The 121896-nt window shown below is 40.5% G+C and overlaps 1 protein-coding gene and 1 long non-coding RNA gene across 3 annotated transcripts; both read left to right on the top strand.

Annotated features, from left to right (window-relative positions):
- Positions 1 to 14559: 14559 nt before the first annotated feature.
- LOC109491536 lies at positions 14560 to 77520 on the top strand. 2 transcript variants are annotated; one of them, XR_006585546.1, is made up of 6 exons: positions 14560 to 14799; positions 63096 to 63378; positions 65081 to 65158; positions 66709 to 66864; positions 69133 to 69240; positions 75021 to 77520. It is a non-coding gene; the product is annotated as an uncharacterized LOC109491536 (long non-coding RNA). The 2 variants fall into 2 exon arrangements; XR_006585545.1 differs by lacking the exon at positions 66709 to 66864.
- A 20873-nt stretch (positions 77521 to 98393) lies between these two features.
- LOC111562242 (40S ribosomal protein SA-like) lies at positions 98394 to 99063 on the top strand. Its single transcript, XM_045037675.1, has one exon. It carries the CDS (start codon positions 98461 to 98463, stop codon positions 98854 to 98856), a length of 396 nt encoding a protein of 131 aa, XP_044893610.1. The 5' UTR covers positions 98394 to 98460; the 3' UTR covers positions 98857 to 99063.
- Positions 99064 to 121896: the final 22833 nt, after the last annotated feature.

Genomic DNA, 121896 nt, shown 5'->3' with positions numbered 1-121896 from the left:
ATCTGTCCAAAACAGACTTTCTGATCTTCCTCTCCCATTCCAAACCTTGTCCATCTCCTGCCTTTCCCATCAGAGTTGATGGCAGTAACTCCAAGTATGCTGTGTCTCTGGCCAAAAACCTTGGCATGACTCTTTCCTCCCTTTCATAATCACAGGCAATTCATCAGGAAATACTGTGGATTTCACCTTCAAAATAAAAGTGGAATCTGACCAGATCTCCCACTACCGTTTCTCACTACTACCACCCTGGTCCAAGTTACCGTCTCTCACTAAGATTACCACAACAACATTCTGACAGATCTTACTTATTCCTTCTAGATATAGCAGCCAAAGTAATCCTTTTAAAATGTAAATCATATCACGTCACTCTTCTGTTTAAAACCATGTCATAGTTTTTCTTTTCATTCAACATATGAATGAAAGTCCTTATGATGACTCACTTACATCTCTGATCTCACTTCTTAGTTTTTCCCCAAATCATTTACTCTGCTGCAGCCACATTGATTTTCTTGTTCCTTGAACATGCCACGTACCCTTTGTCTTAGTGTTTCGCATGGGTTGTGTCCTCTGCTCAAATGCCCCTTTCATAGAAATTTGCATGGCTCACCTGCTCCAAGTCTCTGCTCAAATGTCGCCTTCTCAAAAAAGACTTAATAAATATACTTAAAATTGCACTTCTCACTCCCAATACTCTTTATCCCATTCTACTTTACCTTTTTCCCCATAGTATTTATCTTCTATCAAATATGTCATTTATTTATATATTTTATTTATTATCTATATTTTTCTCCTCTGATAGAATGCAAGTTCCATAAGGGCAGAAATCTTAGTCTATTTTGATCATTGATACGTTGCAAGGCCTAGAACAGTTCTTGGTATATAATAGGTGCTCATTAAGTATTTGTTGAATAAATAGATGAATGCTATTTTCTAGATGTGTTCTCACTTTGTTAGTTGCCCCCTCTTATTCCAATCAGCCAAGGTGAAGGGGACAAAATCAAATGTCAGTAACTAGGATTACTTCCTACAGAGATGGAGTAGAGTAGGTTCTCTAAGGAAAAACTTTTCTCTAAGAAAGTAAAATAGAGGTAGGAAGGAAATGATGAGCACATCTGTCTGTAAAGATGGAATCATGAAAGTGTTGAATAACCAGTAGCTGTGGGGGATGGGACAAGTCTTAGAAGTTGTACTGAATGAGTCTGAGGATTCCTTTCAAATTTAACATTCTATAATGCTTGAACATCCTAAGAGTGTTGATGCCTGGATGAGATTTCTAATGGCATTCAGCAAAATTGCCCTCTTGTTTCTTATCCATTGAATAGTCTTAGCCCCAATTTTAGGGACTGGGAAGTTAATAATGTTATTAGAGGACATATACAGAGAGAGATAATACACAAGATTGCAGAATCAGGGATTAAGGACATCTCAGTAGACTCCAATAATGAACCAAAACAAATAAGATAAAACTCAACAAGGATCAATTTAAAGTTCAGCATTTGGGGATACAAAAAATCAGTTGTGCAAGTGCAAGATGAGGGAAATCAAGCTTGATGGCAAATTATGTGAAAAAGACTTAAGAGTTTTAGTTGATTATAAGATCAATATGAGCCAACCGTGTGATATTCCTTCTAGTAAAAAACCCAAAACTTCTCAAATGTAATCTTGAGCCGTGTTTGTAAAAACATAGGCCTGGAGGTATAGTAAGGAACATAATAGTCACAGGGTGCTTTGCACCGTGAGGAGGATGTGTATAGTATTTTGTTTTTACGTCAAGTTTTTTATTTAGTTGAGATTGTCACATTTTAAGAGGAGCACTGACAAATAAGCAAAATGCTAAGGACACCGGAAACTGTTTGTTCTTTCAAACTCCATTTGTTAGATGCTGACATTATTCCTGGATGTTAGTGAATAAGCACACGAGAATCCATACCATCTGCAGTAATCGCAGAAAGTGGGGATAGTTTACTTTTAAACATTTTTAAAAGTGTTTATTTATTTATTTTTGAGAGAGAGAGAGAGAGAGAGAGAGAGAGAGAGAGCGCACAAGTGGGAGTGAAGCAGAGAGAGTAAGAGGGAAACACATAATCTCAAACAGGCTCCAGGCTCTGAGCTGTCAGTGCAGAGCCTGATGTGGGGCTTGAACCCACGAACTGTGAGATCATGACCTGAGCCAGTTGCTTAACTGACTGAACCACCCAGGTGTCCCAGAAATAGTTTACTTTAAAAAAGCTAATACATATACATTTGTTTATTAATGTACTGTATCATAAAACAAAAATATTTTCAGATGTTTGGTTATTGTACAAATTTTGGAAAGAAGCCAAACAAAGTTTGCTTATAATTACCCTACTGAAAGGTAGCCACATTTTTTTGCACACTGCTTTTATTCCATGTAGTTTTACAGGAACCCAGAGAAAGTGTGGAGGTGTACATGAATGGCTTGTGTGGGTCAGACCTGAAGTGAGGTTTATCGCTCGCTTGACTGGTCGGATTTAAGTCTCATGGCCTACAAGACTATCAAGGATGCTGGAAAATGTTGTCTAGCTTTGTCCCAGAAGAAAAGAGAATGGTATTTCTAGTATAATCATGACCTGTTGAGTCCTGCGTACTCTAGTCAGCTTTGCTTTGGTCATGATTCAGTGTATCTGCTGTTAGAAATATTCTTAAAATTATTTTTGCATAACAACTGGTTTAGTTTACAGCTCTCCTTTTTGTAGCTGCCATTTTGTCTTTATAGCCTTTAGACTGAATTTTTTTCAGGCAATTTTTTGACTTCTGGGTTAGCAAAGTATTTAGCTTCCTAATTTTCTTCACATGATCCTGGATTTGGTTTTTTTTTTTTTATGCCTATATTCCATTAGGTGTAGCCTAGGAGAATGTGCACTGCTGTCTGAACACTTGAGATTGCTTCGATATTAAAGGAGGAAGGTAGAAATCTCCCTTCTCTCTATCCCAAATGCCTTCCTTTTCAGTCTTCCCCAATGCTTCTTTAATCGTCCTGCACTAATGTCTTCTCTCACACACAGTTCCAACTCATTGCTTTCAAAAAGCAACAACTTCATCCTCTTCTAGAGCTCTGTTTTCATCATGAGCTTTCCATGTTCTGATCTCTGATCCTTTTTAGTCTTTAGACAGGCTTGTTTAACTATATCCCTTCATGCTTCATAATGGAGATGACAGAATCTCTCTACTGGATTTAGTTTCCTTAAAACTTCATGACACTTTGGAGATTTCCCAAAGCTTGCAAAATATCATTTAATGGAAGATAACTGAAGCACCTCAGCTCAAAGATAAAGTTTGAAAAATTTCCTTTCAGTGGTAGGTGTAAGAGATCTTTCTTGTTTCCAAAATAATTTGGCAAGTTAATAAACTAATCAGTTGTTTTTACCTAGATAGTGATAATTGGGTATTTGGTCTATAATTCTTTGGGAGAAAACTCAGCATGACTTGGGAAAAAATTCAGTCTGATACACATACACACACACACACATTTGGGTTCATTTTTATCCATACACAGAGAAAGTTCCTGGATTACACCCTCTAGAAGTGGTTAGCCAGTATTTAATCAAGAAGTCATGCTCCAGAGTTGGCTACACTAAGTGAGTATTTTACTTATGTTGATTTCTGATCAATATAAGAGGCTTTGTTAATGAGTATATTACAGGTTAGAAATGGACTTTCTTTGGTGACCTTAGTGGTCAAGATGTAGGGGTTGTATAGAAGATACTCCCTACCCTTGCATGAACAGGGCAAGGCTAAAATTCATCTAGGACATATTGTTATGCCTATATTGGTTGTGTTTTTTTTTAAATTTTTTTTAAATCTTTATTTATTTTTGAGACAGAGAGAGACAGAGTGTGAGTGGGGGAGGAACAGAGAGAGGGAGATACAGAATCCCAAGCAGGCTCCAGGCTCCAAGCTGTCAGCACAGAGCCCGATGCGGGGCTCGAACTCACAAACTGTGAGATCATGACCTGAGCTGAAGTCAGACGCTTAACCGACTGAGCCACCCAGGCGCCCCTATACTGGTTGTTTTTAATCAGCATCTATTCTGATTGGGTAATACGTAGTTTTTAAAATATTAAATAGTTTGAGCATTGCTTCTTGGAACAGGCATAAGAATGAGAGAGCCTAGCATCTGTATCCTTAGAAATGGCATGGTCACTGCATTTGGTTACAGGATTACACAGTGCTCAACCAACACAACTGTATGCAGCAGCCCTGAAAAGTGCCTTGAGTATGATTCCTAGGAAGTCTTGTGTGTATGTGTGTGTGTTTAGGCAGTCTTATATTCAGTCACTAATTAGAAAGATTCTTGGTTGTCTGACTTTACTTGAGGGTTAGTTGAGTCCTGGTATTTGAATTTTGGCACATTTGGCTTGGGAAGCCTTTCCTGCAAGGTGCTGTCAGACTTTCTAAAAAGATGAAATCTGGGATTTCATCAAGTTTAAAGAACAGGATACATGATCGTCTTGGGATTGCCTGCTAATTAAGTGGCAGGATTCCATCAGGCATTTGCCTTCTTTGTAATTTTGTAGCAAGGTTATAGAGAGATCTGGAACTGCCTTTCACCTCTAACAAGGAGCTTTGAACCTGCAGTCTATGGACACTTCGCATAGGTAGAACTCAAGATGTTCATGGTGTTGGATATGAAAATGTATTACATTTTTATTCTCTCTTGCTCTAACTGAAATTAGAATTTCCTTCCATTAAGAATGTCTGCAACACATCCTGGTGTTACTAACTTCCTTTGGTCCTAACGGAAATCACATTTATTTTCATGACACATTATTCATGACATTATTACAAATATTGCAGATACCTCAACATGTCATTTCATCATTACCCCGAAATTATAGTAATAAGACACCCACTAGTAGGCCTATTTTTAATGTATTAATAGAGAATTCTGTGTATCTTTACATCACAGGTACTTAAAAATACTTCAACAACCATCTCCCAATATATTTTGCTTTCTTTTTAATCCCTAAGGTTTTTATATTATACATTTAAAATGTTACTCTGAGAAGACACAAAAATGATTAATAATATCTGCTTTTTTGAGGCAACTGATATTTACAAAAAAAGCCTACTAGTTGTTCACGACTGAATGAACTTAGGTTAGTTCCCAATAAAGTGGGAAGGTGGTACGAGAATAAAACTAACGGGAAAAGTGTGGTAATAAATTAGAACCATTATCCTTTATGCAGATTGGGTTATTCTAAGCTAGGGTAGCAACATGACAAGGTTTGAAAATCAGAGTCAGTATCTCTGTAGGCAGGGGTTATGACTCTTCACTGTGTCTGAGGGGTTGGGTAAGACTTGGCCCATTGATTGGAGAGGAGAAAGATGGTCTTTGTCTACTTTCTTTCCCTGCCATGCAATCTTGTTTTTACATCTTCCTTTAATGTTTTTCATGATAGTTTTAAGCATCATCATGTAAACATAGTAATTTAGAAATTATTGAGAAAGTGTTACTATTGGAAAATGTGCTTAGAGGGAGCAAATACACCCCTTGTCTGTCCCCATTCCATCTGTTCCACTTCTGGGATGGACATTCCAGGAAATAAGTAAAGTATATGGGACTATAGAAAATGACTTTCAAAACGTTTTCCATTTTAGAGCATAGTCTTTCATTTTCTAAAAAAACCTAATTTGTCTTGATGTATAGTGTTATAGAAGTCATCATTGTAAATACCAGGTAAGGAGTTAAGTAGTTAAGTGACAAAAGCCAAAAGAAAATTTCTTTCCTTTATTTTAAAATTATATATAGATAAGTAGCTTTTAAAAATTTTTTGAAAACCTTTGACATATAGTCAGAAATGCATTTTACATCCTGAGCCAGTACACGCACACACACACACACACACACACACTCAAAAACTTCAGCAATCAATACTTATTCTTATTACATTTCCATTCCATTCCTTTCCATTTTTTTTTTGGCTTAGAAAAAGTGCTTGCCTTAACTCACTGAATTGATTTTACAACTCATTTGTAATTTCAAGTTTGAAAAAATATTGGCCTAGGTGAGGTTTGTATTTTTAATTTTTTTAAATGTTTATTTAAACAGAGAGAGAGAGAGCACAAGCGGGGAGGGGCAGAGAGAGAGAGAGAGAGAGAGAGAGACTCAGAATGCAAAGCAGGCTCCAGGCTCTGAGCTGTCAGCACAGAGCCCAAAGCGGGGCTGGAACCCACAAACCATGAGATCATGACTTGAGCCCAAGTCGGACGCTTAATCGACTGAACCATCCAGGTGCCCCTGTATTTTTAATTTCCAAACACAGTTCAGAAATGACACACTATATCCTGAGAAACTTAACAGAAACCCATGGGGGAGGGGAAGGGAAAAAAAAAAAAGAGGTTAGAGTGGGAGAGAGCCAAAGCATAAGAGACTCTTAAAAACTGAGAACAAACTGAGGGTTGATGGCGGGTGGGAGGGAGGAGAGGCTGGGCGATGGGTATTGAGGAGAGCACCTTTTGGGATGAGCACTGGGTGTTGTATGGAAACCAATTTGACAATAAATTTCATATATTGAAAAAAATAAAATAAAATCATATTTGGGGAAAAAAAAAAAGAAAAAGAAGTGACACACTATGTTTTCTCCTTCCATCTCTATAGCACTTACTGTGAAACAAAACTGAGGGAGGGGGTTAGTGGGAGGACCTATCATTAAGCACTTACTATGTGCTGCTATCATTATAATTGTTTTCTTCTTTTTTCTACTCCTCTGAACAGTTTTGAGGAGTAGAAAAATCTAAGCTTCGTAACGGCTGAACTTTTTGTTTATTTTCTGTTTCACTTCTGTATGGCTAGTACCTAAAAGAATGGCTGGTATGTATTACGGACTCACTAACAACCTATTAAGTTAATCTTATCCTCTCAATTTTATAGACAAGAAAACTGGAGCTCAGAGGGATTTGTGGCTTGCTCGATGTTTCGGGGATTGTAAGGGGTGGATCTGGGCTTAAAAGCATCCGTCCAGTTCCCAAGCCCTGGGGTGTGTATTGAGGAGAAGTGTCCAGCCAGACACCCTGTTGATTTGGCTTTACGCATACAGGATGGTGCTGTGTGCTAGCAGGTTTGGTGTGGTGGGTGGACGCTGTTTGAAAGTAAGATCTGGTCCTGAGGGCTTGGGCTATGTTTTTTTATATTCTTGATTATCCGTTCACGCGAGGCAGTCCGGACCAAGACCGTATGAATATTTTGGTCACCGGTCATACATTTTGACTAGAATCTTTTCCTCGTGCCCAGCAAAACAAACACGACTAGCCACTCGGCACACAGGGTCCTGCTGACTTTGCTAGACGGCGGATGCCATCGGGAAAACACCGTCTGAATCATCCAAGAGTTGAATCTGTCCGCCTGAAGACTGGGCAAGCCCTTAGTGCTCTGCAAGTTCTAACCTGTTGGCCTGGAGCCCCTGATATAAGGCCGTTGTTCATTCTTTATGAAGGCAGAGACCTTCTCTAAACCTAGATCAAATAGATTTCCAAATAAAATCACTCTGGCCAAGAGAGACACTGAGCCAAATTAACAGTCCCCCCCCCCCCCCCCCCCAGCACTATCTCTCAATGGCTCGGTGGCAATGGCTTCCCCAGATGAAGGTGGTACAGCTGTTGTCAGAGGTAAAGCTGTTGATTGCCCCACTGCCTAACAACGGGCAGCTCACCTCCCCAGCAACGGTGGAGCCGACAAGACTAAGACATTTAACAACTAATCATGGATCTCCAGGAAAGAGACAAAGCTGCTTAGCAACTCCCCAAACAGAATTGCCTTTAACCATGTGAACAGAATTTGATGAATGGATTCAGAGAGTTTGGTGGTAACCATTGACATCCAAGCACAGAGTATGTTTGTAGGAATGTGAGGCTGGCAAGTTGTTTCAGGCTAAGCCTGGGATGGAGCCATGGAAGAGGACACTCAAAGCATAGTGATTTGTGTCTTATACTTTTACGTGTGGATTCCCAGTGACTTTCAATTCAGCAGTAGATGCGTAGTAAACTGGAATGTGAGTCGCAATGCATATTTTTGGGTATCTATGCCATTAAAACCAGAATGTTTACATTCCCTGGTCAATGTATATTGTTCTTAGTGATAAGTTCTTTGGGAAAAATCAATAAAGTCTGGTGAATACAAAGTCCATGTACAAGGAATCTTCCTAAAGACATAGTTTCACTGAGTTGTTTTGGACTGTTGAGTCATCCTTGTCCATTGCGGGGTTATACATGTGTTAGAGATCAGAGGCTTCTGGTGGGCTTTGGACAGCTTTTTCTGACCACAGTAAGGATTCATCTCTGGCTTTTGTCTGGTTTAGTAAAAAGAATGCCTCACTAGATACTTAGCATTCACAGATGTAGCTTCTGAGCCATTCCATTTTGTCAGCCTATTCCAAGCACTGCTTCTGGGCCTCCTACACCTTATTATTTTGGGAGGTGCAACCTAGACTATTTAGACCACTGTCCAGTTTGATGCATTGGTCAGCTTCCTCCAATGTCTACATCTTCCTTACACTTTTCTTGCATAAAAAACCCCAAAGCACTTCACAAACAACCTCCTGTTCGATTTCCCATAACTGGGTTTTTTAGGGCCTTTTTTGGAGATGGTTTGGGCTTGAAGGTGGGTCTCAGAAACCTTTGTTAGCATTTTCTTCCTTTAATAATGCCAAAGACAGGGGAGCCTGGGTGGCTTAGTTGGTTAAGCCTCTGACTTCGACTCAGGTCATGATCTCGTGGTTTGTGGGTTTGGGCCCTCCCTCGTGCTCTGTGCTGACAGCTCAAAACCTGGATCCTGCTTCAGATTCTGTGTCTCCCTCTCTCTCTGCCCCTCCCCCACCTCTGCAAAATAAACATTAAATTTTTTTTTTAAATGCCAAAGGCATACTGATAAATACAGGGCAGCTAAAATTTCTCAAATATCTGCCTTGTGTTGGGTTATAGTAGAGGTTATAAGGCAATTGACTGAAACAAAAATCGGTCAAATATAAATATTTCCAATCATAGAAGTTTGTCACATATTGGTAATTTTGTGCATTGTGGTGATAGCATTGCCAATTTGACTTATTTATTTACTTTTTTATTTAAATGAATAAATTTAAAGAGAGAGAGAGAGAGAGCGCAAGGGAGGGGCAGGGAGAGAGGGGGACAGAGAATCTCAAGCAGGTTCACACTGTCAGTGCAGAGCTGGACACGAGCCTTGATCTCACAAAGTGTGAGATCACAACCTGAGCCTAAATCAAGAGTTGGGTGCCTAACCAACTGAGCCACCCAGCACCCCAGTGTTGCCAATTCTAGTGTGACCTTAAATATTTGTGTCTGTTTAACAGAGACTTTTAGAGGTTTTCAGCTATTTTTATGAACCCTGGGATACTTACAGGAATGTTCTGTGTTTCTGTTCATTTCTCACATATTTGGAGTTAGTTTATTTATTTTTGGCCAATTAGCCCTGCTTTGCTTGTTGGCAATTTTTCATGAATTTAAATTTTTTCTCCAGCTCTGATTTTTCCAGAAGCAAACGTCTCTGTCGCATGCTCTCTCTCTCTTTCTTTATTTTTGAGAGAGAGAGAGACAGAGAAAGAAGAGAGAGAGAGTGAGTGGGGAGGGACAGAGAGAGAGAGAGAGAGAGAGAGAGAGAGAGAATCCCAAGCAGGCTCAGCACTGTCTGTGCAGAGCCAAAAGATGGGCCTCAAGTTCACGACCATGAGATCATGAGATCATGACCTGAGCCGAAATCAAAAGTCAGATGCTTAACTGACTGAGCCACCCAGGCACCCCTCACCATTTTGATTGTTTATTTCTTTTCTATATTGTTTATTTCTTTAATAAAGAAAGCTTTATAGAAAAAGCAGGTTTGAGGAAATAACACATTTTTATTGGCTATGCCTGAAAACGACATTAGGTTTTTAGTGTTACTTTAACATTGGAATGTGAAAGAAAGTAGTAAGAAATACTTGCCTGTACAATGTCTCATAGACTAAGTATTTCAATACTGATAGGCATTATTGACCTTTTTATCCTAAGGACACCGTGTTATTCCATTTGGGCCACTACAACAGACTGCCATAGACCTCGTGGCTTAGAAACAATGGGAACTTGTTTCTCACAGTTCTGGATGCTTGGAAGTCCAAGGTCAAGGTGCCAGCAGATTTGGTGTCTCCTGAAGACCTGTTTCCTGGTTCATAAACAATTGTTTTCTTGTCGTGTCCTCACACGGCGAAAGGGACAAGAGAACTCTCTGAGGTCTTTTTTTTTTGAAGGGCTCCACCCTTACGACCCAGTCAACTCCCAGAGGCCTCACCTCCTAATACCATCTCACTGGATGTTAGGCCTTAACATATGAACTTGAGGCGGGGGGTGGGGCGTGGGGAGGGGACAGTCAGTCTATAGCATACGCAAATACTGACTTTATGTGGTATTACTAATTTTGTTTAAGCAATCCTTGCTGAGGCACAGTTGCCATCACTAAATTATCATTGCAGGTTTAAACTTAAAAAAAAAAAAACCTCAGTGAATTATCTCATAACTACCAACTGTAGTAGGAATTATTGTGTCTATTTTACAGGTGAGAAAACTAAGGCTCAGAGAAGCCAGTAACGTTTTAAAGGTCTCTGACTCAGATCAAGATTTAATACAAGAGCAAGACTGAGTTCATCCGAATTTAAATGCTATTTTTCAAATCTCTCAAAAAGCATAATGGCCATCTTCATTTCAACAGGTTTTCATGGTAATAAATTTCAACAATTTCACTTAGATAGACTGTATGTAGTTGCTGCCTAAGCAATTTTAGGCTCCTTCAGGGGGTTTATATGCAGCAGAGGCTCTCAGTGTCTCATTCTTATCCTCTTGACACTTATACATCCACACACACAAGCTAACTTCTCATGACTAGCATGTGTCTGTCTTTGTACGCAACAGGTACTGGGAATTCATGGCCTCCCCCTCCTTCAACCGATATCAGACAGAAGTTGGTGGGTATGTTCCTGGGAGGGATAACTCTGAGATGCATGCTCCACCCTGTCTCCCACAGTTCCCCTGTGGCATTAAAGTTCACTTGCCCACAGTGACAACTCACGTGCTAATATATTCGTTATTGGATGCTATTTGCCAAATGTTTGTGTGCACCTTCCCTCCTACCCCCAAATTCATATGTTAAAAGCCAATGCCCAATGAAATGGTATTAGGAGGTAGGGCCTTTGGAAGGTGCTTAGGTCATGAGGCTGGAGTCCATGTGAATGGGATTAGTGCACTTGTAAAAGACAACACATAGGGCTTCCTAACCCCTTCTGCCATGTGAGTGATAGCTAGAAGGCACCATCTAGGAACCAGAAAGGAGGCCCTCACCAGACCAAAGTTGCCTGTGCCTTTATCTTGGACTAGCCTCCAGGACTATGGAGAATATATGTTTGTTGTTTATAAGCCATCCAGGTCATGGTGATTTGTCATAGCAGCCTGAACAGACTATGGCATTGACTGAACAGACTATGACACTTCCCTTCTCCACTAGTGGTGTTTTTCTTGGATCACCTCCAAATCAACTACTTTTAATTGAATCCTCATCTCAAAGTGTGCTTCTGGGGTGACCCAAACTAAGACACCATCTTACCTATTTGTTATGGATATTGGAAGTAAACCTTTCAGTGTGAAGCATGGACAAATCCAACCCCAGCCTGGGACCCTCTTTCTTTACAAAGAATTTTGTAAGAATTTACAAAGATGGCTTCTCATTTGCCTGGCTAGTTGTCTGTTTCTTGCTTTTGCCTCCTTATCTCTATTTTATTTGATTTGCACGCTGGAATTCCCAATTCCCTGCTCTGACACCTTTTTTTGGCAATGCACTTGGGGCTGACTCTCTGGTTAGCCACTTTATCTACCTAATCTCTTGACACTGTTTGTTACTTCCATGTATTAGTTATCTATTGTTGCATAACAAATTACCACCAGATCTTAGTAGCTTATGACAACAAACAGTCTCTGTGTGTCAGGAATCTGGGTGCAGCTTAGCTGTGTGCTTCTGGCTCAAGGTGACAGTCAAACTGTCAGCTAGAACTGTGGTCTTATTTGAAGCTTTGACGAAATCTGCTTCCAAATTCACTCAGTGGTGGTTCGAAAAGCTTTGGTTCCTTGCCAAATGAGACTGTCCGCAGGACTACCTCATGACATGGTGTATTGGTCCACTCAAGCTGCCATAACAAAACACCACACACTGGGTGGCTTAAATGCCAGACATTTATTTTCTCACAGTTACGGAGGCTAGAAGTCCAAAGTTAAGACGTTGGCAGTTTTAGCTTCTGCTGAAAACTCTCTTTATGGGTTTTAGATGGTGCCTTCTCACTGTGTCCTTACGTGGTCTTTATTCTGTGCATGTGTGGAGAGAGAGAGATATATGATGTCTCTTCCTCTTCTTATAAGGACACCAGCCCTTGTATTATCATTTGGCCTTAATGACTTCTCTAGAGACCCCATCTCCAAATACCGCCACACTGGGGGGCAGGTCTTTAACATATGGACTTCGGCAGAGACACACTTCAGTCTGTGACACATGGCAAGATCCAAGAGAGAATGAGAGAGCAAGTGAGACAAGCCTCCATAATGGAAGCCATAGCCTTTTCTAACCTTATCTTGGAGGTGATATCTCATCACTTCTGCTGTGTTCTATGTGACAGAAGTGAGTCAATGAGTTTAGCCCACACTCAAAGGAGAAGATTAAACAAGTGTGTGAATTTAGTAGGTGAAAATCACTAGGTGTGTATAGGAAAAACTCTCTTGTGAGTCTTCCTTTATTCACACACACAAAATACACATGACACTGAATATGTGGGTCTTCCCCCCCCCCACACACACACCAAGCAATTCCGTGTGACATCAGATGGATGTGCCCAGTTTAATTCAATTTAATTCTGACATGCCAGAGTTAGTGCAGACCCCATAGATCAAGGGCTCCTCCCACAAGACTGCCCACAACTTCAAATACCAATAGCAAGCGAAGAGTTCCCGGGTTACCCACGACCTCTGTGTGATGTGGTTACAAAAGAGGTTCCCACAGCCCCCTCCCTGGAGCTGGTCATTTGCCACAACAGCTCACAGAACTCAGGGAAACACTTACTTACACTTACACATGAAGGATATGATAAAGGACACTGATGAACAGCCAGATGAAGAGATACACAGGGTGAGGCCCGGAAGGATTCTGAGTACAGGAGCTTTTGTCTCTGTGGAGTTGGAGTGTGTCAACCTTTGCAGAAGGTAGATGTGTTCACCAGCCAAGAAGCTTTCTAAACCCAGTACTTGAGGGATTTTTACAGACCCTTCATCATGTAGGAATGATCGATTGTAAACTCCATTTCCAGTCTCCTCCCTTCTCTGGAGAATTGACGACGGGGGTGTAGTGGATATGTGGGGTGCCTACATGGCCTGCTACAAGTACCCACATCTCAGCAGGCTGCTGTGAGAATTAAATAAGGCTATACTCATACAGCATCGCAAATTTTATAATTTCCTAGAGCAAGCATTAATGGTGGATTTTGCTAGTTACTAACAGGTTTGATTCCTGGAGGGAGGCATTCATTAGACAATACGCTAGGGAATGACAGTGCCTTGAAGGGTCCCGTTGGGTAGATTTTAGAAACTGCATTAGAAGTTTGGCCAACACCAAAAGTGAGTGAGTTCCTTGACCCCATTTATATCAACTCCACTCTCCTAAACTTCAGCAGACATTTAGCAATTCTGGTATCAAATTCAAGAATAAGTAAATAGTACGTTTAAAGGGGAGCACGAACAAGTTGTATTTATATGCATATGATGAGGAAAAAGAGGAGGCTGTATTCTAACTGAGGGTGTTATCAATCGAGACCTTGGGTGAGAAAAGTACACACAGATTAATTTATAGAGTCCTGTCAGCAATGCTACTTTTAAAATGGCTCTTAGAGGCTCTCTGGCAAAGCAAAAGCGAAACAGTTGGAACCGCTCCAGCCTCGGGCTTGTAAAACCACCACCACGTGAATCCAATAAACAGATGCACATTCCTACCTTGAACCACACCTCCTCCCCCACACTCTTCCACAAATCCAGCACACCAGGCCTCATGAAAATATTTAAAGTTGGTTTACAAAATCGAGGCTTCAACCTAAGCTCACTACAACCACCATCTCTTGTCTCCTCTCCTTTGGCCATTTCCCAATACGCGGACTCGCCTTCCCAGCTTCGCATGCTTCGCATGTCAGAGCAGAGCTTGTTTGGGGCAGAGTTATTCATAAAAGATATTGAATAGGGTGGAGCCTGCATCCGTATCTGGATCCATTCTTTAGCTTTCTACGGGCGTGTGGTTCAACCAGCTAGGAATCTCTATGGCAGAGTCATCGTTTATTTGGTAAATGTTTTCAATTCTGATTTAGGCCAAGCACCGTGCCTGGCATCAAAGACACAGCAGGGCACTAGTCTCAGACCTTTCCCTTAATTGACGTCTGGTGGGGAAGTCAAACAGGTGAATAGGCGTGCAGGGCATCATGGGATCACACAGGACGGGGAGGGGCGGGCATGGTCACGCAAGCCTCTTGAGGAAGGACGAATGGGAATCAGCAAAGTGCAGGTGGAGAAGATAGATGTGAAAGGAATTGGGGGAAGACTGTATGCAAAGTCCTGGGAGTAAAATTCTAGGTTAATTTGCCAACCAGGTTATTTATTACAAGAGATTAAAGAGAGCACTGTACCCGTCAGGTCCTGAATTCTTGGTCTACAAGCTGGCCGACAAGCTGTGGGAGCCGGAAAGAAGTCCAGCATTGCTGGCGAAACACTTAGTCCAGGGTGAGTTCTGTTGGGCCAGTAGGGTGTGCTTGAGATTTGAATTTGAATGTCTTTGGGAGGTAGGGACTTTTTGTAGTGTGCCCCAAACCGTGCCACTTTTTAGTGCTGTTAACCAGTGGTTCATGTATTATGTTACCTGTCTGACTCCTTTGTGATCCCAATCCCCGATCTGTGCCATTCCCTTGATTTTTTTTTTTGTTTTTTTGTTTTTAATTTTTTTTTCAACGTTTTTATTTATTTTTGGGACAGAGAGAGACAGAGCATGAACGGGGGAGGGGCAGAGAGAGAGGGAGACACAGAATCGGAAACAGGCTCCAGGCTCCGAGCCATCAGCCCAGAGCCCGACGCGGGGCTCGAACTCACGGAGGGCGAGATCGTGACCTGGCTGAAGTCGGACGCTTAACCGACTGCGCCACCCAGGCGCCCCTCCCTTGATTTTTAACATAAGGAGCTTGCTTGCTAGATAAATAGATCATTCATTTCTTCTTTCATTCAACAAATACTTATTTTGGCTCTATGAAGGGGGCCGGATACACATTAGTAATTTCAGCTTCAATGGAGCTTATAGTCTGAAGAGGAGGACAAGTAAGCAAATGGATATATAATATATAAATTATGACAAGTGCTTTGGGGGTAACGTGAGATGGAAACAAGGGCCTACTTTGGAATGGATGGCTAGAGAGAGAGAGCCTCTCTGAGGGAGAATGTTTAAGAAGAGACGAGAAGCAGAAAGTTTTCGAAAGCGTTTGGGGGAAATGTGCTTCAGGCAGCAAAAGTGAAGCCAAATGTGAAGTTGGGCAAGTGGTAACTTGCACAAGGGAGTTTCTGCTCACCAAGCCATGAACCCTGGCACAGGGTTGTGTGTGTCCAGGGGAAGGGGTATGCAAATTGCAGGATGGTGAGCAGAAGCCCCATGAGAAAGCCCTAGCTGGGAAAGGCCAAAGGACTGATCTTTGCACTCTGGAGAACAGATGTCCTTTTAAGGTAGAATGAATAGTAGAGGCGTACAGGGTGGGGAGGGTGGAGGTGGTGGATAGATCAAGCTGCAGGTGCCCTGGGAAGTCCAGCAATGCTGAAGGAGGGTCCTTTGTAGAGATGAGGGTGATAGGGACACACCAGGGGGTCTTCCAGGAAGATCCAATGAGGCAGGTCATCTGGCTTCTAGGCAGATCAGTGCTCTGGGAAACAGATTTAAGAAATACGAAGCAATGGAGGGAAGGAGGCAGGTAGAACAGGCCCAGCCTCAGGCAGATGGAAGCTGGCAGACGCTGATTTCCAGCACCTTGGGAAGGAGGAAGAAAATAGGGGAAAGGGATAGGCATTAAGTAACAGTGCAGGAGTCCAGTCGTGAGAACTGGTACCTAGGAGCAGAGAAGAGTCAGGGTAAGGCTCCTAGGACATAGGTTATTAGGCTGCTGGCCTTTAAATTCCTTCGCTATAGATCTTAACTTTGGGGAGTACCCAGGGCAGAGTTTGGTTAGTAGGAAGGAATTAAAGGCACACTAGACTTGAAAATTAGACGGCCAATATAAAGATCCAGACAAGTCAAAACATGATCTACCCATCTGGTGTCTTAAACAAGCCATAGCCTAAATGTAGTTTGATGTGACTCAGTCTGGGTGCACCAGTGGTGACTCTTAGTCATTTCTACATTAGTTTTTCAGTTGTGTCAGACATTTCTTACCCACCACCTCACATCCTCACTACACTCCTGTCCCTGGGGTCCTTGGCCCCTTGTTTTCCCCAGCTGCTATGGCAACTAGCTTCACGTGGGCACAACTGAACAGTGCCCTGCTTCCTGTCCCTGCTGTGTGGTATTTGCTTGCCGCTCTGGGCTTTCCCCAAAGCCCCAGAGGTGTGAGATGCCGAACTGGGATCGTGTTATATGCGACCTGAAAGTGTGGGGGAGTTAATGTCCTGTGAAGCAAGTTTTGGAAAAAGTGAGAGGGAAGTGAGTTGATAAATCCTGCCTTCTGCTGAGCCGTACTAGCTTATGCGTCTCCGAAGATGGTGGTGGGAGGTGGAACAACTGCCCTTGTTTCCACACAGTGGCCAACTCAGTGGCCTTCCTTCTCTGCCCTGGCCTCTTTTCCACTTCATGGGATTGCTCCTTTAATAGAGTCGTAGTACACAGGCTTTTGCCTCAGGCTGTGCCAAGGTACAATCAGGTTCCAGATTGTGCTGGGGTCAGTGGCTTATAGGTCAGGAGCCGCACAGCCCGATATTAGCCGAGAGCCACACGTGGCTACAGAGCACTTGAAATATGGCCTGTCCTAATTACAATGTAGTATACACACAAAAGATACTTAAAATAATGTGTGAATAATTTTTTTATGTTTATTACATGAAGAGATGATAATCGTTTTGATATACTGAGTTAAATAAAATGTACTATTAAAATGAATTTCACCTGATTCTTTTAGTATTTTGAAATGTGGCTATACTATTTCCATTGGACAGTACTTGTCTAGAGTTTGTGGAATCCAACTCCTACTGCACCGGAAAGTTTAGAACCATATCTGGCAGGCTCCCATCTTTTTTTGTTCTTTTGGGACTTGTCTTGTTTCCTGTAATTTCTTAGAAGTTATTAATTAGGGATGCAGTCAATAAGTGATTGTTCCAAACCAAGGTATCTTTTCTTGAGGGTCAAAAGAAGCAGTAGCTTGTATATTAATTCTGTGAATGTTAAAATGGCCACCTGTCTTTGTTAACGCATAATTTTGCAGGACGTTATGTTTGTCATTTAAACTATAATGAATCAGGGCCTCTATTTGCTACCTTACCAGGTGTATTAGGTTAAGTGGAATAGGTGTTGAAAAGGCTAACAGATTTATAAGCATTAATCTTCTGGTCTATTTTATTATATGTATTTTCCATGCTATAATTGAATATCATAAGTGCAGTGCCTAAGGATTAACTTCTGTCCTTTTTTTTTTTTTTTTTTTTTCTGCTCGCTATTATCAATTACATGTTATGATTTGGCAGGCTAAATTAAATTTGTTGCAGGATTTGGCCCCGCTCCTTTCTCTGGAATTTCCTTGTGGCTTTCTTGCCCAGGGAGGGTATTTCATCATCAAATTGTCTTAATAAGCTCTCATGCACATGACATTGGCTACACGCTATGTACAGTACAAGTCAAATAGCTGTGGATTCTAGTCTGTTCTATAAAAAGACAAGGTTCTGGCTTGAAGTCACATTCCTTCTCTTGAAATTTGGTTCTGGCTGGATTGAAATATTGTTAAAGAATAGTTTGGTGTGAAGTTGCTCGAGGGATAACAGCTGAGTGAGTTCATACTTAAAAGGAATGTGATTTGAGAGGGAGGGAGGAAGCGGGGATAAGGAGTTTCACGCAGAGCAGGGAATGGAGGGAACAGGTTTTAAAGATTCCAAAGGAGCGGTGGTTTTAAAACAAATCAGATTCACCTGCCATAACACCCTATCTAAATAGAAGCTTTTTGGTTCTAGTTGTAAGCCCACATGATAGCAGATTATATTTCTTTTATTTTGGGTGATCTATTTATTATTCAAAAAAATCCAGAAAACATGCTATCCAAGATTTTGAAATACTGAATTTGAATATTGAATTTATTACAACATGATTCTAAAGATGCCCTATGATATTCTCCTAGCAAACGCAGTATTTGAGTTGATCCCAAAAGCCAGACTGAGGTAAGTTTCACATGCCATGAGTTTTTTAATTTCCCTTATCTTCTACCACTCAATTCTGTTTTCTTTGAAATTTTGTTTCTTTTCTCCTCAAATACAAGAAGCTAAATGCAGAACCAATGCTACCAAAAGCTTTATTTTGGTAAGAGAGGAATTAATGCAAAGTTAAGGATGTGCTCACATCTGGATTGTTAAAGTAATATGAACTTCATTTAAGCACAAATAAGCAGAGCGCCGGGACAATCCCCGTAAATCAGGAATTTCAAACTAACATCCCTAACCTGTTTTGCAGTCTTCCAGGGAGGTTAGAGTTACAGGCAGTACAGTAACAGAAAGGTAAAGTTTGTGTCACATTCACAACGCATGAGAATCTTTGTCTACGCTGGAGAAGTTCACCTGCAAAGTGGACTTAAGCCCATACCATAGTCTTGTCCAGTCTGGTTTTGTTATGTTAAATTAATGTCTTTTAAAAATGACTGTTAACGACTTTCACTGCTCATAAAATTAAGGTTACTCTGTTAACATTTTATGACCCAGAGAGGTAGGTTATCACCGGCAGAACTGTAGCTTAGATTTTTTTTTTTTTTTGCCAAGCACATTGAAGTATAAACAGCACACATCATCATGGTAATCACTTTTGAAATTATAAAGAACCACAGAGATGATACTCGTGCTAAGCTCGGCATAGAGGACTTGGCTGACCTGGGACTGGTAGACAAAGGGAAGGTTGTGGCTTTGGTGTGTGGCCAACGGGGCTGTATTTTATTCGACCCCAAATATAGCCCTAATACATAGTAAGCCCTTGTAGGTGTGTGTAGACTGAACCAACGATGGGATGCTGGGAGTTATTTGTGGCATCGCCAGCTCAGCAGGGCAAGTACTAGAGATGAGATCCGGATGTGAGCCAGGAACGGGAGCAGGTGGAAGCCGATGAGGTAATGGGAGAGAATAATACAGGGAGAAGTTGCTGAGGCTTTCTGGCTCATTCTCACTTTCAGGACTGCATGTGTGCTTTTCTGAGAGGCACATTAGAGGTGCTCTGCAGGAGAGGTTGATCTGGATATAGGTCCCACAGAACTAAGCAGAAGTTGAACATTCCTGTGTTCATGGTAAGTGGAAAACACATTTTTGAGGACTGAAAAAGGAACCCAAGAAGAATTAAGTATAAAGCTATCGAACACCCTGAAAAAAAGAGCTAAGTTCATTGGTAAAGATCATATTTAGTGCTGGTTTTTAAAAAGAAGATGAAGAATGAGGTAGTAATTGCATTTGCAATATGTATAGCGTTTTCTTTTTAAACAGAAAATGATGATTGGGCTATCATGCTTGGTGTAAATTCCTAATGGCAGAGGTGCGGTGGGAGGGTGAAGGAGAGGGAATGAAGTGAGCATCTCCTGTGCCAGGTCTTACGACCAAGACTTTGCATGTATCATCCTCTGTGATCCTCGCGATCCATTACTAACACCTGAGAAGTTGACAGTGCCTCCTAGAGAATATGCAAGAAAACATTTCCCCCTTGTAATAATTCCACACCTAATACACAAATACATGCTGAGTTTAGGTTTCAAACACCAAAGAAGACAGGTGATTTATCTTCAATCCTGCCACTTTCCAAAATCTCACTTTCTTTCACATAGGTAGTTACTATTAACAATTTGATACGTGGCCCAATAAACTTTTCATTTTTAAATTTTAGAAAGAGTGCACATGACTGGGGGAGAGGGGCAGGAAGGGGTTGAAGGGGAGAGAGAGAAAAGAGAGAGAGAGAGAGAGAGAGAGAGAGAGAGAGAATTCCTAGCAGGCTCCACGCTCAGCACAGAGTCTGATGTGGGACTTGATCTCACAACCGTGAGACTGCAACCTGAGCTGATATCAAGAGTTGGATGCTCAACCGACTGGGTCACCCAGGCGCCCCCAACAAACTTTTTTCTTTGCACACATGTATATGGCTTTGAAAGTATGAAGGTAATTGTAGAGGGGCACAATTCACTGGAACATACATATGAAATTTTCTGAAATGACTGAATTTTCAAAAAATGACCTTCCCCCACCAGTGATATTTTAAACTTCCCTTTCTTGTTGGGTGGTATACAGGTTCCTTAATGAAATTTCAGTCCCTTTGCATAACTTTCCTGTTACTTTCAGTTATTAGAATGATTTCATTTCAATATTTGTGATTATATATTTTTAAAAACTTCAGTCTTAAATGCAATTCAGAGAGAGTCTCCTTCTCCCAGCTCCAGTGACGGCCAGATCTGTGTGTGGCTCCAGCTGCTGGCTCTGCGGGAGAGAGGGGGTGGGGAGCTTGCTTGTAGCCTTTTAGCCTTTATGAGCTAAAAGAAGGCAGTGGAAGTATCAATATGGCCCTTGCAAGAGAGGCTTGCTTCCATTCAGCAGTGGTGGGCATCAGTAGCCCTTTGTCATATTTAGACACTTCTTCCAGCCAAGGATGGCATCCATTCTTTAATGGGCTGCACCTCTGTCCCCATGCAATACCCAACCCTGGCAGTTCAATGAAGACCTCTTTCAGTCTCAACTGCTTGCCAGCACTATCTCTAAAGCTTCCAGATACGTGTAGGATCCCTTCTTCTATCTCTGTCAGAAATTGAGTACTTGATGGGAATGGGGGCAGTTCTGACTTTCTCTCTACCTGGTACCCCCTGCCGCTGGCCACTTGCCATCTCTCTCCAATTCTCTTCTCCTATGCGGGGAGCATGGAGCAAATTATTAGATTTGCTGGCCTACCAGGCATGCAGATAAGGATTGCATGCCAATCTCTTCTTGCAGTCACCCAATCTTTACAAACAATTTTCTTGGAGCCTCACTAGAAATAGTCTATCTTGTCCTGGGGGAGGGGACAAGAGGGGGAGGAGCTCCCGAAGGGAGCTGAAGGAATAGACTCTTGCCATGAATTGCTTTTCTGAGGCTGGTGACCCCCTCCCCCCTCATTTCTCTTTTTATGTAGACTGGAGGAGGGTCATGTGGTGCTGGGACATGTTCTACATGTTTGCTTCTTTCTGCCACGTCTGTGGGAAGGAGGGTGACCCCAGTTTTGACTGCTTTGTGCACATAAAACATGAAGTGCTTAATGCCTTCTATTTTCAGCCCTGACCCTTAGTCGAAATTTTGCACCATGAGAAAAATCCAAGTTGACATCTTGTTTCATATCCTTAGACTCTAAGAACTTGCTCCTTGTTCTGGTTGTTCTCTATTTGTCCCTCTGCCCAAGAATGTTCTTTACCTTTCTCTGTCCTGCTGTTGCCCTGGAAAGCTGACTTCTATGGATTGCATTACTTTTTAAAACTTTTTTTAAAATTTTATTTATTTTTGAGAGACAGACAGAGAATGAGCAGGGAAGGGGCAGAAATAGAGGGGGACACAGAATCTGAAGCAGGCTCCAGGCTATGAGCTATCAGCACTGAGCCTGAGGTAGGGCTTGAACTCATGAGCTGCGAGATCATGACCTGAGCCAAAGTCGGACTCTCAACCGACTGAGCCACCTAGACACCACTGGATTGCATTACTTTGGCTCTCTGGTCCTCTTGCTTTTGGTTGGTTCTGGTTAAAAGAGACACTAGTAGTTGACTGGAGAGTGGTAAGGAAGGAAACTGGGATATTTAAAACTTTGACCCTGTCTCCTGATCCATGTTCCTCTGTGGCTGAAGTCCTTCCTTAGCTCTCTTGCTCCTTCAGCTCAAGGCTGGTAAAGCCTCCCATTCCTGCTAATCCCAGGGTGTATTACCATCTCATGTTGCTTCCCTTTACCCTTTCTTGTTCCTTTAACCTTGTCCACACCTCTGAAAGGAGCCCCTTCATTAAAATAATTTTAGTTAAATCCTTTGAATGGGCCATCTGTTTCCTACTGTGACCATGACAACATGGTCCCTTTTCCATTAGCAGAATATTCTGAGGTCTACCATGTCATTATAAATATATTTATTAAAATGAAAATTTCCACATAATCTAATCATGAGGAAATATCAGCCATACTCAAATTGCGGGGCATTCTACAAAACAACTGGCTCGTACTCTTTAGAAATGTCAAAGTCATGAAAGACAAAGGAAGACCAAGGGACTATTCCAGATTAAAGGGGACTCAAGATATTTGACAAGTAAATGGACTGCCTAGTCTTGGGCCCAAGAGAAAAACAGTTTTTAAATTTTGTTGTATATAACAAAGGTGCGTGCACGTGTGTGTGTGTGTGTGTGTGTGTGTGTGTGGAGAGAGAGAGAAGAGAGAGGAGGGAAGGAGAGAGGATTAAGGAACTGTGATAAAATGTTGACATTTGGAGAATTCACTGTGCTGTTTTTGCAACTTTCCTTGAAGTCTGAAATTACTTCAAGATAAAATGAACGTGCAGTGGACATGACCGCTGCCTTGCTGTGGGTCATTTATTTAGGCTGTCTCCCATTTTTCTCCAGGACAAGCCATCCTGCAGTGAACACCCTTGGACACATCTCTCTGTCTCTGTGTGCCAATATTTCCATTGAATAGAGTTGAAGAAATAGAGCTGTTGAATCAAAGGTCATATACATTTTACGTTTTGGCAGATTTTGCCAAGTTGCAAGGACTGTTTAGTAAACACCTACAATCTGTTTTATATTGTAGCAAAAATATGAGAAAGCTTCTATTCCAAAGTTGGATTATGACCCATACAAATCAGTCTTTCAAACGGATCGAATTTAAGCCACTAGAATTAAGTTAATCGCGTAAGTGTGAGCTGCCTCATCCCCCACCCCTTCGTCTCTTAACATTTTTGATGCCCTGATGTCTGCATCCCTCCTTTGCCCTGGAGTTGGTGACTCATCTCGTTTTGGTCTGTCTTTCTGAATTCCACTTAGTTAGAAATCCTGGCTAGTTGTAGTCAAGAGGGTAAAAGAGTTAAAATACTACTTTCGGAGGTGAAATATACCTGATTTTTGTATCAAGAATGACATTGCTTCCTTCCATGGACTTGTATAACCACGAATTGGCAGTTATAATCCTTTGAAAGATCACCAAGTGACCTAATATCAAGGGCGAATTCAGAAAGGTTATAAAATTGCTGTACACTTTAAAGAATACATATGCACGTTTGTTCTTGGGGTATAATCACAACACGTTAAAGCTGGAAAGAAAGTTATAGACCATTTGATCCACTGTCTTCTTTTGTAGATGTGGAGACTGCGATTTGCAGTTTGATGTATTGCCTGAAATCACAGTGCTGATAACTGGCAAAACAATAGCTAAGCACTGGTTTTCTGACTTTTTCAAGTGCTTTTTTCTGCTTCGTATCTGAAGTATCTTAAATAAGGGTCTACTGGCTATGCTATGGAACAAATCATGCTATTAACTAAGCTACAAGATTAGAGATAATGGTTCGGGTTAGGATGCCAAGGAAAAATTTATTTCAGGTACATAATGAAGAAAAATTTGCATAATGTGATCTGTATAAACGATTTATACTGAGCCCCTACCCAGGAATATTACTGGTAAATTGGATACTTCTGTTTTTATTGCTGGGAACTGCATCAAAAAGTTGTATTACAAATATATTGATGCATAAGCCTCAGAAAGTTTTGCCCAAGTGGGGCGCCTGGGTGGCTCAGTCAGTTAAGCATCCAACTTTGGCTCAGGTCATGATCTCATGGTTTGTGGGTTCGAGCCCCATGTCAGGCTCTGTGCTGACAGCTCAGAGCCTGGAGCCTGCTTTGGATTCTGTGTCTCCCTCTCTTTGCCCCTCACCCTCTTGCGCTCTGTTTCTGTCTCTCTCTCAAAAATACATACACATTAAAAATATAAATAAAAAATACAAGTTTTGCCCAAGTGATAATTCAGTCATGTTTCATTCACACAGTGTAAAAGATTACTAAATAGGTATCCCCTGCTTTCCAGAAGTTTGTGTTATTCCACTTAACTTTTACAAGAGACTTGCATTAGTATGGTAACAGATTTTTTTTTTTTTACTTTTATTTTTTTCTAAAGCAAACATCTTCTTTGGATTTTTTTTCAGTTAGAGAAAACAGCTACTAATGTAGGTCTTTCCTAAAAGCAAAGTGAACTAACACGAACTTTCACAAAGCAGAAGATACTCTTTGCTTTATGCCATTTTGGCCTATGAAAGATTTTACAGGAATGTTCTACTTTTGGACAGTGGGAGAAATCTATATTTGAAAATGATTAGATTTCCTAGATAATTTGTGAAACTGAAACTTGGATGATTCAGTTCCTAATTCTCTTTACAGGAGCATAATTCAAACTAAGATCCCATCATTTAGCTTTTATAATTGAACAATTTCCTGTTTGTGCCCTAACAAGGAAAGATAGCATATTATACAAGTGTGAGCACTAACCTCTCTCTCTCTTGTCAAATCATCTACTTTTGCTTTGGACACGTATTTTGAAAATTCAGTTGGATGTGAATTGGAGCATTCTGGAAGCTCAGGAAGTTTCATATAGAATCCTCAAGTTTGAATGCCACCAGACCATATCTGTACCTTCTACATAACTGTGGTGGGATTACGGGCAGAACATCCTAGGATTTGAAAAACTTAATTGGTCCGGGAAAATTTTGTAGCAGGGTGGGGCTAACTTGTCAACAGACCGTCAAGAGAAAGAAGATGGCCAGCTAGGGAAAAGCCAGTTTCTATGCCAAAGAACCCTGGGATTTGGCTTTGATTTGGGTTGATGTGGGTATCCAAAGGGATCCATCTGGTTAGTGGGTGGCTTTTCAGTCAATGGTGATACCATAATATGGGTGGCTTCAAATCTTCAGATAGTGGTTGTGGGTTAAAGACAGTTGATAATCAATTGCTGGGCAGATGGTCAGGTCCCAACTGAGTGGCTGTCAATGCTGACACACTGAATTTCCTCTAAGTGAAACAAACATTTTGTTATGCCCACTCACTTAACATAAAATAGACTACACACATTATTTTTTTGGAGCGGAGTTGACACACAATGTTACCTTAGTTTCAGGTGCACACGTAGTGATCGGACAAGTCTATACATTATACTTTGCTCACCACAAGTGTAGTTACCATTTGTCATCATACGATGTTATTATAATGCCATTGACTATATTCCCTATGCTGTACTTTTCATCCCCATGAATTATTCATTCCACGACTGGAGGCCTGAATCTCCCACTCCCCTTCATCCATTTTGTCCATCCCCCACCACGCTCCCTGTTGGCAACCACCTGTTTGTTCGCTGTGTTTATGGGCCTCTTTCAGTTTTTTGTATAAACATAATTTAAAAAAATCTGTATGCCTTAATTACAAAATAGAAAAGAAAAAAGTAATTAATAATATTTATTTGAATAAATAAGCATTGGAACTGTGCTTCCCCAAATCCACTAGAACAGCACTTCCCAAACTTGACTGTGCGTACAAATCTCCTGGGGTCTTGTTAAAGAGCAGATTCTGGTTCATCAGGTGTTGGGTGGGCCCTGAGATTCTGTATTTCTTCCAAGCTTCCTGGTGATGTAAATGCTGTTGGCACATGGAACACATTTTGGACCTAGAAGACATAATGAAGAAATCAGACTGTTTCACTGAACAAGGGAAAGCTACAAATGTAGTCTGACAGAGGTGTGTTGAATTCACGATTGAATTGCCAGGAGCAGTGTTGCCATTATTAATGTGATTCTTCGGGAAATTCATGGACAAGTTTTGGTAAAATTGTGATCAAAACAAATTCAACCTTTCCCTTGATTTGCACAGAGGTTGCTTTCCTGCACAAATGTTTTGTATTCATGTGTGAAACAGAGTTCAGTTCTAGGCTCAGAGAGTGATAGACACCTTTTTCACCTACAGGACTGCCCAGTGGGCTAGTTGAAATGTTTGCGGCATGTGGCACCACTCTTTGTATACAGAACTATCTATGGATTGCTGGACAGTTAGCATCCCCGACTCCTGCCCACTAAATATCAATAGCACACCCAATCATTGTGACAACCAAACAGTTCTCCCCCAAATTTCTCAAGTCCTCTGGGGCACAGAGGACTGACAGAATATGAATCAACACAGAGTGCCGACCTCAGTCTGCTAATTAAGTAACTGTGGTAGGAACCCATTGTAGGGGTTGGGCAAACACGTCAGGGGTTGGAGATTGCAGCTGCTTGCAGCCGAGGGAAGTCTAGGCTCACTCTGATGTGTGTGGTCCCTTTGAGTGTGATAGAAATACTGCAAACTCTGTTGGGGACAGGATGGGCTGGAAGAGAGCATACCTCTCCACTGTTAAGGCATCTACAAACCACCTGAGGATCTTGTTAAAATGCACGTAGTGAGGTAGCAACTCTGGGGCGGGACCTGGGATTCTGCGTTTCCAACAAGATTTCAGGTGATGCGGTTGGTGCTGTGGCACAGTTTGCTCCACAAATGCTGAACAGCAAGAGACAAAATACCTAACTCGGTGGGCTGTAGGTTGAAAACAACAGTGCCTGGAGCTGAGATGTGAGTAGCCAGAGCGAACAATGATTGCCCCATCTGTCTTTCCTCTCTGTGAGGACTATTTGTTTTCCTCACGCCGTTTTACCTCCCAGATGGATGAAAATCAGCGCGCTAAGGTAAAGCTAGCTTGTCTACAGAGGGTCACTGATTCTTACCTTCTCTAGAATGGGGAAGTACTGGGTCACGTTTTGTCTACAGGTCATTTTAAGTCTTAATGGTATGGAGTAAATGGCACAGAGGTTCTGTTTATGTCCTCAAAAGATTGAATTAGGCATAAACTGACCTATCATTAATAGATACTCGAAAGCCAGATTTTCTGAAGATAACGTCCAATTCAAATAGTTACTTTCTGATGATTGAGAATTTTCTCTAAAACTCTACTGAGGGTGGGGCGCCTGGGTGGCTCAATCAGTTAAGCCACCGACTTCCCCTCAGGTCATGATCTCATCCTGGTGGCTTTCTAGCTAGCCCCTGTCAGGCTCTGTGCTGACACCTCAGAGCCTGAAACCTACTTCGGATGCTGTGACTGTCCCTCTCTCTGCCCCTCCCCTGCTCCTACTCTGTCTCTCTCTATCTCTCAAAAAAATAAATGAATAAGTAAACGTTAAAAAAAATTAAAACTCTATAGAGGGAAAAATTGTTATTAGGTTCTAGAGTCAAGAAGACAGACACACAACACACGTGATATAAATCTCTACCCTTGTGCCCAGAGTTTTGCAAGCAGGTACCTAAGGCGCAGAATTTAAGGAAGCGCCTGCTCTCAGAGTTGTACAAGAGCGCGGTTGGCACTTGAGAGTGATTGCCACCTTAAATTTTGTACCCTAGGCGCCTCCCCTACCTTGCCCCAATTCTGACCCTGCCACTATCCGTGACAGACGTTGCCAGGAGATAATGCCTGTGCTGAGAATTGCATGCACCATTTACCTGGATAAAGATTTCTTCCATGTATCTTTGGTTGATTACCTGTTGTCCGGAACACTGTTCTTATTCATAAGATTTGTGGTTTGCCGTAATCAGCCCCATATAAAGCCATGCCAGATCTTTTCTGGAAGACCCATATAAAGAAAAATCTCAACAATTCTCTAAACAGATTTCTCTGTATCAGACATTTCTTCTTGGTCTTCTTGCAAATGTAATATTATTTTACCAAAGAATTAAATAGCTTGAATATTTGTTATTTTGAAAGCTTATCTATAGGTGAGAATACCTAGGTTTAGTGAATACAAAATGGGCAAAAGAAACAAAAAAACAGAACATAAAAGTCAAAACCACAAACCAATAAGCCACAAAACCCTTTCCCCACAAGACTTGTAATCATGATTAAGTTATGAAAAATTTGTTATTTTTGAAAGAGAATGAGATCTCAAAGGCCAAAACCAACACTTGACATCCTTCTGTTGGAAAAGCCAGCCCAGAACGCTATATAGCTAGGTTTTAATTGCTTTGTTTCAGACCTGCTGCGTCAGTATCTCTAAGTGAAGAGTGGACATTTGGAACATACAAAGTGACAAGGAAATGCGGGTACTCAGGCAGAATTAGGAACGAGAGCCCTAGACTATGTCTGCTTTCAGGGTGTCAGAAAATGCTCACATTGCCAAAACAAAGTTTATTTCACTATATGTTGACCTAAAGATGTGCTACCATTTTTAAAAATTTTTATTTAATGTATGAAAAAGAAGATATCACCATAGCAATAATGAAAGTGAAACAAACAAATGATCCTATGAACCTAACAAGCAAGTCACTTGTTTTCACTTACTTATTTTCTAGCTTAGTCTGTCCCCAGACTTCATGGGTGTGTTCCCTTTGCAGTGGGGGAGAGTCCTGTACTCATAAAGGTCCCCCAAATTATATAGCTGGCCATGTCTCTGTCTATGTATATATCTGCCTATAATTTTACATAGTTCTGAGTCCAGTGATGATTTGAAGTTGTGTTCTTTTTTTACAAAATTACATCATAAGTATTTTTATTTCATGCCATTTTATGCTATTTCACCATCTTCTTGGTGATTAGTTTTAATGAGTATATAAAATTCAATTAATCATATCTGTAAATGAGTAAGCTAACGTTCTCATACCTTAGCTTAATTTTCCCCATATTAGGTTGCTTCTCATTTTTCACTCATCTATATTCTATAGCATCTTCATATATTTAGCTTTACCTTTGTGTATTTAGCTTTATCCTTTGAAAACGTTTACTCAAGATATATTCTCAGGATGGGAATCACTGGGGCTGGGCTGACCATACTTCTTGGTTTGCCTAGGACAGAGTTAGTTTATGCCTGGTTAGTTTATTAATAGTGTCCCCTTTTGATCTCAGAAGTGCTCCCACTTGGGCTATAAATTTTACGATTCTTGGCTATGGTATTGAACACTTTTAGAAAAGACAGCTGATAAAATCAAATGATCGATAAGATATCGTAACACACATAATATCAAGAATAACCACTTTAGAAAATAAAATACAGGAAAAAACCCAGCTTCTTGAGAAAAGATGATCACGGGGTGCCTAGATGTCTCAGTCAGTTGAGCGTCTGACTTTGGCTCAGGTCATGATCTCGCGGTTCGTGAGTTTGAGCCCCACATCAGGCTCTGTGCTGTCAACCTGTCATCACAGAGCCTGCTTCAGGTCCTCTGTCTCTCTCTCTCTGCCCCTCCCCCACTTGCACTCTCCCCAAAATAAACAAATATTAAAAAAAAAAAAAAGAAAAGCTGATCAAAATCGGTTTAAATTCTAAATCACATACTAATTGAGAAGAAGGGAATTAAATGAATAGTAATATTTTGGGGCATTTTTAAATTTTAGCAAATTTATGGCTGTTAATGCCCCATGGTGGTGAGAAGTACCACTTATAAATCAAGGTGTTAACTTTACTATTATTATTTTAAAACTTTATTTTATTTTATGTTAGCTTTATTTTTAAACTTCACAGATAGTTTAGGTATTGCATTAAAATTTCTTTAATCCTGGCATTACCAGTTTAAAATTTGTGATTATTCAGAAAGTATTTTGACTATGGTTTCTCTTTATCAAGACAAAAAGTATGTTGCTAAGTAAAGAATACTGTAAGTAAGAGTATAGGAAGAGATATTTACTCGCTTTGAAGAAGAAACAACTTAAAGAACTTCAGTAATTGTGTGTACCTAGACAAAGTGAAATGACTCTGTAAGCTGGGTCTCATAGCTGCTTGGATTGATGTCCTAACTTGCCAATTCAAATAATTCTTAAGTATTCACTAAATTAGGGTCTTCTTCCAGGTGTGATTGGTATGTCCGGCTTCAGTTGGTATATGAACATGGCCACGGCAAAGCCTCATTTCCTCGAGAGTAGTAGGTCATTACATCACTTCTCCCCATTTCAGACAGGTTTGCCCCCGGATTTGTTCCAAATTTACGGTGTTTTTTTTTTTTTTCCCTTTGAAGCTAGAGGCCATATTTTCAGGATAAATGCAAAAACTCAAGTGTTTCTAAGACTTGTGTTTGGATGTGACCTTTGCGCAACAAAGTATAGTCTAGGATTTACAAGGCATGAAGATTCTGACAGAATGTTTCCTCCCTCAGGAAGGAAAGGGCAAGTGGAGGTCAGGGGTACAGTCCTGGATATGAAGGTGGGGCTGCTGAGATCAGGGAGCCTACTTGTGGAAGATTAGAGAGTTTCGAAGGTTTGGCGGAGTGCACAAACTGTTGAGTCTGAAATAGCAGTATTTTAATCTTATCTTCAACACCTATTAACTCCCTGACCAGGGGTAAATTACTCATTCTCTAAGACTACGTTTCCTTGTCTGTATGTTACTGAGCAAGTTCCCATAGTTACTGGGCGGTGAGTTTGGACCGTGTCCCCAAAAGTGGAAGAAAAGACAAGAACGCCTGAGAGGACAGACAGCCAGGGAAAAAAATCAAGAAAGTTGGAATTTTGGGAGGTTCTCCTCAAATAGGACAGATCCACATGCCTGAGGAAAAGAGCTAGGGGAACTTTGGGCAGCCTTAGCCTTCTTGATTAACTGGATCAGAGTGGATGATTAGCCATTTATTTATGCCCTTGCTAGGGGGCAGGCATCTTTTAGGACAGTGCTGGCTTCAGAGGGTGTGGTCTGGAGATGACCAGAGTGGGGCAGCGGCAGGGGGGAGTATACACATGTGAGGGCAGAATGGTAGGGGCAATAGTGCTTCCAAGGAGAGGCTACAGTTGGGTAAGGAAGGAGTCCTGAGTCTGGTTATCTGTCCTAATTCTTTAGTTTTGGATTCAGTGGTCTCTAAAAAGCACCTCTCATATATAGAATCATGCATCATTCCTTCCTTTATTTATTGAGTGTTGACCAAGAGCTCAGCACTGGGGAGAAAGAGGAACAAGATGGAATCTCTGTTCCCAGAGCTCTTATAGTTGAAGGTGGAGACATTTATTACAGTTTAATGAACATATCAAGGCTTATTTATGACCCTTCTTGGATAAGTTGACCTTGTGTTGGAAGTGACGATCCTGCCTTTCTTTCCAGGAATCAAGGTGTAGATGTAGTCTTTGTCCGGGGCCCCAGGGTCTGGGTTTGGTGGTGAATCAGCTGTGTGAATCTAACTCTCACCCCGTGGAATCAGTCTGTCAAACTGGTCCTGTCCCATCTGTGTTGTCTGGTTTCTCTGATAGTTTTCTCTTGGGAAGGGGACTGAAGATCCTCTTGCAGTGTTTTGAGCCCTCTTGGTCACTGTCCCACAGAACGGGCTTTGGGTTCCTTTTCCTTGAGGTCAGCCCTCTACCTCAGCTGACAGATTGAGAACCTAGTTCTTCATCCTGGTGGCTGTCATGAGTGTTGCTTCCTATCATGAAGCTGGGACTTTCTTTTATTAACTGTATTGTCCAACCCAACCCAGTAGTCTGTATCCTTTTTTCAGTTTCGTTGATTGTGGATCTGACTACCTACAGCCACAGACACTGACCTGGAGGCTGGTAAAAGTAGTTAACATGAGGTCAGGCAGCTAGTAGGTGGAAACGCAAAGAATTCAAACTGACTCCAGAGTCCATGCTCATCACCACCACACTGCTGTCTCTACCCTCCAGCGTTGCTCGCTCTTGAGAAAATTCAATTCAGTCCCCATTGCTACTGCTTTGTATGCAATCTAGTGTTCTCCCTCCCTTCTCCCTTCCCTCCCTCCCTCCTTTCCTTCCTTCCTCTTTTGGATCTTTAATTTATAGTGAGTGTTCTACATTCATAATGTGTCTTGTTATAGGTCTTTTTCTCTTTTCCTTTACACTTTTGGTTTGACTTCTAGAGAAATTTCTTGATTCATATTTTTTTTTTCTTGAGTTTTAAAATTTCTTTCACCATGTCTTTATTTTTGAGAGGCGGGGGGAGGAGGATGGAGAGAGAGGGGGACAGAGGATCTGAAGCAGGCTCCAAGGTGACATCAGAGAGCCTGACGCAGGGCTTGAACTCATGAACCACGAGATCATGACCTGAGCCAAAGTGGGACACTAAACTGACTGAGCCACCCAGGCACCCCTTGATTCATTTCTTTGACACATTTTCCTGTTTATCCATTCTCTTTATGAAAAGCCAAATACTAGGGGTGCTTGGGTGGCTCAGTTGGTTGAGTGTCTGACTTCGGCTCAGGTCATGATCTCATAGCCTATGAGTTTGAGCCCTACGTTGGGCTCTCTGCTCTCAGTGCAGAGCCTTCTTCAGATCCTCTGTCTCCCTCCCTCTCTCTCTGTCCTTCCCCAGCTGTCTCTCTCTCTCTCTCTCTCTCTCTGTCAAAAATACATAACCATTAAAAAAAAAGTCCTAGATATTCGACTGATCTGATGCTTTATGGACTGTCAGACTGATCCTCTAGGTCTATTTCTTTCTCTCATATTTTTCATCTTTGAATCCTACTCTTCAGGGAATTTCTTCAATTCTATTTTCCAGTTTTTCTACTGAATTTTTAATTTTGGAAATCATATTTAAATTTCAAAGAACTTTACTTATTTGTATCATCCTGTGTTAATTTTTTTCTAATGTTTATTCATTTCTATTCATTAAATTTTTTTTAAATTTATTACTTTTTTTAATGTTTATTCATTTTCTGAGAGACAGAGAGAGACAAAACATGAGTGGGAAAGGAGCAGAGAGAGGGAGACACAGAATCCAAAGCAGGCTCCAGGCTCTGAGCTGTCAGCACAGAGCCCTACGTGGGGCTGGAACTCACCAACTGCGAGATCATGACCTGAGCTGATGTCGGATGCTCAACTGACTGAGCCACCCAGGTGCCCCACATTTATTCATTTTTAGAGAGGCAGAGGACGAGCAGGGGCAGAGAGAGGGCAGAGAGATAGGGAGACACAGAATCCAAAGCTGTTAGCCCAGAGCCCAATGAAGGGCTTGAACTCATGAACTGTGAGATCCTGACCTGAGCAGAGATCCTGACCTGAGCAGAAGGCAGACCCTTAACCGACTGAGCCACCCAGGTGCCCCTAATCATCCTATGTTTTAAAAAAAGTTTCAATATTTTGTTAATTTTCTCCAATGCTATCAAGTAGAGATTTTTGTAGTTCTCTTTTATTTCTAGCACTATCTCTCCACCGTCCCATGCCCCCCCCTCCCCCTGCTTTTTGAAAAGTGAACCTCTCTTTGTTCACGCCGGCCTTTCTCTTTCATGTGGAAGACTTTTTACTAATATCTGGTGATTCTTGATTCATATTTTAAAATGAGCTGCTAAAAGTTGACTGGGAGTTCTATTGCAAGGTTGGGGCTTGTTGATTGGTACCTTTGGCTGTGGAGTGGTTAAGCAGGGAGCCGACCAGTACTGGGACTCTTAGGTATCCCAAATATGAGAATGTGGAGGTTATCTTGTCTAAGGGAGAAGTTTCTGACTCCCTGCCTGGGAAAGCTGATCCCCACGCGAAACATTCTGTGTGAAGTTGTGGTACTTGATCCATCCCTATGTTGACTGTTCCAGCTATTATGCTATATAACAAATTTCCTCCAAACTTGGTGGCTTTAAAAACCAATAATGATTTCTCACTTCTGGAGGTTCCTGGGGGTCGGAAAGTTGGCAGTGGTTCTGACTGGTGGTTTGGGATTGGTTTGCTCATAAATTGGGACTACAGTCGTCTGAAGGCTTGACTGGAACTGGAAGATCCGCTTCCAAGGGGTCTTTTCAGGTGTCTGGAGAGTTGGTGCCAGTGCTGGCATCTCAACATGGGCCTCTCCAAGGAGCGCCCTCCCAGCATGGCGGCTGGCTTCTCTAGAGCGAGCTGTTCAAGAGAACAACGTAGAAGCTGTGAAGCCTCTTGTGATTTACCCTCCGCAATCATTCCTTGTCACGTCTGCTATATTTTATTGGCGTTATAAAGCCATCCATTATTTAATTTAATATGGGAGAGGGGACTAAACAAATGAATATCAAGAGGTAAGGGTCATTGGAGGTCATTTTGGGAGAAGGCTACAAAACTTCCTTTCAATTCATCATTCTGTTTCCAGCCTAACATCTTGTTCTTTGTGATGTAGATTATTTTCCAATGCTAAGCCCCTCTGGGGTTCCGTAGAGAAGTCAGGTAACTTTGTGTCCTTGTTTCCATATCTGCCTCGATGCACACATTATGCTATGCCTTTTTCCCTACCTCCTCCCTTGCATCTTTCAGCATTTTCTTGAAATCTGCCTGCCAGTGTATTCCCCCCTGCTCTTTTTTTAATGGTAGATGTATATATTATTCCTTTACTCTCATTAGTGAATTCTTAGGAGGAACAGAGAGAAATGTATTTGGTCAACCTGTCATTTTTAACTTGAAGCCAGAAATGTTTTTTAATGCACCTCTCAGAATGATACATAATTTTATTTCATAGATGAATTTTCTGATTGTGAATAAATTGCCTTTCCCTAATACCTAAGAACAACTAGTTAATCTAACTGAAATTGAGGGATTAAAAGAAAACCTTTGGTTTATCTATTAGGTGTAAATAATACTATGTTCAGTTTGTTGCTTGACACTTAAATTTTGTTAGTCTTATTTTGGTATTAATGTAAAATTTGGACTGCAATTTATAATGGGCTTTATGCTGTGAACTTGACACTGTGTTTTAGAAGCTAGAGAAAAAGATGAGCTTGATGACTGGTGATCCTGTCACTTTTGTGGCTGAAACAACTCTGTAATATACCTTTTTGTATCATTAAAAACATCTCCTTCCTTCACCAAATACAATCCTTTCATAAATATTTATAGCCCTCCATTCCCTAGGCTTTTTATTACAGAGCCCTTCACTTACCCCAATGCACTGCTCTATCTCGGGTTTTTTTTTTCTTCCTTTGGTTAATAAATTACACACATTTTGCTTTTGAAACCAGTAAGAAACCAAATTGAAAAGAATCCAAAATATCTAATGTTAGAGTTAATTTTACATTTGGATTTCTCCTTTTCTTTGAAAACCCAGCTAGTATGTAATAGTTCATGTTCATTGTTTGAAAAATTAGAAAACACATATAACCAGAAATAAATATAATAAGTAAAAATCACACATAATTTCACCATGTTCCTCTTGGCATATATAATTTTGTCACTTAATGGTTTATTATGATCGTATTTCCTTATTAAGAAATACAGGTCTGGGTGGCTCAGTCGGTTAAGTGTCCAACTCTTGATTTTGGCTAGGTCATGAACTCATGGCTGTGAGACTGAGCCCTGCGTCTGGCTCTGTGGAGACTGCTTGGGATTCTTGCTCTCTCTACTCCTCCCCTGCTTGTACTCTCTCTCTCTCTCTCAAAATAAATACACATTAAAAAAAAGAAATATAAGCCAGTTATTTGTCAATATACTTTATACCTCAATAAAGCTGAAATAAAAAATTTGAAAAACAAATACAAGACTAATTTTAATTGATGCATACTATTCCATTTTTAATCCAATAATATATTTTAATAATATATAGCCATTTGATAGATCTTAAGGTTGCTATAAAATTTTAATTATAATAAACAACGCTGTGATGACTAGTGATATGTGTGTGTCCACATACACACACCCACATGCTGGCTCTTTGAGTATTTCTGAAGGATAGATCCTTTGAAGTAGAATATCTGGGTTACAGGATATAAACGTTTCATATTGTCCACTTGACCTCCAGAAGGGTATAAATACTTACACAACCACAACGTGTATTTGAATCCCAGTTCTCCCTACCTTCTACAGCACCAGGATTAATCATTTAAAAATATTTTCCAAAGGCAAGCTTTCCATTTGCAACTCCAGAATGAGTCTCCACCCTTTTCCATCCTGCTCTTTGGAGCATTAGTGGGCTCCTTGCCCTCTGGCTCCCTCCTGGGTCAGCCAGTAAAGCCATTGGCAGGAGATGGGCAGATGGGAGCACGGTGAGGTCAAGGCATTTGTTGTTTTGCTCCCTCTCTGCCAGGTTGATGGTGGATGGGCTGTATCCTTCTACCAAACGTCACAGCTCCTGTCTGGCGGTCTCTACTCATTTTGTGTGCCAAGAACTGCTCCTCTCTTGCTCTCTCTGACCTAGGGTGGGCAATGGCTCCCTTCGGGGCTATTGCTAGCCCTGGGTGCTTCACCATCCCTGATTGGTTTCCCTTAGCACTGTCTACACTTCTGTAAGAAGCCCCCTTATATTAAACTTCCTAACTGCTCTGCCTGAGCGTGTCCTGCTTTCTGCCAGGACCCTGACTAATAGATGTGAAAACTAGTATCTCATATTTATGATAATTTTTTGGCCTCATATGTTATAGTTTACCTCTAAATTTGTCATTTGATCTTATTTTCAGCATTTTTGCAGTTCAGTGTTAAATAGCTTTATGCAGTCAGATTTATCGAGTTTTTCCTTGTTATGTCACGGTTAGAAGGTTCTTTCTCCTACTGATTGCACAAATATCCACCTGAATTTCCTTCTTTTTTGTGTGTAATTACATTTTAATACTTATACCTTTAATTTATTTGGATTCTAATCTGAATGCAAGTGTGAATTAGGGATAAAATTTTCTTCTTTAACCAGACAACATTTACTATTTCCCCACTGGTTTGAAGGTCTTCCTTTATCATTATTAACCACTTTTTAATTCTGCTTCAATGATTTGTATGTCTATTCTGGCTTCTTTGTCAAGACTTCATTTTGGTAACTTGAAATATATTTAAAATATTGTAGAGTAAGTTTCACCTTTGTATTCTTCCTCAAGAAATTTCTGGGTATTCAATTTTCAGGTTTATTCTTCTAAACAAACAGAATTTTTTTTTCAAGGCCCCTCTGTTCCACAAGTACCTTAGGATTTTATGTGGCATTGTATTATATTCACATATTATTGTGTAGAGAATTGGTATCTTTTCAATTCTGAGTCTTCCAATCCAGATATATGGTCAGTATATATTTACTTAAGTCCCTTAGTGTCTCAGTAAAGTTTCTGCACACGTATTGTGTAATTTTTATGTTAACAATAAATTGCCATTGCTATCATGGAATTTTTATTCTTGTTATGAAAGGATACAGGGAGGGAGAGACAGAATTATTCCTATTCGAGTTTTGGAAAACACTAGCAAATTTAAACTCAGATTAATTATAAGCTACTCTGCAAAGCATTTCAATTTTTCCCCTAATACTTGTGCTCATGGAAACTGAACCAGGAGTTTCACATGAATCTATAGTTATTTTATAGTGTAACTGTTAATTCATAAAAGTATAATGGGCTTCTACCTCTGAGACCATATAGGTATAATATTTATACTTCAAATCTTACCCAACATTAGTGGCATCCCACAACAACCTTATGAGGAAAGAAATCCATAGATACAAATTAATTATCTATAGAAAGAAAAACTCAGCATACATACATTTTCAACACAACAACACCACAGCTAAATAAAAACCGTGTGCAGATTGAATAGCCCTAGGTTTTCTAAAGCTCTTGCTGAATGTCAACAATTTTTACTGTAATAAGATGAATTCTAAACATTAACTTTAGAGAATTTAAGTACATTAAATATATAGCTTAAAATAGGTACCTCTAATTCAGTTTCAAAATGAGTATAACATTGTTGTAGACATTATTAATGTTACAAAATCTTTATAAATATCCCAAATGAAATTTATGAACAGTTGTTAGGTTTTCTACAGTGCACCTAAATTTTATATGCATTATTTTGAATTTCTGAATTTAGTTAATGTGTTTTTTAAAAACAGACCTGAGTTTTTGGAGCGCTTAAATTTTTTTTAGTTTATTTATTTTGAGAGAGAGAGTGAGCACGAGTGGGGGCGGGGCAGAGAGAGGGAGAGATAGAGGGAGAGAGAGAATCCCAAGGAAGCTCTGAGCTGTCAGCACAGAGCCTGATGCAAGGCTCAATTTCATAAACCATGAGACTACGACCTGAACCGAAATCAAGAGTCAGGTCGCTTTACCAACTGAGCTACCCAGGCACCCTTTGAGCACTTTTACTTTCACAGCAAAATTGAGCAGAGGTATGGATGTTTCCCATATGCCCCTCACCCCCACACATGCATAGCCTCTTCCATTATCAACATCCTCCACCAGAGTGGTACATTTGTTACTATTCATGAGCCTACACTGCCACATCATAATCACCCAAAGTCCAAAGTTTACATATGGTTCACTGTTGGTGTTGTACATTCTATGGGTTTGGAAAAATTCATAACAACAGATTTCCCGTTATAATATCATACACAGTATATCATACCATTGCCATAGATATCTTCTGTGCTTTGCCTATTTATCCCTCTTTCCACATAACCACTGGCAGCAACTGATTTTTTTTTTTTTTAAGTACGCTTCACACCCAACATGGAGCTCAATGCAGAGCCCAATGTGGAGCCTAGTGCAGGGCTTGAACTCATGACCCTGAGATCAAGAACTGAGCAGGGATCAAGAGTCGGATGCCTAACCATCTGAGCCACCCAGATGCTCCCCAACTGATCTTTTTACTGTCTCCATAGTTTTGCCTTTTCCAGAATGTCATATAGTTGGAATCATACAATAGGTAGCCTTTTCAGATTGGCTTCTTTCAGTTAGGGATATCCATTTAATGTTTCTTCATGTCTTTTTTTCAATGTTTATTTTAGAGAGAGAGAGAGAGAGAGAGAGAAAACGAGTGGGGGAGGGGCAAAGAGAGAGGGAGACACAGAATCCGAAACAGACTCCAGGCTCTGAGCTCTCAGCACAGAGCCTGATGCGGGCTTGAACTCAAAAACTGTGACATCATGACCTGAGCCGAAGTGGGATGCTAAACCGACTGAGCTACCCAGGTGCCCCCGCCTTCATGTCTTTTTATGGCTCTACAGCTCATTTCTACTTTTTAGCACTGAGTAATATTACGTTGCCTGGATGTAGCACAGTTTATTTATCCACTCACCTACTGAAGAACCTCTTGGTTGCTTCCAAGTTTTGGCAATTATGAATGAAGCTGCTGTAAATATCTGTGTGCAGGTTTTTGTGTGGATATGTTTTCGAGTCCTTCACTTTTATACGAAGGAGTGGGATTGGTGGATCAGATGGTAAGAGTATATTCAGTTTTGTAAGGAACTGCTAAACTGTCTCCCAAAATGGCCATACCATTTTGCGTTCTCACCAGCAGTAAATGATAGTTCCTGTTTCTCCACATCCTTGCCAGCATTGGGTGTTGTCGGTGTTCCAGATTCTGGCCATTTTAATAGGTGTGTAGTAGTATCTCATTGCTTTATTTTGAATTTTCCTAATAACGTGATATGGAGCATCTTTTCATATGCTTATTTACCATGTGTATAGCTTCTTCAATGAGCTGTTTAGTGGGCTTTTCTTTTTATTGCTAATGTTTCATTTGAGGCTATAGCTGTAGGATGGAAGATATTCTCGTGTGTATTTAACACCTTGGCAAACCAAAATATGAGATGAAGTGGCTTATATTATTATATGTTTGCTCATTGCCTTAACTCAATTTCCTTAGCCTTTTGTTTTCTTCAATTGCGAGAGACTCCTTGACAACCTGTCTCGTCTTCAAATTATTTACTTTGACCCTTTGTGCAGTGACCTCTTTGAGGACAAGTCAGAGTGTGTTCCTCTTGCTCAAATGTTTCAAAGAGAAGTGAGAACCTTCAAAATTTTTCTTGCCTATCAAGTAAGCTTACCGTGTTTAGGTTTGCACACAGTCTCCCCAAGTCTGTCCCTTTTGTAACTGGAAGCTTTAGCCAACCTGTCTTTTCCTTTCCTATTTTCGTATCGTGCTGATGTTGCCCTCCGCACCACCCTTTGAAGCCCCATCCAAATTCCTGGCGGAGGTCCAGACAGTAACTCTTTCATTATGATTTTGTTGATTTTATTCATCTGAAACAAACATTACATTTTTTTCCAAGGCATTTTTCTTTGTGCCTCTCACATGCTTAATGATTTTTTGGTGCACATGCTTCAAGAATTGTTCTGTTTAACATACACCCTGATGGCAGGTAGGATGTTTTATCTTTGTATGTGTCACTGTCCCTAGCATAGTTCAGTTCTCACACATGGCAGTTTGTAAAACTGAGGGGTGGTTTCTTATGCCAGGACTCATAGTGCAATGTTGATATTAGCCATAGTTGGACTATTATATAATTAAATATGTACAAATAAAGGCATAGGTTTCCACCATTATTTCATGTCAGAGAAGGGCAAATGGAATTTTTTACAACTAATGTATTTCCTCTTCCCATTATCATTTACTTGACCATATTAAGTGTTTTTTGAAAAAATAAAATATAAAAGGATAAAAATACTGGCTTTCATTTGAATAGAATAGAAAATACTAGGTAATTGATATTTTTTTATAGATGTTATTTTTTAGTATGTCTGAGTATGGCTGTTACTTGATTTTTAATGGTTTACTCCTTTAATGTAAGTTTAATGTTTATTTAGGAACACTTCAGCTATTCTGACTAGAGAAGGGGACCTTACAAATTTCAATATAGTGAAGTTCTTCATTGTGAATATTTCTGTGACTGGTTATGATGGGAAATTGTCAATGGCTTAATTTTAATTATTTTTCCTTTGCATTATTCCATAAAAGAGAACTTTGTGTAGTAATTTTTGAATCAAATTTTGTGGCTACCATTTTGGAGGATTGGAAATGGCTCCAGCTCTTGTTACCACTAAGAAGGATAATTTTACAGAACTATTTCCAGGGGGTGGTAAAATAACCTGACTAGTTAATAAAGGTTTTTCCTGTTGTGAAAAATAGGCAATTCTACAGGGTAGGACTTGGCTTAGCGCATTTGACGTTAAACCGGCTCCTGTTGAGAGAGTATCTCCGCGAGAACCACGCATGGGAATTCCGTTTACTCCTGCGTGGGCACATACAAGCACAAGCGTGCTGGAGAGCACTTAACTACTGGACATGGGCCAATTTATTTTCATAGGGTAGAAGAGAAAAAAATGATTAAAAAAATCTCTAGTAGATCAATTGGAAAGAAAAACTCTGACTACCTTAGGGGTTAGTGGACATATATGAAGTTCTTGCCTTCTTTTTCCAACAAAATATGGTTTAAACTTCTGTTTGTCCTTAAATGTTTCAGACAGAAAAATGGCACAATTTAAAAGGTAGGTAACAGCGGATTGTTGTCAGTATCCTATGCATTTCAAAGGTGGAAAGCATTTGTTAAAGACATTTCATTTTTCCCTTACAAGTTTAGTTAGAGTGTGTGTAATTGTTCTGAACCCGTTCAGTGATTACAAAATGAATTAAACCTACTTTTCCATGTCAATGAATGAATAAATGCCTCGCTGTGTGTTGTCAAAATATTACTCTCCAAGGTAAGGCGGAAGAATGTGGCAAGTGTGGGTACGCCGGGAATTAGAACTGAGTTCCAAATCTTCCTCTTCCCCTACTAGCTGGGAGATCTTGGCAAAGTTATTTCACCTAGGCGTCCATCTCCACCTCTGTAAAATCAGCGCAATGCCTGCCTCATATGTTTGTTTTGTGGATAAGAAATACTGTATGTAGAAAACACTTACTATTGCCTGGTCCAAACTAGGAGTTCAAAAACTGGTAGCTCTTTTAATACCTGAAAGACTCCCATACATCATTACTATAGATTTAGAAATCAATAAGTTAGGTATTTGGCAGGAAACTCAATCAGTGAGGATTAGCTGAAATAGGAACAGGAAAGTAGGTGCCTATCTTGGTTTGGTCAAAATGGAGAAATTACAGAAAGGATGGAGTTTCCTTTGAGTAATTCAGCGTAAGAATTTCTTAGTGAATGGAGAGTTTCTGTGAAGTGAGGTGTCCTTGCTTCCACTTTTGGGTGGTGCTTGATTTACCATCCTCATGGTTCCATAGCAGGTGACTTGTCTGTGAACCATGGGTGTGTGATATCACTCACCCTTTTCTAGCTGAAACAAGTCCTTTTCCAACAGGACGGTATTCACATTACCCTACTGTACCAAATGCATTTTACATTCCAGTATTAGCCAGAATTCTCCATCCTTTTGGGGATAATGACATCTCTTGATATTGATAAATATTATCTACTGTCTATATCTCTTCATCTACTTAACCACTAGAGAAACTGCAGCAGAATATCTGCCTTTGTTCATTTTTTCTTGCTTTCTACGGATATCCTATTTTCCTATACAATACATTCGTAGTACTTTAGGTAATTTTCTAGGGGGTTGTCTAATGTGGATAGGTCATTGCTTGTGCTTTGGTGCTTCAGTTTCTCTTTGGTCCTCATGGAATGTCTGTTTTTGCCATTTGAATATTGAAAGATCACTTCCTGTAGCCCTAGCACTCTTTCTAATTATGGAAGTAACACAAGAAAAAACTAAAAGTGTGTATGAAGCAGAGAACAGAGTCACAAACAAGAGTTGAGAGCAGAGAAGCGTAACAGTTTCATCTGATATTTTAAAAAATGCGTGGAATACTTACCCGGGACCTGGAGATACTGACTTAAATGGTAATTGATCAATCGATAGAACACAAAACAAAGAAAAGCTGACTACATTTGGAAAAATAGTAACATGGCTAAAACAATGAGAAGAGCAATTACCATAAATATGGTATCTACCTTCGTATACTTATGAGGAGCCAGGCAAGAAAGAACATTCTATGGAAAGAAAACATCTCAATGTTGAAATGCAAAGAATGAAAATGAAATGATTAATACAGAACAAAGAGGCGGCACGTAGAATAAATGTCAACAAAAATGTTGCTGTTTGAGTAGCAAACTCTTGCAGTCTGAGAGGAAAAGTGACCATTGTTTTCTCCCATGTTGGAACAATATGAGATATGATGTAATACGGGGAAGAGCTATGCTAAAATAGAATGTACATCTTTTTTGTAAATACAAAAGAACCGAAAACGAGAGTACTTGGATGACATCACGTAAAAAAAGAAAATCACTACAGTTAATGAATGAGTAGCTTTAAAAGGGAAGGACAATGCTTCTTTCAGATTTTATCTGAATGAGTTAAAAATCATTCCAAACGCTCAAATATAAAGAAGTAGTTAGCTTCCATATTTTGGAAGTCTCTGCTGTGTTTGAATGGAGATGAAGATCAGCAGAATCTGTCAAAGAAAGATGTTTGCAAGACATTTTAGGTGAACAAAATAGATCAAAAACAGTCTGCACAGTATAATCTTATTTTTTTTTATTAAAAAAATTTTTTTATTTACTTTGGAGAGAGAGAGAGAGAGAGAGAGAGAATGAATGGGGGTGGAGGGGCAGAGAGAGAAGGAGACACAGAATCCGAAGTAGGCTCCAGGCTCTGAGCTGTCAGCACAGAGCCTGACACGGGGCTCGAACTCACAGGCTGCAAGATCATGACCTGAGCTGAAGTCCGACGCTCAACCGACTGAGCCACCCAAACTCAATATAATCTTATTTTTCTATAAAGAAAAATATAAATGTGCACACAGAGGAAAAACTCTGACATTGTATTCACTGAAGAATTACAAGTGACTATTTCTTTTTTTTTTTTAATTTTTTTTTTAACGTTTATTCATCTTTGAAAGACAGAGAGAGACAGAGCATGAGTGGGGAAGGGGCAGAGAGAGGGACACACAGAATCTGAAGCAGGCCCCAGGCTCCGAGCTGTCAGCACAGAGCCCGATGTGGGGCTTAAACTCACGAACAATGAGATCATGACCTGAGCCAAGGTTGGGCACTCAACCGACTGAGCCCCCCAGGTGCCCCACAAGTGACTATTTCTTAACAGCAAGATCACTTATTTGTTACTTCATCCAGTAAATGTTTATTGAACACCTGTTATATATCAGGCACTGTGCAGAGCTCTGGATAGATAGTTGTGAATAAAACAAATATGTTTCTGGCTCTCATGGCATTTAAATTCCAGAGAGAAAACAGACACTTAACAAGTAAATAAATGAATAAGATTAATTAGACATTATTGATAAATGCTCAGAAGGAAAAAAACCATGATATCAGAATGCTGTGGCATAGAATAATAGGGTAGAGGTGAGGGTTACTTAGACTAGTGGGTTGCACAAACCTCTCTCAGGAGGTGATATTTAATCTGGTGTTTAAAGGAAGGAAGGAACCAGCCCTTTGAGCACTAGGACATTCTGTAGAGAAATTTGAGAATAGAATCCTTCCAGCATTCTTCCCTTTTCTTCAGTCCTTTAAAAGTTGTTGGGGCGCCTGGGTGGCGCAGTCGGTTAAGCGTCCGACTTCAGCCAGGTCACGATCTCGCGGTCTGGGAGTTCGAGCCCCGCGTCGGGCTCTGGGTTGATGGCTCAGAGCCTGGAGCCTGTTTCTGATTCTGTGTCTCCCTCTCTCTCTGCCCCTCCCCCGTTCATGCTCTGTCTCTCTCTGTCCCAAAAATAAATAAACGTTGAAAAAAAAAATTTTTAAAAGTTGTTACACCCAGACTCAATTCTAGTGTTCTTTTTTTTAAATATTTTTTTAATGTTTATTTTATTTTTGAGAGAGAGAGAGAGAGAGAGAGAGAGAGAGAGACAGGGAGACACAGGATCCAAAGCAGGCTCCGGGCTCTGAGCTGCCAGCACAGAGCCTGATGTGGGGCTTGAACTCACAAACTGTGAGATCATGACCTGAGCCGAAGTCGGACACGTAACTGACTGAGCCACCCGTGTGCCCCTCAATTCTAGTGTTCTTAAGGGACTTGCCTTTACTGAAATTTTCTAAAAGCATTCAGCTGAGATTTCATATAAACAACTTTTTAAATTTTCATAGTTATCAGTTTATTGGATATTCAATTAAATTAAATTAAATAATTACAATAACAAGTCCAACTGGCACTAATAATTTTGGGACAAACTTAACTGAGTCTTGTTAAAATAGAACTCAATTGGTATCATCCCTGTCATTAAGTAGGGTGTGTGTGTGCGTGCACTGATTGTGAGGGTACAACATAGCGTTGGCATCAGTCAGTATATTTTTTGGAGGGCCCGGGGAAACCTAGGTTCATCTATGATTGGGTGTATGAGTGGAAGATAGTTATAAGAGTTTCGTTTCTTTCATTACTTTAACTTTCTATACTCTTTTCGAAACTTCAGTCTTCCATCTTAGGTGATGGTTTGGCCATGATGGATCATTGGCCACTAAAGTGTTTCCATCAAATAGTAATGTTTCACAGAGGAAGGTAGGAATCCTCCTTGCATTAAATGAGGAAATGCAAATGAAGTGGTCAGCATAGTGTATAATGCATGATAGATGCCTGACCATTATTAGTTGAATTTTAATTCACAATCTCTTTTTAAGACTAATGACAAAGTCAGGGTAGCCTCAGGAACTGTCTTTGGGATAGTCTATGATGGGGATAGAAGGTGCTCTTTTCCTTAGTATCCTTTAGTTATTTAGGTACAAATATTATTTGCATCTCTTTCTGACACAGAGGGACAGAATTGGGAATTGTCCAAAGAGAGGGTGCAATATGCTTGTAACTGAAAACTGGGGCGATGGGGTAATTTTCTTTGTATCTCAGTGAAAGGCCCAAGGAGACTTTTATCTTTTGCTGTGGATTAAAGGGCAAATAGCTGCCATCAGGACAGTATTCCTGGGCCCAGAAAATATTTTGTGCCATGTGTTAGATATCTGATTTAGTTTCTGCATAATTATGAGATGATATCAATTCACTGATGTCTCTGGTGGCTTGGGGAAGCCCAGGGGATTGGGCTCCTTGAGATCTTTTCAGAGCGTCTGTGAAATGAAAAGTATTTTCATAATGATATTAAGACATTATTTGTCTTTTTCACTCTTATTTTTCATGAGTATGCAGTGGAGTTTTTCTAAAGACTGAATGATGTGTGATGTCTGCAACAGAGTGAATACAGAAGCAGATAGGATCATCTGGCTGTCATCTATTAAGCCAAACATTACTGAAATTTGCAAAAATTTCCAACAATGTTATTCTCTCAGAAAGTATAAAATATGCTATTTATAGTAACAAATTTATTATTGTTATTCCTAAACGAGTAAACAAGCATTTCAAAATTTTCTCTTTTACTTTCAAATATGGTAAACATTGAAAAATGTCACCCATGTGAACCAAAAGCTTTTTGGGCTCTTCAGTAATTTTTAAAGTATGAAGAGGTCCTGAGATCCAAAAAATTTGAGAACCAATGATGTAGAAGGAGATAACCGAATCCTAGGAAATGGTTATAGCCAAGAGAGGTAGAATTTCTAATTGTCAACTAGCATTTAACAGATCATATCATTAAGGATACTTGATTCCAAATACTTTTGAAGGAGAATAATAAATTCTAAGAGTACGTGAAAGTTTTGTCCCTACTTTTTAAACGAAACCAGACATAATACAGAATATTTAACAAAAAGGAAAAAAAAAAACCCAGACAAATGTTTCTAAAGAATTCTTGCAGGAGAGGAATTGATGTGAGGTGAATACATTTTCATGCCGGTGTAATGGCACAGGTTTTTAAGATATGGAAAAAATTTAAATATAACTAGGGAAACTTAAAAGCTTCTAAAAATTTTCTGTTTTTATTTTAGAAATAGCAATCTAGCTAAATTAACTCATGCGGTGTTAATTTTCTTTATTAATATTTTCCTTTATTATATGTGTCTGCAGTTATAATGCGTTGTTTTAACTGCTATGAAGAAGTAGCTTCTCAAATACCAAGGTAATGTAGTCTAATAATTTAAAAAAGATACTTGGATTCTCAAAATAGCATGGATAATTTTATATGTAGATTGATAGTATGTTTAACTACAATCTTTCAGTAGCATGAGTTATATGCCATGATTCATCTTTGTGAGTCACGATTAACAACATGACCTATTTGTACACGTTGAGTTTCTGAAGATTGGGTAACAATAGGTGATATACTCCAGTGGTATCATTAAGATTCAAGAGCTCTTACAAAGGCGAGTCTTTGGAATAACATTTCATTAATTGCCCACATAGTTTTCAATCAGCAACTAACCCCTAATTATTCCGTAAGTTCATCCTTGAGCATGCTTTTCTTAAAATAACATTTATCATTTTTTTTCACTTTGCAAAAGGAATACGTATTCATTGTAGAAAATACAGCAAATGTGGAGACGCTAAAAGAATCAAATAAGGGCTGTAGGCACGTCCTTTTCTTGAAGATCACGCTAATAACATTTGGGTACATCTCCTTCTAGTTAAATATGACATATACATACATGTGGTTTTTTGCAAAACTGGAACCATACTGTACATACTGTTTTATAAATAGCTTTGCCCCCCAAATAGTATTTCAGTAACATTTTTCTTTCAGGTACGTATTTTGTTAGTATTCACATTATCTAAAGTTCCCTAGATATTTTTATTGCCATTATCTACAATTATGAGAATGCATCATGCTGTCTTGAAGGTTAGATCACTCAGGGTTCTTGTTTGCAAACAACAGAACTGATTCTGGCTAAATTTTCACAGAAAAGGAGTTTACTGGAAGCACTGGCACCCAGGGTAGACGGAAGCTGGGCCATCTAGGCTCAGAACATGGAAAACCAATGCCCACTACAATGCAACGCTAGAAACTTCTGTCTACACATGTGTACATTTAAAAATTACGCCTACCTGTTTGACTCTGTAGAATCTATTCCATTCACTTAGATTAGAAATGAGAGAATAGACGAGGGTCAGTTGCCAAAACGGTAAAAGGGGAACAACTCAGACACTGACATAAATGGGAAGGACTCCCGCAGCTCTGAACCAGAGGGGTTATTAAATGATGACGCCAGGAGACTAAAGATCCCTCAGCTTGCTGCATGGTGAGTCAGGTGTAAGACAGGCAGGTCTTCATTTCTCACTTACTGCTATTTATGGAGCACACACCTTCTTGTTACTTATTTGAGCGAGAGGAATAGCCACAGTGGGCTGCTCTCGAGGAGGCTTGTGAAAGTCAGCTGGAAACAGGTCTGGACACCCTGAATGTGAAATGCCCAGAGTCTGAGGCAACGTGCAAAAGCAGAGGAGGTGAACCCAGGATGTGAAGAATCTTAAAAAAAAAATTTATTTTATTTCAAGTTTTTATGTAAATTCTAATTAACATATATGGTCAAATTGGTTTCAGGTGTAGAATTTTTTTTTCAACGTTTTTATTTTATTTTTGGGACAGAGAGAGAGAGAGAGAGAGAGAGAGAGAGAGAGAGAGAGAGAGAGAGAGAGAGAGCATGAACGGGGGAGGGGCAGAGAGAGAGGGAGACACAGAATCGGAAACAGGCTCCAGGCTCCGAGCCATCAGCCCAGAGCCGGACGCGGGGCTCGAACTCACGGACCGCGAGATCGTGACATGGCTGAAGTCGGACGCTTAACCGACTGCGCCACCCAGGCGCCCCCAGGTGTAGAATTTATTGATTCATCCTTACAGATAACACCCAGTGTTCATCACGACAAGGGCCTTCCTTAATGCCCATCCGAATCTTAAGATTTGAGGCTGTGCTATATCAGAGTAGCAAATTAAGTCCTTTCATCCCCCCATTCCCCTTCCCTAAATTGCTAAGTCGGAGACCATGTGTTAGCCTGACTGATATAACAGCTTGAAACTAGGCCATTTGAAATATAGATGAATTCTTGAGGATAGGTGAGAAAATATGCCATTTTGAAAAGCTGTCTTCTACTAAAATCATTGCATAATGGCATTCGGCAGCATTAGAAATGACATGGAGAAGAAATAGTGCTTCAAGAATAGAATTTCTCTTAGCTTTCTTTGGAGGGCTGAGGAGTTCTTCCAGAGAAATACACTCTTGGTTGATTGAGTAAAACTGAATCTCCAACAACTGTTCTAACTGGGAGAGGCTGTCCTGCATACGACACTGGACTCTTCATGGGACAAAATCAAGTATATTATTGGCCTCTGTCCTCCTCTACTCCCTTTCCCTGCCCCATCCTCCAAAACGAGGAGCCCTTTAGTGATGTTTAATTCTTAAAATGGGAACTTGCTGAGAAAATTAGTGCCCTAGCCTCCACTATTTTTTATCTACATGTTTTCTCAGCAAATAAGGACTTCAAAGAGTTAGCAACAAGGCGTTTAGAAATGGGCAATAAGTAGGGAAAGAAAAGGAAGGTATTCACACCTACTGAGAACCTACTAGGTCCATTTGCTTTGTATATAACTTCTCAGTTTATTCTCCCAACCACTTTGAAAGTGGGTATTAGTATTTCCATGTTACTGAGTTAACTGCAACTCAGAGAGGGTAAGAGATTTGCTCATGACCACAGATGCTAAGTAGAAGAAACCGGATGCAAATTGCGGTTTCTTCCACTTCCAACTGTGTTTACCATAACAGTTGAGGGCAAGGAAAGGAAACAGGTGAAGGTCATTTCATCCGTGGAGAGAGGGGAGAAGAAGAAACAAGACTATTAATGACATTTGTAATTGACATTTGTTGATGTTCACATCTGCATTTGTATTTGATCAAATATAACACCTAATATAAAATTACATAAATGTAAATAACTGATTATTAACTGAATTTATTTAACAGCATGATCACCAACCACTAATAATATGAAAGCTGTATCTGTGACTCACATATCCATGCTCTTTGTCAGAAGCATTTTTGTGGTAATTCATTCCAATATCTGATAATTTTGTAATGGCCATATCTGTTTATCTACAGCTATCTATCTATCTATCATCCATTCATCCAGCTTTCCTCATTTCTCTACCATATATATATGTATATATATACGTATATATATATGTATATATATACGTATATATATACGTATATATATACGTATATATATATGTATATATATATGTATATATATACATATACTTACATACATGCACAGTCAAAAAATTTTTTTCTTTTTTTATATTTTTATTTAAATCCCAGTTAACATACAGTGTAATATTAGTTTCAGAGGTACAATATAGTGATTCAATACTTGCATACATCACCCCGTGTTCATCACAGCAAATGCACTTTTTTTTTAATCTTTATTTTTGAGAGAGATACAGAGAGAATGCGAGTTGGGGAGGAACAGAGAGGGAGACACAGAATCCGAAGCAGGCTCAAGGCTCTGAGCTGTCAGCACAGAGCCCAACACGGGGCTCGAACTCACAAACAGTGAGTTCATGACTTGAGCCAAAGTCAGACACTTAACTAACTGAGCCGCCCAAGCACCCCACAAATGCACTTCCTAATCCCCAGCACCTATTTCACCCAACTCCCACCCACCTCCCCTCTGGTGACTATTAGTTTGTTCTCTGTAGTTAGGTGTCTGTTTCTTGGTCTGCCGCTCTCTCTTTTTCCTTTGCTCATTTGTTTAAATTCCACATGAGACTGAAATCATACAGTATTTGTCTTTCTCTAACTTACTTTGCTTAGCATAATACTCTCTAGCCCTATCCATGTCATTGCAATGGCAAAATTTCATTCTTTTTTATGGCTGAATAATATTCCATTGTGTATATGTACCACATCTTCTTTATCCATTCATCAGTCATTGGACATTTGGGCTGTTTCCATTGTTAGGCTACTGTAGATAAAGCTTCTATAAACATCTGGGTGGATGTATCCCTTTGAATTGGTATTTTTGTATTCTTTGGGTAAATACCTAGTAGTGCAATTGCTGAATCGTAGGGTAGTTCTATTTTTAACTTTTTGAGGAAACTCTTCTGTTTTCCGGAGTGGCTGCACCACTTTGCATGCCCTGCAACAGGACCTGAGGCTTCTCCTTTCTCCACATCCTCACCAACACCTGTTGTTTCTTGTGTTGTTGATTTTTGACATTCTGACAGGTGTGAGGTGATATCTCATAGTTTTGATTTGTATTTCTCTAATGATGCATGATGTTGAGCATCTTCTCATCTGTCTGTTGGCCATCTGTATGTCTTCTTTGGAAAAATGTCTATCCATGTCTTCTACCCATTTTTATATATTATTTGTATTTTGGGTGTTGAATTTGATAAGTTCTTTATAGGTTTTGGATACTAACCATTTATCATATATATGTCACTGGCAAATATCTTCTCCAATTCCATAGGTTGCTTTTTAGTTTTGTTGATTGTTTCCATTGCTGTGCAGAAGCTTTTTATTTTGATGAAGTCCTAGGCATTGATTTTTGCTTTTGTTTCCCTTGTCTCAGGAGACATATGTAGTAAGAAGTTGCTATGGCCAATGTCAAAGGTTACTGCCTTTGTTCTCTTCTAGGATTTTGATGGTTTCCTTACTCACATTTAGGTCTTTCATACATTTTGAATTTGTTTTTGTGTGTGGTGTAAGAAAGTGGCCCAGTTTCATGCTTCTACATCTTGCTGTCCAGTTTTCCAAACATCATTTGTTGAAGAGACTTTTTCTCATTGCATGTTCTTTCTTGCTTTGTTGAAGATGAATTGACTACATAGTTGTGGGTTCATTTCTGGCTTTTCTATTCTGTTCTATAGATCCATGTGTCTACTTTTGTGCCAGTACCATACTGTTTTGATCACTACAGCTTTGTAATGTAACTTGAAGTGTGGAATTACAATGCTTCCAGATTTGTTTTTCTTTTTCAAAGTTGCTTGGTTATTTGGAGTCTTTTGTGGTTTCATACAAATTTTATAATCATTTATTCTATCTTTGTAAAAAATACTGTTGGTATTCAAAAAAAGGTTTTAATTCTTGGGATATCTTACAATTTTTACATTATTTAAAGCAATATGCAGTAATAACATTTTCTGATTATAAAAATAATCTTTGCTAATTGAAGAAAAGTTTAAAAGTGTGATGAAAATAAAAATCACCCAAAATCTTATAGACCAGTAGAAACTACTGTTAGCAATTTGTTGTATTTCCCTATATTCCAAAATGCATATGCACAGAAAAAACCTTCTATCTTGAGATAATTACGGATTCACAAGAAATTACAAAAATAATACAGAGCTGTCCTATGTATACTTACTCAGTTACACTCAATGGTTACTTACATAATTATGGTACAATATCAAAACCCAGGAAATTGACACTGGTAAGTGTGTGTGTAGAATTCTATCACTTTTATCATATGTATATTGCTCATGTATTTACCACCACTGTAAAAATTGTATATGTACATTTAAAAATTTCAGATCATTGTGTATAATCTGCTTTATAACTTTTTCCTCCATTTAACGATATAGTACAGTGAATATTTTTCTTTAAAAAATTTTTTTTTAAGATTTATTTTTGAGAGATAGAGGGAGACAGAGCATGAGTGGGGGAGGACCAGAGAGAGAGAAAGAGAGGGAGGCACAGAATCTGAAGCAGGCTTCAGGCTCTAAGCTGTCAGTACAGAGCCTGACGCAGGGCTCAAACCCGCGAACTGTGGGATCATGACCCGAGCCAAAGTCAAGACACTTAACTGAATGGATCACCCAGGCACCCTATTATTTTTAAATACAATTAATACCTCTCCTCTAATGATAACATTTTAATCAGTCTCGTTTTCCATTGGCTAGACATACACATTTGTGTGCATCTTGGATAATTTCTTTATAGTAAGTAGAATTGTGTAGTCAATGGCTATGAACATGTTAAAAGTATTTGCTACATACTAATGAATTACCTTTGGATGTATTGTATCAGTTCATACTCATGTGAGCCAAAATGAATGATGATGTCTATTAACCAACATTGGTATTAGCGCTAAAAGAAATCAGTATCTATTTGATAAGTTAAAGTGTTATTTTATTGTACAGTAGTTTGCATATATGTGATTTCTGGTAACGTTGAATGTTTTTATGTTTATTAAACATTTCTATATGTTTTCATAAATTCTTTGTTCCTATACTTTAGCCAAATTTTTCCATGAGGGATTCTTTCATATATATATATATATATATATATATATATATATATATGTACATATATGTGTCATTTCTGTGTTTCTGTGTGAAGGATATTATCAGATGATCTTATATGTAGTAACTTTTTATATGTTTATTTCAGTTTGTCATTGGGTTTTATATTGTTTATAGTGATTTTGCTGTGCATCAGTTAAGGATTTTCATGTTATCAAACTTATCAATCTTTGTTTTTTGGTAGTTTCTACTTTTGGAGAGTCCTTTTATACCTGAAATAATTAAGTTACATTTTCTTTTTGTTTTTTTAAGAATTCTTTTTTTATATTAAACTCTTTAAACCATCTGCCATCTATTTTTGTGTATAGTATAAACTAAGAATCTGGTTGATTTTTATTCTAAATTGTTAGCTATCCCAGCAACAGCTTTTGAAGTCCTTTTCATTAATCTGAAGTGTCTCACTTATACATTGAAATCGTATGCATAGCTCATAAAGGATAGAAAGTGGATTTCTAAAATTAAGATATTGTTGACACACAATGCCATATTAGTTTCAGGTGTACAACATAGTGATTCAACACATGTGCATGTTATGCTGCGTTCACAAGCATACCTACCATCTGTCGCGACACGACAATACCATTGCAATACGTTTGACCCTACTCCCTGTGCTTACCTTTCATCCCCATGACTTACTCGTTCCATAACCAGAAGCCTGTACCTCCCACTCATCTTCATTCGCTTTGCCCATCCCTGTCTGGCAATCGCCAGTTTGTTCTATTTATGAGTCTGTGCCTGTCTCTTGTGTTGTTTGTTCATTTTGTTTTTCAGATTCCACGTATAAGTGAAATCCTTTAGTATTTGTATAGGGTAGAAAGTGGATTTAAACTCACATTAATTTATTTCATTTACTCACGTATTCATTCTTCCATTCACTCATTCCGCAGACGTGCATTTAGTACCCAGTGTGTGCTTCAGTTGTAGCGGTTAAAATGATGGATGGGGTCCTTGTCACTATAGGACTTTCTTTCATGATGGGGCTTGGGAAGGGAAGAGGTTATAACAAATAAGTAAAAAAAAATTGCATCTTTTAAGCTAGAAGTTCTATGAGAAAGATAAAATTTGAGTGTTTCTCATGACCTCACACTAGTACACACTCTAGTGTACTGTCATTTCTTGCTTCCTGCACACAACCCCTGGTAAACTCCATTAGCTTATGAGTCACCTTCCTTATATGTCTCCTCTCAGTGTCCCTGACCCCCCACGTAAAGAGATAAACAGCTCCTCTCCCCTCCTACTTCTGCCCTGCCCATTTCCTTTGTGCTGTTTCTCTTCCACAGTACGTGTTGCTTCTGACATGCCCTGTGTGCTGTGGTCATTACTTACCATCTGTTTCCCCCTGCTAGAAGTCAAGTCCACCAGGACAGCGTTTTTGTTTTTTTCATGGCATGGGCCCAGCACCCAAAACGGTGCTTGGCATAAAGCAAGCATTTAATAAACGTGTACTGAGTAAACGGGGCTGGGAACTACCTAATGACATTTGAGCTGAGTTCTGAATAAAAGGCCTTCTCTGAAAAGATCTGGGGAAAGATCAGTGCATCGCAGATATTTGTTCAAAAAAAGATTTGTCTACAAAAGCTCTTCTAAGCACTTTTCAAAAATTATTTCATTTAATCTTCTAACAACCTCATGGTGTATGCCTAGTTATTATTCCCATTATACAGATGCGTAAATGAGAAACAGAGACAATGACACCAATCTAAACGCAGGCAGAAAGCCAGGCAATTTGGAGCCAGTCGGCACACTTATCTACTATGCCTGGCCGCCTTTCCAAGCATAGCCAGTGCAAAGTCCCTCAGGCTGGAACAAACCTGAGGTTTTTGGAAGGACAGTAAGAAAACCAGTATGGCTGGTGTTTTTCTAGCCGTGAGGAACACAATATGAACTGAGTTCAGAGAAGTAGGTGAGGGGAGTACACAGAAGGCCTTACAGACTGAGGTTAAGAGTGACACAAAGATTGTTGTTATTGCTGGAGACTTTTCTCAGTACAATGATGTGATCTGCTTCCCAGTGTAAAAAATTTGCTCTGGATCCTGAACGGAGAAGCAAGTTCATGGGAAAAACAAAATCCTTATGAACAGTTCTGCTAATTTTGTTTCCCCTAGGTATACATTTTTTAAAAGTTGTATTCGTTTATAAATTACCTTCTTGCATCTGTTTGAGTCCTTTTGTTTTAACTAATGGGATATTTTTATATTTTTATGATGTGTTGTTATTTTTTGCACAGGGAGCTTTAATTCATGAAAACGAAGATGATGCAACATCAGGACTTTTGAGCAGATGAGCAGAAAGACATAACATGCAATGATGTCATACCGCAATCAGTTCATAATATTCAGGCTCATTTCCTAAAATTCAATCTTTTTTTTTTTTTTTTTTAAAAACTGCTTTGTGGAGGCACTATTTACATACCATAGATGTCACCCAGTTTAAGTGAATAACTCGGCCATCTTTAGTATAGTTACAGGATTGTGCGTCCCTCACCATATTCTCATTTTACAACATTTCCATCACCCCAGTGAGAAACTTTGTGCCCTTTAGCAGTCATAGCCCTGGGCACTGATGAATCTACTTTCCGTCTGGAAACCTTCCCTTTCTGGACATTTCATATAAATGGAATCACACAGTATGTGATCTTTCATGTCTGGTTTCTTTCACTTAGTGTAATGTTTTTGAGGTCCATCCATGTTTTACTTAGTATCAGTAACTCACGGCTTTTTGTTGCTGAATAATATTCCATTAGGTGGATTTACTACATTTTATCATTCATCAGGTGATAGGTGGATTATTTCCACTTTTGACTGCTATAAGCAAAAGCTGCTTTAGACCTTCCTGTACAAGTCTTTTTGTAGACACGTTTTCATTTCTCATGGATGGGGGTTTCTTTTGGAAGGAGTGGAATTGCTGGCCTTTTGGGAAATCTGTGTTTAAAATGAATTTTCCAAAGTGCTTAAATAAAACCAGAATAACCTACATTGTGGTTTTATTTCGATAAATTGCCATCCCCTAATAATTTAGGTTATTTTGCTATTAAACAAAAATTTGTAAAATTAGCTTTTGGTATATACTTGAAATTTTCAGTTATTTAATAGGGAATGGCTTTCCATGTCAATAATGTTTCAAATATTGAGAAGTAATTTCTCTATTCTCAGATTTTTGGGGAGGTGGCTGAGTTTGTAATTTGATTAAAAAGGTATTTAAAATGAAGATGCTCAGTTATTTCAGAACATAGAACATACGGAATTATTTCTGTCTTTAAAATAACCTTCTATGGAGCAAGAGGTTTGAAAATCACAGGGTGCATATCTTTCTTTTTTGTTACTTTAGCTGCTGACATTTTAAATTCAATTTAGCAGCGGCCTTATATTTTTGAAGTTAATGAAGTGGATTTCAGGTTGGGTTGATAGTAATTTAATATGACAATTAAGTCATTAGTGAAGCTAATTATTAAATGGAAAGCTCCCTGTAATACTCAAGTTCATAAGGAAATAAAATCTATTCAACTGCTGTGAAGACTGGCAGCTGGTTGATGTGTAGCTTTTTCCACAAAGCACAGTAGCAAAGTTGGCAGACAATAGTCCTGCACGTGGTATTATTTCCAGCAGGCTGAAGTTTAGTATTTAGGTTCATGTCTAGTCATGACTTTATTTACCTAAGTGACATAGGGTATAAAACACCGTTTCACGGCATCTTGAGTAGTGTAAAAATACATCCACGACGTTTACCCTGTTTACCTCAAACCCAGATGACAGGGGTAGTCACTGCTATGTTTATTATAATAAACAGGGGCACCTGTTTATAATAAAGGGGCGCCAGAGTGGCTTAGTCTGTTAAGCGCCTGATTCTTAATTTCGTCTCAGGCCATGATCTCACGGTGTTGAGATTTAGCCCCGCCCTGGGCTCCACTCTGGGCATGTAGCCTGCTTAAGATTATCTCTGTCCCTCACCCTCTGTCATTCCCCCACTTTCACTCTCTCTTAAAAACAAACAAACAAACAAACAAACAAACAAACAAAATCAGAACGATGCTGCTAGGAATGGTTTTATACTTTTATTTTGGTAAGCAAGAGCATGCATTTCTTTTGGTATGTATCTGGGGCAAAGTTGCTGGCTAATGAGGAATGCTAGTTTGACTTTGGTAGATAGGGCCAATCCATTTCCCTAAGTGGTTAAATCTCTTAATACTGTCTGAGAGTAACTGTTGCTCTTAGTAGGTAGAACTGAAGACAACCCAGGTGCATTAATATTGGAATGAATGACTGCATGGTGATATGTACACCGTGGAATACTATACAGCAAGGAAAACAGACTATAAAGTTCAGGTAACAACGCACCTGAATCTCACGGACATGATATTAAATGAATAAAGCAAGACGCAAAGTGAAACGTACTTTATAGTCTCTATTTTTATGAAGTTAAAGACAAAATCATGCTGTGGTGTTAAAAGTCAGGATAGTTGCTAATTTGGGGAATAAAGAGGCTAGCCATGGAAAAGGGGCAGAAGGGGAATTTCTGGGTGCTGTCCTATTTTGCTTCTTGGCCTGGATTTATTCACTTTTTGATATTTCTTTGGGCTGTACCCTTATGATCTACATACCTTCGTGTTTGCATACTAAACTTCAAAAGAAAGTAAAATACAAGTAGGTATTAAACTTAAAAAACATTAATTTTAAGTTCTTTTGATTTTAATTGTAACATCGATGTGAACTTAAACAGAAACATTAAAGTAACACTTAAAAAACTGTCACCCTAATAAATTCCATGATATATGCTATCAATTTGCTTTCCCAAAGAGTATTTTTTGCCCTTTAGTTTTGTGATTTTTAAAAGATTGTCTTTGTAGTTTTGTTCCTTTTTAACATCTTCAGAATTGTGCCAGTTTTACAATACATTTTTTAAAGTTTTTATTCAAATTCCAGTTAGTTAACATGCAGTGTAATATTCATTTCAGATGTATAATTTAATGATTCAGCATCTCCATACATCACCTGGTGTGTGTCACAAAATGTGTCCTCCTGGGGCGCCTGGGTGTCTCAGTCGGCTGAGCGTCCGACTTCGGCTCAGGTCACGATCTCATGGTTCGTGAGTTCGAGCCCCGTGTGGGACTCTGTGCTGACAGCTCAGGTCCTGGAGCCTGCTTTGGATTCTGTGTCTCCCTCTCTCTCTGCCCCTGCCTCACTCATGCTCTGTCTCTGTCTCTGTCTCTCTCTCTCTCTCTCTCTGTCAAAAATAAGTAAACATTAAAAAAAATTTTTTTAAAAACAAATGTGTCCTGAATCCGGGTCATCTATTTTACCCATCCCCCACCCTCCTGCCCTCTCGTAACCAGAGGGTCAGCACAGTTTAATTACTGACAGTAAGGTTACTCTTGTGATTCATTTATTTCAAAACAATTTTAATGGTTTTATCAGATAATTATTGTGTAAATTTCCCCCAAATAATAGGATTTTTATTTTGATTACTTTTACTTTATAAATGAACTTGGAAGATGGGGCACCTGGGTAGCTCAGTTGGTTAAACGTCCGACTCTTGGTTTCAGCTGATTTTACAGTTTGTGAGTTTGAGCCCACCTCAGGCTCTGCTCTGACAGTGCGGAGCCTGCTTGGGATTCTCTCTCTCTCTCTCTCTGCCCCTCTCTGGCTTGCAGTGTTTCTGTCTTTCTCAAAATAAAAAAACAAACTTTAAAATAAATGCTTACATATAAAAAAAATAAATGAACTTGGGAGGAATTGACATTTTTACAATTATTTTTTCATCTAGATGTATGTATCTATGATGTCTCAATTTATTTAAGTCTCCTCTTAGGCCATTTAGTAACTTTTTCTTTCTTCCTTCCTTTCTCTCTCTTTTGTTTTATTTGAGAGAGAGAGAGAGAGAGAGAGAGGGAGAGAGAGAGAGACAGCAGGAGCAGGGGAGAGGGGCAGAGGGAGAGAGAGAGAGAGAGAATGAATTTTAAGCAGGATTCATCCTCAGCTCGGAGCCTGACGTGGGGCTCAATCCCTCAACCCTGAGATCATGACCTGAGCAGACATCAGAAGTCAGATGCTTGGGGCACCTGGGTGGCTCAATCAGTTTAGTGTCTCTTGATTTTGGCTTGGGTCATGGTCTCGCAGTTTGTGAGATTGAGCCCTCCATCAGACTCTGCACTGACAGTGCGGAGCCTGCTTGGGATTCTCTCTCTCCCTCTCCCTCTGCCGCTCCCCTACTCGGGCTCTCTCTCTCAAGATAAATAAATAGTAAAAAAAGAGACAGAGAGAGAGAGAGAGTCATACACTCAACTGACTGTGCTACTTAGGCACCCCAGTAACTGTTCCTTTTTAAAACTCAGTTATGATCACATGGTTAAGGTATGAATACATTCTTATTGGTACACAATTAAAACATTATAAATAAGTTGTAATCCCAAATTTAGACATATTGCTTTCCCTATTCATAGTTATTGATTTGCAGTGTACCCCTCCAAAATTTTGTATGCATCTACATTAGTGTAAATATACCCAGAGAAGACGTATGGTATCATGTCCCAGTATTTCTTGGTCTATATGAATTGTATCATGTAATCCAATATTTGTGTGTGTGGTTTGCTTTTCATTTCTCTCTTCCAACAATATAGCTTACTTACAGCTTCTTCTGCATTAGAACATTAGAATTCCCTCATTCTTTTAAATTGCTCATTTGTATTCAATAGAATGGATATACTATGGATTATTTATGCATTCTTTTAATGAATATGTAGGTTGTTTCAATTGCTTATGATTGTAAGTAATGCTAAACCACAGCCTATCCATATCTTCTTGTGCACGCTTAGAAGTTTTTCTCTAAAGTAGATTTTGATAGGTGGAACTGGTCAAAGGGTATGTACATATAAAAATTTGATTAAACCTGTCCAATTCTTCTTGACAAATATTTTTTTTCCATTGAAATGCTCACTAAGAATATATAAAAAACTCATTTCTCATTTCACTTAGTATAATACACTCTAATTCCATCCGTGTCATCGCAAATGGTGAGATTTCATTCTTTTTGATCACTGAGTAATATTTCTTAGTATATATATATATATATATATACACATATACATATATATGTATATGTGTATATATACAGTATATATAGTGTATACAGTATGTACAGTATGTACAGTATATATAGTGTGTATACACACTATATATGTATATGTGTATATATATGTGTATATATATGTATATATATGTATATATAGTGTGTATATATATACAGTGTGTATATATATAGTGTATATGTACATATATAGCATATATAGAGAGAGTATATATATATAGTGTATATATATAGCATATATATAGTGTATATATATATAGTGTATATATATAGTGTATATATATATAGTATATATAGTGTATATATATATAGTGTGTATATATATAGTATATATAGTATATATATAGTGTATATATATATATATATAGTGTGTGTATATATATATATATATCTCACATCTTCTTTATCCATTCACCAATCATTCATCAATAATTCCACTCAGATGTGGAATTTAAAAACAAAACATGTGAGCATAGGAGGGGAAGGAAAAATAAAACGAAAACAGAGATGGAAGCAAACCATGAGAGACTTTTTTTTTAATTTTTATTTAAAAAAATTTTTTTAACGTTTATTTATTTTTGAGACAGAGAGAGACAGAGCATGAATGGGGGAGGGGCAGAGAGAGAGGGAGACACAGAATCGGAAACAGGCTCCAGCCTCTGAGCAGTCAGCACAGAGCCCGACGCGGGGCTCGAACTCATGGACCGCGAGATCATAACCTGCTCCGAAGTCGGACGCTTAACCGACTGAGCCAGCCAGGCACCCTGAGAGACTCTTAATGATAGAGAACAAACTGAGGGTTGGTGGAGGGAAGTGTGGGGGGGGGAATGGGCTAGATGGGTGATGGGCATCAAGGAGGGCACTTGTTGGGATGAGCACTGGGTGTTACATGTAAGTGATGAATCACTAAATTCTATTCTTGAAACCAATACTACACTATATGTTAACCAACATGAATTTAAATTAAAAAGAAGAAAAAAAAATCATTTCTACCCCATCATCTGCACTTCAAATTTTAAACACCATGGGAGATGGTAAAAATGAATGATTACTACTCTTGGGGGAATTTACATCCATTGTGATTAAGAATAAAAATAATTGTAATAAGGCAATAAAAATAATGCATTAAGGGTAGATGAACTTGTAGAAATAATAGCTTAAATGCATGGCAATGGGAAAAAGTGTTACACTATCTTCAGGATGCCTTAGTGAATTTTTCCCAGCCAAAAGGTCAGGCTCAGAAACCCAATTTGTTGGCCCACTGGGGGACTGAGTTTTTGGGAATAGATTCACAATAACGAAACTCACAGAGCCTGAAGTACAAAAAACAAAACAAACAAAAAAAACCCACCAATTTATTTATGCACAGGAAGATAAGTGCCAAAGGGTTCAGACATGTCCTCCAATGGTCACCTTATGTCCATGGCCACTCCATACAGAGAGCCAAATTTCCATATGAACGTAAGCTCACCCAGTTTTTTTTAGAAAATATGTGCAATGTGGCAGTCCATTTGGCATGTATTCTCTGTGAAGCCTATCAACCTGGAACACCAGTTAATCATCCTGATCATTGTGCATGGAATGAGAAAGAGGAGAGAGAGTGTAGTCAGTTACAGGAATCACTGCCTCCACAAGGTAAAGACATCCTCTCCCTTGGACACTATTGGGAAGGGTCCAGTGATATTTGCCTCTGGCACTCTCTCTTCTCTGGGCTCGCAAGGATGCACAGCTCTGTATCTGATAGGTACATTTTTCCATTACAATCAAGCATTATTCTCGAGGAGCAATTCATGTTATTTAATCCTAATAATAAAATCAATAATTACAGTAGTAGTGTTTATTCAGGGCTTATGATGTGCTAGGCACAGTTCCAAGTGCTTTAGATACCTTGACTCATTTAATCCTCTTTAAAGTGTCTTTGTCTATCTTCATCTCTGCCCATCACCTTTTGGGTTGACAGCTCATCTATCTGAGGGAGCAAACATTTATTTGGTTACATGTTCTTCGAAGGGCCCTCAATATAAGCACAACATAAGGAAACACGATTAAAATACATCTGGAATTCTAAGTAGAAGTGATTCATTTTGATTCGGTCAATAAGGGAAACTTCTCATGAAGGAGGAGAAGGGGCTTTAAAGCATGAGTAGAATTTTTATGGACAAAGATAGAAGATTCCTCTGTTTAAAAAAATAAATGCTAGTTTTCCTGCTTAAAAGGTTAAGTTTCACTTAACTGGAAAGTTTGCTTACATTAAATACCTAATTCCTCAACAATGCCTGACATACATAAAATGTATTTTATCAAGAATTTGCTACTGAGGGTAGGAGTGGGGAGAGAATGTGGGTATTTTCCTGTAAAATTCTTACTGTCTGATGAAATGCAATGGAAATAAAACTGTCATTGGCCTTTTCTTTCTAATTGTGTTTCTCACACACTTGCACAATTTATATCTTAATGAAAATGAGGCTCAAGAGATGCTTTTAAAATCCGGGAGGGGAAATTAGAATGCATTGCCCTTGATTGCAGCTTTTGCTATTTTAGAGGCAAAAAGCATCAGTGGTCACTTATAAATTGTGATTCTGACCTACATTGCAGAGCTAGCAAATTTCCCTGGGAAACTGATCAATAACACACTGTTAAAAGAGGACCTTGCTAACAGCCTTTCCTTAGAAAAAGCTAAGGTTGACAGTCCAGGAAACAATTTGTTCCATTTCATCTACTCTCCTGGAATTCCCGGCAGGTAAAATTGCTCCCTATTTCATAGTCACAAAAGCATTTCACTTAAAGTAATAATGTTGATGTTGATTGCATTTTTAATATACAAGTTATAAATAGAGACTTCTGGTAATTATGGCAGCAGGCTAGCTATGTCTGACACCTTTTCTGCCAGTTTCTAGTACAGTGTCCTGAAAAGATGCACAGAGAAGACTGAAATGGGCAGCAGAGGAGGAGACTAAAGGAAAGACAGAGTCAAACTTTGCATGAAATTTCTGCTATCATTGATGGAGATGCCTTGAGATTATTATTTTTGGACTACACCCAAGTTTTTACATCGGAACAAAATAAAGAGCCTCAAGGGTGATTGGAAGAGCTATTAAGTCAACCCCCATGTAAAGGCAGCCATCTTCTCAATAAGGATTTCCCAACCTTGCCCCATTTACACTTGGAACCAGGTAATTCTTTGCTGTGGGGGGCTGTTCTGCGTAACGTGGGTTGTTTAGCAGCATTCTGGTCTCCACCCATTAGATGCTAATAGCACTTCATCACCCCTGACTGTGATAACCAAAAATGTCTGCAGACGTTGCCAAATTCCTTGAAGGACAAAACGGTTCACATTCGGAACCATGACCTGGATGACTACCATAGCGAGAATCTCAAGTTTCTCTGTCTCACCTTCCTTTTGTCACCATTGATCCTTCTCTTTCCATTTTTTATGACAAGAAATCAAGGTGGGGACAAAGTGTAGTGCCCTGAAGTCTGAGGCAACTTGCCCCTAAAAAAAGTTTAGGAAATGCATTTGGATCAAAATTCATCTTTGGTGCTAGAAGTTGAATTAATGGTTACCTCTGAAGGCGTGGATGGTATCAGGGGGATGTAAAAGTCTTTTCCAGTGATGAAAGTGTTCCATATCTCAATCTAGGTGGTGGTTATACATCTGGGTAAAACTTACTGAGCCCAACTGTTAAGCTGAGTATAATTATGGTATTTAAGTTATACCTCAATTAACAATAAAAAAATGAGGCTCAGGGGGCACCTGGGTGGCTCAGCTGGTTGAGCGTTGACTCTTGATTTTGGTTCGGGTCATAATGTTAAGGTTATGAAATTGAGCCCCTCGCCAGGCTCCGTGTTGAGTGTGTAGCCTGCTTGAGATTCTCTCTCTTCCTCTCTCTCTGCTTCTCCTCCCACATTTCTCTCTCTCAAAACAAAACAAACAAGCAAAGCAAAGCAAAACAAAACAAAACTTAGGATCAGGAGAAAGACACCCTATTATAGGACATATTAAAAAGAAAAGGACAAGGGCCATTTCTTTGAAGATTGATATTGAGAGTGTACCTCTGAAAATGAAAAGACATGAATATTTTATTTAAAAAGATTTTCTTAATGTTTATTTATTTTTGAGCGAGAGAGAGACAGAGTGTGAGTGAGGGAAGGGGCAGAGAGAGAGGGAGACACAGAAGGACGTGACATTTTAAAATGCATGTACTTACATCAAAGAGTTCCATTTGGGAAAGCTAATAGATTTCCACATAGCCCGGGCTGGTGGTCCTCTATCATCCCTCTGAAGCAAAGGGAAAATTAGTATTAAAAGCTGGGGCCATAATTCAACCTGTTAGCATAATCTTGGAGAAATTTCAGCAAACTGCAAAGATAATGGATTAGTTTAAAAAATGCAATAGATGGTCCATCCGAGCTGTGCCAACAGAAATGGACTGCACATGCCCAGAAAGCTGAGAAGAGAAGCTCCATATCAGCCACTCATCTGTCTCCTTGAGTGCAAGCATTGTACTAACCAGTATTCTGTGCAGGTCTTCTGTTGCACAGGTACTGTTTTCTGAGGCAGAGAGTTCTCTGTTCCCCCTTTCCCTGTGACACCAATGCTTTTACATCTAAACCTAGAAAGCAAAGTCCCAGAAAATGCTGGGGCTAGAGTTGAGTGCAAGGGACCAGCAATGGCTCTTGGTTTTGGCAAACCAAGAGTTTCCACAAGTAAAGCATTGTATCCAGAGCAATAACAGTGAGCAGGACATATGCATTTACTAAAGCTTGACATGAGTGTAGAGGAGTCAGAATTCTAGACTGGTCATTATAATTCTAGACTGGTCAAGTCACATATCATCTGTGTAACAATGGTGTGTCTCCTCCATTTCATGACAGTTCCTCCAGCCCTTGCTTGTAACCCGGATTCCACCTCTGATAGAGATTTGGAGGCTGCTGCTATTGTCCAAGGCACTGGTAAGTACAGAGTGGTCAGGGCATCCGCCAGTTCACAAACCTCAGCGGATCCATATTTTGGGCATGATTGTTCTGTTCAGAGTGGCTGGTATGTCCAAAACCGTTAGTATGCTGGATGTAGTTAATATGTTAGATCTTCACTATCTCCACAATGGTCAATTTTTCCAGGCCAGTGAGGTCTGTCTTGTTTGTTTGCATTTCTGTGGCATATCTTCTAGGTCTAGATGAACTCTAGTATGTTTAGGAGGCAAAGTGGTCTGAGAACACACACCGCTGGGCTTTGGGTATGTGCGTAGGGCTTCTCTGTGCCACTTTAGGACATGGCTTTCTACTGGCCCAGGATTGTTCCTCTGCCTTGGCTGTTCTGTCTCTCAAAATAGCCACCTCTTCTTCTAAACAAGGGGACATCACCCCTACCTTGCCTCCTCCTAGTTCTAGCTGCTCTCCACCAGGGAAATCTACAGAGCTGAGACAGACTGGTTGTACCTTGCCCAAAGCTCAGTGTGGGACCCAGCAGACCTGGAAAGCAGGAGTTCTATTCCCTTGGCCCTTTTGCAGTCTCTCGCTTCCTCCTAGCACTGCCATGGATTAAGGGACTCCCCATCAGGGCCCTCAAAGTACTTCTCTCCCACTATCCTGCTTTGTGTAGTAAGAGCCATTATTTATTGATTCACTTATTTATTAGTTCAGGCATTCATTTAGCTAGCATTTATTATTTATTATTTGGCATCTCCTGTACTCCAGGCATTTTTTTTATGGGTGAGGGCTATAGCAGTATATGAGACAGACATGATGTTTATTCTCCTGGAGCTTGTTTCCTGGTGGAGAAAACAGACTAAGTGAATAAACAACCAAGCAAGTACATATTAGATGGTGATAAGTGCTATGACATAAATAAGACCAGGGCATGTGATATTGACTGGGCTGGGTTGGGGGTACTTAGAAGTTGTAGTTGTTTGCCTACACAAATAAGAGTGCCAAAGACTTAGGAAAGTCTTAAAATAGCCACAAGGTTATTAACTGCAGTCGATACTTGATAGCCTATTCGCATCCATTTTCTCCTCGTTCCTTCCTAAACAAACCATTTCCCAAGTGTCCATGTATCTCAGGGAAGGCTGAATAGACCAGCTTCAGTGGTTGGCCCGGATTAATACCACCCAGTCATAGTAACGTCATCCCGTTACCAGTGATTGGTTGTAAGAATGTGGGCCTAAGTCCATCAGCACATAATATTTTCATGTCACTAGAGATCTGTTCAGGAATGGGCACACAGTTGAGTTTGAGGCAGTGAGATGTGCAGGGAAGTTTTCTACTCTTAATGGGAAAAGATGGTCTGTCTGTCTTAGTAGATATGAATGAGGAAGTAAGCAGACAGTTGTTCTTGGCAGGTGGCCTATGGCCATGAAAGAAATACTCCCGAGAGGAAACCTGACATTCAGGGTAGCTGAATGTAGAGAAGGAAATTATCTGGTTCTTGAAGATATTAGTGAACCTCTAAGCCATCCCGTCTTGAAAGCCGGCTCTTCAGTGCTCATCATTTCTGTGTGCAGGTCACAGCTTCTGTCTATGGACAGAGCAGGCCAGAAGAGCCCCTAGGGGCAGCCCTCAGCCAGTGATGGACGGGAAATGATGGATAACTACTGCCACTTTGCTGCCCCTTGCTTGAGACGATGGAGCATGTTATGTGACTGAGAAGCCCTCTCCAAGTACGGAACATTTACGCTGAGCTGTGAATGACACAGCAAGAAGTCATCAGTGAGAAGAGTGCTCACAGCTGAGGCACTAAGTTGGCAAAGACTCTAGTGTGGGATTTTTTTTTTTTTTGGAATATTCTAGAATCAGAAAAAAAGGGCAAGTCTGACTGGACCCTGGTTAACAAACAGCTGGGGTTCTAGAATCAGGCCATCTGGCTGAGTTTTCCTCATCTTGTTTTCAGTTTGGTCTTTTTAAAAACAATTTTAATGTTTATTTATTTTTGAGAGAGAGAGCGAGAGAGACAAAGTGTGAGCAGAGGAAGGGCAGAGAGAGAGAGGGAGATACAGAATCTGAGGCAGGGTCCAGGCTCTGAGCTGTCCTTAGAGAGCCAGATAGAGCCAGATGCAGGGTCAAACTCATGAACCATAAGGTCATGACCTGAGTCAAAGTCAAATGCTTAACTGTATGAGCCATCCAGCAGTTTGGTCTTGAGCAAGTGACTTAATCCTTTTGAGTTTTAGTTTCCTCATCTTTTAATTTTTTAATATTTTATTTATTTTTGAGAGAGAGAGAGAGAGAGAGGCAGAGAAAGAGGGAGACACAGAATCCATGCTGACAGCTCAGAGCCCGACACGGGACTGGAACCCATGGACCAGGAGATCATGACCTCAGCCAAAGTCGGACTCCCAACCAACTGAGCCACCCAGATGCCCCAGTTTCCTCATCTTTAAATGGGCTTAATAATAGCACCTACATGACAGCATTGAAATGAGCATCAAATGAGCTCATGAATGTGAAATGTCTATCACCATCCCTGGCCCAGAGTAGTTATTCTCTCATCTAGATTAGGTTTGCTTGCCTGATGTTTAATTTGCCATGGGTTTTACATCTTTTCGGGGTCATTGTCAGAGTAAAAACACACCCAGCTGAACCTTGGGACAACGGACCGCAAGCCACTGTGCTGGTAAACCCTGAGGAACCATAACTAAGCGTTTTATAGAGAGATTATCTGGATCCATTTAGACCTCTAGCTGTCCCAGAGTTTTTCTCCTTGCCAGGAAATCTGGAAGCATGCCTTAAAAGCTTGCAAAATGTGAGATCAGTGTACCATCTGAACAAGAACACATCGCCTCTCCTGCAGCAGGATTTGCTACAAACCATCAAAAGATAATCTGTCAAAATCCATAAAGATTGTGGCTCACGTTAAACACTTTGGCCAATTTGTCCATCAAATAAAATTAAAAACCTACTATAGAACCGCTTTTGAGAAAAACTGGGAGTGCTAATATGGTTCCACTGGAACACACATAATTTATTACCTGACGGACCTTGACACATGTATTGTGGTTGCTTTGAAAGCCTATCTCTGGACCATGCACTCTAATGGATATTATTACTTTAGGAAAGATTCTGAAGCAGCCCTTATGTCAAGGGCCATCAAAAATACTACTGCCTCCTTAGGTCATGTTTAGCTTCCAAGAAAAGTTACTGCAAGATTACATGTGTTAATTGCACAGATGACTCTGTGCATTAATTCCAGAGCTTACCTTTAAGAGAGAGTAATTCCGCCCAGAATCCTTTAGCAGGGGGCTATCAAGAGTCCCCGGGGAAAGCCATTGGATTTAATAACATACATTTGCTTACAACAAGGACCAAGAAAATGTGTTTCAACTCACCTGCCAGTAGTGATATTTTCTTTAGAGCTCTCTGTCAGAGAAGTCTAATAAAATAATAGAAACTGCTAAGTAATATTTATCTAGGGCAAGTAATATTTTTCTGACCTCTAGTAAGCTCTTAAAGTAATCAAGCCTCTCTACATTTAGTCAAAAGCAATTAAGTGACCATTTCTGGCTACCATCATGTACTAATTTTCTATAATTATGTGCTATTAAAAATGAAATGAAGAGATAGAGAAGGATTCAATTTCTAGGTCTGCCATTACTCATTTTTAACCTCATTAATAATAATAGTAATAATGACAGTTAATATTTATGACAGCTTACCAGGGCCCAAGCATTATGCTGGGCACTTAACTCATACCCATCTCATTTGATATTTGCAAAAAGTCTTTGGTAGGAAGATATATTATCATCATATCTTTTTAATCGTTTGGAAATAGAGACTTTAAAAGGTTAAGACACTTGTCCAGGGTCATACTCTTAGTGGATGATTTGATTGCATTTCTAGCTTGGGCTGCCTGGCCTGGCAGATCGCGTATTCACTGTATATTCTGCCTCCTCTGGGGCCTAATTTACACATGTCTATTTGTCTTTCTCTAGGTAACTGAGGAGATCAGGGCTCAGCCCAGACTGAGTTTCCAGCCTCGGTGTGGGAATGAACGGGGCTCGCTCATAGCTGAGGGAGTTCCATAGCACACGGAACAAAGTGTGAGTGGAACCAAGGCTCCAGGCTATGGGAGGGCAGGGCAGGGAGCAAGGGGATGTCTGAAATGCCCACCCCTATTTCATGGACCCAAAGGGAAGGATCAGCAGCAGAGACCCCGTAAGACTGAGCAAGCAAGTTTGGGAGGCAGACTGGAGAGATTGCCAGAGTCTGGGGAGACTTGAGTAATGGGAACTTACAAGAGGATGCTCAGGGCAGTGGTGTTGGTGGGGTAGAGCTGTAAAGGCTGCTGGGCACAGTCCTCTGATCCCTGAGACAGAGGTATTCATGTTTTCTCTCTTACATAGATCTTACGAAGAGCAAGGGAAGTAGACTATGTGCAAGCACTTTGTAAACTCTGAAGTGAGAATGTTATTACCAAGGATTGTGTGTGTGTGTGTGTGTGTGCGCGCGCACAAGGCAAAATAGTCTGTGCATCTGTGTTTCTCTCACAGCAGGGGGCTGTGGATTACTGCCCTAGGAGCCCTCGGTTAGGTTTAGGATTAGGAGAAGAGTAAGAAGATAGTTTTGGTAAGGAAAGAGAGGAGAGAAATGTCCAGCTTTGTCATGCGTTCTCGAATGTATCAAGAGGAGAACCAAAACTATTGCAAAGTAATGCTCCGAGTTATGGTTTCTAGGTGATCATATGTGGTGTATTGACGGACCGGATACGGGATTTAAAATGCACATGGTGGCTTTTGTTTTGTGGCTCAGTTCAGCATCCGTTAGTGGCAAAGACGATCTCTAGGGCTTATGGGTGCCATAATTATTCTGAGCAGGACAGTGTGACAGGGGGAGTTACCCTCAGATGCAGTGAGGGAGGAGAACTTGGTTGAACTGAACATTCTCATTCTATTGAGTACAGGCTGGAAATGTGCAGGGTTGGTCCTGGGGTCACTTAGAACACACTTTTGGGTTTCTATTCCACTCTGGCAGCCCAGAAAACTAGAATTAACAGCAGTGGGAGGCAGCTGGTTTCACACAGCAGCCACAGGAAATGCATCCAGCAGGGTGGCTTGTGCCCGATTTGGCTGGCAGAAGGACCAAGGAGGCAGTGGGCAGTGGCACAGCTGTTACCTGGCACGGAGGCCTGGCAAACAGCAAGCCAGAAGCAGAATGCTGGAGGCTTTCCAACTTCACCAGTGCTGGGAAGAAGCTGTGCAGAGACATTTCTCTGCTGGGAATGCCTTTGGCTCCCACTGCATACCATTCGCTTGAGGCTGAATAGGAAATAGACATTGACATCAACCAGCCCTCTGCATCATAATCTGACAGAAGAATCGCAAGGGCCGTCAGGAGAAATAAGTAAACCCATCGTTTCAGTTTGTGGGGGAAACGCTAGGCCAGAGTCAGCTGTCCCTTCCTCTGGGCTGAACAAGTAGGGAATAAGCAGAAGAGCCAATGACGGAAAGAAAAATGGAGAACCCACTCTTCAAGAAGGAGAGGAAAAGGAAAAAGAGTTTAAAATAATGACAAATGGGCAGCTGGGGATCAGAACATAGTGATTAAACAGAGAATTGAGGTTTCTAAAAAGGAGATCAGAGCAAAAGGATGAGAGTGACATTCAGACAAATAATGGAGGAAAATTTGCCTGCTCTATGTGAGACCTGTGTATGTGTATCGTGAGCACTCAGGCAGCATCAGTCTGTTCCTTAACACATCCTGGTAATTTTAAAAAATTTTAAATACTTCCAATGCATCTGGGGAGAAAATCAGGTGGCCTGCAAAGGGGTAAACTCCTGTTTCCCTCTGATACACTCTCTATGGTATTAAAACTTAGAAGAGCATAGATTACAGGGATATATGGGCAAAGATTTGGTACAGGAATGGTACAAGAATTTTATTCTTGCATATATACTATTCCAATTCTGAAAAGGTAAGCTAAGTAGCTGCCAAAGGAAGTTCCCTAAAAAAATGACTCAAAGGTGAACTCTAGCTGACCTAAAAAGATACAAAATTCAGTGGTGGGAAAATTATTGTATAAAACAGTTTGCTCTGAGCACAGATATCCCTAAATTACATTTGGAGAATTGTTGCGTATGTGGTTCTAAACCAAAGAAAAATGTCAGTAACACAATTTGAAAAAAATACACTTAATGATAAATTTGGCGGGATAGGTTATGTATGTTTGTCCAAAGTACTTGACACATAGTACGTGCTCTATGAATATTTGCTGAATGAGTATAGGATTTTTACCATGTATGTAAAAATAAGTTGGAGAAATGGAGATGGCCAGTGCTTAGAGGAAGCTGAGTCATTTCCTCCCTCCCCTGGGGAAAGCAGAAAATTCAGGAGGGTATATAATGGAACTTTCTGTTCCTTTTATGCCTAAGAAAAAAATTTTTTTTGTTATTTCAAAGTGGAAGTCCAGTTCATTACTGTCAAGTGATGATGATGATGATGATGATGATGATGATAAGCATGAAGGGGCTTCATCAGATTTTCTGAGTGAATAACTTAGGTCATGCATTTAGGAAGTATTAAGCACTCTGAGAGCAGACAGATACCTCTTGCCTTTTAAAAGCTGCCCTCCAGGGGTGCCTGGGTGGCTCAGGTGGTTAAACGGCCAGCTTCAGTTTGGATCATCATGGGTTCCAGTCCCGTGTGGGGCTCTGGGCTGACAGCTCAGAGTCTGGATGCTGCTTCCGGTTCTGCGTCTCCTGTTTTCTCTGCCCCGCCCCTGCTTACACTCTGTCTCTCTCTCTCTCTCTCTCTCTCTCTCTCTCTCTCTCTCTCTCTCTCTCAAATATAAATAAACATTAAAATTTTTTTTAAAAAATGAATGAAAAATAAAAGCTGTCTTCCCATGTCAATAATGGGAGCATAGTGGGTCTTCCCTGGTTTCTCACTGTTTAGGAAGAGAGATCTGAGAGATCTGAAATCTCTCAGATTTTAGCCATGAAATCTGACTCAATCATACCACATTGTCCCTTCACCTCTGTCTGTATTAGTGTGATTCACTCTTAATTTTTCACATTGTTCTCTGGATTCGCATGATTCATTGAATTGAGTTACTCAGGGCTTTCATTTATAGAGAATTGATTGCAAATCAATTCATAACGATGATTCTTTTAAGATGACTACTTAACAATGAGTCACAAAGTTGGCTTTTACAGGTGTCTGTAACTGAAGCTCACTCATTGCTGAACAGTGCTGTTTTCTCAGGTAGAAACTGTCCGCTTTGAGACTGTGGGGACTTTGTGAAACAGTTGGTAGTGACTTGTGTTATAAACAACACCAAAGTTGTCTGATTCTAGCCACTCTAGAGTGAGGGAAAACTAGTGAGGACCATTTGCATAGTCTGTCCCGGGGAAGACAGGGAAGTTTATTCTGGAGATGACTGATTCCAGAATCAATTGATCTCAAACTTCAGGGGCTGAAGAATTTTTACCCTTGGCTTTGTTATTATTCACACATATTGGATCATCTTTTATTTTTTTTATTTAAAAATGTTTTTGGGGCGCCTGGGTGGCTCAGTCGGTTGAGTGTCCGACTTCGCTCAGGTCACGATCTCACAGTCCATGAGTTTGAGCCCGGCATCAGGCTCTGTGCCGACAGCTCAGAGCCTGGAGCCTGCTTCAGATTCTGTGTCTCCCTCTCTCTCTGGCCCTCCCCCCATTCATGCTCTGTCTCTCTCTGTCTCAAAAATAAATAAATGTTAAAAAAAATTAAAAAAAATGTTTTTAATGTCTATTTATTTTTGAGAGAGGGAGAAAGTGAGTGAGAATGGGAGGGGCAGGGAGAGAGGGAGACACAGAATCCGAAGCAGGCTCCAGGCTCCAAGCCGTCGCTTGTGAACCGCGAGATCATGACCTCAGTTGAAGTTGGACACTTAACCAACTGAGCCACCCAGGTGTCCCACATTGGATCATCTTTTAGATAATATGAGGTTGTTCCCTGATTTGGGGGTGAAGTCTAGGGAGAGTCTTTATCTTTGTTCTAGGCAAGAAGCTTCAGGAGGTATTAAGAGTGAATGATTTACCTCCCTCCTGAATTTGACCTTGCCTCAGAATAACCGTGGCAGTGGGTTGGGGATTTCCTGGGAATTTCTGTGCCCTGCTCAAAATGTGCCAGAGATGTACAGCCCTGTTCTTTGTCCTCTATTGTCTATTATATCCAGAGAACATTTAATTCTCTGTTTGAATAAGGCTAAGGCTGGATTATTTTCGCCTGTGAATTTTCCACTTTGTGAATTATCAGGGTAAATTTTAGACTCTTCCTGAATATAAACATATATATATATATATGGCATTTCAAAGCCAAAAAGTATTTTATATTATCTATTTCTTTACTGTCAGTGCCTTTATGAAGTCAATAATTTTGACTCTATTACTATTGTTTAATAGATAACATAAGCACAAAGACATCAAATGAAATCATCTTTTAAAAATATTTTAAATGACAAATTCATATCTGTTACCATCTGTGTAAGTTTCTCAATAATCCTGATTTCTTCTATTTTTAACATTATTATGACTTGAGTTCACAGACTATTTTCATCCATTTATGTGTCACTTTATCTATCTATCTATCATCTACCTTTGAATATCACCTGGTTTTATTCTATCACATTAGTATCCAAAGGACTTAATTTGTCATGTATTCCCAATCCTATTGTCCATAAAGAGTTTGTTTATTCATTTAGTAGGAGGGAGAAGAGAAATTCAATATATAAATAGTATATAATAAATGTATTAAAATTGCATAATAGAAGATGTATACAGACCTACATGTACACTCACACACATATAATCTAAGGGAGATTGAATCTGCCAGATTATTGTGGTCTTCTGATGTGTGTTAGGGTGCTTGGTGGTCGGTGAGGTGTAGGATAAGGAGATTTACATAGAAAGGTAAGGGAGAGAAGAATCAACGTAGTAAGGTGAAGTGGGCGTGGTGAAGAGTGGGCGAGGGAGCGATTTTTGGTGGGGGTTGGGAGCTGAGGGAGGGATGCAAAAGCCTCGGAGTGGCTTTGGGGTTTGGAGAAAGGATTTTAGGAAACGTTGCCTTGGGTCTGTGTTGGATACCTTTTGGCATTCTTGCGGAGATACCATCAGGTGTCTTTATTTTTGGCTACTGGGAAGTGTTTCTTGAAATGAGAGCCTGCATAGAGACTGAATGTGTGTTGGGTGCTGATGATACAATGGCAGACATAAAACACATGCCCTCTGCTCTCATGAACTTACGTGTTAGTACAGGAGCTGGCATGAATCAAATATCCATCAACATATCTGTAATTCATTCACCAACTATTTTTTAAAGCCCCTACGATGTGCCAGGTACGGTTTGGGGTTCTAGGAATTCTGATTCATCAATAAAGCAAACAGACAATATTATTCCTGCTTGTGGTGGCTTTATAATGTGCCAACGTATCTAAGCTGGAAGCACCTTCCCCAGAATTTTCTGTCTATAAGGTTCTGTCTGGGTTAGGGATGACCATAAGAGAAATCTGCAAAAGGTCTGAACACCATGAGGAAAGCTGCAGCCATTAGACCCTGATTGTCAGTGTGGGGCCAGGCACTGCTGTAGCTCCCGTACTTTGGAGATGACATGCTGCGTCACCTTCCTTGTGCGGTATTGGGTGACCTTAGGATCCTGCTGGGTCTCCTCTTCCTGTTTCTTTGTGGCCTGAAGTCCAGAGTGGTGTTGCTCAGTGGCAAAGGGCCCACTTCTGCAGATGCCCACAGCACTGAGTTTGGAGTCAGTGAGTGACAGGTGTCTGTTCCACTTTGTCTGTATTTGTCTTTGTGAATTCCATGTTGTCCCTGTTCTCATTCCCATCCAGGTTTCCTTCCTGAATCATTGACTCGTGGTGTCTTCGGGCTCCAACCAGATGCAGAAGCCTGCACAGCTGCCCCACCTGCTCCCACAACTGCCTACCAGCTAATCCCGACAATAATTCCCATTCTCTGTTTCTCACAGTGGTTCTGTTGCTCTGACTGAACCCTGACAGATACTCTGTGCTTGTGCGGTTTACATTCTGGATAGACAGTAAACGGCTTAACAAGTAAATTCTAAAGTACGCTTAAGAGTGAAAGGTGCTATGGAAAGAAAGAAAATCAGAGAAGGGAAAGAGAGAGGGAAAGAGTCAGGGTAATCTAGGGTGCCATGGGGCTGGAGGTGGGGAGGCAGGTGCCCTATTAAATAAGGTGTCCCGATGGGCCTAATTGAGAAGGTAAGATGTGAACAAAGCCTTGAACGAGGTGAGGGGTAGCCAAAGGAAAATCTTTGAGGGCAGAAGAACATAGAATCCTCTCCCTAAGACAGGGGAGTGCCTAAAACATTCCAGTGGCTTCAAGGAGCCAATGTGACTGGAAAGGAGAGAGCCAAGAGGTGGACAGGAAGATGTCAGGCCGAAACTGAATCAAGGGGTGTGATTTATACAGCAGGGATTGGCAAATACCGGCCTATGGACAAACCTAGCCCCTCTGCTTGTTTTTGTACAAGTCTTATTGGCACACAGCCACGCTTGTTCATTTACACATCGTCTATGGGTGCTTTCTGGCTAACATGGCCAGAGTTGAGTCGTTGTGACAGAGACCATATGGCCTACACAGTCTGAAGTATTTACTAAAAAAATTTGTTGACCCCTGGTGTAGAGGCTCGGAGTGTTTTGCCTTTACTATGAACAAAATGCAAGCCATCTCAGGTTTTGGGCAGAGGAGGGCCACACTCTAGTTTATCTTATACATGAATCACCCATACTGCTGTGTTGAGAGCAGACTCTGGGGGGCAAGGGTGCCAGGTTAGAAGCAGGGAGACCCATTAGGAAGCTATCATGGCATCCAAGCCAGAGAGGATGCTGGCTGGGGCCAGAGTGGCAGCGGGGGATGTGGTCGGATTCTGATTATCTTTTGAAGCTTGAGCCAAACTGACAGAGTGGATCTGGGTGTGGGAAAATAAGGGAGTCAACAGTGTACAATTACAACCCATCTTAAGTGCTAGTATAAAAGGTTTCCTCAGAGGTGCCTCAGGGACCAGCAGGAGGGGAGCATTGCCAATCTCCCCGCCCAACTGGAGCAGGGCTGCTTTGTCTGTTTTGTGTATTGGGCTGTCTAGTAATACCACTGTTCTCAACCTTGGCTGCATGTGAGTGAACTCTGGGGAGCTTTACAAGGTACCGATGCCTGGGTCCCACCCCTAAAATTCTTATTTAATTGGTTTGGGTTTCGACCCGAGCGTTAGGATTCATAAAAGCTCCCCAGATGATTCTTCCATAAGCCAAAGTTGAGAACCACTGCTCTAATATTTTCTTTGAATAAACTTCCCATCCCTTCAGATGATGGAAAAGGACTGGTTTGGGATCTAGATGTGTGTGGTGGAACTTTGTCTTTTTAATTTTCATCTTCCCAGCAGTTAGTGCCTTCATGACACCATCTTAAACTGCTGGGAAGGAATTTCTTCTCCCTTTGTTCATAGCCCTGGCAGAAATGGTGACTGTCCCCCATCAACCCCCTACCCTCCACCATCAAAGTGAATTTTCTGGATCTCTTCTCTCCCTTTCCCTGGTACAGCCACATGGCAGCTGTCTGACTTGAGCTCAAGCAGTGGGACACACAGGTATCAGAGATGGTTGCAGGTGACTCATTGCAGCAATGGCCGAAATGCTCTCCGGGATTTTCTACCATGAAATGATTGCTGAGTATTGTTCCCAGCATCTTGGCCCTCAGAGCTCCCTTGGTTCTTTCAATCCATTCCCAAACCTGGTGCCTTGGCCTCTGGTACCCTGTCAGTCTCCTTTCCACTACCCTATATCATGTTGGTAAATTGCCTATTGCTTAAGTTAGTTTTTGCTTGCATCCAAGAACCCTATGGGCACAGAAGGCCTGGGTGGCATTCTTTGCTCTATTTGTATCATGACATTATTCCAGTCTATTCATTTGGCAACTGTACACTGTGATTTCTTTGTTGGAAAAGAGCAAACAAGAATAACAATCTATTGAACTATGCTTACTCAATGGGGAACAGACAAATATGAGTTGGTGCCAGATCCTTTGGAGGTTATAATAATCATTTATAAAACTAGTATAGCTATCAATAATAACAACAATTTATTAATCATCCATGTCTTGAAAGTACAAAAATTCGACTTAATATTTCTACAGATGCCAAGTCTTGGGTTGAAGTGTATATATGTAAAATCATCAAGATGGTGAGCTAACACAATCCTAATCTTAAAAAAATTTTTTTTTTTGAATCGGGGCACCTGGGTGGCTCACTTGGTTGAGCATCTGACTTTGACTCAGGTCATGCATGATCACAGTTCGTGGGTTCGAGCCCCGCATCCGGCTCTGTGCTGACCACTCAAAGCCTGGAGCCTGCTTTGGATTCTGTGTCTCCCTCTCTCTCTGCTCCTCCCTCGCTTGTACTCTGTCCCTCTCTGTCTCTCAAAAATGAATAAAACACTAAAAAAATTTAAAAAAAATTTTTGAATGTTTTATTTATTTTTGAAAGAGAAAGCGTAAGCAGGAGAGAGTCAGAGAGAGAGGGGTGCAGAGGATTGAAAGGATGTCTATGTGCTGACAGCAGCAAGCCCCATGTGGGGCTAGAATTCACAAATCATGAGATCATAACCTGGGCTGAAGTTGGAAGCTCAACCCACTGAGACACCCAGGTGCCTGACACAGTTCTCATCTTGGGGCATGTGTCGGATACTCAACGGAAGAGGAATTTGTGTCACTCTGGGTCCTGCAGGACACGGACACCAACACACAATTAGAAATGCAAGAGGTTTGCTGTAGGAAATACCCATGAAAGATAAAGGGCAGAGGTCACAGGAATGGTTAGAATCTTCAGACCATGTGGCAGGTGTGACATCTGTGGAAGGAGAGAGTGGAGGAAGCGGGATCTGGAGGAAGAACCTGAAATTAAAATGCAAACTCTGAGAAAATCTCGATCAGGCTGGTGAGGAGCTTCAGAGCCAAGAGTGCCAGTTAAAGGAGCCTCTATTGGCCAGGAAACCGTGGTTCTAGCTGCCCTGTGGCGCTCTGTCATTGGCTGGGCACACCCTGGGAAGAGCATGGTCTCAGCGTGAATGCTGGGACAGCTCTCGAAGGTGTAGCACCTGAAGGTGGTCAACTAACTACGTTCCTTGCAGCAAGCTCTGTCTTGAAAGATTTGAGCAGTGTACTTGCACAGAGGTCACAGAAGTCCAGAGGAGACACTCCAGTGGAGGAGTTTTGTCTTTCAAGAATCGAAGTCAACCTCCCTCACCTGCCCTGACCATTATTTAAGACAGCCTACAGTGTGAGAACCAAATAAACGAGAAGAGGTTTATTATGGTTTTTATGTGAGCTTTAGCAGGAAGTCTTTCAATCTGTTGTTTGAGGAGGGTGAGTCATTGTGAAAAATTAATGCATTTCCTTTCTCCTGGGAAGGGGTCAGGGGTGGGCTGCTGGGCAGGAAAACAAGCATTAGGATTTTAAGAACTGGGGCCCTTGGGGAAGGGTAAACACATTTGGGAGATCTCGATCCCATCCCTTGCCGTTCATGTTCTGTTCTTTGTTTTCTCCTTTCTCTCACGCACCAACTATTGTGCCTTCTTTACTGAATCTTTCCTATCACTTTATAAACATGTTCTTACAAAACTTTCCCTTGCCCCAAATTCCTTTCAAACCACTCTCCCATCAGTCCGCACTTATTCATGGCCCAGCATGCCAGCTTTCTCCTCTTCCTTTACATCACTCATTCCTTACTCAGTCCCTACCCTCACAGCTCCCCTTAGACATTGCACTTGTCAGGGGCACCTGTGACTTCCACGGAGAAAACTGAATGGCCAATACCCCATTTTTGCCTTGTGTGACTTTGGTGCTGCCCAACTCTGCTGACACTCCTTCCTTTTTGGAATCCTTAGCTTTCTTGTTTTCCCATTCCCCTGGTTTTCTCCCTACCTCTCTCTGGCTACTCCTTTGCAATGTCATCAATTAACTCCTCCTCCTGAACCAATTCTACACCTCGTACTTTTTCTGGATTTGATCTGAACTGAGTTCTCTCCCCCCCTCCCCCCACCACCATCTCACTCTTCCTCTCCCTCCCCTGCCACTCCCTTTCTTGGTCAGGGTGCTATGGCCATTTGGAGCAAGGCAATTCTTGTGTTGGATGTTCTTTGAATTGAAGGCCCTTAACATCCCTGGTCTACAGGCACTTCAATCTCATCTAGCCTTTGGGCTTTTCATCAATTCTGAACAAGCTGACCCGGAAAAGAGAAATTTATACAAAGGGTTTATTAAGAAAGACCTCTCAGGAGAATTGGAAAGTGTGTGGGGAAGTAGAGTAGGGAAGGAGAGACACTGAGACAGTAATATTTCAGGCCAACTTCCAGTCTCAGACTAACCTCCAGGAAAGCTCTGAGCATAAATTACCCCTCAGGGTTGTGCTGGCTTGAGACAAGGGAGCTGGGTATTCAAATTCTTACTTCCATCAGTCATTGGCTAAGGACTGCTCGTTGTGTGTGTGTGTGTGTGTGTGTGTGTGTGTGTGCACGCATGCGTGAGCATGTGCGTGTGTATATGTTGGGACACAAGTTTGGTACGAGTGAATCAGGTATGAGCTCTTAAACATTTTCAGCAGTGTATATTTGCAGCCAGAGCTCACTGAAGAAAGTTGCAGGCACCCAGAGGCTGGAGGGTAGATGCTCAGAGGTTTAAGGAGGATTCCAGGGGATCTGGGTGGAGTGCAGACAGTATCTGTCACAATGGTCTGTAATAGGAACATGGATGAGATGGGGTGGGTGGAGGCTGAGCGGTCAGACCCCTGAGTCCCATTCACAAGAGAGCCAGCCCCCTTGCAGTTCTGTTTTGTGGAAAATCCTCAAGTGAGTGCCTAAGAGAGGCTATATATAAGTTATAACGTGAGTTCATATGAGCCGTGTTGGCACAATGCCTGCTCCCAGCCTGTGGGCCCAAGAATACTGTCTGGGGTCAGCTGTCCACCTTGCTTGTACTGAGGCCTGGCCTCCAAATGCCCTTCATGGCATGTGTCCCGTCTCCTCCCAGCACCGCTCCAGGCCTCTCCTGAACCTAACAAGATCCCTTGTGGAGGGGGATATAGGCATTCTCTCCATTATCAGCAATGGACAGGAATGTCTATTTTGCGGTGTCTCTCAGATTGAGGTTTCATAATGAAAAACATCACTAATTTGATAGTTTTAAAAGGACTAAAGAAATTCTCCTGTTACAAGTTAGGAAATTGTTTAATAAACATACTTGTCTGTTTTAAAAGAGCATTGCATACAGACTGCATGTAAGTACATCATAAGCTGGCAATAGAGGAAACTGGACACTTCATTACGTGAAAATACTGAAAAATAGCGAGAGGAGAATAAAAGCATTCAACTCTAACACCCGAAGGCAACTGGTTTTAACATGTTGATTCATTTCTTTTAAATATTTTTCCATTTATATTTTTCATATAACGCTTTCCCCACATAAGATTATAGTAGAAGCCCTTGTCTATACTATTGAATATTCTTGGAAAACATTATTTGAAGTTGCTACATAACATGCACATATCTTGCTTTACTCAACATTTTCCCAACCATTGGATACTGAAGGTTTTTATCATTCTGTTTTGTAAATACCACTGCAATGAACAGTAGCATAAAAGTGTCTGTGTGTGTGTGTGCACGCGCGCGTGTGTGTGTGAGAGAGAGAGAGAGAGCCAGAGACAGATTTGGAGAACTTTCCCAAAATATTTTAAGAGCTTGTTGTGGTTTTAAAGTATGTCTAAAATTTCTTTGATTAATCCTTTCTTCAAGAGATGGCTCTTAATTCCCCTCCTCTTGAGTATGAGATGAACTTAGTGACTCACTTCTAAGGAATAGACGATGGCGGAAGTGCTGGGTGTGATGTTGGAGACTACATTGTAACAGGCCAGTGACTTCTTCCTTGCTTTGTCTTGGGACACTTGCCTTGGGGAAGCCAATCGACATGTTGTAAGGATGGTCAAACAACTTTGCAGAGAGGTCCATGTGGGGATCTCTGCTAACGGGCTGCTCCAAGCCCTCCATCCCATAGCAGGCAAGAAGTTATTTTGGAAGCAAACCCAGGAGCCCCAGACAAGCCTTTCCATGAATGTATCCCTGGCCAGCATATTGACTCCAACCTCATCAAAGACCGAACTGGAGCTACAATCTGTAAGATAAAAATGTCTGTTGTTTCGGAGGCAATTTTTAATGCAACAAAGAATAACTACTATAAGGCTCTTGATATATTCAAGTTGCCTTTTCAAGAGGTTATACAAATTTATTCACTCATCAAAAAATAGATAAAAATGGCTGTTTTACTATGCCCTTCTCACCTGAATTTTCATGACTAAAGAAAAAATCTTTGCTAATGCAGAAATGAATTATTGTAAGTCCTAGATTCTTTCATTCTTCTTAGTTTAAAATTAGAGTTGAAATAATTTCAATGTCACTTAATAAAACTTTTAATAAAGAAACCATAACACAAGGACTTTAGAAAATGCAAAGCACTGATTTAAGTCATTGCCCTTTATTGAGAAAGAATAAGAAAGGGTAGAAGATATTTATGTATCATTTATCATAATATTTAAGTTCATTTTATGATTATTCCTTATCTTGTCATCATGAGGTTGAGCTTCTGTCCAAAATAGGTTTACTAAGAATGGCAAATGTTTCCTGTAATCTTGAGAGTTTTTCTTTTTTTTTTTTTTTTTTAATTTTTTTTTTCAACGTTTTTTATTTATTTTTGGGACAGAGAGAGACAGAGCATGAACGGGGGAGGGGCAGAGAGAGAGGGAGACACAGAATCGGAAACAGGCTCCAGGCTCCGAGCTATCAGCCCAGAGCCTGACGCGGGGCTCGAACTCACGGACCGTGAGATCGTGACCTGGCTGAAGTCGGACGCTTAACCGACTGCGCCACCCAGGCGCCCCGAGAGTTTTTCTTTTAATAGGTACAAGGACCGGTGACTTGAAACTTTAACACTATCAAAGTTTCTTATAGGCAGCCACATTTGCTACATTTTTTTTTTTTTGTGCCAGTGAATAGACCTTTCATTTAAAGTTCTTTCATATATCTAAAGCACATGATTTTGCTCCTCAACCTTGTGATAATTAAGTATTGATTGATTGACTCTGACCTCACTAATCTGGTTACAGTAATCTCAAGCAGCTTTTATTTACTTTTTTAAATTTTTAAATGTTTATTATTTATTTTTGAGAGAGAGAGAGAGACAGAGCACAAGCAGGGGAGGGGCAGAAAGAGAGGGAGACCCAGAATCCGAAGCAGACTCCAGGCTCGGAGCCGTCAGCACAGAGCCCAACACGGGGCTCAAATTCACTAACCATGAGGTCATGACCTCAGCTGAAGTTGGACGCTTAAGCCACTGAGCCACCCAGATGCCCCTCAAGTAGCTTTCAAAAGTCTAGGAGTAAGGGAAGTATTTGTAAGTGTTTCTTTTTTTTTATTTTTTTTTGATGTTTATTTATTTTTGAGAGAGACAGAGACAGAATGTGCATGGGTTAGGGGCAGAGAGAGGGAGACACAGAATCGGAAGCAGGCTCCAGGCTCTGAGCTGTCAGCACAGAGCCCAACGTAGGGCTCAAACTCATGGGCTGTGAGATCATGACCTGAGCCAAAGTCAGTTGCTCAACCGACTGAGCCACCCAGGTGCCCCAGTGTTTGTTTCTTATGTAAGTCACAGGTAAAAATAATCATTGTAATATTATAATAGCATCAGCAGTTAAAAATGAAATCTCAGTTTCTCTCTATATTCTTTTGATGAACTAACACAGAGAGGAGGTGTTTTTATATTAAAATATCAATGAAATCTTGAATAAAATGTAATTTTGTAGATTTTCAAATAGCCTCATATATAAATATGCATAGGACAATTAACTACCTTAATATTTTTGTGTTTTCAAAAGCTCATCCATTTCTTTTCATTATTATTTTGAATTTGTAGAGCACTTTAAGCCACTTCTGTGAGTGAAATTGGAGAGAGCTGTATTGCTGGTCCATCACAGAAGCCTAAGCTGGCTATAATACTCTCCTGCTAATAGTACCTGCTTAGTTGCTAATTGGGCATGTGGTGACATATACATGGAATAGTAGGAAATAGAGAATAGAAGGAAAACATGCAACTGAAATGAAAAACAACTTATGATGTTTTTTAGTCGAATCATTTTCTTTTTTTTTTTTTTTTATTTTATTTTATTTTTTTTTTTCCACATTTTTATTTATTTTTGGGACAGAGAGAGACAGAGCATGAATGGGGGAGGGGCAGAGAGAGAGGGAGACACAGAATCGGAAACAGGCTCCAGGCTCTGAGCCATCAGCCCAGAGCCTGACGCGGGGCTCGAACTCACGGACCGCGAGATCGTGACCTGGCTGAAGTCGGACGCTTAACCGACTGCGCCACCCAGGCGCCCCTAGTCGAATCATTTTCTTAAAGAAATATTTTTAATGCTTATTTATTTTTGAGACAGACAGAATGTGAGCAGGGGAGGGGCAAAGAGGGAGGGAGACACAGAATCTGAAGCAGGCTCCAGGCTCTGAGCTGTCAGCACAGAGCTGGACATGGGGCTTGAATCTGTGAACCATGAGATCATGACCTGAGCCCAAGTGCTTAACCGACTGAGCCACCCTGGTGCTTCATTTTCATTTAAAACTCGTGGAGAACAATGAAATAATTTGTATTTCCCGAATTTACTCTTATGTAAAGTAGTAATCAGGGAACTTCTAGAGAGGTCTTTTGTTTGTGTTGATGTTTCTGGCTTTTTAAGTACATAAATGAAATCTTCCAACTTTGACCTTCTACACTATATGATTTCCATTCTGAATGTACAAGTGGAAAGGTAGTACTTGATGAAGTTACATGTAGAGTCCATGAAAACATTACATTAGGTGGCTGCCTTCTTATTATTTTAAAATATATTTAAAATATATTAAATATAAATGTATTTATTGTTAAATATAAGTATTTTTTTAAAGTTTATTTTTATTTATTTTGAAAGAGAGATAGAGAACAAGTAGGGGAGGGGCAGAAAGAGGGAGACAGAATCCCAAGAAGGCTCTGCACTGTCAGCACAGAACCCAATGTGTGGCTTGAACTCACTAACTGTGAGATCATGACCTGAGCCGATATCAAGAGCTGGACGTTTAACCGACTGAGCCACCCAGGCACCCCATAAATATAAATATTTTTATTTAAATATATTTTAAATGTGGCAATGCTGCCTTTTTTTTTTAATTTAGTTTTGAGAGAGAGAGACAGAGAGAGAGAGAGCTAGCAGGGGAGGGGCAGAGAGAGAGGGACACACAGAATCCAAAGCAGGCTCCAGGCTCCGAGCTGTCAGCACAGAGCGTGACACAGGGCTCGAACTCACGAGCTGTGAGATCATGACCTGAGCCAAAGTTGGACGCTTAACCGACTGAGCCACCCAGATGCCCCAGTGGCAATGCTGCTTTTTCACTGTAGTTCAGGAAGGTGGTATGTCAACAGTTTGTATCTGCTCCCCTGAACCATATAGTTGTTTTTGTAATATGGCAAACATAACCATGTAAACAAATAGATGCTAGCTTAAACAAAAACTGGCAATTTGAGCATGTTCTGACATCATAACAAAATCAACATTATTTTACTCAGTTTATTTTTATATGAATCAATGGCTCAGGAAAAATTACAAGAAACTCTCAAACTTGTTTTAAGAAAAATAAGATTTTTTTTCTTGCCTGCAGGTCCTTTCAAACTTTGATGTTAGAAATAAATTTGCTTGGCTATGCTTATTTCTGATATCATATAAGCATTTATAAAGTAATGTGCATTTGGCAGAAACACTAATCCTTTTTAGCTAAGAGGGAATAAAACAACCTCAACGCACTTCCCTCCCTGGGTATGGCTTTAACCACCGCACCCCCTAAAGTAATCACTACTGAAAGGTGGTCAAAAGGGACAAAAACCCAGTTATAAGGCAAGCACTAGGGAGGTGATATATAGCATGATGACTGTAGTTAACATTGTTGTAATACATATATATATATTTATATATATATGTGCATATATGTGTGCGTGTGTGTATATAGATATAGATATAGATATAGACATATGTTGTTAAAAGAGTAAATCCTAGAGTTCTCATCGCAATGAATTTTTTTCCCCATTTTTGTCTTCTCTTTCTATTGCATCTACATGAAATGATGGAGACTAAACTTACTGTGGTAATCATTCTACAATATGTTAATGAAATCATTATACTGTACACCTTAAGCTTACACAGTAATGTATAGTCACTATATCTCAAAAAAACCGAGAGGAAGAGTCACTGCCACTGTTCATTGGCTGGTGCAGGACTCATTCTGGATCTTTCCTCACCATGTTGGCTTTGAACCATCCTACCTGCTTCCATCCTATTGTCTGAACACCTAGACCCTTCTTCTCTGGTGTGTGTTTTGGGCTTGACAGCCATCCCAGTTCCATACACAGCCCTTCCTGACGTCTCCATTGCTTATCACTGATACCTGATACTGGACCTGGGCACCTGACATCCCCCACCCCTGCTGGCTGGGCTCGTGGTACTCTAAAACCTCACCCATCCAGCAGAGGGAATTGGACATCTGTAGAGACTGGACCTCCTGTACATGATAATTTAGGAAACAGCAGAAAGTTGCCATGCATGGGGCCCCTGGGTGGCTCAGTTGGTTAAGCGTCTGACTTCAGCTCAGGTCATGATCCCGTGGTTCGTGGGTTTGAGCCCCATGTCAGGCTCTCTACTGTCACCTTGGAGCCTGGAGCCTCCTTTGGGTATTTTGTCTCCCTCCCTCTCTGCCCCTTCCCTGTTGATGCTCTATCTTTCTCTTCCAAAAATAAATATACATTAAAAAAAAAGAAAAGAAAGTTGCCAAGCATTGCCACTTCTAATGAGTGTCCTTTCACACAATCATACATTTTAAGATTACATAAAAAGAGACAATGTGTTTGAAAAATCAGCTAAAGGTGGTAGTGCTTTCCTACTAAAAAGATTGTCATCATTTTGGCTGGCTTTGGAAAAAGCAGAACAATACAGATCATCGTGAAAACTATTTGTATTTCTTGTGGCAAGAGTTCACATTAGGTTTAATCCCACTTTTGTCAGAAAACAAAAGCAAACTAGTATAATAGTCTTGTGTGTGTCGGTTAGTTTCTAAATAGCCCCTAACAAATCTAGTGTTGGAGTCATTAAGTAAGCTTATTGGACTTTGTCTCTAGTATTGCCACCTATTCCAGTCTGCACTACATTTCTGCCAGAGTCTTTTAAAAAGTGAAAGTCTGATTGTGATACTTTTCTCCCTAAAAATAAAGCAAATCTGTGGGGCACCTGGGTGGTTCAATCGGTTGAGCATCTGACTCTTGATTTTGGCTCAGGTCACGACGCCAGGGTCATGGGATTGAGCCCCTTGACTGGCTCTATGCTGAGCAAGAAACCTGCTTAAGACACTCTCTCTACCCCTCTGCCTTTGCCCCTCCCCCATGTGTGCGTGTTCTCACACTCTCTCTCTCTCAAAAAACAAAAAAAGCAAATCTGTAACAACAAAAATGTCCTTCTCTTTTTAAACATTTTTTTCACATTTTAATTCATTTTTTGAGAGACAGAGGGAGACAGAGCGTGAGTGGGGGAGGGGCAGAGAGAGAGGGAGACACAGAATCCAAAGCAGGCTCCAGGCTCTGAGCTGTCAGCCCAGAGCCTGACATGGGGCTCCAACCCATGAACTGCGAGATCATGACCTGAGTCGATGTTGGCCGCTTAACCAACTGAGCCACCCAGGCGCCCCTAAAAATGTCCTCTTTTTTTAAATGTATATTTATATTGTGTGTATGTGTGTGTGTGTGTGTGTGTGTGAGAGAGAGAGAGAGAGAGAGAGAGAGAGAGAGAGAGAGAGAGAGAGAGAGAATGCACTGGGGAGGGGCAAAGAGGGAGGGAGAGGGAGAGAGAGAATCCCAAGCATGCTCCCCACTGTCAGCACGGATGCTGATGCCGGGCTGGGTCTCCTTAACCATGAAATCATGACCTGAACCAAAATCAAGAGTCAGACGCTTAACTGACTGAACCACCCAGGTGTCTCCAAAATGTCCTTTAAACTCATGGGAACTGTTATAATCAAACCAGTCCAAACTCCTGTGTATGTTCTCTCTCCCCAGATTCTCCATTGGTGTGTGTCTTTATCTCCAATTCTCCCTCACAATTTACCTCAAATGTCTCCCTGTGAAATCTTCCACTTTCCTGTCTTGAGCTGATCCTACAGGATTCCATGACTCTGTAGTGCGTATCGTGCTATTTCTCACACTGATTTATAATTATTCTTCTGTTCCAGTCTTTGACTTCCCTGAGGGTGGACCCCTTCCTTATTTCCTTTGTGACCTCTGAAGCTGGGCGCTAAGGAAATGTGTGCGGAGTGAATGAATGACACTGAGGAGCATAGGAAAGCCAGACTCAGCAGTTGATTTTAAATATTAAGGCATGATATGGGCCATCAGACCCTGTGACACAAATTGTTTAGTCTTCTCTTAAAAATATTAACATTAGTCTGTGGGAGTTTGGACCACACACAGCCCTCATATGGGAAAGCAGTTCTGACAGGGTCCCAATAATATTTCTTTGCTCTAGCTGGCTAGAGTCAATGCCTGCCTCTACAAAACCAATACATTATTATTTGGTTTGTCATTTATCAACCTCTGAATAACTTGTTATAGGTGGAGTGATAGAGTCGAAAGAGGGATTTCTTGGAGAGAGGCTGCCTGGCTACCCAGACAAGCTCTCTCTCAAGGGCTATCATTCCAACAAGGCTGGCCTTTTGTAGGTCCGGTTCTTTGCCTTGCACAACCTTGATATTTTACTCACCGCAGAAAGGATCATATAACCAAGCCCACAAGATCTATGTTAATCAGGATCCCGATCTATTACTTCACAATGAAAAACGTAGCTGGCAAGCAGAAGAGAAATTCATATTAGCGGGGTGGGTGTTCTTACCACTTTAGGAAATCATGTTTGGAAAGTGAATGCTTAAATCACAAGTTACAGAGTGGATCCAAATGAACAGGAAGGGGACAGGTGTCACCGAGCTGTCAACCTGATGCCCCACTTCTCTCTTGTCCCTAAGCTTCCGAGCAGACTGGATACTTGTGTTCAGGGGTCCTGGATGGGAATCCCACTAAAAAGTCCTTTTCTTTTGACTGCCCACTTATAAGACCCCAATATAGTCAGCTCCTGCTATCGACAGGATTTCCTCACACAAGGCGGAATAGATCTGTCAAATTTTCACATTAGAACTGTAATCCAGTAGGGGCGCCTGGGTGGCGCAGTCGGTTAAGCGTCCGACTTCAGCCAGGTCACGATCTCGCGGTCCGTGAGTTCGAGCCCCGCGTCGGGCTCTGGGCTGATGGCTCAGAGCCTGGAGCCTGTTTCGATTCTGTGTCTCCCTCTGTCTGCCCCTCCCCCGTTCATGCTCTGTCTCTCTCTGTCCCAAAAATAAATAAACGTTGAAAAAAAAATTAAAAAAAAAATAACTGTAATCCAGGAGTACTGGTGTCACAGTGTACATCCTGGACACCTTGACTGGACTTCAGTACTTTCAAATCCCTGCAGCCCTTCATTTTCTTGAATCAATTTCTACATTTAGTTAATCTCATCCATTATGTATTAACTCTTATTAATTCCATTCTTAGAAAGTGGGTATATAAGTTATAGGTTTTGGGGGATCTGGGCTTTGCTTCTCATGTTGATAACACAGTTTGGGGGCACTTGGTCCACTGCCACACTGTAAATACTAATTGATAATTATTGCTTAAGTAGTGCTTTTCAGAGCACCGGTCCCCATGCATCAGTGTGTCATAAAATCAAATTAGTGGGTTCTGACTGGCAGCTTAAAAAATGAAATAGAATAGAAAATATTAGAACGCATGGCACGGAGTTAGGTAACTATTGTATTGTTTTAGATGTGTTCCATGTACTAGGTCATGATACAAAATGCTTCTGGACTCTGGGTTGGGGCTAAAAAAATTTACAAACCACTCCGTAGAACTCAGAGCTCCATTCTCTGCCTGAGCGAGCAAGATGTTCTTTGTGCATGAAGATGTCAGCAAATTTATTTAAATAAGACCTTTGCCATGAAAAGCCCTATTATTGAAGGGACGGTAAAAACTCGGGGTCAGAAGCTTGCAGAAACATCCACATTGGGGAGGGTGTGACAGGAGCAGTGGTTGAAAATAGATGCAAGTCACATAAAAACAAATGAAAGATGAACAATCACCTGGAAGAAAAGGCAGTAGAACTTTTGGACGCTGGTCAGCGCCTCTCTGTTGCTTAGTGTCTCTTCTGTCCTGGCATGTGGGGTTCCTGACTGTCAGAGAAGAGCTGCATGGGATTTACTGACTTTCATGTTAGACAGGGTCATCGTGATGCCTGCTCAGACTGACCTAGTAAGAACAGATGAGGAGATTTTCATATGAAATTCTCATTTTCTTAGGATACTGCTTTCATAACTATAAAAATGCGACATATATTTGGATACGTCCGCATTTGGCAAACTCCTCCGGGCACAAATGTATTTTGATGTCTTCTCTCCTGAGTCCAGTTTATTTCCTACAGCTAGTGTGTGTGTGGACAGGTGGTGCTGAGTATTTGAAAATGTCAGACTGCAGTATTCATCTATCCATCCATCCACTTCCATTTATCCATTTGTTCATTCATACGTGTGTCTGTTCGTCCATCCACCCCTTATTGAACACCGACGTATTCTGTGCAAGCACTTTGCCCTCTTGTGTATTTGTGGAGTCGGGAAATCTTAGGTTGCAAGGGAATTTAAAAGTTATTTGACACAGTTCTTATCAGATGAATGCATCTTCTCTGTAGATCTGCTGGCAAGTGACAATTCAGCCTTCCTCCAGCATCGGAATAGATCTCTCTGCCTGAGAACAGTTTCTTGTATTAAACTGAAACCTACTTTTCAGTAGCTCCCCTCAGAAACCTCTTGTCAGAGCCCCACCCAGCTAAGGATACTGAAGAGCTGCTCTCTGTCTACTTGCCCATCCCAGTTCCCAAATTAACTCCTCAGTTGGCTGGTTTCTAAATTAATCTTCATCTAGCCCGATGGCACATTAGGATTTGCACTTCTATCAGAGAATGGGATCAAGGGCCATGTCTGATGTCTGATAGGTCTGGGGGTGGGTGGTGGCATTCTAAGCTACACCATTTAAGCTCCCACTCCGGTACCGGCCCTTGTGCCTTTGTTTCCATCTGGTTTGGGGTGGTCACTCTGACGACATCCCACTCTGAATTTTAACTGGGATCTTAACAACTTTCCAGTCTTTTCCTGTCTGTCTACCCCCAACCATTGAATGACTGGGATCCGTCTGGAACTATGACACCCATCTCTGCCACTTCAGACGGAACTCTTAGGAACTGATGCCATTTGAAATTGAGCCTGGGCTAGCTATGCATTTTGGAGCATTCTAATCTAGATTCTTTGTTTATTTCCTTAAGGCCAGTACTAAGTCCCACAACTCTGGCACTCCCTTTTTCTGGATTTCTCTGCTTAGTATTATCTTTGGAGTTCTAGCCTGCAATCAGTTATGCATATCAGTTCTAATTCTAGCCCAAGCATATGATAGCTCTTCATATATTTGAAGATGTAAGTTTTCTTTTGCTGTATAACAAACCGGAGCTTAAGCTCACGAACCATGAGATCACTACCTGAGACGAAGTCCGACACTTAACAGACTAAGCCACCCAGGTGCCCCTAGAGATGTACTTCTAAGTGGCTTACTTACATGGGCTGGCAGACAGCTTGACTGGGGCTGTTGGCTGGCTGCCTCGATTATGCTACATGAAGCTGCTTGAGATTTTTTACTACATGGTGACTTGATTCTCAGAGATCAGTAATGGAAGGTGTCAGTCTTATTTAAGACTGAGTCTGGAACTGGCGCGATATCACTTTCCCTTCATTCTCTTGGTCAAAATGGCCACAGGATAGCCCAGATTCAAATACTGGGAAATATAACTCCAGTTCTTGATGGAGAGAATTGACAAAGGTTTTGCAGCCATCTATTATTTATGACATTACCATTGGCATATTTTCCCCTAGTTTCCTTGCTCCACCCCTGCTCCTACCTTTCAGTCTTGTCTTCTCTAGGCTAAAAAGCCCTTGTTGCTTTCTCACTAATGCAATATTTTAGTGTAAGCCTATTGTGGAGAACAGAACAAGAATTTCACCTCCTTTCTATTAAAGTTTGTATCTTTCTTGATGTAACCGACGGTCGTATTAACTTCCTTAAGGGTTACATTTCATAGTTAACTGACACTGAACTTATTACTGATTATGCCCCTAAGGCTTCTTGTTCTAATGTCCTGTTGGTATGGCATGAAACTTCTGTCTTATACTTGGAAAGCTAGATTTTGGATTCAATTCAGTTATTTAATAGCTGTCCTTGTGAAGTTTCACCTTGTTAGATCTAAACTACTGCCCTTGCCTATGAAGATAATTTAGATTCTTGTCTTTTAACATAGCAATGTTCAGTCAACATGAAGTTGATGGCTGTGCCCTTAGGTGTTCAGGCAAATAATCGAGAAAAATGTTAAACAGCCTGGATATAGAACCATGTGGTCTGACACTTGTAGGATGACACGGGAATCATCACTCAATTCTTCAATTGTCCTTGCACTTATCATGTAAAATTCTACTTCATGTCACGGTGTGTCATGAAACATCCCTTCAACTTTTCTGCGGAGGTTCAGATGCTTTGCATCTACTGTATTTCCCAGATGTTGCAACCCAGCAGCCCTGATGAAGAAGGAAAAACTGCCAGACAAATATGACGTTTTCTTAATGAAAATGTACTGTGTTCCAATAAGCCCCACTCCCCTTTCAGGGTCTCAGTGACTTAAAGCTTTTTACTTTTTGCTTCTTTTTTCAAAAATTCGTTTGATGGAGGGGTGCCTGGGTGGCTCCATTGGTCGGGCGTCCAGCTTCAGCTCAGGTCATGATCCCATGGTCCGTGGTTCAAGCCCCACATCAGATTCTGTGCTGACAGCTCAGAGCCTGGAGCCTGGAGCCTGCTTCAGATTCTGTGTCTCCTCTCTCTGCCCCTCGTCTGCTTGCACGCGCTCTCTCTGTCTCAAAAATAAATAAACATTAAAACAAATTAAAAAATAGTTAGATGGAGTTGTATTTACATAAATCTGAAATGTACAATTTGATGAATTTTGACAGAAGTATGTATAGTCCCTTCAAACCACCACTGTAACTAACTGAGACTCAGAACATTTCCACCAGCTTCCAAGGTTTCCTCCTGCCTCTTTGCAGTCACCCCTCCCCCCGTCCCCCATCCTCAGGCAACCACCGATTTTTCTGTCATGATAGGTTACTTACACTTTCTAGAATTTCATAGAGAGAGAGTCTACAGTATGCACTTGTTTTTGTGTGTGTGTTTGGCTTCTTTTAGTCAATATTAAGACTTTGGGATTCTCCACACCGTTGCTCTCTCAGCGGTATGTTCCTGTTTAGTGCTGTGTGATACTCTGTTGTAGGGATAGAACACATTTTGTTTATCCACTTCCCTGTTGGTGGACATTTGTTTCTAGTTTTTGGCTATTATGAGTGAAGCTGCTTTGAATATTCATGTAGGAGTCTTCATGTAGACATGTGTTTTCATTTCTCTTTGGTACCTGGACTACTTCTCCTTTTTTTGTTTTTGTTTTTGTTTTCCTTTTCACCAGACTGTTCCTGCCTAGAGTTAACATCACCATTCGGCAGTTTTTGAAAGCTAACATATGCCCTATTTTGGAAATCATAGCAAAAGTTACCTTCCCCCAACCTTCCGGTATAACTTGAGAGTCCTCAAAACTCTCCATTTACAAGTTCTTCCAATTCTTTAAACACAGTTAATTTGTTTAGAGAATTTATTGTCTTATAGCAAGCAGGTTTGGGGGCAAGAATTGAACGTTCAAAATGTGTGCCATAGTAAGCACTATATCATCTAATTTTCTGTTCACAACAATTATATAAGAAAGGTACTGTTTTTTTTTTTTGTTTTTTGTCGTTTTGTTTTGTTTTGTTTTTGTTTTTTGAGAGAGACAGAGGAAGAGAGAGCACACACACAAGCAGGGGAGAGGGGCAGAGGGAGAGGGAGAGAGAGAATCCTTATCCAGTGTGGAGCCTGACACAGGGCTTGATCTCACAACCATGAGATCATGACCTGAACCGAAATCAGGAGTCAGATGCTTAACCAACTGAGCCACCCAGGCGCCCCAAGAAAGTACCATTGTAATTTTATTTTTTTAACAGGTGAATAAACAGGAGCATAGAGCAATGAAGCAACCTGCCTAAGTTCTGATAGCTAGGGAGCTAAGTGTGTAAGCTGTGTGTTTGTCTCTGGAGCTGGAGTCCAAACCACTTCACGATATAAAAGAGACAATGAAGATTATGATATGAAAACTGGGCATGCAACGTGATGAGTGTTTATAGGAAAGAAAGGTTACTCTGAGGGTGAGGAAAATGAAGAATGTCCTTAAAGAGGAAGTGATAGCTAAAGTGGGTCTTGAAAACCGGATGAATGGGGCGCCTGGGTGGCGCAGTTGGTTAAGCGTCCGAATTCAGCCAGGTCACGATCTCGCGGTCCGGGAGTTCGAGCCCCGCGTCAGGCTCTGGGCTGATGGCTCAGAGCCTGGAGCCTGTTTCCGATTCTGTGTCTCCCTCTTTCTCTGCCCCTCCGCCGTTCATGCTCTGTCTCTCTCTGTCCCAAAAATAAATAAACGTTGAAAAAAAAAAAAAAAAGAAAACCGGATGAATATGGATGGTAAGGTAGGGACAAAAGGATATAAAATTCAGATGGACAAGTGGCCCAAGCAAAGGCCCAGTGGCAGGAATGGGAGCATCATCCAGCTGCCTCACTGCAGATCTGTGCCCTGATGGGAGACCAGGGAAAAAGGGGTCATGAGATTAGGTATAATGGCAGGCAGACTGTGGTCAGACCACCAGTTTTTGAGTGACGGTCTAGGGAGATGACCTTGACTTAATTGTGATGTATGGTGGCAGACACTCTTGCAGGCTGTGCTGAAGGATTAATATGATGGCTTTAAATGAATCAAAGGAGGATGACAGCAAAATTAGGAAAGCCAGTTAGGAATCTGTTGCACTTAAAAAACAAAGCCAAACAAAAACAAGGCCCTGAATCAGAGTGGTGGCAGGGGCAGATCCTGTATTGGAAGAGTCGACTGAATTCTGCTTAGTGTTAGAAATTCAAATGATGTTTGTATCATTTACTCTTTTGGGTATAATAGATATATTTGGGTATAAAGTTTTAAGTACTTAATGGCATTTATGCCAGTTGATATCTTTCTGATTTTTCAAATTTATAAACACAGATCTCTCAAGTTATGCCATTTGCATGCAGAAGGAATTAAGATGTCAATAAATTGAAATTATCTATTTCGTTAACTATGCTGTTTTTTTTACCCTTAATTGGGTAATACTAGATTAGTAACTGTTTCGGGTGACATCTCTTTTTGATTATATCTAAAAGACCTCATCACATTTTACAGTGACTTAAATATTTAATAAAGGTGTCTGACTTAATAAAGTTTAAGTACACAATTAAAGAGCTTGCAGAATACCCACATGTATTTTATTTATTGAGGCATATTTCATACGCATGTTAACGTACGATCTAAAACGTACAGTTTGATGAATTTGACAAACGTCTATGTACACAATACCTCACCCCATGGAGATAGGGTCTCCTCGTTACTCACAAAGTGCCTCGGGCTTCTCCCAGACAGTCCTGCACCGTTCCAGACCCCAGGACCACTCTGCCCTTCTGTCACCATACATTGGTTTGACTGTGCTAGGATTGCGTGTAAAGGGAGTCATGCATCACATACTGTTTTATGTTTAGCTACTATCACTTAACACAGTGTTTTAGAGATTCGTCCATGATTGTTGCGTAGATCTGTGGTGCTTTCATTTTGATTGTCGAGTAGCCTTCCCACATATGAGTATACCACCATTTCTTTAGCCATCTGTCTGTTGGATTGGATTCTTTTCAGTTTGGGACCATTATGAATATTTTTGTGCAGGTCTTTCTGTGGACATGTGGTTGCATTTCTTGGACAAATACCATGTCTGTATCATATGGGAGGTGTATGTATAACCTTTAAAAATGCTAAAATGTTTTCCAAAGTATTTATATTTTTTAAATATATCTTAGGATTGTGTGGTTCTGGACTTCTTTTTTGTATAAAGCAGACCAGAAGACTTGATTAAGAATGCAATATTCACATTAGGCTTACAATGACATTTCCCGTGACAATGAGGACTTTGTGATTATAGATGGCTAGCTTAGCCACCAACACCATTTTCCCCATAATTATGCTATAAATTAGGGGTGACCCCTGAGCCTCTTCTAGTAAGAACTTCAGTATCTGGAAGGTGAACATGAAATTCTCCAAGGTGTTTTTAAGTGGTACCTAAAGGAAAAACATGCTGTAATGTCACATAAGTTAATAATTTTAAGGAGCCTATAGGCCCAGCAGTGAAATTAAATGCTTAACAATAATTCAAAAATGGCTTACAGAAACTTAAAAATGTGAATCATTTAGTGGGGCTGAAATTATGCTCCTGACATATATGTGTGACACACGAGAGCACTTACCTGGGAATTTATTACCAGCTTCTGAGCAAACAAAGCCTGACCTACATTTGACTAAAGTCAGCTGTCTTTGGTTAATCCTATGGGCTTCTTTTTATTAATGTCACAATTGCTAATGTGGTATAACATTGTCATTACTGAATAGCACCGCGGGATGAGTTGCAGCTGTTATCTCTCTTTCTGAACCTACTGAGTCATTAAATCTGAGTTTGGGGGAATACAAGTTGTAAAGATTATTCAAATTCTGATTGAGAAATAGGACTACTGGGAAATTCTAGGTACATAAAGTAAAACTTTGAATCAATCAAGGGTTTTTTTTTTTTTTTTTTTTTGGTAAAGCTTAAATGTTCAAAATTGTTCCTTAGGTTTAATTTGAAATCAAACGTCAAAGAAATAGAGGGTAAACACAAGAAAATAAAAGAATAATAATATTTATATGCAAAGTCCTTCTTGCTATGGGAAAGTGATGTGTTGTGATTGAGAAAATATCAGGAAGATGATTTCCTTGAAAACACTGTAGCATTTTGTCTCAAGAATCCTAATGTTAATTTAAGAAGAATATGCCTTTGTTCTAACAAGACAGAGAATAATCGATTTCTCTTTAATCGCTAAGGGGAATTTTGTTGTATTGCTTTTGGCAGTCCCGCAAAAATTTCTTCTTTTAAAATTCTTACTTTGCCTTTGGTCATGATTAGTACTTAGTGAAGGGTATAATCCTGCAGTTCCTAAACTGAGCCAAAGTACCTTAGGGTGCCTCAGAAAATTTTCAGTTTTTGAGGGGAGTATAGCAATATTCAGTATTTCTTGGATACCACATAAACTACTAGCTCAGGATAGTTTTCAGTTTCTTCAATAAGATTGTACTACATTCTTCTCAGTAGTGTCATGTATTTGTGAAGCTGTGTTTTTGACAGTTGCTATACTCAGTAACTATTACAACATGAAAAGCAGAGTGGAATGCGGGATGTGGGCAGTGTCCAACCCGATTCTATAATTTGAGAAGTTATGCAGTGCCCTATGGACACACACATCCCAATTAGTAACTACTTGTGGTTATTTGAGGATGAAATAAAAACATATTTTCCTTCAGTTTAAGCGTATCATTGTTTTCAAATAGCTAGTAAGTTATTTGGACCTAAAATAAGCAACAAACAAACAGAAAAAACAAAAACTCTTAAGTAGGGACCTGACTACTTAGTAAATAGAACAGTTGGTTATTTCATTTAGGCTGAGGACACTGAGGAAATCATGGGTCACCAAAGATCCCTCAAAAGTGAGAAATTTTGGGAACACCTGGAATAATCTGATGATCACTTAAATACTTTCTGATCTGTTACATTTATTCAAGTCCTGTTGATGTTTATTCTGGCCTCTTTTTGATGTTATTTGAAAATGTTGGAAGCAATGGGAGTTCAGAGATTGGCATTTCTGAAGCTCATTTTTCCGGATGATATTTTGGAAGCCAGACGTCTGCAGTGACTTCATTGACTCCAAGCAAAAATTTCAAGTTGAAAAAGCTCGTCATTTGCACCACACCCACAGGCATAGAGGTCCTGGATACCTGGACCGCCTGTTTCCACGGCACTGCTAAGAGCGTAGTCTGTGGACCAGCAGTCATTAGCAATGCAGAATCTCAGGCCCCACCCCAGACCTGCTGAACCTGAACCTTCATTATAAGAAAAGAACTCTAGGTGATCACATGCATATTAAAGTTTGAGAAGCATGGCTCTATCATTCTATCCCATCCCACCTCAGCCTTCCTGCACAGAATCCCTCACTCCCTTTGAATGTGTCTTTAAAACCTCGTTTCTCTGTGCCCTTTACTATCCAGTAGGCAAACTTCCTAATGAATTAATGCTTGATAATAGTTGAAATGTGCTATCATTTAGAAAAGACTTTGAAAAAACTGTCACACTGGATTGTTATTTTTGTCTTGTAGATGCCTTCGCCGTTACTTTCTTATCTTCTAGCTATAGTTTTGAGGGTTAGGCTCACTACACACCCCAAAATGTGTTTCCCTGGTGTGGAACAGAAGACACGGATGTCGGGCATGTGAGATGGAAAAATGGGATGTTAAAAGTGAGAAAAGTCTTTTGCATGCTACCCAGAGAGGGGTTGTTCTGGGTTCCCATGTCACTTAAAGGGAAACTTTGACCTTGTGCAGAGCCCTTGATGTCCTGCAAGTGAAGATGTCCTCACATTCCTTGCAGCAGGAGCCCACTAAGGTGGCACCCACCTTGACTTCCAAATGGGACAGTACACAGCGATGGCATCTGAGTCACACATCCGAACAGAACCCGAGAGACGCTTCTGCTGGCAGCTCCTGCCCTTGAAAACCCGGCTGATGTCCATGTCATTTCCTCCAAGAATACTGGCCAGGGAGCTGGGCTGGAGTTGGCTGCTGCCACCAGAGCCACGTCTATGGCCTGGCCGCTTCATTCCCGGAACCTTCACCAACCTGTTCCCGGCAGTCTTCCCAGAGCCACGACTTCCGGTGGATGCGAATCCCATGGCTGACCACCAGCCGCTCACGGAGGCATCTCGCATTGTCCTGCCTACCTCTGTGCCTTAACCTGTGTAACACAGATGCTCCTCTGCACTGTGTGGACATTTCCTTCCCACCGGGCAGTAAGGGAGCTCGCTCAGCAGGTCGCAGGCGGCGGGAGCGGGGGCCCTAAAGTTCTGCGCATGTGCGGCACCCGCCCCGACCACGCACCAGAGGGCACACGTGATCTGCCCTTCTGCAGAGATCCCGAAGAGTTCGGAAAGGAAGAGCAGGCTGCTGCTGACAAGACCGTGACACAGGAGGCATTTCAGGGTGAATGGGCTGCTCCAGCTTCCCAACATGTGGGTCCTCAACCCGGGGCCACAGGCGGGTCCAAGGGCGCAGGTGCCCTCCGGGCCTCTTCAGCGGGCTCCTCCCGGGGACTGGTCTGCAGCTCCCGCCGCTCACGTCCCTGCCTGGGTAAGAACAGCCACTGAGTGGTCTTAAGCTCTTCTTTCACAGACTTCAACAGAAAACGGAAAACAAGCAGTTCCCCCAACCCCCGCAAAAAAGTGGGAAAGGGCCACTTTACGGCAGCAGAAACGAAGGCTTTGTAAGCAGTGCTTGCTCTGTATTCCAGTAATAACAGCAGGGCTGCGAATGGAACCTGGGTCCTCTGATTCCAGTTCTGCTTTCCGGTGAAAGTGATGACAGCAAACATTGACCGAATTCTTTTTTTTTTTTTTAAGTTTATTTATTTATTTTGAGAGAGCATGTGAGAGAAAGGGGGGTGGGGGGGGAGAGAGAGAGAGAGAGGGAGGGAGGGAGGGAGGGAGAGAGAGAGAGAGAGAGAGAGAGAGAGAGAGAGAGAGAGAGAATATCCCAAGAAGGCTCTGCACCACCAGTGCAGAGCCCCATGCGTGGCTCCAACCCACGAACCAGGAGATCATGACCTGGGCTGAAATCAGATGCTTAACCTACCGAGCCACCCTGACGCCCCTGATTGAGATTGAATTATTAAAAAAAATTTTTTTTTAACATTTCTTTATTTTTGAGAGACAGAGGGAGACAGAGTGTGAGTGGGGGAGGGGCAGAGAGAGAGGGAGACGCAGAATCCGAAGCAGGCTCCAGGCTCCCAGCTGTCAGCACAGCCCCACACAGGGCTGGAACTCACTGACGGTGAGATCATGACCCGAGCTGATGTCTGATGCTTAACTGACTGATCCACCCAGGTGCCCTTGAGGTTGAATTCTTATTATGCGCCAGGCACTCAACTGTGACCAACGCGTGTGTTGTCATTGTTCTAGGTAGGCACAATACTTTTTATTTATGCCACATATAATGGAGATGCCATTACTCTCCTCATTTTGCAACTGAGGAAACAGAGCAAAAGGACATTATAACCGAGGGTAAACGTCTTTTATTTGTTGAATATCCCATCCCACTTATGAGTTTCTTGTCTCTCAGCTTCAGATTCGTCCTTCAGTATTTGCTGTATGATAGTGGATTGGACTTTTTGGGGCATTTCTTCTTTTCAGTGGGATGAGGTTGAGCTTCGTCAGTAGAGGGAGCTGGAGGGACATTGCAGGAGGAAGGGGCTCTCTTCCGTGTTCTGGCTGCTGGGTTTGCTTTCCCCTGCTCCTGCCGCCTTCAAGGGTGTGTGTGGTGCAGGGGACGGCTGGTATTGTTTTGCCCCAGCTGTGCACGTACCTGAGTGGGAGGTCCCTTAGTTAGCAGCCTGGGCCCAGTGACCACCTTGTTCTGGCCCTTCTGATGTGAGCGTTGCGTGTTCCAGCCCTGGTGCCCCCAGTGGCCTGCCAGCTCCTTCTGTGTGCCCTCCCACTAACCCCTGCTGGCTTGTGCCCCAGAGGTTTGCTTCCCCTGGCTCTGCAGGTGCAGGCGCTGTGTGCTCCAGGCCTGGCACCCGCCGTGGTGCCCGGACTCGCTCTGCGTGCCACATCAGCCACAGCTCCACCGTACCTAGGGGGCGGGGCTTGCTGTGGCTTGCCTAGTAACTCAGGCAACCTAGTGAACTTCTTTACCATCCCCTGGGCTGCAACCACATCTTTGAGGAGATCTGAACCTCAGCCTTGGGGAGGGAGCCAGATGGGTTGTTTTTCAAAGTTTCTCCTTCCCTGGATTCACCCTTGATCCAAGGTATCCTTTAGAGTTCTTTGTATATCTTTATAGTTATTCTCCTCAGTTTAAAAACTCTTTATATTAAACTTCTGTTTGATTATTGTGTGGTTTCTGTTTCCTGATATCTGATTTGATACAATCTGGTATAGATTGTACACTCTGATATAATCTCTTCCCCTCTCCTACCCAGAATAATCTCTTCAACTGTCTACTTTGTTTTATTTGTGTTTAATTTATTTTATTTACTTATGTATGATGACAAAGGTGTTTTTCTATGACACTGATAAGTCAATTCTGTCTCTTGGATTCAGGGAGTGGACAAGGTGGTCTCTAGAAATTGATTGATTCCTTAACACATTCATTCATAAAAAATTTTACTAAATGCAGGGGCGCCTGGTGGCTCAGTTGGTTGAGTGTCCGTCTTCAGCTCAGGTCATGATCTCACGGTTCGTGAGTTCAAGCTCCACGTTGGGCTCTCTGCTGAGTCGGGCTCTGTGCTGACAGCTCAGAGCCTAGAGCCTGCTTCAGATCCTGTGTCTCCCTCTCTCTCTGCCCCTCCCCTACTAGTGTGTGCGCTTGCTCTCTCTGTCAGTTGCTTTCAAAAATGAAACATTAAAAAATTAAAAACAAACAAAAACTTTTACTGAATGCATATTTTATGCAAAGCGTTTGGGTTTGCAAGGTGGATTAAGGCGCTGTCTTTGCATAGATGAACTCACAGTCCTGTAGAGGAGACACACATTTAAACAGGGTAAATTAGGACACACTGTGATAACTATTATAGTTGAAATGTGAGCATCACTTTCTGGGAACACAATGACAGAAGGACTCATTCTGTCTGAGGTAGTTGGTGCAGCCCCATCAGAACTGGATCTGGAGGAGTTTTCCCAGTTCCAAAGGATATGAAAGTCTGTTTATATAGATCACTGTATGGTTATATATGGGGTTATGTAGATAATTAGAGACTAAGTTTCTAGACTTTCTTTATTGGAGAGAGAGAATGTTAATATGCTAGTAAAGGTAACACAGAAAGAGGGATGGTAAAATATTGCTGTGCTGGACCAGACATAGTCCTGGCTTTGTCATCAACTCACTGGGGGGCCCCTGGACACATAGTAAACTCTGTGAAACTATGCTTGTCCAACTATAACTGGAAACACTTGGATTATAGTCCTGAGCGTCTCTTCTAACTCTAAATGGTATATAATTTAAAAGAACGTATTCAAATAGCAGATGCTAGATTTATGAAACCAAAACAGAACTTTTATCATAAGCATTCTGCATTGGATCTTTTTAAAAAAAGAAGTAAGATAACATTTGATTAAATAATAGAAGACATCTTGGAGGAGAACTCACAAATAGTCGTTTCAGTCTGGATGAGGTAGTGTGTCTATTGTTAAATTATTTGTCTCCAAGAGATGTTTATAATCATGAAGTGCTGGCTCCATAAAGGATATTTTATATTTTCTGAGAAAATAATAAAGTCAACCTTGCTGACAGCCTTCATGTTTTGACACATCTTTAATTAAACTGGTGGCTAAAGATAGATGTTTCTAGGGCTCAGATGGTAAAAGGGCAAATCATCGGATCTCCTCTTGCGGAAATTTTTCAGAGGCTTGGGAGAGAAGCTGAGAAATGGATTCCTCAATGAATATCACGGTTGAGGAAGAAAATGTCTAGAGTGTTTGTATATTAATTTATCAGTATGGTGTTGTTAAAAGTCTCAGAGAATATTAGTGTTTGAAATTATTTTAAGATGCTTAACACTGGAGGTGGCAAATGGGATTTTTAACAGACTCTACTTAGTCTATAATAGCATAGTATTATGATTGAGGAAATGGGCTTGGGAGTAAGTTTGCCTTGGCTGAACCTCTAGTTCCAGAATTTAGCAGCTGTGATAATTTTGAAAGGTCACTTAAACTCTCTTAGCCTTAAGTTTACAGGTCTGCGCAATAAGGACTGCAATAATGGTACTTACATTATGGGATTAAAAGAGGTGATACATGACATGACTTGCAATGGTGTCTGGCGAAGAGAAAGCACTCAATACCAGTTAAGATTTATTATGATCACTAGAGCAGATACCTCAGGAAAACAATATGGAGGACAGATGCCAGAAGGATGGGTACAAGTCTGGGATTAGGAGCTTACTGATTATAATTATTGATTACTAATTGAATCCTTGGATTGGTCCATTATGCCCTTCAATTTCTGAGGTTTTTTATTGTAAAGTTGCACTTTTTATTTCTGCTTCCTTCCCTTATATAATTGTTGTAAGAACAAAGTGAAAATGTGTACGCGCAAGTACTTTCTGTATGTCATGGGCCAGTGGAAGTGATTACTGTGAGACAAGATCATCTTTCCCCCTGAGGTTCTTTGTTCTTTCCTCCATCATCCTAGTGTATAGGAGTCTTGAGTAAGTCCTAGTCAGAAGACGGATACTTGTTTAGCATAATGGTGCACCTTTCCTTTTTTTTCCTCTTCCATCAAAATTAAAGATTTATTTGCGAAAGACCTTGTTTTTTTTTTTTTTTAAGTTTATTTGTTTATTTTGAGAGGGCGAAGGAGGGGCAGAGAGGGAGAGAGAGAATCCCAAGCAGACTCTGTGCTGTCAGCACAGAGCCTGGTATGGGGCTCGAACTCAGAAACCACGAGATCATGATGTGAGCTGAAGTTGGACACTTAACCACTGAGCCACTCAGGCGCCCCAATTCTGTCAGAGACCTTGTTAAGAGGATGGAAGGAAAAGCTATAAATTGAGAGAACATATTTACATACCACATATCTGACAAAAAGACTTTTTTTCCAGAATAAAGAAACTCTGACAGGTAACAATAAAGGAATTAATAATAATCTAACTTGAAGTGGGCAAAATACATCAATAGACATTTCACTGAAGAGGATTTGCAGATGAGAAATATGTATTTTAAAAGATGTTCGATACCATTAGCCTTTGGAAGATGGAAATTAAGAGCAGGTTGAGATATCACCACATACCTATTAGAATCAGAACTAGAAATCGTATCAATGCTGGCAAGGAGGCAGAGAATCTGGTCTCTCATACATCGTCAGTGGGATATACACAGTAGTGCAGCCACTCTCGACAACAGCCTGGCAAGTTCTTATAAAACATGTGCACTTACCATACAACCCAGCAATTACACTTCTAGGCATTTATTCCAGAGAAATGAAGACTTATATTCACATAAAGCCTGTACACAAATTATCAAAGAAGCTTCATTGGTAATAAACAAAACCTGGAGACGACCCAAATGTTCTTATTGGGTGAATGGTTAAATAAACTATGGAATAATCATACCAAGAAATACTATCCAGCAGCAAAAAGAAACAGATTATTGATACACACAACGATTATGGGTGGATATAACGAGAATCATCCTGAGTGAAAAAAATATATTAATATCAAAAGGTTAAACGTGACATTTTTAAATGATGAAATTGTTAAAATATTTTTAACGTTTATTTATTTTTGAGAGACAGAGAGGGACAGAGCATGAGCAAGGGAGGGGCAGAGAGAGCAAGACACAGATTGTAAAGCAGGCTCCAGGCTCTGAGCTGTCAGCACAGAGCCCGATGTGGGTTTTGAACCCATGAACTGTGAGATTATGACCTGAGCCAAAGTCGGGCACCTAACCGACTAAGCCACCCAGGTGCCCCAAAATGATAAAATTGTTTAGATGGAGAATAGAATTGTGGTTGCCCAAAGTTGAAAATGGGGTTGGAGGGTTGTATGGCTATAACTCTATAGATTTAGAGCTGGCAGGTGAGTGTCTTACCTTTAACTGCACTCTGCTGCCTCATGTAATGGTGCATCTTTCCCATGGCATATTCTGTTGATTCTGTCCAAAACATATTGAACTCCGTCCATGTCTTTGTCTCATTTGCTGCCACCTTAGTGCAAGATACCATTTCCTCTGTCTTTGAGGAAGTTGCTGCTTCATTGGTATTCTGCTTCTACTCCTGACTTCTTTTAAGTCATTTTCCATTTGATTTCTAGGGCAATGTCGCTCTCCTGCATAACGCCCTCTAATGGCTTCCCATTAGACTTAGAATAAAACCTTAACTTTATACCACAAAGTCATATATGATCTAATTCCTGCTTACTTCTCTGATATAATCTGCTGCTGCTTTCATGTTGCCTACTGTATGCTGGCCTCATGAGCCTGCCTTCTATTTTTTGAGGAAGGCAAGTTCATTCTTGACTTGAGAGCATTAATATAGTTGTTTTGCCAGCCTAGAGTATGCTTCCTCCTGCTGGCTTCCCCCTGATTCTCTTGCTATGACTATTTCTTATCATTTTGTGGTCTCCCAGAGATGCTTTTTCTGGGTTTTTCATTGCACATTCCTATTTTAATTTTCTCCATAGCTTTTATCACCATCTGATGTTTTCTTTGAAGGTTAGCTTCAGGAGAACAGCATCCTTATCTGTCTTATATGATGCTTCACTCCTAGGACCTAACAAGTATATGGCATGAAATATGTGCTAAAAATATCCGTCAATAGGACATATAAGTTAAACTTTGAAAGGGGTTAACACTAACAATAAAATAGTGCTTCTCTTTCTCCTCCTCCTCCTTTTTTCACTTAAAAGACTCTAAAGGACTTAGAATCTCCTCCAGGATAGGATCTCAAAGGCCTAAATATATCTCCTTCATGTACTTACCTCATGGAGTCTGGAGAAGAAGCCATCTAGAAGCCATCTCTTGATGATGGAGTTGACATCTTGGGAGAATAACAAATAGAGAAAAAGCCTGAGGATACCACCAGCAGTGAAATGGATCTTTAGCAGTAGAATATCTCCAACTAAGCTATTGTATATTCATACAATGGAATATAAGAAAGAGAGAAATGCTGCTACATGCAACAACACAGAGGACTCTTATGGTCATGATGATGAATGAAAGAAGTAATACAGACTGTATCGTCTAATTCATTTATATGAAGTAAAAGAGTAGGCATAATAAATCTGTGGTGACTAGCAGAAAGGTAATAGTGGTTACCTTTCGGGGAAGGTATTCACCAGGAGGGGGCATGAGGGAAACTTTTAGAATTTTGGAAGTACTCTATATGCATATGTAAAAATTTATTCCCTTTCTTATTTAATACAACAGAATAAAAGGATTTGAAAAATCCATTAGTGTAGTCATAAGAAAAAGACTGAGGAGGGAGTCATGGGGGAAAAGAAGAGAGAAGGAGACCAGAGACTGCAGATTCATTTAAGGTAGACCTAGCATGGACCCGTGAACCTTGAGCTCTGTGGGTAGGTAAGATAAACCAGCGTGAAATTCCCATTAAGACTTCACCTACATATTTTCCAAGACTTAATCACTCTAATTATGGGATCATAACTCCAGTGCCCAAAGCATACTCAGGAGGTCCAACATTGCTTAAGAATCAAGATTTTAGTAGCAAAAGCGAGTATAGGAAACGCTGAGTTCTGGAATTTTTTAAAAACAGCATAAACAGTGACACATTGCATGCAAAATTCAGCTGAATGATAATGAAAAAGTAACAAGGCTGACTGCCCTCTGAATTAAAACAACAACAAGACAGTATAAGTTTCTCATGCACAGTAATCACAGAGGATTCGATGGCACAAATTAGTCAAGGGAAAAGCCCTCACCACTTAACCTCCCTTCATGTACGAATCCATATTTCCCTCTAGGTTAAAATGAAATCTCCTTCTTTAGTATCATGTTCCCCTGAACTCTGTGGAGGGAAGGTCATGGGAATAGGGTCAGCTGGCAGGAGACATGGCATTCTGAGGCTTGTATAGCCATTTAATTAAATGAAATAACAGTCGATGCCAATAGACTGCTGCTTGGATGATTTGCATTCCCCATAAATTATGGGGCAGATATTTATCCTTTGTGGAGAAGGGTTACTTTCCTCCCTTTTGGCTCAAGTTCCCTCTGATTTTTCAGAATGATCAAGTGCTTGGAAATAAATTTTGTGTGGTTTTGTTTTATTATTAAAGATGTGAGGGCAGGGGGTGAGTGTGTGTAGCTGAAAAGCCAATTCCTAACATAAAGTCCTTTCCTCACTTGTGCACATGAAACTTGCATTTCCATGAGCATCCGTGGCTGGCATTTTGAAGAGCATCATGCTTGCAATTCTTTATAGAAGACTCAAGGTTGGCTTAAAGAGTTGGCTTGAAAAGCACAGCTTGTTTCCGTATTTCAACAGAACAAAATAGCTCGTCTAGTTTGCAATCTGCAGCCATCCTGAATTGGGTAGCATTGCAGTAAGTGGTATATTAGTTCCTGTCTTTTAGAGTCCCTGTGGGTTTCCTCTTTAGTTGTCCTGCTTTATTTGACCATTTATAAGCATATATGTGGCATGTTCTTCCCACCCTGTTGAGATTTCTCTAGCCTGTGCTTAAAGGTGGAACTACACTATTAAGAATAAACTGGTTTCTCTGGCTTGTGCTTTTGCTATTCACACAGGAACTTAGGTTCCTGTGAGGTACCCCTCAAGTATTTCTAGGTCTTCCTAATAGGCATCTCATATATGATTACAAACCAGCTGGTCTCATGCTGCATGCTACCATGTCAACATACAATTATGTGTCTGCCACAAGTGAGGCCCAGCAGCTCTTGAGATGGCAAAACCAAAGTGGGGAAGAATATGTTATGATTTAAAGATATGGCGAGGCACCTGGGTGGCTCAGTTGGTTAAAGGTCTGACTTTGGCTCAGGTCATGATCTCACAGTTCGTGAGTTTGAGCCCTGCATTGGGCTCTGTGCTGACAGCTCACGGCCTGGAGCCTGCTTCGGATTCTGTGTGTCCCTCTCTCTCTGGCCCTCCCCACTTGTGCTGTGTCTCTCTCTCTCAAAAATAAAATAACATCACAAAATATTAAAAAAATATTTGGCTTCAGGGAGAAGGAGTTATGATGGTGGAGTAGCATGGAGATGCTGAGCTTGTCTCATCCCTGAGATGCAGCTAGGTCAGCACCAAATCATTGTGAACACCTAGGAAATTGACCTGAGGATCAACACAGCAGTCTTCATAACTTGAGCCATAGAACTCAGCAGGTACACAGTGCAGAGAGGTGAACTGGGGGAAAGAAAAGCCACAGAGGGTAGGGAGATGTTCTGTGGAGAGAGGATGGAGAAAGAGAAAGCGGGAGAGTGTGGCACATCCGGATTGTTGAATAAAAGCAGTCCCCCAAAAGTAGCTGGAGAGGAAGAGTAAAACACTCGTAGGAGACTGAACAAGAAATATGTTCCCCCAAACCATTGATGGGAAGAAAGGAGAGGGTTTCAGTACCACCAGGATTCTGTAAACAGTGGAGTGCAGCGTCTGAAGGTTTGGAGCTTAGTCCCTGCTGGTGCTCTGGTGAGGATAAAGGTAAACCCCAGGAGTAGGCAGTGGGGTCTGAGGGCTCCATGTTTCACATGGGGAGGAGGTGTTCCCCTGCTTGGAGTGCATTTGGTAGAGGCCATATGGCCTCCCCGCGGGCAAAGGTCCCAGCGGACCCAGGAGAGCAGCCACGTTTGCCGGTATTGGGAAAAAGATGCCAAAGTGCCGTGAAACCTGGCACCAGGTTGTGTGCTGTGATTTGCCATAATCTCTGAACCTCTTCTGCTGAGTGATCACATGAACATTTTCGGAGGCAAGGTGGCACCCAGCCATTGCTCAGCAAGACCCCCCTCCAGGGAGTCGTCATGGGTCCAAGCCACAGGGGTCTCTGAAGGGTGGGGTTTTGAAACACAACCCCATCTGAGATAAAACTCTGGAGGGAAGTGCTGCCTGGTAGGCACATGGCTTGGACATGGACAGGGTAGAGGCCTGAGTGGACAGAGGCCTGAGACAAAGGAGGGGTGCTTTATTGTGGGCTAGTAAGAATGCTAAGTTCCTGTGCCCTAGAGACTAGGGAGCTGGGTGAAGTCATTTCCACCTCTCCTCTCTCCCCAGCATGCATGCCACACTGATCCATCCCAGTAAGCTAAGCAGCACCACCTAGTGGAGAATAATGCCCAACTGCATCCTCCAAGCACATCTCCTAGAAGACCAGCACAAGTCACTCCACCTGCTTAGTGTAAGGACTATAGAGAGCTTCATAGTTTCGGTTCTAGGGGAAACTGGGTGTAACTTCATTTGGGTTTCATTATGTTTGCTGGTTCAGTTATGTGTTTGTTTTCTTTGCCTCTGGCTTTGCTTGAGTTGTTTTTTTTTCTTTTTTTTTCTTTCTTGAATACAGAAAGTGAAAAAATTATTTGCATTTTTTTTTACTTTTTTACTTAAAATTTTAAATTCTATTTCATTTTATTCTATTTTATATATATTTAATTTTTAAATTTTTCTTAACCCCTTTTCCCCTTTTCTTTCCCTTTTTTCTCTATAAATCTTCTTTCAACAAGCAGACCAAAGCACACCAAGGATCTAGCTTTCTTTATTATATTTTTTGTTTTATTTTTAATTATTTAAGTTTTATTTTTTATTTTATTAATTTTTTTCTTTCTCCAAAATGAAGAAACAAAGGAATTAACCCCAAAAGAAAGAACAGGAAGAAATGACAGCCAGGGGCTTCATCAACACAGATCTAAGCAAGATGTCTGAACTAGAAAATAAAACCATGATAATAAGAACACTAACAGGGTTGATAAAAGCATAGAATCCCTTTCTGTGGAGATAAAAGAAATAAAATCTAGTCAGGACCAAATTAAAAATGCTATAACCGAGATGCAATTGCAAATGGATGCCATGATGATAAGCATGGGTGAAGCAGAGCAGTGAATCAGCAATTTAGAAGATAAAATTGTGGAGAATAATGAAGTAGGAATAAAATATGGAAACAAAGGTAAAAGATCATGATACAAGACTTAGAGAACTCAGTGACTTATTAAAAAGGAATATCTAAATAATGGAAGTCCCAGAAGATGAAGAAAGAGAAAAAAAGACAGAGGTTTATGTGAGCAAATTATAGCAGAAAACTTTCCTAGTCTGGGGAGGGAAAGAGACATCAAAATCCAAGAAGCATAGAAAACTCCCATTAGATTCAACGAAACCAAGTATTACCAAAGCGTATCACAAATTCACAAAATACACAGATAAGGAAAAAATTATAAAAGAAGCAAGGGAAAAAGTCCTTAACATATGAGGTTCACAGCAGACCTATTCACAGAAACTTGGCGGACTAGAAAGGAGTGGCAGCTATATCCAATGTGCTGAATTGGAAAAATATGCAGCCAGGAATTCTTTATCCAGCAAGACTGTCATTCAAGATAGAAGGAGAGATAAAGAGTTTCCCAAACAAAAACTAAAGGAGTTCATGATAACTAAACCAGTGCTGCAAGAAATTTTAAGGTGGGGGGCGGTGGTGGGACTCTGAGCATAGAGAAGAAAAAATAAAACAAAAATGACCAAAAGCAACAAAGACTAGAAGGGACCAGAGAACATCATCAGAAACACAAACTGTACCAGCAACACATGGCAGCAAATTCATATTTTTCAGTACTTACTCTAAATGTCAAAGGACTAAATGCTCCAATCAAAAGATACAGGGTATCAGAATAGATAATAAAACAGGACTCATCTATATGCTGCTTATAAGAGACTAATCTTAGACCTAAGACACTTGCCTATTGAAAGTAAAGGGATGGACAGCCATCTATCATGCTAATGGTTGTCAAAAGAAAGCTGGAGTAGCCATACTTATATCAGACAAACTATATTTTAAAATAAAGACTGTAACGAGACAAAGAAGGGCATTGTATCATAGTTAACGGGTTTATCCACCAGAAGATCTAACAATTGTAATTATTTATGCCCCCAATGTGATAGCACCCAAATACATAAATCATTTAATCACAAACATAAAGAAACTCACTGATAATAATACCATCATAGTAGGGGACTTCAATACCCCACTTACAACAATGGACAGATCATGTAAGCAGAAAATCAACAGGGAAGCAGTGGCTTTGAATAACAGACTGGACCAGATGGACTTAACAGATATATTCAGAACATTTCATCCTAAAACAGAAGAATACATTCTTCTTGAGTACACATGGAACATTTTCCAAAATTGATCACATACTGGGTCACAAATCAGCCCTCAACAAGTACAAAAAAGATCAAGATCATACCTGGCATATTTTCAGACCACAATGCTATGAAACTTGAAACCAACCACAATAAAAAATTTGGAAAGACCATGAATACTTGGACGTTAAAGAACATCCTACTAAAGAATTAATAGGGGGGCACCTGGGTGGCTCAGTCTGTTAAGTGGCTGACTTCAGCTCAGGTCATGATCTTGGGGTCTGTGAGTTTGAGTCCTGCATCAGGCTCTGTGCTGACGGCTCAGAGCCTGGAGCCTGCTTCCGATTCTGTGTCTCCCTCTCTCTCTGACCCTCCCTTGCTTGCTCTCTATATGTCTCTCTCTCTCAAAAATAATAAACATTAAAATATATTAAAAAAAAGAATGAGTTAGGTTAACCAAGAAATTAAAGAGGAAATTAAAAAGTACATGGCAGCCAATGAAAATGAAAACACGACAGCCCAAAACCTCTGGGATGCAGCAAAGGCAGTCATAAGAGGGAAGTATTTAGCATTCCAGGCCTTCCTAAAAGGAAGAAAGGTCTCAAATACACAACTAACCTTATACCTGAAAGAGCTGGGAAAAAAACAGGAAATAAAGCCCCAAACCAGCAGAAGAAGGGAAGTAATAAAGATTCGAGCAGAAATCAATTATATATGTATATACATATATACATATATATATATATACATATATAGAGAACATATGTATAGAACAATAGAACAGATCAATGGAACCAGGAGCTGGTTCTTTGAAAGAATTAACAAAATTGATAAACCCCTAGCCAGATTGATAAAAAATAAAAAGGAAAGGACCTGAATAAAGTCATGAATGAAAGAGGAGAGATCACAACCAACACCACAGAAATACAAATAATAATAAGAGAATATTAGCGGCCATTATATGCCAACAAATTGGGCAATCTGGAATAAATGGACAAATTCCTAGAAACATATAAACTACCAAAACTGACAGGAAGAAATTGAAAATTTGAAGACCCATAATCAGTAAAGAAATTGAATCACTAATCAAACATCTCCCAATAACAAGAGTCCAGGGCTGGATAACTTTCCAGGGGAATTCTACCACACATTTAAAGAAGAGTTAACACCTATTCTTTTGAAGCTGTTCAAAAAATAGAAATGGAACAAAAACTTCCAAACTCATTCTGCATGGCCAGTATTACTTTGATTCCAAAACCAAAGATCCTACTAAAAAGGAGAACTACAGACCAACTTCCCTGATGAACATGGATGTAAAAATTCTCAACAAGATATTAGCCAGCTGGATCCAATAATACATTAAAAGAATTATTCACCACAGTCAAGTATGATTTATTCCTGGGATGCAGGGCTCGTTCAATATCTGCAAATCAATCAATGTGATACATCACATTAATAAAGGAAAAAATGAGGGGCACCTGGGTGGCTCAGTTGGTTAAGCGCCCAACTTTGCTCAGGTCATGATTTCACAGTTTGTCAGTTCAAAGCCTGTGTTGGGCTCTGTGCTGACAGCTCAGAGCCTGACAGCTCAGAGCCTGGAGCCTGCTTCGAATTCTGTGTCTCCCTTGCTCTCTGCCCCTCACCTGCTCACGTTCTGTCTGTCTGTCTGTCTCTCTCTCAAAAATAAATAAACATTAAAAAAATTTTTTAAAAAAGGATGAGAACCACATGATCCTCTCAATAGATGAAGACAAAGTATTTGACAAAATACAGCATCACTTCTTGATAAAAACCCTCAAGAAAGTAGTGATAGAAGGGTAATAACTCAAGATCATAAAGGCCATATACGAAAGACCCACCACTAATATCCTCAATGGGGAAAAAGTGAGCTTTCCCGCTAAGGTCAGGAACAGGAGAAGGATGTCCACTCTCACCACTGTTTTCAACATAGTGTTAGAAGCCCTAGCCTCAGTAATCAGACAACACAAAGAAATAAAAGGCATCCAAATCGGCAAGGAGGAAGTCAAACTTCCATTCTTCACAGATGACATGATACTATGTGTGGAAAACCCAGAAAACTCCACCGAAAACTGCACAAACTGATCCGTGAATTCAGCAAAGTCGTGGGATATAAAATCAATGTACAGAAATCGGTTGCATTTCTATACACCAATAATGAAGCAGCAGAAAGAAAAATCAAGTAATGGATCCCATTTACGATTGCACCAAAACCCATAAAATATCTAGAAATAAGCCTAACCAAAGAGGTGAAAAATCTATACACCGAAAACTATTGAAAGCTTATGACAGAAATTGAAGAAGACACACAAAAAATGGAAAAACATTCCATACTCCTGGATTAGAAGAACAAATATTGTTAAAATGTCGATACTACCCAAAGAAATCTATATATTCAATGCAGTCCCTATCAAAATACCACCAGAATTCTTCACAAAGCTAGAATAAAAAATCCTAAAATTTGTATAGAACCAGAAAAGACCCTGAATAGCAAAGTAATCCTGAAAAAGAAAACCAAAGCTGGAGGCATTACAATTCCAGGTTTCAAGCTGTGTTACAAAGCTGCCATCATCGAGACAGTATGGTACTGGCACAAAAACAGACACCTAGATTAATGGAATAGAATGGAGAACCCAGAAATGAACCCATAAACGTATGGCCAACTAATCTTTGACAAAGCAGGAAAGAATATCTGATGGAAAAAAGACAGTCTCTTTAGCAAATGGTGTTGGGAAAACTGGACAGTGACATGCAGAAGGAAGAACTTGGACCACTTTTTTACACTACACACAAAAATAAACAAAATAGATGAAAGACTTAAATATAAGACAGGAAGCGATCAAAATCCCAGAGAAGAAAGCAGGCAACAACCTCTTTGACCTTGGCTGTAGCAACTTCTTACTCAATATGTCTTTGGAGGCAAGGGAAACAAAAGCAAAAATGAACTATTGGGACCTCATCTAAATAAAAAGCTTCTGCATCATGAAGGAAGCAATCAGAAAAGCTAAAAGGCAACTGACAGAATGGAAGAAGATATTTATAAATGACGTATCAGATAAAGGGTTAGTATCCAAAATTGACAAAGAGCTTATCAAACTCAATACCCAAAAAACAAATAATCCTGTGAAGAAATGGGCGAAAGACATGAATAGACACTTATCCAAAGAAGACAGCCAGATGGGCAACAGACATGAAAAGATACTCAACATCAGTGATCATCAGGGAAATACAAATCAAAACCACCCTGAGATACCACCTCACACCTGTCAGAATGGCTAACGTTAACATTTCAAGCAACAAATGTTGGCAAGGATATGGAGAAATAGGAACCCTTTTGCACTGCTGGTGAGAATGCAAACTGTTGCAACCAGTCTGGAAAACAGGAGGTTTGGGAGGTTCCTTAAAAAAACTAAAAATAGAGCATAGAGCTACTTTACAACCCAGCAATTGCACTACTAGATATGTATCCAAAGGATACAGGAGTGCTGATTCTAAGGGGCACATGGACTCCAATGTTTATAGCAGCGCTATTGACAATCGCCTAAGTATGGAAAGAGCCTAAATGTCCATTGACTAATGAATGGATAAAGAAGATGTAGTATATATACATATATATACACATATATGTACGTATATGTGTGTGTGTGTGTATATATATATATATATATATACACGTTGTGTGTGTGTGTGTATATATATATATATATATATATATATATATATATATATATATATATATATATATATATAATGGAGTATTACTCAGAGATCAAAAAGGATGAAATCTTGGCATTTGCAATAACCTGGATGGAACTAAATGTATTATGCCAAGTGAAATAAATGAGTCGGAGAAAGACAAGTATCATATGATTTCACTCATATGTGGAATTTAAGAAACAAAACATAGGAAAGGGAAGGAAAAATAATATAAAAACAGAGATGGGGGCGCCTGGGTGGCGCAGTCGGTTAAGCGTCCGACTTCAGCCAGGTCACGATCTCGTGGTCTGTGAGTTCGAGCCCCGCGTCGGGCTCTGGGCTGATGGCTCAGAGCCTGGAGCCTGTTTCCGATTCTGTGTCTCCCTCTCTCTCTGCTCCTCCCCCGTTCATGCTCTGTCTCTCTCTGTCCCAAAAATAAATAAACGTTGAAAAAAAAATTAAAAAAAAAACAGAGATGGAGACAAACCATAAGAAACTCTTAAATACAGAGAACTGAGGGTTGCTGGTAGCATATTGGGAGGGGGGATTGGCTAAAGGGCAATGGGCATTAAGGTGGGTACTTGTTAGGATGAGCACTGGGTGTTATATGTAAGTGATGAATCACTAGATTCGAATCCTGAAATCATTATTACATTATATGTTAACTAACTGGGATTTAAATAAAAAAAAATTAAACAATAATTTAAAAAGTATGCAATATGGCTACAAATTCTTTAATATTCCTTCAGTCAAGAATTTAAGTCTGAGTCCCTTCCCTTAGGATCTGGGCAGGCCAGTCATTGCTTTGACCAACAGAGTTTGGCTGAAATGTTGCTATGTGGCTTCTGAGGCTGGGTCATAAAAGGCCATGCATTTCTATTTGGCTCTCTTGGAATATTCTCTCTCCAGATGTTCCCTCTTGGGTACTCTCTGTCAGAACCCAGCTGCCATACTGCAAGAGGACAAAGCCTCATCGAGATACCCTGTATAGGTGCTTTGTTCAACAATCTTGGCTAAGTCCAGACTTTGAGTCATCTGAAATAGACATGGGAATGAAATAGCCTCCAGGTTATTCCAGGGCCCAACTGTCTGAATCACCCTGTTCCTCTCCTTCTTTCCAAGTGAGGCCCAGACATTGTGGCACAAAGGTGAGTCTTTCCTACTTCTACCCTGTCTAAACTGCTGACCCTTAGAGTCATGAAATATGCTAAAATTATTATTGTTTTAGACCCCTCAGTTTGGAATAGTTTATTATACAGCAATAGATCACTGGCGTAGAATGACTTGCTTTTCTTTTGGATTTTGTGCTCTGCTTTGTCAGAGGGGTCACACATAGTGCTGTTTATGCCTCTGAGCTCCCTCAGACTCGGAATTGCCTCTTCCATCCTGCAGCTGAAGCTTCTTTACTCAGGGAAAACTTTTGTGCTTGGTTTTTCTCTTTCATTCATATAAAGGCTACTGAGCCTGTCCTATATCTTCTCCAGACTTCTTTCTCCTAACACTCCTCAGTATCTCTGTGTTAACAGGCCTCTGGTGGGCACAGTTCAGTTTCCAAATGTACCCAGATGATCCTTAGTCCTAGTTGTCCTCAACCTGTTGATAGCCTGCTGATTTCCATTTAAATTTAAAAAAGGCTTGATGTTTGTTGACTGGGCATCACATGAGTAAGTACAACAAGGGGGAGGACTAAATATTTCTCTTGTGATCTACCCGTGTAACCCAAATGACCCTATGTACACCCTCCCCACCAACGTCCTCACCAGCCCGTAGTGAGACCTTGGGAGAAAAAATTCTTTGCCCTCTCTTTTTATGCTCAGTTTTAAAATGGGTTAAAACAATGGAAATGTAAATTTTCTTATCGAGGGGATCCCACTTGGAAGTAATATCAATTGCCTAATCCCATAAAAGAAGGAGAAATAAAGTATTTCAAAATTTTCTAGTAAATACAAAGAAGCACTGATGATGCTGATCACCTTTCTCATATTATGTCACCACATGATAGGCCACCACCGTTTTGTGGGTAATAAAGTAGCACAGCAGGAGGGCTAATATCTGTCTTTAATTTCACTTTGGCCTAAGAATTGAATCAATGGTGCCTGAGGTGGATAAGGAATTGAGAATTTCTAGTCCACTTTCTTTAATCATGGGAAAGTAAGCAAGTTCTGGGGGTGCTTTTTATTCTCATATTAATAATCCCTGTGAGTCTGAAGTCATGAGTTCTACACAATCACACTATGGTGGTGAAGTTTGGACTTCTGTGTGGTAAATCGATTTTTGGTAAATGAATAAATTTAGAAGTCCCCGAAAGATGTAGATAGTGTATTCTGGTTGCAATTCCTCTGCTTGGTTCTCTTATTTTGGAATCTTATCCTGAATCTTCCATTTACTCACCTTATCTTTGGATAATTCATTCAAGTTCTCTGGGTCTCAGTTTCTTCATCTGTAGAGTGGGGAAAATGATACCTACCTTAAAGAATTGTGGTAAGAATTAAATGGGATAATGCAAATGTCCATCAATGGGTGAATGGATAAAGGAGATGTTATATATATATATAATACACACACACACACACACACACACACACACACACACACACACCGTGGAGTATTACTTGGCAATCAAAAAGAATGAAATCTTGCCATTTGCAACTATGTGGATGGAACAAGAGGGTATTATGCTAAGTGAAATTAGCCAGTCAGAGAAAGACAAATATCATATGACTTCACTCATATGAGGACTTTAAGGTACAAAACAGATGAACATAAGGGAAAGGAAGCAAAAATAATTTAAAAACAAAGAGGGGAACAAAACATAACAGACTCTTTTTTTTAAAAAAATGTTTATTTATTTTTGAGACAGAGCATGAACAGGGGAGGGTCAGAGAGAGAGGGAGACACAGAATCTGAAGCAGGCTCCAGGCTCTGAGCTGTCAGCACGGAGCCTGACGCGGGGCTCGAACTCACAGACCGTGAGATCATGACTTGAGCCAAAGTCGGATGCTTAACCGACTGAGCCACCCAGGCACCCCAAAACATAACAGACTCTTAAATACAGAGAACAAACTGAGGGTCACTGGAGAGGTTGTGGGTGGGGAGATGGGCTAAATGGGTAAGGGGAATTAGGGAGGACAGTTGCTGGGATGAGCACTGGGTGTTGTACATAGGGGATAAATCACTGGAATCTACTCTGGAATCATTGCACTATATGCTAACTAACTTGGATGTGAAATAAATAAATAAGTGAATAAATAAAAGAAATTTCCAGAATTCTGTAGTGAAAAGATTAATAAAAAGATCCAACATTTAAAAGAAAAAAAAAAGAATTAAATGGGATAATGAGGTAAAGAGACTGGTGCTCACCAAAATTTCTATCTACTTTAAGATTTCCCAACATCGCTTGCAATTAGGTGGGTCATGTGACTTTTCTTGACCAATCAAATGTGAAAGTACTGTGTGTCACTTCCAGAATGAGGCATTAGCAAGTGGATGAGTAATTCCCTAATCTCTTTCTTCCTTTGCTGTGGCAACTGAGAAGATAGCATACTACAGATGGTATGGATACAAGACTGTAGAGCTTTAGTCAGCCTGGGTCCCTAAGTGACTGGGTGGAGCAGAGGCTTACTTTCTGTGATTAGATAGGTAGCAAAAATGAGAAATAAACTTTTCCATTAGGAAGCCACTCAGGATTTGGATGACTTGCTACTGCAGCATAATCTTAGGCTACTGTAAATAATATAGATCTTACAGGAAGGAGGATGCTGTTATAATAAAAACGTAAAGTATGTATGTTTTAAGTATTGGCTTCATAGCAGACAAAAGGTGGTAAGGATAGTGATCTCAGAGGTCAGAAGAGGGCAAAATGTTTGGCAGTACAGTCATCAGATACAACTTGAAAAGGAGGTCAAGTTCTAATGAACTTTTAGTTCTAGGGGAGAGTCTGGAAAATAGAATATTTTCGGAAAACAAGCTTCACAAAGAACTATAGATGCAGATGTTGGTCTATGGAATTTCTGGCAGTCAAAGAGAAAGAAGCCTAATAAATGTTTTGAGAAGATCAAAAAAGAAACCACAATATAGTAGAGTCTGGGCAGCCCCTTGGTCAGTTACCTGTGTAACCGTGTCGATTAAAACACCCTGCTGATCCTTATTGGATGTGAAATGTGTGCAAGAGATGAACTTTTCTGGGTTAAGTCCTTGAGACTGGGAATTGTTACAACGGTGGAAGTCTTGTCTATCCTGACTAACGTAGCATCTATCAGCTTTAGCACAGTGCACAGAATGAACAGTCAGCAAGTGTTACCCTATAGTTCTTATCATTAGGTTTGCTTTTCTTGTTGCAATAACTGTTAAAAGTGTATGATTGTGGTAGTGGAATCTAGATCAGTCTAACAGGAAAAGAGGACTAAAGCTAAGGTAATCAGAGTGAAGAATAGTGTTAATTTTGGTTTACACAGGAATTGCAAAATGAAATATAAATAAGAGAAAGAGAGGCAGTGTAAATAAGTGAGGTGAGCTAGAAATCAGGAGAGCAGGGCCCTTTATATGAATTTTCCAAGAGTTTGAAGTGTTTGTAATTATTTTATTTACGATTTATTTATCGGGGCGCCTGGGTGGCTCTGATTGGTTGGTTAAGTGTCCAACTTTGGCTCAGGTCATTATCTCACGGTTCGGGGGTTTGAGCCCTGCGTCGGGCTCTGTGCTGACGGCTTGGAGCCTGGAGCCTGCTTCGGATTCTGTGTCTTCCTCTCTCTCTGCCCCTCCCCTGCTCACACTCTGTCAATCTCTCTCTCAAAAAATAAGTAAACATTAAAAAAAAAAAAAGATTTATTTATGTTGGGAGGGGGGAGGGGCAGAGAGAGAGGGAGACACAGAATCTGAAGCAGGCTCCAGGCTCCAAGCTGTCAGCACAGAGCCCGAAATGGGGCTTGAACTCACAAGTCGTGAGATCATGGCCTGAGCCAAAGTTGATGCTTAACTTACTGAACCACCCAGGTGCCCTGGTAATTATTTAAATATTTAGCAAAAACAGGTGGGCCAGGTATGACTCATGGACTACTAGTTGGTGATCTCCACCAGAAGACTGGCCCTAAGAACCAACATGTCTAATAGCCAACAAGGTCTCTGAGGATAAATTTCATTATATCATAATTTGCAGAATCATAAATAGTCAAGGTTACTGTGTTTGGATTCAACTTCACCCCATTTGAAATTTACTTCCCCTTTCAACATCTCTGCCAAATTGTCTTCCAGCTAAGGACTGAATACCTCTGGAGGTAGGTGGCTTATTACTTTGTGAGGTATAACATTTTGCATCTTTCATATCCTCACATTTTTAGGAAGTTCTTTCTATATTTGAGGTAAAATCTGCCTTCCTATGTGGCTCCTCCTATTCTTTGCTTCCCATTGCCCTCCACTGCACCATTGGTTTATACCCTATAATAAAATTTCTAAAGCTGGTGATCAATTCACCTAATGCCACTGCAGTGGGTATCTTTTTATTCTTCTAAGCTATTCCTCTTCTTCCCCTCTCCACTCACTTCTTCTGGCGACAGCACCTTCCTTTGAGTATTCTGTGTATAGAAGAGCTCCAAGTCACAATATCTTGTTCCCTGCCTCCTGCCCCTCCCTCACCTCAAACCAGGCTACAGAAGATCCAGGACTGGCTAACTATCATATTTTATCACACAAGCTTTGGATACTGGTGCAGTGGTGAGAATATGCCCTGAACGGGGCATCTTGGAGTCTTTTCTGTAGATTTAATAGCCACTGAGAGAGAAAAATTCTGTCTGTTCTTGGGTGCTCCCAAGACAAAGAATATCTGTAGTCATTTCCTTCTACCCCCCAAACCATGCTTCATAGAGTAAGGTGTCTGTAGCAGGAGAAAGTGATGACAAAATTCAGTAAGTAGCAGAGCAGAAAAGAGAGACAGAAGTGACAAAGAGCAAGAGAAAGAGCAAGAGAACACTTTTTGTTTCTCTGTGACCCTCTACACCTTGTATCCTTGTATTTCTTAGTTATGAAAAGAAATAGTGACACTAGTTTGTGTTGAGTTCCTATCATTTGCACCCAAAGGGTCCTGATCTAAACTATGTTGGAGATCATGTTTATAACAGTCCACATGTGATATTACACTTTTACCTGTTCCTTGAATTGTTATTCAGGGCATTTATATTTTCATTAAAAAAAATGTTTTTATTTATTTATTTTGAGAGAGAGAGAGCATGAGTTGGGGAGAGGCAGAGAGGGAGAGAGCCCAAGCAGGCTCCGTGCTGGCAGTGCAGCATGGGGCTTGATCTTATGAGATCATGACCAGAGTTGAAATCAAGAGTCGGACGCTTAACCGACTGAGCCACCAGACGCCCCTCTATTTTCTAGTCAAGCTATCTGCAGTTACTTGTCTTAATTTTATATTTCCAATAAGTTTAAATTATCATGCATTTTACATAGAGCACATTCATTTTAACTCTCAAGTATTTGTGTATACTATGATTTTAATTTTATTTTGTTGCAAATGTTTTTGCATTTTATGAATTTATTGTGTAAACTAATTCTACACAAAATTGATTCCATTTTTTTTTAGTGAGGTATTACTCTTTGACACTAACAGCAAAAAGATGTGATGGCTATGACTGAAATGTTCTACATTTCATCCATCGCAAAGCAGTATTATGTCATGAAATACTTATTTGCGTTTCCAATAAATACAGTAACTCCTTTGCAGGAAACTGCAGGCACTTACATTTTTTCTTTAGTGTGCTCCCACCTTTATGAGTTGTGGCCAGGAACAGGATTCTGTAGCAGTTTGCTTTACTGCTCTTCCAAAGCAGGTCTTTGTGGTTAAGTACAATTTTCTACAGGAATCACACTCAGGGTACTTCAGTGGGCTATGTCAGCTACATGTAAGGAGTGTGACATTAGTGGAAGTTTAATGTGTTTTCCACCTTGAATAGTCAGTGACTGTCATTCATGCTTTGAGCGTATTTTTAGGTTTCAAACATGATCTATCACAATATTCCTGCCTGTCCAAGGGATGGTGCCATTACTATGGTTACCTTCTGGCTCACTGGCCCCATACAGTTCCCGGTGTTCTTTATTATACACAGCCCAGGTGCCTCTACTTGGAAATTCTAAACACACTGGAAATATGCTGAGAATAATAAGTAGAGCTAAGAAGAGACATAGAGGATTAAGGCAGTAAAGGTTTGACTTCATCCTCAGGTAAAACATTCAACTCTCCCGGGCTGAACAGATTTTCTTCCTCCCTCTGGCTCACATCTGCATGGGATATCGCATGGCATGAAAGCTTCCTACACATCAAAATGGGTTGAAAATGAGATTTTTTTGGAACGGATGTGCCTTCTGAGAGCAATTTTCCAAAGCTGTAATTCTTATTAAGTAAGGGATCCAACAGTTAGGAAGTCCCTAATGCCCAACTGGTTGGGGTTCTCTTTAATTCAGGTTGTCAGTCACCAACTATATATGGTGATGAATGAAGAGAATGGTTATTTTTATTCACATCTTCCATAGTAGGTAAATATGTCCCACTTCATTTTTTACTCTGAGGATGGAACGTTAAGATTTATTCCTTTTGTTCTGTCGCTGTGGATTTGTTAAAGACGTTCTGTTATTTGGTGGAATTATTTTTGAGGGAAGGAAAATACCTTATATCT

Source organism: Felis catus, chromosome C2 (assembly GCF_018350175.1).
Source record: "Felis catus isolate Fca126 chromosome C2, F.catus_Fca126_mat1.0, whole genome shotgun sequence".
Taxonomy (NCBI): Eukaryota; Metazoa; Chordata; class Mammalia; order Carnivora; family Felidae; genus Felis; species Felis catus.
This window is presented reverse-complemented; position numbering and strand designations above follow the sequence as displayed.

What these genes read in the sequence shown, in the direction of transcription:
- LOC111562242 (XM_045037675.1), top strand. Translation starts at nt 98,461, where the DNA reads ATGCTCCTCTGCACTGTGTGGACATTTCCTTCCCACCGGGCAGTAAGG.